The sequence below is a fragment of the Crassostrea angulata genome, chromosome 10 (genome assembly GCF_025612915.1).
Source record: "Crassostrea angulata isolate pt1a10 chromosome 10, ASM2561291v2, whole genome shotgun sequence".
Classification (NCBI taxonomy): domain Eukaryota; kingdom Metazoa; phylum Mollusca; class Bivalvia; order Ostreida; family Ostreidae; genus Magallana; species Magallana angulata.
In genome coordinates, this window is record NC_069120.1 from 26,139,847 (window position 1) to 26,273,184 (window position 133,338).

Genomic DNA, 133,338 nt, shown 5'->3' on the forward strand with positions numbered 1-133,338 from the left:
AAGTAGTACATTTAAATAAAATCGATGCTTTAAGTTTTAGCTCCAAATTCAACAGAAAAGTTTTTCCCATTTTGTTATTCAATCATTGTGACAAGAGAAAAGCTGTCAGCTAACCGTTTTTTTTTTGTGTTAAATGTATCCATATCCCATTTTTCAACACTGAATAGATAGACACTACCTATCCAGATGGGGTATTCTAAATGCAATATTTTGCCAAAAAATAACTCTACAGCTGGTATTTTTTCACTAATTATAAAAAATCAAAATCCAAGTAATATGCAAATCTATGAAATATGTACAATCGATCTGCAAAACAACACCTTTCTATTTTGAAAACTCTATGAGGAGTTATCCGTACAATAGAAGTACCCTTTTGACATAATCAACAATTCAATAATCAGATTTTCTCTTTGAAAAACCAGCTTAAAACAGGGGCATGCAGTCAGGCGCATTTATAGGTCTAATATTTGACGTTATTTTGTGTCTGTCATTAGACCGAAAGAGCTGCAATTAGCAGTAAAATAACTCGTACATGAAAGTGGGTGAGATATAGTAATCTATTATACCATTGTAGCATTTTTTGATGTATAATTACATTTTTATATTTAAACAGTGCCAAAATTATTACACAGTCGAAACAATTTCTGAACCATTCCCATTCTGCCAAGAACCACAAAAGTAAACAAAGATATGGTTTTCCATTCACAAAAACTGGCTTTTTTCCAAAAAGCGTATCCAATCAATTACAAGATACCCTGTATTATCAGTTAAAGAATATGTGTTCAAATCTACAAATAGATATTGTTTTCTTACTCAGTGATTAATAAAAGAATCCATTTTAATTAAATCCGTTCAAAGTTGGTGTCAGATATATTTTAAAAGCCATTTTCTCTGTTCCTTTCATGCACCTTACGAAATTTTAAAGCTCGTTCACTATTAAATATTTTTTTTGTTTATGGGAAAAAAGAACAAATTCAGATGAAGGTGTGAGCCGGTTTTTAATTTATCAGTGGCTGAGAAATCTACTCTTACTGAAGACATAGATTGTTTCCACATCTCGCCCATGTTCGCGACTTGACCAAAGACGTTATAGAACGGGATGTTAGTGTTTCCTAGATTCATAAGGATCGGTTCTTCCATTAATCTACGAAAAAAAAGATCGAATTAAAGTTCATTTCCTAGATTCCTAAGGATCGGTTCTTCCATGAGTTTACGAAAAAAAAGTCCATTGGTCGAACACCTTATCTTCTAAATCAATATTTTAAGATGAATTTTGTATTGAATGATAAACAGAACAGATTTATTTATCACATGTCATTAAAACATCTACAGTTTTTGAAAATCGATTTGCTATTTCATTTGTATAAAACTTATATTCCTTATCTACTAGTATTTCCGCGATACGTGAAATAGCTATCAATCTATCGTTCAATTTCCGCAAATACAGTCTGTTTAAATATCATTATAATACACGATGAATTATTAAATCTCAATGTAACTGGTATTTGAAAAATGTAATTAACGTGCACTAAAAGTATTTAATACATGTGATTAAATTTGTTTACATGTACTTGAAAATACCATGTGTAAATAAATTGTGTTTAATAGTCTCACGCAAGTCCTCTTAATATCCTTTAAAATGTACATGTACATCTTGCTCTAAAACCCCATGACAGGATTTTTCCAAGTGGCTATTATGCTTTGTTTAAGAAGGAAAGGATAGTAATAAACATATGATTTGTAAATAATACGCAATATTGTTCAATCCAAGCCCGTCTAAATAATGACGATAAACCATACTAGTATCTAACGATCGTCCCAGACTTACATCCACATAATAGACACGGGGAAACTACTAGTAAATGATAAAGTCATGATTGGTCAATAAGTTCAAAAAGCACACGAGAGAGCAACAATAAAATCAAATCATTATAAGCAAAATAGGAAAGAAAATATAAAGGGAAAGAGAGACAATACTATTTTGTTATGTCTATTTACTGAGTAAAAGGAAAATTTGTTGCAATTGAGATAACAAACGACATTTTGTGAACTTAAATGTTGGCAATGTAATTCATTACGTCTTCTATTTGGGTAGAATTTGTCTTAATAAATACGGAATACTGTTGTTACAATTCAATTATAACAATAACAAAGTTGTTGCTGTAACTGGTCATTAAAACAGTTCTGAATGTTCTTAAAGGCATTTGGTCTTGACATTTAATTTTCACCCGAAAAAAGTATTGTTAGTTTTCTTAATTTTATTTAGATTTATATTGAGAATGAAACAGGGTATTCATTTTTACAGCACTACATGTACAGTTTTAGAAATTACGTACTTCTTTCACTATTACAGATTAAAAAAAATATTTTGTCATAAAATACGTGTTTTTAAAGATACTGTGTTAAAAAATTCATGTCTCTACTGCCACTTCAATGTCAGCTTTGAATGATGAATCATATAAATATTAAGATTCATGTTCATAAAAATAACAACATCAAGAAGTAATTTAATTTTTATTTCCATTTTTGAATAAAGGGCTCAATGTTCCATTCGTTGATAAATCTAGAGAATGTGATATCTTGAGTTCTCTTGTCCGAACGTTCTTTCCTTCCTACAAAAGAGTTTATACTTTATTTGTACATGTATATTGATAATATTTAATCATAACTTTATCTGTAAAAGGTAAGAAGATTAATTGTCACGGTCATAAAACACTGTTATGCTGTTTGTTTGGTTCAAGTTTTCATTTTTGGGGGGAATCATAAACATCAACTCATTTTATGTGGATGAAGACCATGATGTTTGACTAACACAACTCGTCTTGATGTTTATCATCTGTTTTATCATATTAACTCTACCTTATAAAGAACACTCCTACTTTATTTTAAATACTTCATTATGTTGTCAGATAATACATTAAACTTTAAACTTTGAGACAACGTATGATTGGTAACAACTTATAATAAAGTGAGTCGAAAATAACTGAAAGGTGACTTATCATTTAGCGGAAAGTGTACAGGAATGTCTAAAGCCTATCTGCCTTTTCAACTCTCTATATATTATGTTAGAGTCACGGTGAAAATATATCGCTCTTTATACAGATTGATTTAAAACGCAAGCATTTAAACAATCAAAACATTTTTTTATGAAATCTTGGCGGTTGTCACAATTCTACCCCATTTGTCGACCATTAAATTTATGCATATCCTTCCAAAAACCAAGAACATAATACAATACTGTGTTTTTCCTTTTCATATAATTATCAGACACTGATATAATTGATGTTTGATACATGTAAGATTCTACACCTTTCAACACACTTTTTGAAAAGTAATTTTTGAAGGACTTGCCAAATCTTCTCCATTTAGCGTTGTCTGGACAGCAATGGACCGATGCTGACTGCTGCTGGACCGACTTTTCATTTTACCAGTGACGGTCGGCAAACTGTCCCGTCGCTTTATCTCGATCTTCATATAGACAGCGTAAAACTGGAATCACAAATGGAAAACACAAGGATAATGACTAAGTACTGATTAATGTACATGTACATCTGAGGAATGGTGTATTTTAGCGATGATGCAATATTTAACCAAATTTTTTTTTATAGGATAGAGATTTTTCCAATATTCGAGAATGCTTGAAAGTAAAGTTCAAATACATTAATATGTGATGTATATATTCACACAATTAAAAAAGATAAAAGAGTCTCTGAATTCTTCTCTCCTTTGATTTTATTTTTATTTTGAATGAGTTCTTCATTACCTTGGGAACAAATATCAGCACTAATGTCATTGTGACAACAACTTGACAATTCAAGAAGGTCATGGAATAAATCAGATCGGGGCCGACTGTTTCTGCGGTAAAGTAGCTGAAATAGTTTTTAAAATGATAGCATAGCATAGTTTAGCACGGGATACATGTAGTTATGCATGGTGGAATAACGTAATAATTATTTCGAATGAACATGTAGACATCTAATTAGAATTGCTTTTTTGTCCAAAAAGTTAACCAACGGTTCTCCTTTATAAATTATTGTTAAATGGTTAAAAACAATCGAACTGAACAACATTTATTCGGGGGAAGGAGTTTTATGTAGATGAATACGACTATGTTTAATGAAATTTTTAGGTTCACTTTGTTTTTCTGTAAATACTCTATTGTGTAAATGTCCAACTGTATAACAATCATTTAGCAATCCATTATCTGTGTGCTTTATAAGTACTCGCAAAAATATGCACTAGAAAATTGGAGTAGAAGTATATAAATCAAGATTGGATTTTTATAAAGTAGCAAACGTTATCAGAATGCAAATACATGTACATAGAATGAATGGACTGGAAACTGACCGGCACATTAAGCATCAAGCAGATCATATCATACTTCAGGAATTAGTCGACTCATTAAGAAATACCGATAAACAGATGCTATGATTGGCCATTGATGATTAAGAAGACCTAGATACACATCAAACGTATTTAAAAGGCTTATTCGAGAAATTCTTTGCCAATAGTCCTCGGTGGAAACACAAGAAGTTGCCGTATCGCTTTCTGTCTTTCAAAACTACAGGTCCGAAATCGATGTATGCCAATCTGTTAAAACCTCATAAGTCCAGGAAAGATAGCCTTCCTACATGACGAAAACAATACAAGCAAAGATTTCAATGGTGTCACTACTTGCCCATTATTGCCAGAGCTAAAAGAGCGCTTGACCGAAGCAAAAAGCAAACACTACTCGTTTTGAATGGAAAAGCTCCAATCGGCGTTGGATTTATCATAATTTAGGATGTGTCGTCTTTAATGATCATAACTGTTATGTTTTTATTTTAATGCAGAGGATGATATGAACAGATATGAACAGTGGCCAATATTATCACTGGTAATCTGCGCATTGAAGTTGCAGAAAGTTGAAGCCTTAACATTGCCTATTGACTCGTTTAATCTAAATACAAACACATTTAGAGAATATCACTCGTTAAAAACAAGACTAGTAAGAAACATCTCCCGTGGATTCAGATTTATGAGGATATGAAGTTTGACAGTTTTTACCTTAACTTGAACAATTATTGAGAGAGAAAAGGAGTTACATGTAGGCTCATCATTAAATCGTCTTTAATTCGTGATATTTTAATTAAATTACAGTATTATTTAAAAATATTTATTCTTAATTATGCAACATCATACTGTTGTGAATTTTAAACATAACTCATTTGGTGATGTTCAAGTTAAAGCAAATGAATAGTCCATGTGTTTATGAACCCCCCCCCCCCAAAAAAAAAAAAAAAAAAAACAAAAAAAACAACAACAACTAAATGTTGTAAAATTGTTTCGTTCTGTAAAGAAAAATGAATCTTTATCATGATAAATTGAAGCATGATATGACTGAAATAACATCACCAGAAAAACGAATGGATTAAACTTGTTGCCGCTTCATGTGCAGCAATGCATGTAGAGGATTAAGTGAGTAATACCATAATAAAACGCACTAACTTGACAATCAAAATGAAAGTACTGAGGAGGATGGCGTTGTAAATTGACCACGTGATGTGTTTACTTTCGTTGAACGTGGCTGGGGCTTTGCGCACCGTAAAACAAAGATATACCCCGAACAGCAACATTACTATTTCCACTGAAATTTGAAAAGCAAACTAAATAAGACATTTAAATATTAAAATGCTTTACTTTTTAAAAAGAAGGAAGATATTCTAGGTGAAGTTACTCAATGATAAAAATACAAGAAAGTCTTCAACACGAAATAGTAATCTAGCTGACTCTGTTGAATTACTACTAATTTTAGTTAGTTTATTTTGTGTAAATAATTATTGCATTTTTAAATCATTTACTTACTTCCGTAAGCGGAGTAAGACCACCAGTTTTCTGTGCACATTACGAATTTCAACCCAGATGATGTCTTTTTCATTTGGGAAAAATCTTTGTTGGCAGCTGTCCAAGCTACTAGATACCCGAAAGCAACGGCCATGATCATTGCCATATGACGTAATAAAGTTCTGTCAGGTAGGTGTACTTTTTTAAACTGTCCTTTTCGAAATATTATTGATATTCTATTAAAAAATATAGATTACATGAAAAAGTGAATGACAAGATAAGACATGTAATTATTCAAACAATAACAAAATAATTGAACAGGTCTGATGAAACCGGAAATCACAGTACATGAAACTGATCGCCAAAACAAACCTCCAGGTTTTCAACAGGAGTGCCCCATACATCAATACGAAACCTAAATGGTAAGGCCACGGCAGCAACATGCACAGCACTTCATTAGCATCGGGAAACATCACAAATAACTGCAATATTTATGTAATATTAAGTTGGGTGGGTTTTTTTTCATTGCAAATATACTAGTATCAATATTCTGATGTTGTGTAAACTAAAAAGTTGTTATGGAGGCAGTTGTGACAAAGAAAAAGGATCTGACCGGGTGTAAGTAAGTGTAAACTTCACGCGATGGTTGACAATAAGATTAGATACACTTAAGGAATTTACTTTGCTCCGTTCCCAGGGCCATAAAAGTTAGATGAGTTAACTTTTGTTTTCAGTCTTGCATGTCTTCTACTATTAAATGTTCCATCTTTTGTAAAAGTGGTACTGAGAGCAAATGTAAACTAGATCGTCGAAGCAACTTTTATGCCCCAGGGCATCATGACAGTACTACGTTTTATATTTTAAAGAAAGATTCAACGCATTTAGATCATCATTTCTGGAAGAAAAAACATACGCACATATTATCATCAGTTATGAATATATGAAACAAAATTTTACATATAGATACATATATGTATCGTCGCCAATTTTCTCTCTAAAAACAAGCTGGACACTATAAATTGGTTGCTAGGAACGTCCGTTGCCATGGTAACAGAACGTAAGAGGAAATATTTCAAATCCTATCTACTTTGATGACGCACAAGAAGGTTATACTCTTACAATATGCAAATTAATCTTTGCTAAATTGTTATTATGTATTGTTTTATGACACGCTATTTATAAATAAGACTCGGGCACCCATTGTTTTAAGGAAAATTAATTATATTTATTAGAAATTGCTACTAAATGTATTTGATGAACATTTCGTTAATATTTTAATTGGTGTGGTTTGTTAAAATCAATTATTTTTAAAATCTAATCAATTATGCTTTGTATGCAACTAAAAAGTGTTTTTACATGTAACGGCATATTTTGTTGGGAAAAACTAAGTTTCATTATATTAATTGGAACGTTAAAACATAATTGGCCTTCTTTATTAATAAGTTTTAATTATCACTTTACGTGTATTTATTTGTTCCATTCAAAATTACTTCAACAATTTAAATGTCCCTAATTTTCACTATAGCGACGGTTTTCATTTTTCTTACACAATTTCTTTCATGTGCGGCCAGTAAAGTGGACCAAAAACCCCCGATGATATATTAAGCTATTTGCTTTTCAATTGAAAGAAGAAATCGTTATTACAATTAAGTAAAATATTTAACATTATGCTTGGTAATGATTTTAAACATAATATTGGTAATTACTATACGATATTTTTAAAATTTGAAATTCGACATTTTTTTTTATTATGAATTTTATCCAGGGAAACCCAAATTGTTACCAACGTCCATAATGAGTCCTTAAACTTGCTTTAAAATATTTTTCTATCTGCAGCTTGTTGTCATGACAACAGGACCGCATAGCAACAATTCAAGAAGTCCTTGCGTCTTTGCCTATCAAAGTCCTGTAAGTTCTGTAAGAACAAAAATAGCTGACTATCCGTGACCACCGAATCTCGATATATACACGTAATTTAGTTAGATATTTGTCCATACAATACAGCGTGAATCGTGTCATTTAACGTCCAATACGTTTGTTATGATGTGGGAACATTTTCTTCTGCGTCGCTTATCAAAATTTCTTACCCTTGAAATGTAGATCATTGCTTATCACCATTCTAGCATAAAAGAAGCGAGTACTTTTTGCACAAAAGCTGCATTATCATAATGTCCTTGTAACCTTTCTTTCTATCTCATTAAGTTATTATAGAATTCCAAAATTTTTATCAAGATCTAGATATTTTAACATTATACTGGTGCGCACATGTTAACATGTAAATTTTAACGAAATTACAGAATGGAGCATGAGTGAAAATAAAAAGCATGTCTGTAGAAGTCAGATTGTTTTCAGAGAGGGCACCTTTTAAGTAGAACAGTATTTTCTGTGTATATATAAATGTGTCGTTATCGTAATCTAATTGTACCATTCCTTTGATTAATAATTGACCAAGTTGAATATCTTTATTTCCCTAAAGAACTCATAATTACTTGGTGTATATAAAGATGAAAAATAAATCAATGCATAATTGTTAAATAGCTGTTAGGCAATTACCTGCAAGCACATTAATATCCCTCCTAAGGACATCAATAGGAGAAATATAGGACTTCCACTCTTTATCGCCTGGAAAATAAGGAACTTGAATATATTACATTTAATCCCAAAGTATTGAAGCATTCGACCAAAAAATCGGACTGCGTGTTGATTTTACGATTAACCTGAAGAAAATTCTCAATATGACCTAGTTTTTTTTAAAACTAAGGTTAGAGCATTATAGAACATATAGGTATACATTATTAAACAAAACCATGGCAATGTTTGGTACACAGGCAAGTTAATTGTACTTCTGTTCAATAACAAAAACTTTGGTAAGATAAACAGATGAGAGTTAAGCATTATCGATAGAGGAATCGAGACACCAGATGAACAATTTTACGAAAATTTTGAAGACACATTGTAATTATATGAACCTAGATAATAGCGTTGCTTGTTGCTTGGATTATTGTAAACATAAAATATCGGTAATGTACAATTCTGAAGAAATTGCCTTATAAGTAATAAACAGCAATTTTAAAAGTTCACAGGGATATGAAGTTGGTTGGTCACGTGATCAAATCTCAGGCTTCACAGGTTTTGATCACGTGACCAACAAAGTTCATATCCCGCCATTTCTTAAGAGAAATAAACATAATCGATTTCTATTACCTTGCTTTCTTTCAAGCGGAAAATGATACCCGATGCTATAATGATGAAGACGATGACGATGAATGTTAAGATCAGAATAAGCACTTTGATAACAACATTTCTTGTGAACAGACACGGCGACATATCAATGCAAACATCACAGCCCGGTGCACATCGGGTGCAACTGTACTTGTATAGTGACGTCATGTTGTTGAGAGCGGAGTCTACATCTGCCTCGATATCATAACCTTTGTAAAATTTCTCCTCTGCGTTGCTGTTCGGAAAGAAGTATCCTTTTGCGCATTTACAAATGTAAGCTCCACGACGAAAACCGGCACCAGGCGTAAATTCACACTAAAAAAATAAATAAACATGTATGTACATGTAAAGGATGAGAAAATAGGATGACACAAATGATAATTACGCAAAGACATTTATAAGACATCACTGATTCATTTTTCCAAGTCAAGAGCTTCTGATCCGATGTCGTTATGAACTACTGGTTTGAAAAAAAAACCTTTGCTAGCACCAAGGACAAATGAAAAACCGGAAAAGGGGAGAAAATGGAAAAAAATTTCCAGAGATGAGGTTTTGGACGTTTTGTTAAGACAGTACGTATATAAAACGGAAGTTGTTGTCAGTTACAAGCCATTGGAACAAATGGACTTACCTCCGTGGACGGCTGGCAGAGATGGGTGCCCCTGAAGACATCGAATGTAGCTCTCTCCTTTGGTGTTTTGCTCAGATCGCACTGGTTGATATCAATGCTGGTCAGCTCGATGTCAATTGTTGCCACACCCCTTAATATAGATAATGCAGAGACATTAACATTTTTCATTATACATTGTACATTATTTTACATACGGGAAACATAATGCGCCGACAAAGAGATTTAATATCTTATTTTAAACTATAATCATGAATGTAATGTTGGGTTTTTTCCCCAGTGTTTACTTGTATGAAAGTTGCGGCTTTTGTAGCTAAAGAAAAAAAACCATTAGCTCAAACAAATTGATTTCGAGCAACCCGTTTTCATTTACATAATGTAAACATAGGTACATGTAAAAAAAGATTACAAAGCTCACAGAGACGAGGCAATACCCTCACAAGACCATCTTTTTTCTTAGATAATGATGTTCAATAAAATATTGGACACTGAGGTTTGGTTGGGCACAATATCATATGAAATTATTAAATACAAAATTGTAAAATAAATATATTATATGCAAATTTCATAATGTATTGTATAATACAGTACTACATAATGCAATACTGTCTCATGAAATACTTTACAAAATGTTTGTCTTGTTATCTATTACATATTAAACAGTACTGTTTTATATCATACCGTACAATATCATAGTAATCATGATATAACATATAACAACCAACACATCTATCAGGCAAGTTTGAGTGAGGAAGGACAAGGTTTTCTAAGCATCCTTGATGTCGGGGCTTGTCTAATGTTTCAAATTTAAAATTACATGAACCATCAAAGTTTGCCAGGAAAGCATTTTTTTTTTCAACATTCAAACCTGCATTTAACAACTCAAAGAACTTACATAATCTCCAGTGTCAAGATAATCAAGATCAAGCCTTGTATATGAAGCTACCTCTATTTACACATCCAAAGTTATACTAACTGTTTTAGTCTGACTAGGTATGGGCAACACATATTTCCTTTAATTACCAGCTCCACGAGCAAAACAAAGTTTGAGTTTTTTTAGAATCATCTAGATAATCAAGAACAATCTCTGTATCTGAAACTACCCCTGTGATTCAGTTATGTAGTTTAAAAATCAATCACACCCCTTTAATTAGTACTATTATCTATATAAACATTGGCCAGCTCCAAAAAACAAAATCTCCTCCAGCATTCGAAACCTATGGTTCAGATTCAGAATCCACGCCAGTCAAATGCATTATTATCATAAGACGCACAATCCAATCAAGTTTTGTGAAGTTAGGACCTGTAATAACTTAAATATAGTCATCAAAGGACACCTACTCCAAAAACCTTGACCCCTTTCAGCATCTGAAATTTATGGCCCACATTCAGCATCCTAGCCTTCAAAGTCCATAAGTAGGTTCAGATGCACCAAGTTTGGTGTAGATGGGATAAGCACTAACTAAGACACGGGACCTGCAACAAAAACTTTAACCAGGTTCGGACGAAGACACCAGGGGCCCGTTTCACTAAAAGGCGTAAGATACGACGAAACTTAAGTAAGGCCTTAGGGCGTACGCCAAAATTTAGTCCGGCGTAAACTGCGTTTCACTTAGAGGCGTACGCCTGGCCGTAAACACTAGTATCGGACTAAGTTAAGGCCAGACTTACGTCCTTGACAACGAGCTTATGCACGTTCAGACAGATGATAAACAGAAGAGAGGAAGATAGATAGATAAATATATAGATAGATACAAATGTATATATTCTTTAGATAGATAAAAAGATAAAAACTTGTCAATTGTGTTTGAGAGAGAGAGAGAGAGAGAGAGAGAGAGAGAGAGAGAGAGAGAGAGAGAGAGAGAGAGAGAGAGCCTGGCTAAAGTATTCAGGCATAATAATCCTGTAAAGTGACAAAATCACACAGCAAAACTTGCTTAAATGTTTTATTTGAAAGATATATTTGATGAGGCATATAGGATATGTTCATTCAAAATTATTAACTCAACAGAACTGTTTTGTTATCGATATCCACGGTGATTTAACCATGCTTCGAACACCCTTGGAATTTCTCTTTTGATCATGCGTCAATTATGGCCCGAGTATAAATAATTTTTTTATTAAATTTTCTGGTTTCCTCTTGCTATATCATTGAAAGAAAATCAGTGAATTAGTTTTAAAAATAGAAAATACAGCGAATTAATGCAGTAATGAGCTGTTTAACCATGGATTGGACAATAATAAACAAGCATCGAAAAATTATACAACAGATACTTAAAATAACGAAATTTGAATATTTCATGCAAAGAAAAAAAAATAATTAAATACAAAACAATAAAAAAAAAACGGAAAAAAGGAAGAGGCTCGGATAAATATATTTATTACTTATTAAGATTTGTGTCAAGGTGAAATGTGGAGCAAAAATAACTTCGGAAATAATTGATGGATTCCAAGTCTTTTTTTTTTTTAACACAATTTGTTTCCGAAGTTATTTTTTTTTTCGAATTATTGAAGTGAAAGGGTACATACAAACCATAAGTGCATGCACGTTTATTTGTAAATGTTTCACCAAAGTTATTAGATCCAAGGTACAGATGTATGTGTCAGACCTATAATGGACACAACATAGTCTACCCAAGTACACTTACATGTGTATTTAGTATATTGAACGAGGCTTCATATAAGGAATAAGAAATCATTCTTTGAGTATTATGAGGTGATAATTTTGGTCGGGGCGTGATCAAATCCAATAAAGCCCCAATAAACATAGGTGGAGCTTTCATCATATTTTGGTATTAACATTTTAACAATACTGAAAATTCTTTTATGATTAACCTTAGTTTAACTACCTAAGCTAACACCTTTTACTCACATAAAAAAAAAAATAAAAAAAGAGGAAAATATAAAAGTCAATAATTTGCTTAGTGAGTTTTAAATTTAAAAATATTCCGCTCACATATATTTTGCGTGGAGGTAATGGGGGGGGGGGGATGAAATGCTTGCAATGCTAGACATTTCTTATAGAAATATACCTTTGTACTATATGTGCATCATGTATGTATATTTTCTGCATTATTCATTGCCCAATTTACTAAAAAAAATATGAAACGTAAATCAAATTATTGAATAAAAATAATCAACTGAAAACTAAATATCGATTTTCTAATTATGTCATTTAGCATGTAAACGGCAAGTGCAAATATAAAGAATGTGCATAACACATGGTAAGAAAGTTTCTATTCGAGAATTGGTACCACCTATCAAAACTCTCTATTTTCTTAATTTCATATGAAATTAATAAAATTTACATGACAAATTGTACAATTTAACATTACGGTCAGCACCGATATTCTCAGCAACAGAATTAGCAGTCAATTCCCGTTTACGCCTTAAGTTACGACTACCCTTGGCTAGGCGTAGATTTTTGTCTTAACTTAAGCCGGACGCAAAGTTACGCCTTTTAGTGAAACGGACCTTAGTCCAAATATTTGACTTACGTCCGGACTTACGACAGGCGTAAGGTTACGCCAGGCGTACGCCTTTTAGTGAAACAGCATAAGCTCCCCCCGACTTCGTCTTGGTGAGCCAAAAATGAAGTAAAAGAGTTTTAGAAAAAAATGTTTATTTCAAATATATTTTAGATTTTATAATGCATCGTATAAACTTTTAAACTAAAACTTAAGAATTTTTTTTTTTAGATAAAATACCTGAAAATGACTGTCTTCTGGTCCTGCTCCAGTCCGAATATTGGAGAGGAGTACGTCACCATCCAGATGTTTCCCCCTCCGCAGTCAAAGTACGGCTTGGTCCAGTGACCATCGTCAATGTCCGCCACAGGCTGAGCGATGTCTACCGCAGGCAGGAGTGCGTCTCCAGACCTGTCAAAATTTAACCGTTTTATCTATCATTGAGTCTAAGCATTACCAACTATATACCATATGTTGCGGTCCATTGGACGATATTTTTTCTAAGCAAAGCATATGACTTTTTGTCCAGATCTACTTATCTAAGGCTTGAAGTCGGAAAATTTTTGAAAAATAGCATACTAGTACCACAGCACTTTTTTTCTAATCTACGTGTTATATGGACAGAGGTAGTAATATTTGAATAATCGCAAATTCCCATAGACAGCATGTTGTTTAATTTTTTTGGATTACTTTTCTCACATTACAAAGCGTGCCGTAGCACAGCATGCTTGCACTCCATGTAGCGCTTACACATCGAAATCGATCGTGACGGCGCGACTGCGAGTTGTGTTATAGCATGATGTTGTGTGGCGTGACAGCGAGACAGCGAGTTATGCGAAGTTGTATTAGCGCTACCCCGTGCTGTGTTACGATACATGTACTTTTCTCTGAGCGCGCTGTTTGAGCTTTTACAACTGCTCTATCCAGGGACTATTGAATCTATGCAGACACCATTGTCCGGATACAAGACCATTGTAAAAGCCCAACAGTGCTAGAAGAGTAGATTTTCGAGGACTACAACGCAAACTCTCGGGGCGGAAATTAAGGTCCAATTCTATAACGGTGAATTTCTTCATGCTTTGTATACTATAGTATCAAGTATGCGTTCGTGTACAGACTAAAAACTTTCTCGTATTCTCGGCTATTTATTCAAGCTCCTATTTATATCAGGAAAAAAATTGGTCATCATCCCTTTTACTGCTAATGCTTCTCTAATCATTTCATTATTTCACACATCCAGATTATTAGAAACGAATAAAGCAAGATCTGATTGATAAAGTACACCGAGACACGCGATTCCCACGTTACCGGTTTGGTCGTTAGAAAATTACGTCTTTGTTGTGACTCACCTGAAATATACTTTATCCGTAACGATGGAGATGTTGCTGAAGTCCTTATACCTTAGTACCTGATAGTACTCGGTACTAGGGTCCGTGTAGTTGTACTCCACGGCGAGATCTTTGGTGAGTACTTTCGTCTTATTCTCGTTCCTGTATGCGTAAGGACAAAAGAGCGGATAGCGCAAGGACGGATGGGGTTCGAATGGGATTCCGGAACCGAATATGAAGGACTTCAAGTGAACGTTGTTCCGAACCAGAGCAAAAAGGACTTCGTCGGAGAGAGAAGCAAGGCTGTTGTTGTTCGTGGTGATGATTTTACTGATAAAATTGGCTAGTCGCACGGCAGCTAGCGCGTAGGAATTCCAAACGGTGTGGTCGTAAATCAGGTCCAGGGACTCCCCCGTTCCTAGACTGCAGTTTCCAAGGTTCTCAATTTTAGCCACGTAATCTAAAGCCTGGCGGGCGGCCCGTCTTTGCACTGAATGATGATAATAAAATATTGCCATCAATCATAATGTTTAGCCAGACGACATAGATAGAAAGGGCGTTTGTTTAATATTCTTGTTTCGCTGACTTGGATTTCAAATCAGCGCCGCGGTTGGGTTTTTTATTTCAAGTTAATATGTACTTTCCAGATAATGTTGCTTTACATTGACTATTTATGAAACTTCTTTATTTTGTAAATCTTGTGACGATAAATTTACACAAATCCATTCGCCATATAGGTAGGAAAATTCAGTCTGGAAATCCCCTATCCCGTCTTGGTCCCTTTAATATTGCATGCAAATTGTACGAGCAGATCAAAGAAAACTCGCATGATTTCTGGATTTTCAAATTGTGCGGAATATATATCTATCAATATCATTGCAGAAGCAGGTCTTAAGAGATCATATCTTGCGAGCAGGAAGAAGACGAATAATTATCGAGAATCATCAGATACCAAGTAATGCGAATTTAATGTCCGTACGCCTTTGATACTTTTACGCGAAGCAATAGAATCCAAGATATCATTACGATGCATCCTGCGGACATTGTGATATTTTATCACCTTGAAGCCTAATCATTGTTCAATAACGGCAACAGGATATTGTAGAGCCAATGAATATTAATGATGAGGTTCCTTCAGTTTTGCGAGAACGGGTTAATTGTTTATGGTCATATCTTTTTAATTATAGTGGTTGTAAAAACTTACGCCAATATTTTTGCAAGGAATTTTTAATTCTGTCCTACTACAGTAAAAACCCTTTGATTCCGTAGTACCCTTTGATTCCGTAGTCAATATGAGAGAGAGAGAGAGAGAGAGAGAGAGAGAGAGAGAGAGAGACTCAATAAGTAATAATTTCTTTGTTATTCGTTTCGTACATTTTTATTAATGTCACTTTAAGATAACGTTACTTTGATGATTTAGTTTTTAAAATAACCTATTAGTTTAAAATGCAAATCAAGTTAAACTTTAAAAATACATCTACAAGACTTATTAACAGTTTCTTTTAAATATTGTCTTCAATTTCCAACTTTCAGATCTCTAATTTATATTATGAATTTATTATATATAAATACAGATTAACTTTACGAATTGCTTAACCACAATTTTGCTTAGGTGTTTTCGTCTGTTTATTTTCTGGAGTTATTGAGTATCTCCGTAAAATAAAGTTTATGTTCTAAAAGTCAAATTTAGTTTGTAACTTGTTTTAATTAATGACAGTCGAGAATAGATGTATTATTAATATCAAAATGATAAAACTGTTCATAGCGATATCGGCAAAGGAGTTCCTAATTGAGATCGATTTAAGATCGAGAAATGCGTTGTTGGAGAAAAAGAAACATCTTGCACTTGTAAATGCAAAATAAAATGGAATGTTGCAATGTTACGATACTAAGCATTTTAAAGAAATTTAAATTTATAAATACATGTAGTCAAAAAGATTTATTCTCTACCAATTAACATACATTTTTTTTTTATAAATACCAATCATTTGAGTAAAGTTTTCATTCGCTTAATATCAAAACCCTGAATGAATGTTATAATGTTTCACCTGTAGTAATTTACCAAAATACCTGTCAAAATCTTCATTTTTTTTAAAAGTTCAATAAGATAAAATAAAAAATTTTACTTACCAGTAAAGGAATGAACCTTTAAAGAAGAGTCCAAATAAAAGAAAACCATGCACATTGGGAGCAATCTTGCTCGCATCATCTTCAAATCTGATAAACTCGTGAAGCTATTGTGACACATCCAGCAGGAGACAACCCGCAATTAGAAAGACCACCAGAAAATCATTTTTATCGAGCTAAATCAATTAATACACGGGAATAAATCGGAAAAACGATCCAATGGGAACAATTCATCGGAAACAACCCAGCACATCGTTAAATTGCGCATGAGGGCAACTATAGAGATGACACCTCTCGCACTAATGAAGAATGGTTTTAACGAACTATAGGTTTTCAAAGAAATAGTTTTAAGTGCTAAGCATGTATGCCATTTTTTTTTTTATAGAAAATTAAGACAACTTCATGCAAAAGAGGTTTAAATGTGGGTTGGGCGTTCTTCCTAGCTAGAAAATCCTCCAAGAAGTAAAGATGTCAACAATACACAGTCAAGCTGTGCCTTGTCAAGCATACCAGTGTGTTTTCGTTGTCTAATAAAGATTTCCTCATAAAAGGACTGAATGCCATTGTTGTAGATATATAGTAAATATCGAATTTAATATCAATAAATAGGGGACATTTTATTATTCTTCGCACTCGGACGTGTCAAAGAATAGTTAATGATCTTTAAGAATTTGCAGTTCCCTAAATGGATAATGCGTCTTCTTTCATATTTTACGGAAAGCAAAAATCAATATTGCGTCTTTGTGTATGGCCGTTTCTAACAATTTGGACGAATTAATATTTCAACGCATATGATGACCACTCAAGCGGTTTGGACATATGTGACACTAGATTGGATTTAAAATAATTTTTCTATCAGACTTTATCCCCTGTAGAGATGAAATCAACAGCGCCCAAGTGACACATTTTTTAAAAAATACGTTTTTTTTCTAAAATGCATCTCTCCTTTTGCTCCCAGAATAAGAAAAACAAAACTCCGTATTAATATTGATTTGTCAACAAAATAGTTCTTTAATTGCGCAAGCTTCTTGCTTAAACATTACATGTGCAATCAAATGAATATACATGTATACCAACCAGTTCATAAATTTACATACATTTACATGTAAATATCATAAAAATTACATGTACAGTCCTCCTGGCAGATGTTCATTGATAGATTAATGTATGTCAGGCAGACCTTATGTGTATCAATAACAAGTGAGTTATAAGTATATAAAGTGCTTAAACTGCCAGCACACTGTTTATGTCTTGCATATACCATCGTGACTATAGCAATGAGTTATTAGTCCACTCTGCTACTCTTATTAACAACCAAGCTAGCCTAGTGTTTTGAAAACACCTTGGCTAGCAGAGATGTGTACATACATCTATTCAAATGTATTGAGCAAAAAATCAGAATGATATGCATTTTGTAAAAAAAAAATTGATAAATCATTTCCTGTTCTGTAATATATGAACTTTCCTAATGCACATGTGCAAAAATATACAAGCAGTTTATACAAATTACCCTCTTATTTAATAATAAAAAAAATACATGAACACTCAGTATTGTTGAGAAAAAAATCCAGACAATATTGTGATTTATAATTTTGAGTTTCAAAATAATCTTATTCTTGTACTCCGTCTTTCATAAATAATCAAACATATAAATTTATCACAGAATTCCAAAACAACAAATATTGCATGCCAGTTGTTGGCATTTGTAAAAAAAAACCCCAAAACTTATCAATAGTACAAGCAAGTAATAATTTTAAACAGGCTGGGTGGTCAACATATTACTCCCGAGATCTTCCTTCAATATTTAGATAAGATTTTTTAAAACTGAAATCTATCATTTAGAGAGAGAAAGGTCCATATATTTAAGCTTTGAAATTTGAATATTTCCCTATGTCTTTAGACAGAGCTCTTCTTCTAAAGGAGATCAAAATAGTCTAAAAATGTCGAAGACAACCCAACCCTCTTAAAAATTTAAAAAATAATGCAGAGGAAACAAATGAAGCAAAATCATATTCCTGGTTTTTTTTTTTTTACATGATTGTTTCTTGTGTATTCAATAGCTAAAAAATACTAGTTACTAGACAGAGAGCAATCAATATCTTGTCCCAAAGTTTCATTCAAATGATTACACAGTTTTTTAATCATAATTTGTTTTTTTGGTAGGTTTTTTTTTGCCAACAGATAAAAGTTACAGCTAACATTTCTAAAAAATCAACACTGTTTAAACCAGCACAAAATATAATTATATAGATTTATGACACAATTTTTGAAAGAAAACAGCCACCTTTGAGCAGTTTATTTAAATTGATTGTAATAAACATTCAAACATTTAATTTATGGACATGATTGCACAATTCTTCAATCTCAATACAATAAAAAAAATTTTAAAACTTCAAAAATATTTTAAAATTCCTGCTAAGATATCACACTTGAAATACTGACAGAAAATAATGAACACCAGGTTCTTACAATAAATTATCTGTAGCAAAAAGCCCCAATAGAAATTCAATACCACATATCAAATTCAAAGTAACAGAAAAACCTCAACATTTTACTTATAGTTAAACTGGAAACTTGAAGCTTACAAACTTAATACAAATCTTATGTTCTTTTTGATTTGATTCTAATGGAAAACCTGCATTTATTTGGGGTTTTTTTTACACTATATAAATTATACATGCATTAATTTAAAAATTTCTAATAAAAGATTCAAGATCCCTCAAGATCAACATTCAATACTTTTTACTTTGAGGTAAGTGCAAAATAAACTATATTTATGATTCTCAAAAATGTTGATATGAAAGAAAAAAAAATTAATGTCATATATTATATGATTTTATAATAAATACCGGTATGTAGATATACTGTAAAGCATCAATAATTCAACATCATTAATATGAAAACACAGCAAACCAATTCATTTGTTTGGTTCAAATACTGATTGATGTGCTAATATACAAAGCAAAGCTTTTGAATCCATGCATGTACTAAATTGCTCTTTGCAACTTTTAAAATTTATTCTCAAACTGATATTAACTTTAATATGTTTAAGAGGCATATATAATATCACATGAACTGCATTTGAATATTAACTAAATCACAATTGGAATGTCAAACAAACAGTTATCATGTAGAAGCTATTTGGGTAAACATTATGCAAATTAGAATTACCATATATTAGCATAAGAATAATAAACAACGACATAAAGATACTAGACTTTTAGAATATATTAATGATATTTCATTATCCAGTCATTTTTTTAAATTTTTAGTAAACTTGTTTGGTCTAACAACCAAAAAAAATAACATATCCTAAAATCAAATTATGAAATGAATAATAATATTGATATTATAATATATGTAATGATAAAAATTTGACAAAAATTTCTACAGGCATGTTATATTTAATAAATGTAATGATTAAGCTTACATACCAACAGTACTATATGTATTCCAATCAAAGGTGCTAATTTAAGTCATATACATGTAAATTAGATTAAATTAATTCATGGTACTGCTTCGGTAATCACATTTTTCTCTTTGTATATATTTATTTTCTAATCTAAAAGCTTCAAATAAATTTCAAAGTATTTTTAAAATATGTATGGATACCGGTATTTAATTATCATGTCCATTCCAAAATGGGCATAATATCTTATAATATCAATTCAATAAATTACTGGTAAACATGCAAAACGACAATTGAGACATATAACCCGGTCTCTAGCATTAAGAAGTGTTCAGTATTAAGGTAAAAATATCCCTCTGATTAAAACGATAATTCTCTCTGGGCTCAGTCGAGAAATTGTAATGGATAAAGATATGTTGCACCTTAAACTGAAGTGTTTTTCACCAGCTGTATGATGACAGAATAAAGACTGACAATACTACAGAGGACTCCTAGTATGATGATCACAGTATCCTTGAAACAAACGAGCCAGGGAAGGTCCCTGTGACACAGTTTCAGATGAAATAGACAAGGCAGGATGTAGGCAAGTAACGAGCTTCCTATGGCACCTGGTGAAGGATAAAAAAAACAATATCAAACTCATTTAATTATATTTCAAGAAATAGGAAATGAAAAACAAGAGGCCAATTGGCCTTAACGGTCACCTGAGTAGCATATATCCCATACACGAACTTGTCATGGAGTCTCATATATGCATCTAATTAATTAGGTTTCATACTGGAGTAGAAAAATTATAAATTTGTAATGACAACCACATTTAATTCAAAAAGATCTGTGAAACCTATAATTTTGGTGAAAAACTAAAAGATCTGGTCTACAAAATAAAGAATTCAGTTTTCCTTTTAGGTGTGTGGGAGTAAAGAAGATAATTTTTTAACGTTATATGCATTAACATCTATTCATCCATTTTGGCCCTGCCCTAGAGTCAAAACCCATACCCCAGGGGACATGAAAATTAAAATTTCAGTAGAGGACTTCCTGGTAAACATACTTATTAGTCGTTTTTTTTTATACAGATGTGTGAGAATAGAGAAAAAGATTTTTAAACATTATATGCATTAACACTTTATTGCAATATTGCCCCCCCCCCCTTATGTCCTGAACCCCTGACCCAGGGGTCATGAATTTCACAATTTAGGTAGAGGGCTTCATGGACATCATAATCATGCATTTAGTTTTTAACAAATATATATGAGAGTAGAGAAGAAGATTTTCTAAGATTTAATACATTTTTACTATATGGCCATATTGGCCCCACCCTAGAGCCTGAACCCCTGACCCAGGGGTCATGAATTTCACAATTTAGGTAGAGGGCTTCATGGACATCATAATCATGCATTTAGTTTTTAACAAATATATATGGTAGTAGAGAAGAAGATTTTCTAAGATTTAATACATTTTTACTATATGGCCATATTGGCCCCACCCTAGAGCCTGAAATCCTGACCGAGGGGTCATGAATTTCACAATTAAGGTAGAGGGCTTCATGGACATCATAATCATGCATTTGGTTTTTAACAAATATATATGGGAGTAGAGAAGAAGATTTTCTAAGATTTAATACATTTTTACTATATGGCCATATCGGCCCCACCCTAGAGCCTGAACCCCTGACCCAGGGGTCATGAATTTCACAATTTAGGTAGAGGGCTTCATGGACATCATAATCATGCATTTAGTTTTTAACAAATATATATGGTAGTAGAGAAGAAGATTTTCTAAGATTTACTACATTTTTACTATATGGCCATATTGGCCCCACCCTAGAGCCAGAACCCCTGACCCAGGGGCCATAAATTTCACAATTTTGGTAGAGGGCCTCATGGACATAACCATGCAACCAGTTTTTTCCTCACATGCATGGGAGTAGAGAAGAAGATTTTTGAAAATTTGTTTTTTTTTGCATATTTGGCCCCGCCCGTGGCACCCCAGGGGTGGTAGAGCCATAGATTTCACAATTCAAATTCTTCTTACCATAGAGATGCTTCACACCAAAAATGGTAACGATTGGCCTGGTAGTTTTCAAGAAGAAGTTAAAAATGTAAAATTGTTAACGCACGACGACGGACGAAGACCAATTGCAATAGGTCACCTGAGTGACTCAGGTGACCTAATTATAATAATCAAAAATTTCTCCTACATCCAAAGCGTGAAAATAAGAGTAGCCATATATAGTTTAGCTGGCAAAGACATTTATTGGCATTGAGTCGTTAATTAAGATGGAACTCTTCTCAATTCAAAAGAAATACTTTATAAATGTTTCTCTATTAAGATGAATTCTGATACTAATTTCAATTGGTTTTCAGAAAGTATATATATACTCAAAGTTCTTTTTTCAATCATGCTTTAAAAATTGAATTTTAACTTAAACCAATAAAATACTGTACCGAGGGTTATTTTCACTCTGTCTTTTTTTTTCTCCCTTGCACATTACAAAAAACAATTTCACCCTGTATTGAATTTGCACAGACAATGGAATGTATGATAGATCCTCTTTCTAATTGACTTAGTAATTAAAGACTTGTTTTGAATTTGCCCACTCATAAAATTTGCCCAATGACAAGGAGGGTGAAATAGGCGAAAATAAATTGGGGGCAAAAATTTCCCTAAATACAGTATAATGTGCAACTTTTAAATTATTCAACACATCAATGCATAAAATATTTCCCTTCACTGTGTGCTGATGAAATTTTTATCTAATTAGCTGTGTGTTTCTGATTACTGTAAATGTGTTTTTGATTATTAACCTTCAAATCACTTTCCATGTAAGACAGTATTCAAAACATCTAACCTGTAAATGCTGCCACCAGGGCAAAACTATTTCTGAAGATGATGGCCAGTCCAGTGGATGACAGTACAATCAGCATCCGCAATATGTTTCTCTTCCAAGCTGGAACCTGTAAAACACGTACATTATAAAGAAATTAAAATTTTTAATTATGATCATTATTCAATGTATACGTAATGTTGATGAAATAATACATACATTATTGCTGGTCAATTGTAATTGACACATAGCTTTGTATGTAATTAATCAATTAAAATAAAGTTACATCTTTCTGTTAAATCATATGATTATACAATTGAAATATTTAAAATCAAGTGACTATTATATATGATCCCATACAGTTAAAAGATCATGTTTATTCTTAATAATTATAGAATAAACAACTTGAAGATATAATTTAGCATTCAGAAATAAGCGCCATTTTGTTCACAGTACAATATACTATGATGCCATGTTCCAATTTTTTCAGGTGAGGAAGTAGCTTCCTATATTGGCTTTCCTGAACTTAACGATGAATAAAGATATCATTACATAATTGTTGCACATTTAAATTTCTGAGTGATAGGTACCAAAAAAATTCACAAAAATTGTAACTTTTAGATTTCTAAATAAATGCTTCCACAGAGAAATAGCAGTATATGCAACTTAAATTGAAAGATTGAAATAAATAATAAAGAATTCTCTTAAATTTTCAACCATGCAGTGTTATTTTAAAATGCCAAAAGCCACAGGTACATGAGGCATGACCCCCCCCCCCCCCCCCCCCTGAAACCATGTACGCACATTAAACCTATTTCATATTAATTTTGTTATATTTAATTCTTAAAAATCTGAGGCTGATATACTTTCTTCCTATAACATTCTTGTTTGCATATTATCAAATAGAATATGAAACCATTTTGAATCTACAAGCTAATTTTTAAAAAATCATTTTTCGACCGACATATAAAAAGAAAGATTAAGGGCATGCAACTCTTTCCTTGATGTCTGTCTCCATCGCTTTAACTTCCCTTGATTGTATATTATCGGTAAAAGCATGAAATACAGTATATTAATTCCAATCCATGCCAACTTGTTCAAAACTAATTTCCAAATATCTGATACATATCAAATATAATATGTTTACAAGTAAATAAAGTGAAATACCGGTAACTAAAAGCTATCTCAGTATATTTCTGCTAATTTATATATTAGGCAATGTTTTTCAATTCACTCTTATAATCCTTTTGTTTCAGGTTCAAATTTCAATAATTTTAACTACGGTGTACTGATTTTTATTCCCTAAAATTATTATATTTGCTCATAATCAGGTTATAATCTTGCATGCATGCATCAAGATAGTTCCAGCTGTTAAAACTGAATAAAATCAATAATAAGCCTTCGATCTGCATGACTTGACCATTGTTGGAGATATGCCAATGGTCGAAGTATACTGGTTTATTATCTTAACATATGTCACATACATTACATGTAAACAATATGATGCTAAATTTGTTTGTTTATAGGGAAATAACAATTAAATGATCATTGAAATAAAATGATGACAATGTATTCTTTCTGCTTCAAGCCTGCAACTGTAACATATACCCATATAAACCATTTTACCAACAAAGAGTAACAGGGTTTGACTTTTTGGGAAAAAATTACCCTCTACTAAGCAATCATAGTTTCTGATTCAGCTTCCCGAGTTTTTCAGAAAATGAATGGCTACAGGACACAACGCTTTCAAAGTTCTTCAAGCCAATGATCTTGTGAATGTTATAAAGTTTTATATTGGTGTGATGCTCTATGGATTAATAATATTCATTATTTTGTGCAAACATCATTTATTTATTACTTAATATCATATAGATAAACTAAATACTATAGGTAGAAAGCACTTCTATCTTTTGGATTACTCAAATATGTTAAATTTTTAAATCAGGCTCTTTATAACCTAATAATCGAGCTTAAACTTTCATCACTGATTTTTAGTCATGTTCACACATGGTGAAATTCATGATCTAGCTGTGGTTCACAAGCCCGATCGATACTTTAACAACTGAGCTCTGATGATATTTAACCAAATAAATTGATACAAACTCTTCAAAAAAAAAAATCGCCATCTTGTGATGTAGTGTCTTAAAAAAGTATAATTCTTGATGTAGTAAGTTACCTTAATTTTCAATCGTCGATAAAAATGAATGAGCATGCCATATTTTGTGTACATATCCTCTCTTAAAATCCCTCATATACTACTTACCCATATAGCAAACTATGACCAAATGAACATAAATATGTCAAATAAAATTATGCAAATGTATATATCTTATGCTGGTGCCTGCGATAGGCATCAAATTCAACCACTAATTAGATAAATACAAAAATATTTTTCAGGAGTAAAGATAAAATTAAAATTTTTTTTTAACAACAATGCATGCAGACTTTGCCTGCTTGTAATAAATGTAACCTGTAAACATGAAGTGCTAGACAAAGTTAGTAATGGGGCTTTAAAGATGACCAAGTAACTAAATTAATGAAGAATCAAATTCAATTGAAAAGGGAACAGATTAAAACAATAATGGCGAAACATGAGACACTTAAATACTACTTGTGATCACACTTGAGGCTAGACAATTCTTAGCCAACGTTGATTGGTCCTCTTCATCCAGATCTCACAAGTCTTGATCTATTTTTTAAAATGTCATAACTAACATAGAAGTTATCTACCTTATATGTTATCTTATTTAAAAAAGTAAAATCGAAAATATCTTCTTTCAGAACTAATGCTTGAGGCACTTGTAAACAATTTAGCCATTCAACTTTCTTGCTACTAAAACTATGAATTTAACTAACAGATTTTGTAAATTAGAAGTCTACAAAAAGAAAAGCTCTAAAACTACTTTTATGATTTTAGAAATGACAAGAGTTTATTATAGTGAAGGATACAACAGCCAAGCTCAGGTGAGCTAATAAAATATATGTCTTAGTAAAACGCACACATTTAGAACTTACCGACTTAGGAATGTGTGCTGCTACAGATACTGGAAGAGCTGTATATGACTTCTCCGAGGCATCCGGTAGGAGGGACTCTTTGCCTTCAGCCTCCTCCTCATCTTCCTCACTCAGCAGTGAAGAGGACCTCTTCTTTGGTCCACAGAGAGCACCTTCATCAAAGATAAAGATGCAATAGTTAATAAATTATCAATACATATAAAACTACATGTATATATTGGGTTTTTTTCTTGGGATAGATGTACGGTATACAGGATGTCTTTGAAAAACACTAAGTCCTCCTTTATCGTAATGTCCCATGATGCAAATGCTGTAACATATTATATTTGGCGTGTATGATATTTGGCGCAAAATAGTTTTTGAACAAGTTAGCGTTGATTTGAATTAACATAGTCCTGAATGTGACTATTCTTATACATTTATGCATGGCATTTAGTGATGTACTTGATTTAGCGGAAGCCACATTCCGCCAAAAATGCTAAATAGGATACACAGCTAAATGTAATACGGTATGTTTACAGTATGTTCTTTGACCTACATCAATGACCTTTGCAAATGACATTAACATCTAGCCTTGACCATTTACTTAGCCAAATATGAAGTCTATTTATAACAAATACAAGAAATGTATGTTATAGCCAAACAAGGACAAATAAATAGAAAAATTGATAGATATGATAGATATGCCAACAATAAAATATTTACCACAATTCTCTGTGAATCTTCGAAACATCATTTAGAATATGATAATGAAAACTAATTTTTATATGAAAATAAATCGCATATATCATCTCCATGAGTCCAAATAAGCATCATAGCACAAGAGATTCTAAGGATATAAAAATTATAACCTTAAAAAAAGAATAATTATACATACACATACAATCACCCTATAACATATGAATGCATTACCTTCTGAGAAGAGGAAAATTTCACACATTTCTATCACAGGGTAAATTTGAAGTGGGAACGTCAACAATACCCCTAGGATTGCACAGATATTTACGGCCACCGATACCCAGCTGGAGGCTGGAATGTTCGTGTTCAACATCTGGTTCAGTTCCTCTCCAAACCGGAGGTACCCCATCACACCGAATCCTCCGAGGATCACACCCAGAACACCTATTGCACCGTGAAGAAAGGCGGCAAAGTTGTGACGATTTCCCTCCATGCTGGATTCTACTGGAATGATCTAAATAAATTTTTTTAGAAACATTGATAGCCATGTGGAAATTAATTTATTTGAAATTCAACCATTAAAATTTTTAAAAAACTATTTTCACCATATCATTCTCAAGAAGTGTCTTTGATGATCAAAATTTCATATGATTAAATCATATACTGTGGTTTCATCAATATTCTTTGAATACCAATTTTCGTGGATTTCATTGTTTAGTTGATCCATGGAATTAAATGTTCATTAAGGTGCAATTTTTATTAACATTTTGTATTGATAGGGTCATTGGCCACGAATTTACGTATCCTTGAAATTGTGATTTTCACTTTATGCACGAAAATTGATGCCCTTGAATATTAATGAAACCACAGTAGACTATATACTTTAAAATCATGACAATTTAGATTATTTTATAGTAAGAAAATCATGCAATTTCTTGTTGTGTATATCATAGTTGTTTATACTCAAAGGTACTTAGAACCTCTGTATATATACATCTAAACAATACATATGTGCACATATCTTCAACCTCTACATGTACATGTAATGGTACCAAATTAAAATTTTAAGATAATATCACATACCAAACCAATCCCTTCAAATGCAGCAGTCACCATACCAAAGAATATAGGAAGTCCTTCCCATTTCGTCCATATTATTGTGTCGTGAATTTGAAAGTCTGAAATTGTAATAACCTACTGTTGTAAGATGGACAAATGTCAATGCTTCATGATGATCTATAATTAAAGATCTGTTAATTAATGTACATTTGAAGTATTTGCATTCATTTTCTTTCTTTTTTTTAATCAATGGAAAAAGTTTAAAATGTAGTGATTAACATGATTAAAAATTAAAGAGGATTATTACATTAGTTCAAATTAGGCCACACCAATATGATTTCTTTTTCAACGGACATCCTGTGTAAAAAAGTACCGGTACAAGTGGGCAAGCGATTAAATAACATAGGTAGTTATCATTTTTTGTGGCAAAATATATTTAGGCGGTATATAAATAAATTTGTGCGGATGGTTATATTTTTTCTACTTGCTTCTGATTTATAAATTAAAACTATTTTATAAAATGCGAAAAATAGAGACTGGGTGGAATTAGAACAGAAAACAGCACAGAATTTCCTGGAAAATGGGAAATTAATAATAATATTGTTAGTATAGTTTTATTCAAATACGAGCGCACTGGATCCAACGAACAAGAAATAATATTGGTGTGGCCTCATGAGTGAAAATTAAAAAAAAAACCTTGCCAATCTGACAAAAGAAAATACACCACTAAAACAACATGATATTAAAAACTATGTTTGGTAAAAGTGCATAGTTATGACATGACTTTCAGTGGTGAAGATACATGTATACCAGTAATACTGGTGACTTCTTAGCTATATTCCGTACTCAAACGATAAATTCTAAAACAATGTTCAGTGTATTTCAAAACTAAACATGCTAAATCTGTAATAAAATCCACTTACCAACTATCAAGTAAAGGAAGACAGATGCACTTCCCAATAAAATGGACGCATTAGCTATTACACTAATAAATCCTAATTTTCTAACATTTCTGAAGAGTGCAAACAGTAGAAAGAAAGGAAGAGGAGCCAGCACTAATAGCTTCAAGTCAGGAGCAGTGGACTGGATTACTTCCCCTGTTATATTTGACATGGCCATGGATGTTGCATTTGCAAAAGGCATTTCTGTTGATGTGGAAATATTTTCAAAGAATGCACTTGTGACTGAGCCATTTAAATTTGTCAGAGGCATATCAGATGTGTCTGTATCATTCTTTCCAGGTAGGACACCCAATAAAGAAGAATTCGTGAAATCAGTTCCAATGGATCTTTTTGTTGGCTTGATAATAGTACTCGGCACTAGTCCTAAATAACGAAGTTCACAATAAGGCTCTATCTTAGCTACATAGCTTACATTGTCCACATTTACAATGCCGTTATAACACACATTGGATGGAAATAACGAATACACAGTATTTCCCAGGAAGATGGAGTAGTTCACACAAAAACAGAACTGTGTCATTGCAATACAGAAGTTCACAATGATTCTTCCCACTTTACCCATGCTGATCTGTCCTATGTCGCCATAGGACATGTGCTTCAGCATGTGCTGTTCTATCATTGACGCTTCATCCACATCATATATAACTATGTCATCATCTTCGTCATCAGAAAACAGTTCTGCATCATTGTCTCCGGCAGATGAAGAGGCAACATTTGAGGATTCTGTGGAAGCTTTGTATAATTCTATTACATGTCTGATGGCATGGTATTTTGTTTTAACTATTAGGTGGCAGCAGTGATCAGTCACCAAGGCAATCAAAAGCAGTCCACCAAATCCCAGCTGCAAAGAAAAAAGGCAGTTCATTATAGTTACAACTGTTGCAGATTTCATGTTACATACACATGTTCAATATTCTTTATCTAATAATCAAGACATAAATATCTTTTATGGTCAACTATTAATAGAACAAAGATTGTGTAATACATGTATTTAAAAATAAATGTACAGATTTGTTCTTTGTAACATTTTTCATGTAACTTACCCCTAAACCACTTTGTAAAAATGCATAGGAAACGGTTAAGTAGTTGGAGCCAATAAAAGCCTTTAACATGTTTGCAAAATCTGCTACATAATTCTGCCATGCTGGTTTTGGCTTGCTGTAAATGTAAATATCATACTTATTCTTCAAAATCTCATATATTTCAAAATATGCTAAATCCATAAACAAAACTCTCTTGAATAAGTTATTCAACTCTGATAAAATTGCATGTATTTTTACAATGGTATGTAATGGCCTGGTATAGTGTCTAAAAGTATTAATATATCTAGAACATTTCCATGCTACATGTAGTTTTTATTGGTAATTCACCTATACAAACCAAGTCTGATAGTAAGGGGAATTTAAGTAAACAAATGACATGACTGACATTCATCAACTGATCAATTTGAATGTAGAAGTACAACACATTAAAATATTTTCAAGAATAATAATTTAATCCAAAAGAGTGGAGAAGAAAATGATTTCGAGAGACATTTACCAAAATTTGATACTGTACATCTTTTAAAACAAGATGTTATGCATTCGACAAGTATTTAAAAAACTCTTGAATTTTTTAATTATAATAATTTCAATACATTGTTCGTGAGTACAAGTTGACTATAGTGAAGTTGTAATCAAATGTTTAGTACGAGTGGACCACAGAGTTTTGGGTATGACCGGACCATTCGATTACAAGTCAGTTTGGGTACGACTTCACTTGATTCCTTTTGAAAATACTGAGTGAATAGGACATTTCTAATTTTCTATCAATGCATTACAATTGTCATTACCGTTAAAAATAAAACTGCATTATTTTTATTCCATTAGGTCATTCTCCTATAATTCATGTATCGTAGAACAAATATCGTATAAATAATGTTATATACTAACTAAAAAGAACCCAACCATAGCCTTTCACCGAAAAATAGACACGTTTCAATCTGTAAACATTTAGCACGAAGTGAAATTGTTATAGTGTCAGAATATCAACTGATGTTAGATTCGGAGTAACGTTCATATTTGTCAACTCAAAGTGACATGTACCTCGTATTAGATGTCATTGTAAAATATGAATTAACCAGACACAAATCATCAAAACAATCGGCTAGATTTCACCAGCTCAGTATGTTGCTGCAACCTGTCACATAGGAACTCTCCTATCCCGGAAAATTTGTTTCGTCTAATCTATTCTTACAACAAATTCTATTGAATAATGGGACTCGACATTAACCAATCAATTTTGTCCTTTCATTCCTAGGCGCAAACTACAAACAGAGATTGATAGAAGCTGACACACAAACTATTTCAAGGTCTGTATTTTAGGGGCTTATAAACAATTAAACATTATATTGCATCAGTAAAGTTGATCATGCAAAGATAATTGTAGTTTCCTTTTAATGGCCAGTGCATCAGAAGTTTTAACGAGACATATGTAGATTTTATAGAACCATTTTAACAAGACCTTGGACTTTCTGTAGGGTGTAGCCATCTATTCCTTGCGTCAAAACAATACAAAAGTGACGCGGTTTCAAGCGAAATATACATCGATTGCGTAGTCTTAGCCCTAAAGCCAGACAAATCTTATTGATTTCAAAGAGCCATGGCTGAGTGACCAGCAATGAAAAAGACAGGCCTACATACGTCAAAATGCTGTTTGACACATCTACCCAAAGTCCAAACTCTAGTTAAAATGGTTCTAAACGTCAAAAATAAGAACTGACGAACAACTGATTATAGTTTTACTTTAATCAATTAATGGCATTAACTCTACAACAACTTGTTCATTAGCACAAAATACATACTTTTACCTCTCACTACTGGCTCTGAAAAGTACTGAAAGTGCCATTTTTTACTGATAATTTCTGATATTTACTGATATTGAACTGTCAGTGCTGAGAATTGCTGATATTTACTGATAATTTTACTGTTGTTACTGATAATTCCTGTGGGTTCTGATATTTACTGATATTTACTGAGGCTTTTGCTGTGAGTTCTGATAATTGCTGATATTTACTGAGAATGGCTGTCGGTACTGAGAATTGCTGATAATTACTGATATTTTTCCTGGTCTTGAAGATGTAAAAAGTGGCTAATTAATGATCCCCACCCCCGTAGTTAAATATATTATTATTCAGTTTTGGTAGATTTTGATAATTTTAAAAGATACTATAATTAATTAACACAGATTTCAAAAAAAAAATTTCTTCAACAGAATGATTCATTTCTATTGAAAATCATATGTCAATATATAAATCAACTATATGTCTTCTGAAAATTAACATGAATACAAATCTAATTCTGTACAAGTTTTTAACGGCAAGTAATTAACCCGGGTGTCATGTACGTAGGCCTAACTCAATAGTAGGCGGTACAAATACGTGGTACATAGTATTGCAAAAAGAATTGGTGATTTTAAGTAGAATATTGTGTTATATAGTAGTAAAGAGTTGTCAAAAGATAAAATCATTTTTTTTTTTTTACATTTTTAACTTTTATCAAAACGGGCCAATTATTCAGCAGGTGCCGAAATTGTCTGTCGTCGATTTCATTTGAACCTCGAAAATACATGGCATTTCAAAATGTACTCTATTGCAAGTGCCTCAGATCAGCAACGGATACCGTGAATTATTTTGAACATTGTGTCCAATTACTGAGAGCATTTGTAATTAGCCATAAAAGTACAGAATGCTTGCTATGGAGCTCAAAAGGTTTCTAAACGTAAACCATACAACATGTAGCACGTGTACTGATAGCATATCGTTTGTTTCGAGTGTACATTCAAAGAATCAATCAAGAAGAAGACAACTTGAAAACCTAAAGCTGTGGCTTGAACAGAACTGTAATAGTCTTCGCAGGTATGTGTAATTTTACATTAATTTTGATGTATCTCACGTGTATGCGTGGAACTGGTGTTCACTCAACGCTGAGGAAATTCGAGACTCTTAACGTTAGAACTCTCGAATTTCCTCAACCATGAGTGAAACAGAAGTTTATTTATTCCTAGGCAAATTATACCTGTCAACATCTTTATAATCTCTACCATTTAAGTTTAGAGAATGGTGACTTTATTTCAACTAAAATGATACATTAATTTCCATATGATTTTATTTCATTTTATTTGTAAACATGCCAAATTATACATTTAAATACACATAGGCCCATACAAGAACTTAGTAAATAGACATGATACAGGCTTGTAGTTAAGTGAATCAGTCTTTTGCGCACAATCATGGGGTCACTGGAATATCATCACACATATATAATGTCTGTGATCTTTACTGTCCTTTCTTTGTCTTTCCTTTCCTGATGTACGTAGACAATGGGACATCACTGTCGGAGCTGTCATCATCTTCAGAGGGAGGTGTGGACATCAGCTCCTCTAATGTGTCATCTCCACGATTGTCTGCTCCTCTGAAATATGCATAATTTTTAATAAGTCTATCATGTCTGTTTTTAATTCAGTAATTTATTCAATTATAATTATGAAATAAACAATATACATGTCATATTTACTAATAATTTTTCATGTGGAGAGGAGATTGGGGGGGGGGGGGGCATTCAGACATTTCTTTCATTTTTTTATAATCACTTCTTAGTTCCATCTATTTTTGAATTGATATTTGTTTTACATTTTTTGGTAACCTGATGTATGTAACTTCACATGATTTAAACATGTTAAAATACATAATGTATCTTCAAGCATCCATGTGGCCACAAATTTTTCAATTATCAATATGAATAAGCAATTGACGAATAAAATTGAAGACAATTCGCAAATAATTATAATGATAATTTAAATATCAGGTTCATTTAGTTATAATGCAAGAATGCGTTGAAATATTGATATATCGTGAATGTCATTATCAGGAACAAATATTAAAAAGCAATAAAAGAGGCTAGGTTTTCATGACAGTCAATAAACCACAGATTCTAATCACTTACATATCATGGGCATCTTTAAACAATGTGCTGGTTGCAGCTGGTGTGGTCTGAGACTTCTCTTTCCTAGACTTGCACAAGAATCGAAAAACCGACTTCTGCCCATCCTTCATGGCTTGAGTTCTGAAATAAAGTTGAGAAAATTGAATACATGAAAAATAAGAAGTGAAAACTATAAGTGGTGAATGTGGTTTAATCAGTTACTATGTGTCCTCATATTGTGCATATTGAACAACAAAACTAACGTGTCTCTTTTTCATGAATTATTTTTAGCATACAATAGAGTCATTGGTAATTGTATCATTGACAATTGATCATATTAATAACTAATTGATTAAATAGTCGAAATTGCAAATGCTTAAGTACAGCATGTACAATTAAAAACTGCATTTATTTAATATTTTATTTAACATGTAAAGTTATAAGTAAGACTGTCATTTAACATATAAAAAAAATGTCACTGCTCAAATTTAATATTTTGTTGACCATTTATTTTACAACATGAATTTTATTTCTTTTCTTTAATACTTCATAGCATAAAAAAGTGGTGAACAAACAGTAGGAGAAAGTGTGGTTGTCATTAATTGTTATTTAAAGAATTCTGGATTGGTCTGTGTGGTCGGTCACTGTTAGTTTCTTGTATATTCTGTGCGAATTGTAGCGACCAGTGGAGCTCAGAGAGTTTCACACCTATTGTCCTATCCAGACATTTGTTAGGTGTAAATATACAGACCCCCAGACACCTGCGAGATCAATAAATGTGTGTGAAAACTTGGGGAAAATTTTTGGATTAATTGTTAAATCAAAATAAATCAAATTAATACCTTAAGGTCTTACAGAATGTGATTGTCTAACAATATTCCTAAATATTTTTCAAGATTTAAAAAAAATGATGACTTTTATACATAATTAAAGTTTTTAATACATTGAAAAAGTATAATGACACATGAATAACTTACTTTTTCTTCCCATAGAATTTAAGCCAATAAATCGCTTTCTTCATGCGTTGTTGAATTTTCTGCCGGTTTGTTGATGTCTGTGGCATGTCCTTTGTAAATGAAATCATGATCTCACTCGTTGCTTGCTCCCAACTAGCATCTGCTTTCCCACTGAGGTGGTACTTCTGAACAACATCATGTACGGATTTCTAAAACAAATGAAATAAACATAAAATTAAAAAAAAAAAAAATTACTCAAAATCATACTTGTGTTTAAGAGAAAGTGCTTTAACACACATTGCTTATGTTTACATAATTAAAATATACTTGTGAAGATATTTTGTACCAGCTGATTAACCCCCCCCCCCCCCACCCCACACACACACAAATTTAGAGATTGGGTGTATTGAAACATGCATTGTACTATTAATGTATATAAATTTGCCTTCATATACTTGAGACATTAATGACTATTATTAAGGTAAATCTATGTATATATAACAACAAACACACAAAGATTACTATTGTAGGTTTAACTTACATCTGTACCTTATAATGAAAAGAACTAAATATGACTTATAAAGGCACTTTTGCCAGCTGTTTTAAATAACTCCATATCAACTGTATTAACTAATATCATAATACATTATGAATAAAATACTTCTTAACCTAAACAGTTTTTATCAAACTATTCTTCATTAGTTATCCTCATAATCATAGCATTGGATGGTTGTTTTAGGTACATGCATGTACATGTAATTTGCATATTTTTGTGTTGGACTTTCATTTCCATGGTTAATTAATAAAAAAGCAAAAAATGTTAGGTGTATATATATATATATATATATATATATATATATATATATATATATATATATATATATATATATATATATATATATATATATATATATATATATATATATATATATATATATATATATATATATATATATATATATATATATATATATATATATATATATATATATATATATATATATATATATATATATATATATATATATATATATATATAAAAGCTCATTCTATCAGAAACACATGGGCAATATTAACATCTACATGTAAATTGCTATAATAAGATATAGAATAAAAAAACAACAAATCCAATGTTCTGGGCTCTTTAGTACAAATGTACATTTACCCAACAAATTGATATATAGATATCTCATTTACATGAACATTTATCTTAATATATTACATAAATGCATGCATGTACTTGACATGCAGTTAAATCGACATTTTGTTAACATTATCAATCTATGGTTCTTGGCCCACATGTAATTTTTTAATTGCATCTGCTTCAATCATCTTATTTTATTTAACAATTAAATTCATGGCTTATATAAGAATAATATACATATAATATCTAAACATGTATATATATATTTAATTTATATTAAGAACACATGTACCATACTTTACACTTTCTCACAAAATACACATTTCATGTACTTGTAAACTCAATATTTATATTTTACACTCATAACTGTATGATATTCATTGAAAATATTATATTTTCATTTGAGGAGAAACTTAAATATACAAACAAGTATGTATATATAATCCAATGTACCTCATATGTCTGTCATAATATATGAATTAACTACTATATCCATATTATAAGAGAAAACATTTCATTTTTTTGGAATGATATATGAGACAATAAAGGTTTGTAAATATATAAAAATATCAGTTACAAATTTACCTGTAAAATGCTATGCTCATAAGTTCCACGTTTCCAAAAACGCTCAGAATCAAGTCCCTGGGGAACTTCCAGGTCTGTTTGGGTCCCAATGGATGTCTTCGGTGTATTACAAGGGCAAGGGTTTCCAACGTGAAAACGGGCACAACAAATGCAGTTATAGTCACAAGTCTTGGAAACGCTTTGGGGCAAATATGATGTACTCTGCTGCATAGATCCATTTGAACCGTAGCTGTAGTCCGCGTTGTTAAACGACAAAGTTTGGTAGTTGAATGAATTCATGATGTCAGTTAATACAAAACACTGTTACTTCCAGACTGTCCTTGCACACTCTGACCAATGTGTAACATGTACATGTTTAAAAATTTGCCCATTAATCATGATCAATTAACTACTCCTAATTATAACAAATTATTTGTTGTTTTAATAATTGGCAATCTTAAATTGTCACATAGGTCTACCTTGTAATCATATCTATCAGGTCTATTAATTTTGATCTTTAATTGGATAGCAGTTAAATTAAGATAATTATACTTTTACACTAGCTTCCCTATGGAAAGAAGAGGGGTTAAAATATGTAATAATTGACTGCAAAATTCTTCATTCTCAGAACTGCATGCATGCATTTTTGGGTGTTGAGAGAATATTAACAAATATAGTCTTACAAACAATAGTACATGCATTAAAGGTTGAAAAAGTTGGATTTACAAGTAATTAACCAAAGGAGCTAACTAATTAACTCTCTAAATTAACATTATACATATATATAGTGATTATGAATATTCAGATATTTATCAACAGATTTTTATCACCCCTTTTTATGAAGCTGATAATTAAAATGAAACTTAACTTCTCATGTGTAACTAATATATGTATGTCTAGTATACTCATGTGCACAAGCTAAACTTATAAGTTTATTTAATTGTGGTCAATGTGCAAAAATATTTTATTTTTTAATCTTATTCAAGAATATTTGTTAATCCATCATCTTTTAAGATACATTGTATATCGGGCTAACTACTGCTAAAATGTTATGATCAAATATATATGTATTGTTCTTGTTGAAAACTGCAACTATACATGTAACATACATGGGTCTGAGTGTCTAACAGTTTTTATTCCTTTGTCAATTCTAATGATGATAAAAACAAAAATGACTTGAATTTATGTGGTAGACTATCTGTTGCCTATGAAATCGCTCATTAATGATAAATAGCCAATCAGCTAAGACAAAGCCACTCCCACTCAAATCGCAGTGCTTGGGGACAGACAGGGTTCAGAGGTTGCTGTTAGTTAGGTTTCGATGTCAGCATGTAGCAAGATCTGTAATGGAGCAATACTATGTATTGCATTTTTGACATTACTTAAAATGTTTTCATCTGCTGAAAACACTCAGTCTAATAGTAAGTTTTATGTACTAACTATGATTTGTAAGTATGGAAAAAAAGCAAAATCAATAATTAGATTACTTATTTTGATTTATTTAGATTTACTTATTTTGATTTTATCTTATTACAGATCCCAAGTGGTACTGCAAGTGTGGAATATGCAATGGCAAGTGGGTACCAAAGAGAACTTTTCATCGCCACACAGATGAAGTCTTCAGCAACAAAACAGTGCCCTTACTTCCAAAGTATCAGTTTGATGAGGCTGCATACAGGGATGAAAATCTCCTTTCACCTCTTTTCTCGGGAGCGAACACTACTCTGTTGGAAGCTGTTACACAACATTTACATGTGTTTTCTACCAATCACGGGATGTCGAAAAGTGCTTTAACAGATGTACTGAAGACTGAAAAAAGGACTCTCCCACAACCTAATAATTTGCCAGCATCATATAAGGAGGCGAAAGATTTGATCAAACATCTCCTTATTCCATTATATAAATATGATGTGTGTGTTAATGACTGTGTTGTGTATAGAGACAATACAGAGTTTGCTGGATTACAGTCTTGTCCTAAGTGCAAGGAGCCACGATACTTCAATGGCAAAGTGAGAAAATCATTTACATATATGCCCCTTGGACCTAGATTAGCAAGATGGTTTGGAACGTTCAACCTTTGTAAGCTTCTGTATGCAGAAAAAATCAGTGTGAGGGGAACATTGACTGACTTTGTAGATGGATCACTATACAATTCATGGTTTCAAACTGGTGGTGTATTCGAAGCTACAGAGGAGCCATTATGTGTTCCACTCTCCTTATTTACGGATGGAGTTAATCCGAACAAGCACACTTCCAGCCAAAAATCCATGTGGCCACTAATTCTTACCTGGATCAACCTGCCAAGAACTATCCGCCAAGTTATGGGACCTATGCTTTTGATGGGTATCATTCCTAGTGGTCCAAAGGGATGTGAACCAAAGACATTAGAACCCTACCTAGAAATCCTTATTGAAGAGCTCCTAGATCTGACAGAGTTTCCACTACAGAATGCTTACATTGGGGCACCAACAACAGTTAAAGTAGCCTTGTTGCAGTTTCTTTGTGACATTCCCGCCTACTCAAAACTTCTTCATCTCTCTGGACACTCAGCTCTTCGATCGTGCCCATATTGTAATGAAGTTGGACATTACTGCCATTCTCTAAAGAAGACCATACATGTATCCAACAGACATTTCCTGCCAATTGGTGACAAGATGAGGGAAGGGACTGGCTTTGCATTGCAGGACCGAGAAACCAAAAATCCAACGACAATATCGAATGAGCAGGAAAAACAAATGAGACTCAAGTATGACAGATTGCCAAACAAAACTCAGAAGCAAAAACACCAGAAGGAGACTGGACTGAAGGGCACATATGCACTCATGAAACTCCCCTACCACAACAGATTACATCAAATGCAGCCGGACGGAATGCATACTATTGCAGATTTCATTTCACACGTGATAGACATGCTGATTGGCAAGCATGATGGAGTCAATGTAAGAAGTTGTGAAAAGTCATTCAACCGATTTCCTGAAATTTGGGTTCAGCGAAATTCAGCAGTTACTGAAGCCTTGCCACCCCAGGGAACAAAACGAAACAAAAAAAGAAGACTGAATGAAGAAAATGTGAATCCAGAAGAAAGTATCGTATTGCACCCTACACCTTGGTCCCTATCAAAGGAACAAATAAAGACAGCGGATGCCAGAGCAGCGTCAATCACCTACAGCATAGCTCACAATATTTCACCGGGACCACATTTCTCAAAGCCGTGGACACTACGGACGATGAATGCAAAACTTCAGGCAAGTTTTTTTTAAACAAAGTTTCAATTGAATAACCATTATGTATTTGTAATAACAGATTCAAAATTTAGATATAGTTTTTTTTTTTTTTTAAATTCAGGTTTTGTGGATCGTTATTCATGATCATTGATTCAACTGTGTAATGTAGGATACTAGTATTTCAAATGTCTGACTACATTAATATGAAATACCGTTTGTTTCAAGATTTTCAAATTGTACAATATATAAGTAACCATAAAATACATTTAATATCTTGTTGAGATAAAAAAAAGCACCATTGATTTCAAATACTTGACTTGTATATAATATAGGTATTTATAGTTAAAAGTATATACATATAGTGCTATGCTGTAACACATAAAAATTGTGAAAGAAAACATTTAATAACTCTTACATGGATAAAAACTTAAAAGAGTGTATGTCAACTTCAAGGTGTTACGTAAGTGTACCTCTATGAAATTTTGTAGTTTGTGTAATGATGTAGGTATTTTGTATTGTAGTTTGTAACAAGTGGTGCTCTTGCTTGGTGTATCAACGGATTTTTACCCAAGCAACAAGAAGAAACCCTGCTATTGGTCTTGAATATTATCAAGAGAATGGTTTCACCGCAGTTGAAAGAAGAAGATATTCCCGAGTTGCAGGAAGATGCACACTCAGCTTTGAGTCTATTTGAACGAGATTTCCCCCTTTCCATGCAGGTAATATTTTAAAGGTTTACTAAAGATTATTTTCCTGTGAATATTCAATAATTACGTTGTTTTTTTTCAGTACTTGTTTTAATTTTTTTTAACTAGGAAAAAAAAAAATAATATACATCTGATCTGAATGTTAAAATCTCTTGTTTTGAACAGAATCTGGTCACTCATTTGCTGCATCATGTCGTGGATGGCTTCCCCACCTTTGGTCCTCTGTATGGGAGATGGCTCTTTCCTTATGAAAGGGCCAATGGATGGATTAGTAGACAGTGTTTAAAGAAAGGAGCTGAAGAAGCAACTGTGATGGAGACATATGTTGTGAGTACTTGTGTTATGATCAGACTTTTGATCCTCCAAGTTTTATGAAGGCAGGATGAGTGTTCATTATTGAGAGAGCAGTTTGATTGCAGTATTAAGGAGGCTGGATAGTCAACAAATTATCTGTCTGATTCTTCATAAAATCTAAATGTAATTTTTTCTACAAAAAATTATTATATAGTAGTTAACATAATGGTTAAAAGGAAAAACAATATTTTAGCTTTAAAATTTGAACATTTTTCGCATTCTTTATTTTTTATTAGAACTCTCTGTTTAATTAAAGAGGATTTATTTATTTGAAATATAACAGGAGTTAATAGAGTTCATTGACAATGTTGAGTTGGATTATTCTAATCATGCAAATTCCAGAGAGTTGCATCCTCTTCAACAAATTAGCTTTTCTATATATATTTCAGAGGTAAATTGTATCTCGTAAGCTTTTTATCTACTAATATTCAGAATGATCATGGTGATTCCATTATACATTACTTGCTGCGAAAATGTGATTTGTTTCATTGACACATTACAATATGCATTTTAGGTGTATGACTGGTGTATGTACATGGTGATGAGTCAGAAATACAAGCCTCCGCATGGTGCCGATGAAGTGATGAACAGAGTCCAACATTCCCCTGAAGTCACCGCTTTTCAGATCAGCCAATCCCAGGACAAGGATGTCATCCTTACAGAGGCTATGTCTGCACATATGCGAAAGTTCTACGAGACTTCAATGAAAATCAACATCTTCTTCTTCAATGAATATGCCAGCGAGAAATACTCATACAGCTCAGAAGATCGAAAGATTTGTACAAAACATCACAACTCAAGAAAAAACTCCTCTATTGTGAAAGTGTTAAGTGGCCACCTCCAGTTCGGGGAAGTGAGGATGTTTCTCGAGCATAATGTGAATTGTACATTGCAGACATGGGCTGTTGTAGATGTTTTCCCATTGGGGGAAAGGAAAGATGGACTGTGCAAATTTCAAAATACCGTTCTCTTCCAGAGACTTGTTCACATTAACTTGATTAGTGATCCACTAGTGTATGTACAAAACGACAACTTCGTATCTGTGTTAAATGATGCCGATATCAAAAATCTGTAAATGAAGCCTTAATGTATAATTTTACATGCAGCAATGTAGTATGTAGGTAGGTAGGTACATGTATGTATTCAGACAAATGATGTTTATAAAATATAAAGTTTACTTAATGTCACAAGTGTCTAGATGGAAAATATTCATGTTTATATAATATCACTTAGGAAATGCAATTTTGAAAAACAACTAAAGTGAAGTGTGAAACTACATAAGACAGCAGAAAATATAATATTTTACTCATATTAATATTCATAAGTAAAGGGTTTGAAAGGTAAACCAACTGTGACTTTACAGTTATTGAATGAACATTTACGTAGTGAAAATGAAAAATGCAATTCAATTTAGGTGATGGTGCGTACGCTGTATCTTGTTGTTGAGATGCCCTCTACATGGGTAGGACTCGGCCATCTCTAATTGATTTCATTTTTCTGATAGTGTACATATACTTGCTAATCATAGAACTTAAGAATAGTTGATGTACCACAGCCATTTACAAATGAAGTGATTATTATTTACTTTTTATTCACGCAATAGTATACTTTTTAAATACTTGCTGCATTATATTTAAAATGATTGTCTTCTGTTTTGGTTTTTTTCTCTGTTTCTTGTTTGAATTCATACTGGCTGTAAGAGAATTGATACACGTACCGTGATGTTTTCTATTACATGTATGTTATTTATTAGATATATGGAGTATAAAAATTAATAAAAGTAGTACTTATAATATTTCGTTTCTTTTATTTAATTTATTGATCAGGGAAACAACATTAATCAAAATTATATTGGCAATGATTTTCAAACATCATAGACAACAAAAAGTGTATAAATAAAACTGTTGAAAGAGTCTTGTTGTATGGTATTTGAAATTAATCATTAAGCTGTTGAATCAGGGGCGTATATTCATAATATTGGTTGATTGAGCTTCTTTTTTTTTTAATTTGGTCATCAAAGTAAAGAAAGTACAGAAATTAATGGATATGATTATTTATATATGTCAAAAAAAAAACAAACCCAAATTTTCAATGAACATAATGTGTAATATTTCTGCAGAATAATAAGTGTCATTCGAGAGGGGCGCAGTGGTTTACAGACTACTGTGTTAAAATACTAGTGCATAAAAGTATAAAGGCTAAATCAATCAAATTTCCAAGTTGTACGCAGTTACTCTTAGTGTGAAAACTAATGAATTTTGGCAATTTTGTGATTCAGAAAGAATAGATGAAATAAATATTGATAGATAATCGGCCTTCACAGTTATTTTATTTAAGCCTAATTATCGGTATTCCGATGTCGATCAAAATGATTTATCGCAGGTGAATTGGGAGAAAATATGAGGATCTTTATTGCTAATAAATAATAAATACCGATAATTAACGAATTTAAATCCTTATACTTGTCAAATAGCACAAAGAGTTGTTTTAAAAATTATAGTTAATCATGTATAAAGTGTTTAGTGTCTGTGGTGTCGTCTAAAGTAGTAAAATTTAATTATTTTGCTTTCATAAAGAAAAATAGATATGTACATGTACATCTATCTATAAAAAAATCATATTGTTGGCATTTTTCTACCTCTCCTGGTCCCAGAAAAAATATCAGTAATTATCAGTAATTCTCAGTACCGACAGCCATTCTCAGTAAATATCAGCAATTATCAGAACTCACAGCAAAAGCCTCAGTAAATATCAGTAAATATCAGAACCCACAGGAATTATCAGTAACAACAGTAAAATTATCAGTAAATATCAGCAATTCTCAGCACTGACAGTTCAATATCAGTAAATATCAGAAATTATCAGTAAAAAATGGCACTTTCAGTACTTTTCAGAGCCAGTAGTGTCTTTCCTCCACCTTCTCTGCTATTCATTTATATTGTTATATTATTGTTATACATGCAAGTGTTGCCAAAACATAGCTAGACAGAGCGAGACTGTATAGATAGAATGTTCAATCAATAAAATGACAGATGTCCTACGGACCCGGTTTAGTGTAGTGTAGATCACGACAAGCCACGATTCTTTTTAAAAATGGTATACAGTAAAGTACTTTGGGGTTTGATTGTTGCACTGATTTTTTTTTCCTTTCATATAAGTTGATGAAAAGTTTGAATACGAAATGATGCAAAGTCAAGAAACCCAGCTATCTGAGCTGGTGAGCGTTGGGAAGGAATTAACTGCTGCGTTTGAAGGAACACAGGAGGCAGAGCTAACAGAAAAATGTGCACGCATAATTAGTGAAATACGTCATCTTCAGCAGAAACAAAGGGAGCAACTAAAACAGCAGATTCAGGGTAAATATACATGACAGCAGGGAAGATATACTAGACAGTATATACATCCCTGATCACAGCTTGTCTATCATTTTTGTCACAAAACTTTATCCTTGAACCTATATATAATAAGTATTCATTTTTTAGAAAGGGTGAGACGCAAGTTTCAATCCTCTATTTTAATTTTCATAATACACCTAAGTCCTTGGGCTTGACACTTTACGAAATAATTTAGATGCAGCGAAATAAAATTTTATAATTGAAATATTTTATAGATTTAATCAATCAAGAGGAGCTAGAGATGGAGAACGTGAAAGAAGATGGAGAAAAAACAGAGGCAATCAATCAAGTTAGAACTGTGCAGGAACAACTCAGATCTGAGAGAGAACATTTAGAAGAGGCCACTAAGAAATGTGAAGAACTTAAGAAGACTTTGGAGGAACAAAAAGAGGAGCAAGAAAGACTGACAAAAGAAGAACAGAAACTCAAGCATGACAATACTCATGCCATTCCCAAGATCAAGTAAGCAACTGACTGGATTCTGAGATTTTCATTTTCAATACCAGCCCATGGGAAAAACCAGGGCATATAGGGTTTTGGATCCACTCCACTCTACCATATGTGGAGAGGAGAATACTATTAATGTATTTATATTATCATAACAGTAACTTGATCCAAAGGGTCAGATCATTTCACATTGCACTGCCCAGACACAGATTATTAGATCAAACCAGACTCTTTGCATCTCATATGATCTGATGATTGAAGAGTTGATCTGCACATGTCAACGAGATGTAATGCGACTCTTTGGATCAAGTTACTACTATGATGTCATTTAATGTCAAAATCCTTAGTTTATGATACATGTATTTGATACACAAATAAAATTTAATGTTTTTCATTAAAGCTTGGTGACGCCTATATTGAAAATATTAAATATTAAACATGTATCAAAAACAAAAAAAAATCTTTAATACTACCGTTAATAATTTTTAATACACTTTAACATAGTGTGACATGCATCCATGCACCTATTGTCTCATGCGAAATGAGTAGCCATTAGTGTTTCTTCATTTGCTCCATAATTTTTTAAATCGAGCCATTTTACAATACTATTGCAGTAGCATTACTATATGCATGATGAAACTCAAAAATGTACATCTAAATAACATTAATTAATGTTACTGTAAGAACTGAAGTTTTAATACATCTTGTGCACATCGTTAAATCTCTTTCCATGTTGTTGAGTTAATATCTTGCATTTTTGAAATACCTACATGTAATACAATTCAGTGTTTTTCATGAAATGCTCTCTTTTACAACAGAAATAAAGTTTACAGCTTCCATTTCTCTAATTCACAGGTATGATGTACAGCTCTACAATACTCTCACCTCCTTACAGTGGCAGTATGATTGTGAACCGGATGAAATCAAGGGATGTATCCTTTCAGGGCAAACTCTAGCCTTTGTTTTGGTTTGAAAAAATAAACTCTTTGATACAAAGTTTTATATTGGGCTTGAACTGAAAACCTCATATTTGTAAGTTAGTAACAAAAAGTTTCCATTCGTGTGATATACATATAAAATTGTATATACACATGTAACTAGAATACAAGTAAAATGTTTTGGTAAATGAAATGTTGTAATGTATGATACATAAAATGTGTATTGCTATGTTCATTCCAAAAATAACTAAAAATCTGGTTAATGAATAGTTCACTATTTTAGGTTTGATTATTTAACAAATCATATACCGGTACTGCACTACATTTTTTTTGCGAAGAAATAATTAAAAAAAAAAAAGAATTAAAAATATGTTCCTTGACTAATCTAGATATTTGCAACAAAAATGACATTAGGCCCTTTTCCTTGAGTGGGAAAAAGGTGTCCAAATTTTTCGTTGCAAATTATCTGTGGGATATGATGGAGGAAGACTGGTAAAGAGTGATGTTAAACCAATGGAAACCACAAGATTCTAAGTGAAGTTCAAAGAGACCAAGTTGGACATTCACAGAAAATGAACTTCAACAACATTGACATTTAGACTGTTATATCATGTACATGTTTATGTACTGGTAGATAAATCATTCATAAAGAGCAGAGGTGTTAAAGAAAATGACTATAGTACAACTGAGATATCTTTCTACAAAGTATGATGAAATAGGATTTAGGTCTTACAGATAAGGATTTTGTAGATAATGCAAGTGATTATTTTGAAAGAAACCATGCTGAATACTACATGTATACATCAGTCTCTTCACACCAGACCCAAAAATGAGGACTGGTAATGAAAAACATTCTTTGCCCTTTACTTTCAAATATAGTCAAATTTGCACATTTCCAACATGTGAACCATAAAAGGGTGTACCACTCACAGTAATGTAAGATTGCCTTTGAATAGTGTTTAGTTAATCTAGTGTTTTCATCAATATTTGTTAGATCATTTATGTAAATGTTGTCGGGTCAATCCAGAAACTCAAAATGCTTATCAAAGTAAAGCTCTGTTACTATATTTGTTATTATTAGGAGCATTGTCCATAAGCTAATATCTCCTCGAAACTGTTCATTTTACATGATCCATGAAAATGGACGCCCATGCATACTAATGAAACCCCAGTTTTATAGAGCTGAAAATTAAGTTTTGATTTTTCATGTACATGTTTATGTACACATAGCAAGAAGTGAAATCATAAATGAAATAAATAATTGGAAAAGCACTATGTTTTTTATTTTTTAACAGAAACAATGAAGTAGACTGGCATTCTTTGCTAGGAGATATCTGTCCCAGGGAGGTGGAAATCCGGTGTGTCAAAGATTAGCTCTCTGCGGGGCGGGGCGGGGTCAATCTTCTCAGCTGTTCACTTCATTAAGGAATGTCTTCAGTTATATAGGGTATACCAGTATATATGCATGTATATCATTCATGTAAAAAAAAAATGCTGTACAATGTAACTACAAGATTATCAGAGGGTTAAATTGAAAACACGCCCTCCCCCCCCCTTAAAAAAAGAAGATAAAAATTTGAAAACCTCATGATATAGATGTACCAAAACCTTGTATAAAACTACTTTGCACATCAATTTGAGGGCTATTATAGTAAGTCAAGATTTCATTATTTGAACTTTAATGTTTACAATGATTCAGTTAGGCATCTTTAATAGGCCACCACAATTTGTGCGTCATTCGTTGAGTTATAAGCGAGTTACAGAGCTTACAATTCTTTGTAATATGTAAACAAAGCATTTGTTTACATTTTGAATGTTAAAGTGAAACTTCCAATTTAAGACCTAAAATGAATGTGTTAAACATTAGGAACTGTTTAATTATGCTTAAAATGAATCAGACGATAGACAAATCGGCTTTAACAAGATTTTTTAGTGGTATTTTGAACCTATATAAACAAAAACAGGGCACGAGCCTTGTTTACATGACAAAGAGTTGTGAGCCCTGTATCTTGCTTAAAATTTAATGACTGGCTCTCAATTTTCATTTGATCACTAAAAATGCATTCCTTATGCAGTTTAAAGCGTTGTAAGTGATAAAAACAGAAAATTAGAACTTGACCAAAATCGTGACCATGCCCCTTTAAAAGATTGCCTGTCTTTAAATAAATGCACATGCACTTGTTTCAGGGTACAAGTATACATGAATTAACTAACTTGATATACAAAAAAAATTCTGTAAAGGATATTTGTGGAGAAGTTTGAAGAGTCCTGTCCCAATCCCCATCGGAATGCCCATGATTATACATTCACTGACTCCTACAAACAAAAGAATTTGTCAGAATCTCTATATGTACATTGAACAATCATCTAGCTATACAAATGCATCCTTTAATAAAAAATACTTAGTACATCTTATAGGCCTACCGTTAATAGTATCCCTTTGTCCATGGTATGCAGCCTCAAACAGGTGATCAGCTGTCTTTTCAAACTGAAATAAACCACTTCAATAATTGATAGGAAAAATGTCTTAAAGGGGCATGGTCACGATTTTGGTAAAAAATTATCTTTTCGATTTTAATGTTTACAATGCTTCAGTAAGGCATTTTCAACAGGCAACCAAAATTTGAGTGTCATTCGTTGAGTTATAAGCGAATTACTGAGCTTGCAATTCTTTGCTTTGTAAACAAAGCTTTTGTTTACATTTTGAATGTTGAAGTGAAAGTTCCAGTTTTTGACCTATAATGAATGTGTTAAATGTTAGAAACTATCTATTTATGCTTAAAAAGAATTAGAAGATAGAGAAATCAGCTTGAAAAAGATTTTTAACAGGCATATTGAACCTATGTAAACAAAAACAGGGCATGAGCCTTGTTTACATGACAAAGATTTGTGAGCCCTTTATCTTGCTTATAACTCTACGACTGACTCTCAGATTTCATTTGATTATTAGAAATACATTTCTAAAACATTGTGAATAATAAAACAGAAAAATGGAATTTGACCAAAATCGTGACCATGCCCCTTATAAATAAGTTAAATAATTTTCCCTTCATGTAAATACTGATACCGGAATTTAAGATGAAGAATTATGAATTTCTTACCGATGCCAACATAAGAACACTTTCCTTCATCTTTGCCAGTCCAAAGCGTGTGATTCCTAATACTTCACCCTGTGAACAAAGAGCGGACTTTTAGTACATGTATCATTACAATGCTTTGTATTATAAAACATTTAATACAGGCATTATGGTACATGTTCAGTACGTACATGCGATACAGGTATCATATTGTGTGCATAGTGTACATGAATAGATAAATCCATTCATTTACAAATTAGCAGTAAACCAGATCTTTAGGACACTGGTTTATAATTTAAAACAATGGAATCTTCCATTATATGAACATGTTTTTATTAAATAAATATTTTCCTGAAGAATTATTCCTGTCTTGAATGTAGACCATTCAAAGGTTTGTTCCCATTTTGCACACATTTGAAAATTAGGTATCGAAAAAATGTGTGCGAAACGGGAATTTGACCAAGTGAGATAACTGCTTAATTGCTATAGTCTATATCATAGTTCCTGTAAGGGCAATTGACAATGAAACTAGAAAACTGACCAGTCAGGAAGGGCCCCGCTATGACAATTAATATAGAGAAGTGAAAAAAACTTTGAATTCCATCCTCTTTATATTAACAATGATGAAAAAGAAATGCCTGGCAGAAGATGTAAAGAACTGGAATGTATAGGATCTCGTGATTTGTAGTTGGATATGATTTTCATCCAACAATTAAAGTGTTTTTTTCTTGAGCCTTAGTGAGGGGATAAAACACACAAGTTGGATAAAAATCATATTATACTACAAATCATGAGATTCTATTTATCCCATGTTTTATACACCGCAATCAATGTTTACACTGTTTATAAAACTCTACATTATTTTACTTCATTATGCCTAGGCAAATCCCATTGAAAAGTCACAACTGTGGGATATCAAAAAAATATCCAATGAGTCATATCCACGGGATAAAGTGGGTTAACATGGGATGAAATAAAATTTGTTAGAAAAAACAAAGAATTGTTACCAATGCACTGATACCTAGGCTTTGCCTCTATTCAATAAAATTATTATACATCATTGTGTATGGTATTTTAACCAAAATAAAATATGAATATTATATTTTAAATCCATATTTCAAAGAATGTACACAATACTACACATCATTCAAAATTGACCTTAACTTCAAAACAAAGTTCATTTGCAGACACAGGCAGTGCAGTAATTAATCTCAATGTGACAGATAAAGATAAAGCTTAGGATTTTCTTCCTGTGGAAGGTTAATTAATCCCAAAGGACAAATATTGCACAGCCTTCCATGTATACAATGGTTACATTCTCAGCAGTTATCTCTCTTTGCCCATTCATTCTCAGCAGTTATCTCTCTTTGCCCATTCTTCTTATGCATAGTTAGGAATCTACCCCACCACCCCAGCTCCAAACCAGAAGACATAGAGAACCAAACTTAGCATCAAAATATGTATTTCTGCCTACTGAACTACCATACCAAATTTGAACTTGATTGGGCAACCATAAAAAAAGTTATTAGAAAAAAACAGGAAATTTGTGGACGGAAGAGTGACAGACGGACGGACAGAAGGACGGACGGACAGAGTGATTACTATAGGGCACCCGCAAATCCTTGCGGGGCCCTAATAAATAAAACATATCTACTCGCAACTGATATTTATATTTGTTTTATGTTACAATATAACTTGCAAAAAAGCACATTTACATATTAATTGACATCCGTGTTCTTGAATTTAATTTTAAACATCGATTTTTCCCCTTTATCATATAATTATCCACTGAGTCAGCTTCCAATTGGCTTGGGACCATCAATTTTTCCTCAATTCATCGAGTTTTATATTTAAAGTAAATGGGCAAAAATGTAAAAGTCAAATCATCTCATCCTTATCTTTCTTATCAGTGAGCAGAAATTTAAGACTAAAAATATTAATTTGATCTTTATTTTATCAAATGAAAAAATGGTGATAGTTATTAGTGTTTAGACTAAAAGACAACAAAATATATATATTCTTCTTGTTTCATGACGCTGATGAATGAATGATAGAACACAAGTTAAAATCCAGGTAAAATCTTTGAAAGCAGACTATAATTGCTATCACAACACAAATCCCACCTATTGTTCTATACCCAATTATCAAATGTGTGCAAAACGGGAATACACCCATTCAAAAAGTGGCAGATTTTTAGGTTGTCCTCATACCACTAACTAACAAGAAAAATTATTTTAAAATAATTTTGCTAATTTCTATTTAAACATGAACTTATCATTCTTAAATAACTACCATATTACCTTAAATGTCATTAAATCGGCCAGCAACATGACATGACGTATGTCGATACTCATTCCGTGACTGGACATGGTGTAGTTGACTTCATTCATAATAGTTGTACGTGCTGCCTCGATTCCCAATGTCCTCTCCATGGCAAACGTGTTGTTTGAAAAGGCATGTGTACCCTTGATACCTAAAACATACAGAGTAAACCTCAAGCATTGTTTTTTATCTGTTATACATGTACCTTGCAATTTTATACTTACACATTTTGAATCAATAACTAAATGTGGAATCATTTAAATTTGTGGGGGCCTATTTTCATGGGATGTGGAGTTTTTGCTTATTCGTGGGGATGTAATTCCGTGGTAAGAGTTACCCACGAAAACCATGAAAATTGAGCCACCATAAATTTTAATGATTCCTCAGTAATTATTATTTTTAAATTTAAAACCAACCTGGTGTTGCCATGACAGCCAGTAAGTTGTCTCCCTCTACCAGAAGCTTGTAAGTTTCGCCCTTCTTCTCATCGATGTGAATGACTGCTCGTGTTACATTTTGAATTCCCTGATATAAGCATATAAAATTGAATACATGTACTATCATATATTCAATTCATATGGTCAGTACAGACCACTTTAATTTTAGTTTGTTTGATTTTTTTCTCTCTAGAAAACTCGTATCTTAATCTTCAATAATCATTCAAAAATCAAAAGAGCAGCTTACTCAATTTCAAGACTGCATGAAATAAACCTGAAGCTTGTAGCTGGTGTACCTTGATCATGACAGAGGGGAGCTCCTTCTTCAGCATCTGGAGGACATAATACAGGGAACTCTTGGAGGTTTCTCTCGGCCTTACACTCAGCACTGCCGAGCTGTGGATCTGGATGTCCTGCATCAGAGTCAAAACTTAACATAAACATCAAAGATTCTTTTAAAATCAAATACAAAGTCAATATTTCATACGTCAAGTATCTTAAAAACAGTTAGGATTTGAAACTTTTTAAAGATATATATGGAGTAATGAAAATTTCTTTGATGATAAACTGAAATGTTCAAGTTCTAATCCGGTGACGGTCACATACCTGGGGTTTGACTCTCAGTTTGGATTTACAGAGGGACTCCCTAATGCTATCAACATTCACCTCAAGCTACATAAAATAAAGATCACACATACATGTACAATAATCAATGAATCTCTGCTGAGAAAATTTAGACAAAATATGACACCTTTGTATTCTAATTTTTTTCACCTACATATAATATGTCAGGCTGCGTAATTTTAAGTTTGGAATTACTCCTATTAATGCTCATACAATCATGGGTATTAAAATGTTTTCTTTGCACACACCTTTAGAAGTCGAATTCTGTCCATATCTAATTTCACAAGAATAAAGCAATCATCAGGCAGAAACACTTCTTCAATGTATTCCGATACCTGTGAATCAGTAATTAATATTAATATAATTAAAATATCAGCATGTCGTATTTAAGTTTACGTACATCAAAACTTCTCAAATTTTTATTACATATACCATTGTTTCAGTCAACTTGATTATAAATTTTCATTTTATTCAAATAAACAAGCACATGTAAAAAACAGATGTATAATAAACTGTATGTACCTCTCCTAAGGTTGTTTTCTCTATTCTCCCTTTAACTACTCTGGCAAATTCTGGGTCACTGTCCACCATAAGCTCAGCGGTTATAATGGGGGTGCTGATGTTCTTGGAGGCGTTAATAATCTCTTTGATTCTTGGTACACCCTGGGTGATGTCTTAACATTTTGTCAAGGATCAAAAACAAGCATTTGTACACCCACATATACCCATGTGAAAATGTTTTAAAACAAATTCTTTCAAATTGCTATAAACCAAACTCTTCTGTCTTTACTTTGACCCCGTCAATTGACCTTCAAATGGTCTCATACAAAAATCCCAAAACATTTCTTGATAGCTAGAGGCAGTTTCTGAGAAAATCATTTTTTATAGACAAGAGTAAATAAATAATTTTTACCAACAGGGAAAACATGTGATCAATGACAATAAGGGAATAAGCAGTAACATTTTTGAAGGATACTCATGGATGCCACTCCAGCAAAATGGAAGGTTTTGAGGGTCATCTGAGTTCCTGGTTCTCCAATACTCTGTGCACACACAGCTCCTACTGCCGTTCCTAAATAATGAAATAAAACCCCTCCATTACTGTAGCAAGCTACAAAATACCATACAATTACAAACCTAATGTGCATGGCTTAATGAACATGTTGTACTTAATGCCACTGTAGTCCAACCAAAAAATGGCCTTTAAATGAATAGCTAAATCGAAGATCTCTTTGTTCTAGCTGGTATGTACAGAAGTATAGTCTATATAATTTGAATAAGTCCTTTGCTTCTATTTAACATCATTGAATAAATAATACAAGTGAAAAATAAATCTGGCAGTGCATTGATATACATGTACATGTAAGTGGTGTATATAGACTTTATACTTGTATTAGACTATGTGTACCTGGTTCTATCTGTGACCTCATGAACTTGTCCCTGCAAATATTCAGAAACTGCTTTGCTTGTGATGTTGTTATTCTGTTCAACTCAAAGAGGACTGCAAAAAAAAAAAGAGCATTAGAATGAAAAGTTAAGCAGCCATGTAACTGAACGTGACTTTATGGTCAAAAGATTTACAATACATGAATCATATAACACACTGAACTCACCTGGGGGTAGTTCAGTTCGCTGTGCATTCATGATACCAAATTTCTGTCTTGTTTTATCAATCTCTGAGCCGACATCATCAATAAAATTTCTGAAATTGATCATCAAGTAAGTGTATATGTACATGTGGATGATGATCTGAGACATACATGTATATTCCAAAAGAAACACCTTTCATAATCACTTTTTCGAAATTAGACTTCCAATCTACTCTTTTCATATTCGATTTGTTATTATAAAAGCACATGCAGAAATGTCAATGTTAACAGTACATGTATTTTGCAAAGATTAAAACCATTCTGGAAGTAACTAACATCAAGTCCTTTTTGAAGTCATCACTGAAGCTCTTGAAGAGGTTTTCCTGCAGTGTGGTGTTGACAAACGCCCTAAGGTCGGCCCCCGATAGAGAAGGTTCTTCTCTGAAACTGCTCCTTGTGTTAGCCTACAAGAAATATATATGTGTACAGTAAAACACAGTTAAAGTGAATTCGCCTATAATGAATTGACGCTAACAACGAAGTGATTTTCATTCCAGTTGACTTCATGACATGTTGTAAACATGACGGATATAACGAATAACGCTTTTTACAAAGCAAAATCGTCTGTCCTTGGAACTTTATATTATAAGCATGTTTCACTGCACTGCTTGTATTTTATTATCAGCTGAAAGGAATGTTTCCTACATGGACAGCTAGCTGAAGCACAATAATTGTTCTATTGTCTGTTATTACAATTGATTACAATTCTGACGGACATCCAATATTTATTAGCTTACGAAGGACAAAGGTTTTTTTAATCCATTTCCATGAAATACCAGAAGTTAGCCAAAGATGAAAGTGGAAAGGACTTAGATAGACTGAATGTTTGATAATGACTACAGATACCAGGCAAATTTTGATAAGAAAGCTGATTTGTGTGGCCTGTTCAAGTGAACTAAAAAAACCCACCCTGGACTCACCTTGATATGATCGTACACTCGCTTGAAGTCAATTGGCTGGTCCTTGCCCTCCATGGAAGCAGGGTCAAGGCTGTCCCCACCGTACACAAACTGCACAATGTCATTGGTGGAACTGCGGACCGTGAGGTCATAGTGCGAGCACAAATCTTCTAAAGACTGAAAACGGTGGAAAAACATACTGTGGTTTCATTAATATTCAAGGGTATCAATTTTCGTGGATAAAGTGAAAATCACAGTTTCAAGGATACGTAAATTCGTGGCCAATGACCCTATCAATACAAAACATTAGTAAAAATTGCAGTTCAATGAATATCTAATTTCAAGGATAAACTTAACAACAAAATCAACGAAAATTGGTATTCAAGGAATATTGATGAAACCACAGTAGGTGAAAGGTTCAACTTGCATTAATTAAAAGCAGTGCATATATAAACATGTCCATGTAACTAAATATTTTCTCTCACTCTCTGCTTGGCTTTTTATTATCTTGATTCAAGTAGATTCTTGTCTCTCCATTTGACTAACTTTTCTTTCAGACAAAAATCGCTTCTTCCAAAAAGATAGTTACAATTTATTAAATTATTTCTCTGAATATAATTTTGTTTGCCCTCCCTAATCTCCACGTCTGTCCGTTCACCCAGAGCTTACCTTGACGAGCCGACGTTGCATGTACCCAGTCTCCGCCGTCTTCACTGCAGTGTCTACCAGCCCCTCCCTCCCCGCCATAGTGTGAAAGAAGAACTCTGTGGGGGTCAGACCACTGTAGAAACTGTTCTCCACAAAACCACGTGCTGCAGGATCTTTGGCTAAATATCACGAATAAGGTTCATACATATATTGAGTATAGGCAACCACAAAATTCAATAATGTTTGTGTTTCACAATGGCAATGAAACAAAAAGTAAATTACATTCAATTTACTAAATCTTGATGATAAAAAAATTAGTAATTTTATATAAAAGAATAGCATGAAACTAGAAGAATTACAGAATTTCTCAAAGTGAGGCAGAGCTCGATCTTCAAATCCGTTGGGCGTTCTTTTGCCACTGATGGCCTGTTGTCCAACACATGCAATCATCTGAGAGATGTTGATGAAGGAACCTGAGTTATGATAAAAAGACTCTTACTTACGGTATCTTTTCTCAGATATACAAATGTATGTACATTACAGTAGTTTTTATATTTAAATAACTACAGCATAATCATATATTACATGCTCTTAAAAATTTTTTTTTTTTAATAATATTTGCATCTCCATTTCAAAACTCTTTTTGCATTCATATATATGAAAAGTTTTGTACGAATCAATAATAAGCAGCCTTCTTTTTAACTTTTGGTACCTTTAGATCCACAAATGGCCATGTTCAGGGGGCTGTTACTCTTGTGTAACTCCCGGAGACAGGCTTTACCAGCGTGGTCACGGATAACAGAGAGTTCTCGCAGAATCATGGCCTATAATAAACAACACGTTGATGTAAACATTGAACAAATTACTTTGTACATATAGTCCACAATACATGAACATATGCATTTATTCAGTTGGTATTCTAAATATACATGTACTCAAATTTCCCCAAATTCATATTGTTACAAATTAATAATCTTATTAAGCAAGCAAAAATCATCCCATCACACTGTACGCACCAAACAAAGTTGAGACATTTTTTGTACCTTAAACTCATTAAAGATGCAAGTATATACACGTAGTGCATGAATATCCTGTATAAAAGTGCTATTTTTTATGCATTTGTCTCATATCACACTGGGGTTATGGTAGAGTTTCCTTTCATACATTTATATTGTACATGCAGTTCTGGTTGAGTTTTTCTTTACCTCTAAAGTTTCCTCCTCTGAACACCCTGGCTGTGTCTGGAGTTTGCCCTCTTCCAAGTCCCTGATAAAGCTATCACATTTAGTGTATCTGGAATCAAATGCATTAACATGAACTCCACTGTCATATTTATTTATAGTATACATGTAAATTCGTTCGCATTTATTATTTATTCCACAAATAATTTTAAAAAGTTATCCCCTTATGCACTCATTATTCACTTGAAGTCTACAATATTTATTTTAAAAAACTGATTCGAGACATCAATATTTGTACCCATCCTCCAGGAGATTGTTTTTAGCTTTGATGAGCCCTGCACCAGGAGTTACGTCCCCTATGCCGATGGAAAATCCTCTGTGGCCTAATGTCAAAAAATGACTCATTCTAAGTAAGTAAATTTACACGTAAATAGGTGATAAAAAGTAGTACATGTACCAATGATAAAGACCTCTGTAAAATACATGTCCATTAAATAGTTTAATTTTTCTGTGTTTCTGAATGCACTGTCCAAATAATTTGTTATACTCTGCATTTAACTACATCAACTGCATTGATGGTATTTTTTTTTCAAACCATCCATAGCAGAAAACTCACTGAGATAAGCAGGACAAAGCCTGGCCAGTCTAGACAAGGCGTCTGCTGCCTCTTGCTCTCCAAAATCCCTGAGTATCACGTAAAAGATGTTGTTCTTCGATCCTCCTCCCAGGGTTCCTTTGTCCATGGCGCCACACAAAAGTTCACTGTTCCGAATCACCACAACTAAAATCACACACAAATTAATATAATAAAAATTTTATGTACAAATTAAAAGGTAAATTTAACTATCTGGTAATAATATGAATTAAAGAACTATATATGATAGAAGTGCATATTTGCCCCCCGTTTTCATAAAATTTTATTGCAATAAATATATTTTCATTTTACTGGCATTACAAAGACTTTGACTTGATGCTTTACAAGAGTTAATTTTTTTTTAGTTTGATGACGTTTTATTGCCTTAAAACTGATGTCAAAATGATCATGTTTTTCAAATCAAGCAAATTTTCTGCCATTTTTTCGACTTCAAACAGAGAATTAAGTATGAGCGCAGCTTTGAACAAGAATGCTAATTTAACATGATGAATACAATTTTATTTTACATTTATGGACGAAAGAAAAATCTTGTTCAAAGATGCGCTCATATTGAATTCATTAAATACACGTTGTTAAAACTATATCGGATAACGTCGTTGCTATGGCCATTCTACTTCCGGTTCTGATGACGTTGACGTCTGCGTAGCCAAATAGACAGACAACGCTGACTTTTTTTTTATTTCGGTACGTTTGAGACTTGTTCTACAACTTTGAAAGTCGGAAAGTACCATGTTCTAAAAATAGATCATTCAGAGGTAAGTTAATTCCATTGATTGCATTTATTTTATATCGAATAAGTCAATCTGCAGAATACAGTGCGAGGCTTATGAATTTTTATTTGTAAAATTTTCCACCTGCGCACATAATTGCTTAAATAATAAATAATATAAGTGAAACAGCTTTACAGTCAAGCACATACATTGTACGCGTTTAAAGATGCCGTTCGGGACCCCCGATAAATAAAATTTTTTTGTACCTTGTATACGATCGATTACTAATCATTTAACGTTACACATTTAAAAATTACATAACAGAGTCCGTATTTAAAATCATCCATAATAATTATCCCTCATGTCCTGAAATATCTGTTTACATGTTTTGCTCCGCTATCGTAACTTCTCGGGGCAGTTTCCATTCTCTATATTAACTTTATATACTACGTTGAACCGCAAGTTTGATACAAAGTGACTGTAGTGTAGTGGTATGTCTCTCGCCTGCAATGCGCGGGGTATAGTGTTCGAGCCTCACATACCGCAGATATTTTTTTTTATATGAAGGAATTTTTTTTTTCAGTTTATGTTCTCACATTATGAAACATGTAATTATTAAATAAATGCAGACCAATTACTACTCTGGGTTATTTCATACCAATGTTTTTTTTTTGGTATTAATAAGTATAGCTATTATTGGATTTTTTTTTTTTTGCATGTTTAAACTAGATATATTTAAACTAGATATAGAACATCAGATTTCAGCATTAAAATTCTTAATAAAATTTTTATATCATTACATAATATATTTTTGATGTTCTCAATAACTATATTAAAATTTTTAATTAGTTTAAATTAGTAGAACAATGACTGTTCATAAGTTTGAAAAAATATACATTATTAGTGAAAAGGATTTATGAAAAAATAATACATGTACCAGTACATGTATCTTTAGTAGCTAGGCTATGCATGCTGAATTAACTCCTTATATATATTATCTCAATTCATACACATTTTAATTTTACATGAACATGTTTTAAATAAATTACATTTGTTTTAACAACATCCAGGTTTTGGAATTTATAAGTATTTAATTCGGAAAACAAAATACATGTAGAATGCGTATGTAGATTTTCCCTCTTCATATTTAAAAAGATCTCTGCACCTCTTAACTTCTTTCTAAAAAAAATCATAAACTGATTATTAAAAATGATTGCTTTTTCTTTTACAGATGCCAAAGTTAAAACAATACCAATGCTGCCTTTGTTTTAAAAGATGCAAAGAAAACTCGAGGCGACATATTCCACCTGGGCTGGCATATAAACGGTATATCCAGGAACGCCTTGGACGGCAAACTCATTGTGATGATGTCATCTGTGGATCATGTTTTTCAAGAGTGTATCGTAGTCTTCCACATGTACAGCATGTTCAACAAGATCCGGAAGAGGATTTAGCAGATCCTGACTTTATTTATGAACCGAAAATAACGAATCCATCGAGTCCAAAAACAGTGCATCTTAATATCCCTGCTGCATCTAGATCCCACAAATGGTGTGTTATTTGTCATAAAGATTCGTCAAGACGCAATCACATTATTAACATACCATCAACAGCAATAACCCAGGCGTTTATTAATTGCGGCGTTTTTATCCACCCAAAAAGCAGATGCTGCTACAAACATTTGGAGAACACTTTCTTTTCTAGTGATGCACTTCATCTTCTGAGAGCAGCAAAGACCAGTGACATGTTCTCCCACTCAGATGTTGTGAATCTGCTTACTAATATCAGGAAAATGCTTCGAGCTGACTGTCACCGGTTGAACTTTGACATTCCAGCATTCTTAAGTGATGAAGACTATGAAACACTAACTGGAATTACAAAAGATCAATTTAATGACCTTGTTACATATTTAGAGGATATCAGAAACACAGAAATTCGCTCTAAAAGAACATGTTTAGGAGTTTTCCTAACCAAACTAAGGACAGGGTTATCAAACAAAGTTCTTGGTGTGCTACATGGTTTAACTGCTGCACAGGTTCAGAGAACTGTCACCACCACCAGACAATGTTTAATGTCCAGTTTCGTTCCAAGTAACCTGGGATTCAGTCATCTATCACATGAAGATTTTGCCACCTTACACTGCACTGAAACTGCAAAAACACTCTTCAGAGAAGATGACAGCAATGCAGTCGTAGTACTAGATGGAACGTATATATATATACAGAAAAGCTGTGACTACCAGTTTCAAAGACGCACTTACAGTACTCACAAAAACAGATCCCTTCTAAAACCTATGATGATTGTAGGAACAGATGGATACATATTAGAGGTACTGGGGCCGTATTATGCTGATGGATCGAATAGTGATGCTTCTATCACTAAACATTTCTTAACTTGTAATGAAGACTCAAGACAATGGTTTCGAGATGGTGATGTCTTTCTAGTCGATCGCGGCTTTCGAGATGCAGTGGAATTTCTAGAGGAAAACAACATCAGTGTAAAAATGCCACCTTTTTTAAAAAAGAAAGAAAAGCAACACTCCACTGAAGATGCAAACCTAAGTAGAATGATTACCAAAGTGAGGTGGATTGTGGAGGCTGTTAATGGTAGAATTAAGAAGTGGAAGCTCTTGGACAAGGTGTTGCCAAACACCCTCGTTCCATCTATTGGTGACTTTGTTCGCATCACCTGCTCCTTGTGCAACAAATACAGACCCCCTATTGCTATTAACACTGAGGAGGATGTTAAATGGGCGAATGAAATGCTGAATAAAGCTAAGCAACCAAATCAACTGCTTGAGTTGCTGACAACAAAAAACTTACTGAGAACAAGGAGCACATTTTCACTTGTTGATTCACAAAATCTTTGCAACTTTCCATCCTTGTCTTTAGAAGACTTAAGAAACATTACAATGGGTGTTTACCAGATTCACCAAGCCCCATTTTATGTGAAAGAACATTTGGATGAAGATGGAACATTTCAGCTGATGGTGCACAAGGAAAGTGACTCTTTGATTAAATTGAAAATTCAATCAAGACATTCCCAGTCAGTCTCACATACACTGTGGATACAGTACACACCGGAGCAGATCAGTGGATGGTATTGCACTTGTAAAGTTGGGGCCAGAGTGGTTGGCTGCTGCGCCCACATTGCCAGCGCCCTGTGGTACCTTGGGTATGAAAGACATGAAGCAAAGCACAACTCTGGTGTTGACATTAACACAACAAACATTGATGATGCTAGACATAGAGTAGTGAGTGTTAGTGATTCTGAAAGTGACCAGACAATGGAGGAGGAATGAACTTGTAAAAAACTTTCATGACATTGTATTATCAACTAAATGTGCTACTTTCTGTCTGTAACTTAAAAAATCTAAGTGAAGGAGAGAGTTTGAGTTCATAAGTTTAATTATTGCTTTTCTCGTTATTCTTAAATGTTTTGAATGAACTAAGCATCACTTGATAAAAATCTTTAACTGCAAGATTTACAAAACATTAATTAGTTGATTTTATCTCCCTATGATTTAATACATGCACATTCTTACTTAAATGTTGATTTCTCAATCAACATGTGCTGTATACATGTATGTTTATAACTATTTTTAAATGTTTTGAATGAATTAAGGATCACTTGATAATAATTAACTGTAAGATTTACAAAACATTAATTGGTTGATTTTATCTCCCTCTGATTTAATACATTTTTATTCAATTAAATGTTAATTTCTCAATCAACATGCACTGTATTCATGTAAGTTTATAAAAATTTTCAAATGCTTTGAATGATTTCAGCATCACTTTATAATTATAATTGTTTTTAATGTAACAAAGAATATTGCTTAATTCAATATTGCGCATAGATATTATATATATTAGAAACACATTTCTTGGAGAAATTCTTTATCAGTATTAAAGGGGGGATTTCCTGATGTTGTTAAAATGAATAAAAGTTCTCCTTGAATCACCAGGGCATCACAAAAAATTGGGTATTATTTCTGGTGATGTCAGAGTAAAAATCTATTTGGTTTTTGGTCTCTTTTTTTTTTCAAGTGCTAACAATACTACAGTTCGTATGTAAACATGGTAAAGTGAAAGTAGACTCGTGTTGGACATCGATCAACTTATTCATTCCACTTAATAAATAAAAATCATTTTGGCTGCACAACACTCTGATATCGAAGAAAGTAAACACTTTTTATCTGTTTAAGCTGTTGAGTTTACATACTTAGCTTATACATGTACCTCAATTGTAAGTTGATAAGCTGCAGCCTTTACCATGTTTACATGAACCAGACGGTGTCAAGTTTCCTCGTGCCAAAGCTATTTCATATCCTTATATATATACTCCGATCAATTTAATTTATGTTCAAGTTAAAAATAATGTGAACAAAAATAATTTTTCAATGATATTTATTTTAAAAAAAGAAAACATTTTAATAATGATTGATTTTTTTTTTACATGTAAATATGATCTGATTTTACTCTTTAATAATGACGTCATGACATGCTGGCTCATTAAAACTAGTCAGGAATGGTGCTACGCTGTTTCAAAAATATCAAATCGGATAAAATGCTAAATATATTTATATCAATGAATGAATTTTAAATAAAGCTTATCACCTGCAGATATATTTTACAGCAAAATTGTTTTGTTTTGAAAATAGGTTCAAAAAAAGAAAAATGGACCAAGAAGTGTAATTTGATGCATCCCGTTACCTTAAGACAATTGGTGACCTTAAAATGACCTTGAAGGTCATGTTAACAAGACAAACTATGTATATATAAACATATTACCACTAACTCTACCTACAGGGAAAAAATCATCAATATTGGCAAGGGGGCCATTTTTGGCCCTTATCATATATAGTTCTTTAGCATAAAATGCAATGATTTTTTTCTTTCAGCAAATTGAATATGCCAGTACACAATAATATATTTAACTAGACACGATCTCGTTGCGAGCAACGAGGAGGTCTTCCGTCTGATTTTAGAACTTGAGATCTATGTTCGATCTTAATTTTGCTATAAAACAGCTAAAATGATTTAAAACAGGAAAGGAGGGTCTACAATTTAAGGGCCAGATACTATTTTGTTTTAGGTGTAAGAACTTTGTTCAACAAGTGTTTAGAAATTCGTCACTGTTCTTGAGTTATCTGTGAAAAACGTTTAAGGGGCCGGTCCCTTAAAAATTATTTCCTAATTGGGGCCACTGAACCAAATTTTTAAGGTTGCATGTTGTTAAGTACATTATTTTGAGCATCTTTTCTTTTACACTGCAATTCAAAATATTTTCCTTTTTGAGATACATGTGATCCAAGTTAAGGACTTTTGACCCCTAAAATTCCCCAATTACGTAACACATGAGAATATCATTATACTGTTAAGCTACATAACTGTTAGATAAACATATTTGCTTCTATAATCGATTACGAAATATTCCTCGGTAAAGAGCTAAAGGAAAAAGACTTTAGAGCCCTCTAGGTCCCTAATATTAGGGACCACCCCCTTTTTCTTGGTATCAAATGAAAGGTCATTTATTTAAAAAGACATTTTGTTCAACAATTGTTTAGAAATTCGTTACCATTCTTGAGATATCTGAGAAAGAATGTTTTAGGGGCCGGTCCCTTATCGCCTTATTGGGGCCGTTTAACGAAATTTTGAAGATTGCATATTATATAGGATATCATTTTGGGCATCTTTTCTTCTATACTGCATTTCAAAATATTTTTCCTTTTTGAGTTATGGGTGACTTTTGGCCCCTAAAAACCCTAAACAAGAGATGTTTGTGAAACATTTATGCCCCCCTCCCTTGGAAACATCCACAAAGAAAATGAATGTAAACTGCAAATAACTGGTATTTTTCTAAGTTCAAGGGCCATAACTCTGTCGAAAATTGCTCTATCATACCCAAAATCAAACTTGACCTTATTCCAGATATTATTTAGATAAATCTGTATATCAAATTTCATATCCATATGTGCACCATCTGCGAAGAAAATGAGCAGAAACTGCAAATAACTGGAATTTTCTATGTCCAAGAGACTCTGTTTAAAATTGCTTGATCATACCTGTTATCGAACTTGACCTAAATATTATCATGATAAATCTGCATACCAAATTTAATTTCAATATGTTTATCCTCTGCTAAGAAAATGAGTGGAAACTGCAAATAACTGGAATTTTTCTACGTCCAAGGGCCATAACTCTGTCCAAAATTGCTCGATCATACCCAATATCGAACTTGACCTAAATATTATCATGATAAATATGCATACCAAATTTAATTTCAATATGTTCATCCTCTGCGAAGAAAATGAGCGGAAACTGCAAAAAACTAGAATTTTTCTTAGTCCAAGAGCCATAACTCTGTCGAAAATGGCTAGATTGTACCCAAAATCGAACTTGACTTAGATATTATCATGATCAACCTGTATACCAAGTTTCATTTCAATATGTTCATCCTCTGCGAAGAAATTGAGCGGAAACTGCAAAAAACTAGAATTTTTCTAAGTCCAAGGGCCATAACTCTGTCGAAAACGGCTCGATTGTACCCAATATCGAATTTGACCTAGATATTATCATGATAAACCTGTATACCAAATTTCATTTCAATATGTTCATCCTCTGCTAAGAAAATGAGCGGAAACTGCAAAAAACTAGAATTTTTCTTAGTCCAAGAGCCATAACTCTGTCGAAAATAGCTAGATTGTACCCAAAATCGAACTTGACTTAGATATTATCATGATCAACCTGTATACCAAATTTAATTTCAATATGTTCATCCTCTGCGAAGAAAATGAGCGGAAACTGTTGGTGGACCGACAGACCGACCGACCGACAGACAGCAGCAAAGTAATATGCCCTCCCTTCTTCGAAGGGGGGTATAATTACATAACACAGGATGACATCATTACATTGCTTGGATACATAATTGTAAAATAAACATATTTGCTTCTAAAACCTTTCACAAAATATCCCTCAAAAAAGGGCTACGGATGAAAGACTTAAGAGTCCCTTTGTTCCCTAATTTGAGAGGCCAGTCCCTTTTTCTTGATATCAAATGAAAGGTCATTTAATTCTTAACACATTTTACCGTACATAAAATGTTTTAACAAAATATTTTTCAGAAAAGAGATAAACAAAGAAAACCAGAAAAAATAACGACGTTTTTTAAATCTCAATTTCCAGGTCCAGGCGAGCTTCAGAGCCTTTTGAGTCAGACAAAAATGAATGCCTAAAGACACATCTACAATCTTTCGACTACAATCCCTGAAAGTTTGAACTCAATATCTTCAATCGTTAAGGAGAAGATTCCAGGACAAGCCAACCCTCTGAAAATCGCTAAAACGTCAATATATCAAAAACGGAAATGACGTCATCAAAATAAAAAATTACGTATAAAGATTAGATAAGTATCTATCATATCTGAAAGTTTAATGAAAATCGGTTGAGTCATTTTTGAGAAATCGCGTGCACAAAATTTGGTGGAAAAAAAGAAAAATAGCGAAGAAAAAGAAACAGAACGAAAACAATAAGGTCTTCTGTTGGAAACGGAAGACCTTAATTAGTACTGGTACCTTTTAAGTCAAAATTACTGAAAAGCTCTACTTGATAAAATGAACCATCAATCCACTCACAGGAATCATTGATACACAGGTCCTCTCCTCCGGAGTAGTTCTTTCCCTTGGTCCATAAGTTGGCTCTGACAGGAGAGTTTTTATTGGGTCGAAGGAGAACACTGAAGATCTGCTTCCCTGTCCACAGTTTTATGGGCTGTCAACAAAAATCAACAGATGCATTAACTAGGTACATGTATATCAATACATGTATTATTTCAATTCTATCAATTCCATTTATTTGCTACAAAAATATATTGTTTCACAATTTGTGGAGGATGGAAAATTATAGGTGAGGGTATCCATGCGAATTCGAAAAAATTAAGCAACCACTCTTTCTGATAATTCTACATTCTACACTTGCCTAGTGTACATCAACTTGTTTGTTTTATACCTGTATGTACCATATTCGCATTGTTTGAATATGCACCAAGTGTGTGCTTTTCTTGTGAAATACCTTAATGATGGCAGGCGGAGGTAGGTCGATCTTGAGAGTTCTCTCCCTGCCAGACAACATGGAGGCTATCAGCTGACAGGCCCGCGCCCTGTCCAGGAACACGTCCTTCTGCGTTATCAGGTATCCACCTGGAAACAATCAATTCACAGTCAGTAAAAAAACCATCACAAAGTCAACATATGATTCCATTGCTGCATGTCACATGATGATAAGGAGGATGTACCATGTATCACAAAAATAAGGTATTATTAGGTTTTTTTTCTATAAAGTAACAATACTGTCTTTCAACTGTCCTTTTTTAATGAAACATCATGAACAATGAATTACATGTAAGTACAAATGTAGATGGTAAAGCTATGTGAACATAAGTATACAATAGACATGTACATGTACCTTCATGTATATGAAGAAGATATAAGTATGACAAAAGGAAATCTATCATGGCATCTTACCTGTGATAAAGTCTTGTATGGCAGCAATCAAAGGTTCTCCATTCCTTGGAGTTATAATGTTTGACTTGGACTGGAAGCAGAGATCAAGGCATTTCACTGAATGATATCAAACTTCATGAAACAAAACAAATCAAGTAAAAAATCTGCATGGTCAACATTTCAGTAAAATTCAAGTCAAAGAGTATAAAAAAGATTTATCTGAAAGGGGAAGGGGGGTTGTTATTGTTGGGTAAATTAGAATGTTAAATTGTTGCATTCTACTGTTAAGGACCTACTGACCCCCATTAGAGTAATAGCTTCAGCCTTCGCCTCCTCGGTCTGGGGTAGATGAAGATTCATTTCATCTCCATCAAAATCGGCATTGAAGGGGTTGCAACAGCATTCGTTGAATCTGAAAGTCCTATGAGGCATCACTTTGGCCTGCAATCATACACAAGTACATGTTTACCATAACGTCAAATATATGAATGTCTGTAGCATTAGATGTTTATTTTTGTTTTTGAAAAGTTGAAATGATTCATCATATTCAGTTCACTTACATAGAATGCCTGGATACTGAGTTTATGCAAGGAGGGCTGTCGATTGAACAAGATAATGTCGTTGTCTATAAGGTGGCGCTCCACAATGTCACCAAACTTTAGTTCCTTGGCGATTTTTTCTCTATTGCCATATCTCAAGTACCTATAATGAATAAATAACCCAATAAGAGTGATACATGCAAGTATTATTCTACAGTAACCTTTTTAAAAAAGAAATGAAATCAATAACTTTATATTGAAGACTTAATATAAACTGACTTGGACAGTTTATGCTTATAAACCACCCAGCAGTGTATAGAAAACGTAAACTATTCCAATGAAGTTTTAGTCCAAATATCTGACGTTTTCCTGGCTTTTTTAACGATTTTAATATTTTACTATCCATGAAAACGTCAGAACCGGTGCCATTATAAAAACTGGAAATTTGCCGCCTCCAACTTGAAGCAGCATTATAGACTAGATTTTAAATAGATAAATATCTAAACTCTATAATATAGCTTAAAATATAATTTTACTGTACATTTTGAGTCTGATTAACAAAAGTGTTATTGATCGATTTTCTTGCAAGATTTTAAAAATGCACGAAATCAAAACAAATATGAACCATTCATTAGAATGTGTTCAACAGCCTGTTTATGAGATGTAGAGACCCATAAAAGCAATATTAGTGAGCAGTAAAATTATCATTTCATTAATTAGTTGTGAGTGAAACATTTCATTCAACTCGTTATAAATCGAAGCAAAGATAACTGGAGGCGGCGAATTTCCAGTGTTCGTAATGGCACTGTTTCTGATGTTTTCCTGGCGAGTAATATATCAAAGTCATTAAAAAAGCCAGGAAAACGTCAGATATTTCGGACTAATCAAGTTTATGTGTACATGTACATAATGTTTGGAATTTAGATGAACCTTTTCATGTTGTTGTCTCTCTGTTGTATGAAGTTTGCCCCTGGGTGAGTGTCACACCCGTTCTTGACCAGTTTCCTCATCAGTTTGATATTGGCCTTGTTGACACGTTCAGGATAGGTCAAAACTTTGGCCACATGTACAGGAACTGCAACCTTCATGTAAAGGAAAGCTTATTCAGTGAAATATTCATTGCTCTTTCTTCAATATTTGATGTGCATGTCCATGAACATACATCTTAACTGTATACACAGACAATAGCATAAAAGATATCATGTTTAAAACAAGAGGCCCATGGGCCACATCGCTCACCTGAGGAACAATAGGTATGATAAAGTCAGCTTAATGGAGTCATAATACAAACAATCTGGATAATGTACAATAATACATGTAGATCCTGTATAAATAAAATTCATTTTTCCCCCTTGGAACTCGGATAGCCCTGATTGCTGCCAATATTTACAAGAGCAGACTTTAATCACCGCTTCTGCACATATATAGGGACTCAACATTACGGAGGCAGGGATGACCGCACACCTACACAACTCAACAGGTACCAACGTTAACGCAAGTAGGGATAAACAACTCAACAGGTACCAATGTTAACACAAGTAGGGATAACCGCACACTTGCGCCAACAGCTCAACCTAACGCAAGCAGGGAGTGCCGCACACTTGCGCCAGAAAGGCCAGAACACCAGCAGGGATGACCATACACTAGTGCTCCGCCCCAACCACCACAAGCAGGTATGACCGCACACTTGTATTAATGCGATACAGGGCAGGAATGACCGCACACTCTGTATCATAGGTTAGAAACCACGAAAATTAGATAGTGCAGGGGTGTCCACCCACTCAATCTATCCATACCTGTTCAAGTTTAACCCCAAACAGTCAATAATCGTAATGAAATAGGCACTGTCCCTATATATGTGCCGACCTAAAAATAATTCATAGTATCTAAAAATTGGAAATCAAGAATAAACAAACTAATCCGGCCTTACCCAAAACTACTTATGCAGAACAACTTATATACATTGAATATTCATTATTGTATAAAAATAATCATCACAATAATTGGTTAACAGTGGATGCATTAATTAAAATAATCAAGAATCAATAAATCAAGGGCAAAAACTCAATACAGTAATACAAAAAGAGTCTAATAAAAAATAGCTGCCTGATTCAATTTTATAGTCAAATCATATGTTGAGTATTGCAGTTCTCAAAAAGATCCTTTACAATTGTTTATATATGGGATATTTAGCTGCATCAAACTCTGAACCTTCTTGTGAGGCCAAAGAATTGTCCTGGAGCCAAAGTCTTAACAATTATAAAGAATCATCTTGCTGATTAGTTTCTGAGAAGAAGATTTTTAAAGATTTACTCTATATACTTCTATGAAAAATTTTAACACCCCCCCATGTGGCCTCACCCTACCCCAAGGGATCATGATTTTCACAACTTTGAATCTACACTACCTGAGGATGCTTCCACACAAGTTTCAGCTTTCCTGGCTGATTAGTTTCTGAGAAGAAGATTTTTAAAGATTTACTCTATATTTTCCTATGTAAACTTTCGACCCCCCATTGTGGCCCCACCCTAGCCCCGGGGGTCATGAATTTCTCAACTTTGAATCTACACTACCTGAGGATGCTTCCACACAAGTTTCAGCTTTCCTGGCTGTTTAGTTTCTGAGAAGAGGATTTTTAAAGATTTACGCTATATATTCCTATGTAAAACTTCGACCCCCCATTGTGGCCCCACCCTACCCCCGGGGGTCATGAATTTCACAACTTTGAATCTACACTACCTGATGATGCTTCCACACAAGTTTCAGCTTTCCTGGCTGTTTAGTTTCTGAGAAGAGGATTTTTAAAGATTTACGCTATATATTCCTATGTAAAACTTCGACCCCCCATTGTGGCCCCACCCTACCCCCGGGGGTCATGAATTTCACAACTTTGAATCTACACTACCTGAGGATGCTTCCACACAAGTTTCAGCTTTCCTGGCTGTTTAGTTTCTGAGAAGAAGATTTTTAAAGATTTACTCTATATATTCCTATGTAAAACTTCAAACCCCCCATTGTGGCCCCACCCTAGCCCCGGGGGTCATGAATTTCACAACTTTGAATCTACACTACCTGAGGATGCTTCAACACAAGTTTCAGCTTTCCTGGCTGTTTAGTTTCTGAGAAGAAGATTTTTAAAGATTTACCCTATATATTCCTATGTAAAACTTCGACCCCCCATTGTGGCCCCACCCTAGCCCCGGGGATCATGAATTTCACAACTTTGAATCTACACTACCTGAGGATGCTTCCACACAAGTTTCAGCTTTCCTGACTGTTTAGTTTCTGAGAAGAAGATTTTTAAAGATTTACTCTATATATTCCTATGTAAAACTTCGACCCCCCATTGTGGTCCCACCCTAGCCCCGGGGGTCATGAATTTCACAACTTTGAATCTACACTACCTGAGGATGCTTCCACACAAGTTTCAGCTTTCCTGGCTTTCTGGTTCTTGAGAAGAAGATTTTTGAAAAATACTCGAAATTTTTCATTAATTTCTAATTATCTCCCCTTGAAAACGGGTGTGGCCCTTAATTTTCACAACTTTGAATCCCCTTTGCCTAAGGATGATTTGTGCCAAGTTTGGTTGAAATTGGCCTAGTAGTTCTTGAGAAGATGTTGAAAATGTGAAAAGTTTACGGACAGACGGACAGACGGATGGACAGACAGACAGACAGACAGACGGACGGACAGACGGACAGACGGACGACAGACAAAATGTGATCAGAATAGCTCACTTGAGCTTTCAGCTCAGGTGAGCTAAAAAATGATGATATACTTTAATTTATAAAATAACATAAAAAAACATGTTAAAGCTTGGATAAAAGGAAATAATATTTACACACCTGATCAATCCTCATGTTAGGGTCAGGTGAAATGACAGTTCTTCCAGAGAAATCAACTCTCTTTCCAGACAGGTTTCCACGGAAACGACCCTGTTTACCTTTCAACCTTTGCACAAACCCTCTTGTCATTTTCTTTGGCTAAAATAAATTTTGTTGTATTCTTGTATGTGTTTATCTATTCAGTTATATCTATATGCATATCTATATGCACAAGTATAACCTCATGGTTTGTATGGCCATTCTGTTTCATCATCATCTCCCAACTTAAACGTCATGCAAAACATTCAATATGAAAATAAAACATACAATAAGCAAACAAAAACTCTTTGTCTAGAAATGTCAATTGACTACATATATAATGAGCAATATATAATTGTATTAATCTTCATACATGAATCTGTTTGCCTCAAATCATTACATGTAATACAAAAGTACCTGCATATGTAAGGGTATCCCTGAAGTTTCACTGTTGTACAAGAGTGCCACTTGTAGCTGCAGGTAGTCCCAATCTTCCTGTGAAAGAAACAGTAAATGTCAAAAGTAACCTATTATAATAGAACATATTTTACCAGTACAAATTCATGATCTCCCTGGGTAACACCTACAAAACAAGAATATACTCATAATACAGTTTTACCTATTAACCTCTGAATACTTAGATACAGTGTATTATTTAAAATTTTTCCTTTCAAGGTTTCAAATTAACAAAAGTATGACAAAATGAAATAAAGATCACATTTGACTTGATACCGCTGTATGGTAAAAAAAATTCTTATAATTTTAGACCTTACCATAATCATGGACATTTTGGCACCTGTAGCTTTGTGCTTTTGAATGACATCATTCAAAAACATGATCTCAGTCATCTTCATAGTGATGTCATCCTCGTTCCTGAAAAGGCAAAAATGAGGTTGATTCTGTTTTACATCAAAATCCCCATACAGTCAATTGCACGCATTTAACCACTGAAGGAATGCTACATACGTTCCTGCTTTGAGATCTGAGACAACAGAGGGTCGAATACAGATGGGTGGTACTAGAATTCGGGTCAGTATCAGGTCTTTCGGACTTCCGACTTCAGGGTTCATCATCAATAGTGGAATCTCCTGCAGGGAGTCAAAGCATCAACAATTAAGACTATGAATCTTAAAATTATCAGTTTAAAACATCAATTACAAGGTAACTTAGTGTCTATCATTTGAAAGCTGTTTTTCCGCTTTTGTGGTTTTGCAGCAGGGTTTTATTGTGCATTTGGAGAAAAGGATGTGTTCTGTTTAAAATTTGACATTGGTAAAAAATTTTGGAGTTTTTTTTTTGTGGCAAAATATACAAACTTAAGGACACTTTTATGTCTTACCTCCTCCGGGATCTGTAGGAAAATCTGTTGCACTTTGATGGGATTCAGAACCTCCTATAATAATACCAAAATTAGCTAAGTCTATTGGTTTTTGAAAGATAGATTCTTCAACTGCCAATTACCATGACTTCTTTCAGTTGATAAAATTACCAAGTGAAAAAATTCTGCTAATATATAATTTACGTGTACATCATGCATTTTGAATTGATCACAAGAGGTATTTTTCTACTAAGAATCAACTTGTGTGATATGTGGAAACTTTTCTCTTTTTTATCCTTGATATTAATGCAGAATTTGTCACACTATAATTAATCATGCTGTTTTCAAACCTGTAGAGTAGGAGAGATTTTAAACTGACCTGCGTTTTACTCAGCAGAGGTTCTAAGTCTTTGTTGTGTTCCATGGCCGCCTCGAACGACCCCATAAACTCCTCTATCACTGGGTCGGTACCCTTTCGCTGTTTATATTTGTCATGAATTATTTTCAACAGACCACATTTTTTCACCATTCCTGTGTAATTAACAAATCAAAACATACACATGTATATCTATCTCTTTCCCACAAAACCCTTTTACATACTTGTATACATGTATTGTCAGAATCCCTTCACTCTCTTCTTTCTGTAAAATCTTACATATATATCTTTTATACGAAAATGTTTTCACTGAAAAACAAACAAGACAGCGTTTTTCTTGCACCATATGTCCTCAATATTCTGCTAAAAGGCTTTAGATTTGCTTAGAGTATTTTTTTTTTAAATGAATGACAGGGCTTAACAGCTATCATTTCTAATCTAGATGTCTGAAAGGTTGTACACACCATTATATGCACCACAAGACACACAGACAGACATCTTTCTGCATTTGTCATAGATTTTCTTCTTTAGAACTTTTCTTTGTAGATAAGTCAGTGGTTTCTTCACATTCTCCATGAAAGTTTTCTTCTGGTCAGGACTTAAAAGTGCTTGACTGCAAGTCTACAATGCAAAATTATTTTCCAAGTCAATGATGCATGCCACCAAAATACAAAATTTGCATCAATAAATGATTAATTCATAGTGTGGGCAGGTAATGATAGGATATTGTACATCTGGATCAGAAGATGTACCTTGCAAATCATTTGAAGAAGCTGAATAGTAGCTCTAAAATATCCTATGTGAAAGCATGGCAACTCCAGGTCTATGTAACCATAGTGACCAGTGCAGTCAGCCAATCCCTTGCCACATGTCTCACAGCTATTTTCTTTGTCACTGGTTCCCTACAATTGTAAAATGAGACTTATTTTGGTTTAAAATTGTGTGTCTAAAATCAGGAACAGACACATGATTATCTATCTTTATACTTATCAAAAATATATGATACATGTATATGATGGCTTGGAGAACAGGTCAGTAGATGTATAATTTTGATGATTTGCATATATATCTATACTAGTCTTGTCTTGGGAATGTCTAGGAAGTTTCGTTCAAAGTATATAGGAATCAAATGAAAAGAAAATGAGATATGTCTTGATTAAAGAGCAATCACAAATAACAGAAATTATACCATTTTATGATCCAGGGCTCCAAAGGGTACTGGCTTACGACCCCCATCCTGGCTATACAGGTTTTTACTGACCACATGCAGGTGCGAGAGTTGTTGCATTTGATGGGAGTTGAGCAAGCCGAACGTAACATGGCTTCTGTACATCAAAAAATTTACATTGTGCAATGAATTTTCCGTGCCATTACAAGAATAAGTCATAAAAGGGTTTACATCAGAAGAGATTTTGAATTTGATGTTACACCTGAAAACGTTGTAATTCTCAAGCATGCAGTGTACTTATTGTTCATAAAACTATAATTTTATTATATCAACATGCCTTGACTGTTTATACAGGTTAACTTTAGATTTAAAAACTTAATGTAACCATAACGTTACATTTTATCAATGCTTTAAATACAAATAATTAACAATACCAAAGTTGTTTAAATGATACTTCTGCATAACTATATACATTACATTTTCTTTGCGACGTCTGCTTCCCTAAATTGCTCCTTAACCATGTTGAAGCCGGCAAGTTAAAATCCTAGGGAATGTTTCACGTGTTTACATCATTAGTTTCACTTTGTGGGTTCGAGATTATAAAAAAAAATGTCACGGGAAAGATGGTTAAAAAGTGGTATATATAATATAATTGTATAGAATGTTAGTGATTTATTTGCTTACATATAATATTGATTAAAAATCCTTCAATGTTTCATAAAAAGTTATAAAATTTAGAGTTTTCTTTTTGTTTTGAGGCTTTTCTTACGTCATATTTATCGCCCTCTTACGGCGGACGACAGCGTAACGTCCGGACCTGTGGAGAAAGCATTTTTACAATGTTTGGAACACCAGGATCTAAGAGATCTGCTGACTTTGGATCGGATTCGCGTGAGTACATTTTTAATTTACGCCAATAATATAAAGTAATCATGACGAAAGAGGAAGAATGTTTCCGTGAAATCATCATTTTTATGCTGTTAACAGATGAGTTGATCATTTGGAAACTTTCACACATGGAAAATCAACATCAAAAGTAAAAAGTTAACTGGTCGTGGTGTTTATGAGTTAATAAAAAGCTGTCTATACTGCTAAAATAACATGACCTAAGAGGCTAAGACTAAGTCTCTGTCACTGTTGTGTATTGAAAATTCATTTATTGTATAGGCCTACTGATGATCATATGAATTGATGTTCTGATCTTCTCTACTCCCACACACCTGTAAAGATTTTTTTAAGAAAACTGAATTCATAATTTTGTAGACCAGGAAGCCCTCTAACAAGATTTTAAATTTCATGTCCCCCAAGGAACAAAATTCACTTTTAAGGGTCTGTTGTTAATTTTAACATTTATGTTAATTTTGTATTAAAATATATAGCATCCTCCTGGAACCCAGATGGAACATCCGCCAGTGACAGGAAGAAAAAACGCAAGAGTCGATGGGCTCAGGATAATGACACTGACAAAACAATCATTCCAGGCATGCCAACTGTTATTCCTCATGGATTGTCAGATGATCAAGAAAAACAGTACCTGTGTAAGTATCAACTTATAAATGACAACATACACTGTAGCTCCAGTACTCGAAAGTGTGTACTGTGGTTTATTTTTCATGTCAAGAAGTTTAACTCTATTAATTATTTCATGTTAATGAGTTTGCTTTTAGGGTCCATTGATGAAAGATTGGGGCAGTTTTAGTGATATATATGTGTGTATTTTATTATAGTATGCTGATATTAATTTAACAATGATTTTACCCCCTGTTAATATTTTATTTTGAACAGGACAAGATATGAATTTAACATGTTTTGATAACTAAATTTCAACTTATATTTTAGCTGTCGTGTACATGAATTTCAGTATTTTAAAAAGATGTTTAGAATCCTCTGATTTTCCATTTTTATGATTTTTTTGTTGTTGTTGAAACCTTCAAGCGTTCTTGACTGTTCATTAGATAGTAATATCTATAGTTGCATATGTTCTTTATATGTGAATATGTTCATTTGGTGAACATTACAAGGTTGTTTAATCTGATTACAATCAAACCTCCACATCTACATTTGTAGCTCTTTTATATTATTCAACAATAAAAGAATAACAAGAGTTTCATGGTCACAGTTGGTTTGATTCTAATCAAAGTCATATTATTTTTTTTACATATAAAAGAACAATCCATTTTATTTCAGTAATCTATTACTGATAGTAAATATGAATAACCGCATTTTTCAAAAAAAAAAGGATGTGCTCTGTACAAAAGTAACTTGTGTTGGATTTTCCATATTAAATGGTGGAGAGAGAAAATTCTTTCAACTTTTAAAATGTTTCCGCTCCTTTGTTTATGCCGAGAAATAAGAAGGGCTGTTTGGAAGAAATAAATAAGATAGCTTTTAATATGGAGAAATGGATGGGAATGCAAAGAAGTCAATAATAATTAGGGGGAGGGGGTGGAAAAATTCCTTTGATATTATGTTAATGAATTTTTGGCTTCCTCTTTTGGGACTGAAGTAACTATGGTGAGCTCATTCAGGTTTGTATGGTTTCACTTTTTTTTCTTTGGTTATAAATAAAACTGAATAAATAACCCATCATTATTGATTATAACCAATTGCATTCCAGTGCATCTTCAGATAGAGGAAGTTAGTCGTAGACTACGAACTGGAGACTTGGGCATCCCTCCTAATCCTGAAGAAAGGTTTGGTCACATTCATAATCCACTCTCATTTCACGCAGGCCAGCTGAAGTACATCGTGACTACCAGAATGTAGGGGGATGGTACACACAAATCAGATTGTAAAGCTGAATAGTGACCTGGTGAATCTATGTTTAGTTTAAAGAAAAAATATTATACTAAATAATAAAACTTCTAATATTTTGTGTACAAATAAAGATTTTTTTTATCATTATATGTAATATAACATACATTTTAAAGTAGCTCAAAGAGATTTAAAAGAAAAAAAAAACTCAGAAAAAGTCTTAGTTTTGTCATTTATGTACTGTGAAAGGACCAAGAATCAATCTAAGGTTGTTTAAGATTTTTTGCACAAATTAAAATTCAAATACATAGGATTTTTATGCTTTAAGGTAAGGTTTGCGGCTTGCATTTTTTAGAGGTTGTACCAAAGTTACATACCATTTTGTTCACTATACTATAGTCTTTTTTCTCATGAAATTCAAATGAATTTTGCCCGTCCCGTTTTATAACTACAAAAGGTCAAAGTTCATGATTTCCAATTTTCATTTTGATGAAATGTAAACAATTTCGTGAAAATATGTACATTTTATATGTGACTATAATGGGGGTTATTTATGCTTAAAATGTTCGAAAATAATATCACTATTGATATCGTGATTCACTTTTATTAATTTCTGATGAACTATCTAGAAATAAATTAAAATGCAACAAAAGTCTTAATTTTGGACTACTATTATGTAAACGAAAACATCTTATTTGAAACCTTTCCAAGTCCACCGATTTCAGGAAAAACGTATCTTAGAATATGTGTAATCTGATGTTTCTAAAACACTATTCAAAACCATATGATGCGGATTTCGTTTTCGTGGAAATTGATAAAATGATTGTGTCCTCTTATTTTTCCATTGAAACTAAAAAAAAACGCGAAATAAAAAAAACTGAAATCAATTATGACGTCATATAAATTTTGACGTCATAACTGAAATAAAGGGTAGTTGGTGTTACGTCACAATGAAAATGTGTGAGCTATCTCCCTGTAACCGCAAACCTTACCTTAATAGGCATAAGCAATAAGTTTAAACTGACCATTTTCATAATTTTATGTATACTAGATTTAGACCCTTTTCATTTGATAACTGAGTGAACCTTCCTGTACAACACAAACTACCGGTAATTGTATATTTTTTAGAGAAAAAATAAATGCATATTTCTAAGGATATTTTTTTGCACTATTGAACATGTTAAATGAGTAATAATGCATTTAATTTGAACTTAAACATATCAACTGCAGTAAATCTTGAAATACAAATTGATAAATTGCAAACTGCATATTGAATTTAATATTAACAAACTAAACCTTTTACAAGATAAAATATACTATCAATTCAGAAAAAAAAATATTTTGAAAAAAATAAAAAAAAAGTTTTGGCAAATTTAATAATATTAAAGTTCAATATATGCACTGAAATAAATATTTGTGCGTTTTGTACATCTGATTGTGTGTGCCATGGCCCCAAATCCTGCAGGTATAGTTTATGTATAATTAGGACTTGTTCTAATCAGTGTTTCTATTTTGCTAATGACAATTTTGTGTGAAGGTCATTCAGTGAAGAAGGTGCTGTAATACATTCCCTTAATATTTCAGAGCATGTTGGTTCATATCTCAAATAAGCTTGAAATTCATAAACATGTACAACTAATTTATGATAAATCCTTCATTTCAGTTCTATTCTGACATATATGTTCTTAATGATGAATTGCTCTCTCGCTCTCTCACCCAAAATTGTTGATACTTTGACCGGTTGTATACAAGATCTGGCTTATGCTGTAATCAATTATCTCTAGTCTTTCAGGTTAAATATTTTCGTTTATTCTCACACTTTTCAGATTTAACTAAGTTTGTTTTCAGATATATGAGTTTGAAGTTAGGTTTATTAATTCACTTTTGTTTATTAGTAGCTACCCCTTTTAAAAAAAAATTGGTATTTTCTAAAACAATTCCATAGAGCACTTATTATTTTGATTTTTTCCTTACCAGAATTTTTTTAAATGGCTGACGTTCAAACATGAATATTTTTTTTTTATATCATATATGATATCTTTTATTTGTACATGTAAATTACTTTTACTTGTGCATTTAAATTTGAAATTTTGGTTTAAGAAACCTTACTTGAGTTTGTAAATAGCTAGAAATAAAGATTCAGCCTATTAATATGTGTAGGGTCTCCTCTCAAAGAAAGCCATTAATTGGCATGACAAATTATGACTGTCAAACTTAACCTTGCTTATCATGATGTCCAATGATAATGGCTGAAGTTCTATTTTAAAATTGGCTGAAACATAAACACATGTCTATCCAATACGTAGTGACAATTGTATTTACTTTAATTCTTTAGATTGTGAAATGGCAATGGGGGAATGGAAGTTTATTTGAAATTACCTAATTGCAGCGATATATAAATTCATAAGCTATTTTTTAAAATTGGGGACTTCTTTGACACAAAAATTTCAAAAGTAAAATTTTTCAATTATCATTGGACAAATACGGTAAGCAGAAATACCTCAGAGCCTGAGTATTTCGTTCTTCACTTTGAAGGTCGCCATCCCCTGAGCCTATATACAACAACGAGGGTAAGCGGTTGAACACCAGAGAGTACCGAACACGTAAAAACCTTGAGGAGGAGCGCCACCAGTTGGTACAGCAGGCCATCTCCCTTAACTGTGATTACAAACCTCCAGCAGATTACAAGTATGGAACATATAAGAAACACTTTTGTTTTCAGGTGTAACTAGAAAAATTTAAATAAACATTAAAAATGGGGGGGGGGGATTTATGCTTATCAAAATTGTTAAGTAAAACTTGCATTGTAGCTTTGATCTGGAGAAAATTGATTATACATAAATTGAAATTTTACAGCTGAATTTTGCACAGGGATATTTCTTGAAAAGTTTTGAATTTGTCACAATTGGCTTCCTATTTTGATTACAAACATAACAGGAAGCATGAAATGTAACCTTAAACTATTGTTTAGTACATGTAGTTGTCCCATTGTAAGTCTCATTATCATATAATAATAGGCCTCCCATCGTGAGGGTGAACGATAAGGTGATGATACCACAGGATGAACACCCAGAGATCAATTTTGTGGGGCTCTTAATTGGACCAAGAGGGAACACACTCAAAAATCTTGAAAAAGATGTAAGTTTTAGTTTTAAAAGCTATCATTATAAAAATGATTTGAGCAAGAGAGGCATATCTTTTTCTAAATCATTTATTAAATTTTAAGTTTTATTAAAACCTTTTTTTGTCTGATCCTTTTTTGATTTATTTAATCAAGCCACTCAAAAAGATTTTTTGAATAAAAATTGCATTAAGTAATATTGCAACTGCTTTTATGGAATTTTCTTCAATGAATCGCATTGTTTTGTACATTGTGAAATGCTTACTTTTTATATCTTAAGAATTTTTTTTTCACATTATACAGACAGGAGCAAAAATCATCATACGTGGCAAAGGTTCAGTAAAAGAAGGAAAAATAGGTCGAAAGGATGGACAGCCATTGCCTGGGGAGGATGAGCCTCTTCATGCTTATGTGACAGCCAACAATCCAGAAAATGTCAAGAAGGCTGTTGAAAAGGTCATTTTATATTGCCATTTTACTTTAAATATAATGAAAGATACACACCTACTTTTCAGATGTACTGTACAACCATTCATGAACAAAGTCATACATTTACTATGTAATAGTGCTTCCTACTTTAAAGTAAACATGTTGTGAGAAAGCTTATGAAAGACAGTTTAGCAACAAATTGTTGGTTTAACAAAATGAATGACTTTTTAATTTGCTTCTTGTTTTTTTTTTAGATCAAAGAAATAATTCAACAAGGTATTGAGGTTCCTGAGGGCCAGAATGACTTGCGGCGCCAACAGCTACGAGAATTGGCCTTGTTAAATGGGACTTTAAGGGAAAATGATGGCTTAGCGTATGTACATAATTAGCTCACCTGAGCCAAAGGCTCAAGTAAGCTTTTCTGATCACAATTTGTCCGTTGTCTGTCGTTGTCGTCGTCGTCGTTGTCGTCGTTCACATTTTCACATTTTCATCTTCTTCTCAAGAACCACTGGGCAGATTTCAACCAAATTTGGCACAAAGCACCAGTAGGTGAAGGGGATTCAAGTTTGTTCAAATGAAGTGCCACGCCCTCTTTAAAGGGGAGATAATTGAGAATTATTGAAAATTTGTTGGTATTTTTCAAAAATCTTCTTCTCAAAAAGTATTAGGCCAGGAAAGCTCAAATTTGTGTGGAGGCATCATCAGGTAGTGTAGATTCAAGTTTGTTCAAATCATGGTCCCGGGGGGTAGGGAGGGGCCACAAGAGGGGGATCAAGTTTTACATAGGAATATATAGAAAAATCTTTAAAAATCTTTTTCTCAAAAACTATTAGGCCAGGAAAGCTCAAATTTGATTGGAAGCATCCTCAGATAGTGTAGATTCAAGTTTGTTCAAATCATGGTCCCTGGGGGTAGGGAGGGGCCACAAGAGGGGGATCAACTTTTACATAGGAATATATAGAGAAAATCTTTAAAAATCTTCTTCTCAAAAACTATTAGGCCAGGAAAGCTCAAATTTGAGTGGAAGCATCATCAGATAGTGTAAATTCAAGTTTGTTCAAATCATGGTCCCCGGGGGTAGGGTGGGGCCACAATTGAGGGATCAAGTTTTACATAGGAATATATAGATAAAATCTTTAAAAATCTTCTTCTCAAAGACTATCAGGCCAGAAAAGCTCAAATTAAAATGGGACCATCATCAGGTAGTGTAGATTCAAGTTTGTTCAAATCATGATCCCCGGGGGTAAGGTGAGGCCACAATTGGGGGATCAAGTTTTACATAGGAATATATAGAAAAATCTTTAAAAATCTTTTTCTCAAAAACTATTAGGCCAGGAAAGCTCAAATTTGATTGAAAGCATCCTCAGGTAGTGTAGATTCAAGTTTGTTCAAATCATGGTCCCTGGGGGTAGGGAGGGGCCACAAGAGGGGGATCAAGTTTTACATAGGAATATATAGAGAAAATCTTTAAAAATCTTCTTCTCAAAAACTATTAGGCCAGGAAAGCTCAAATTTGATTGGAAGCATCCTCAGATAGAGTAGATTCAAGTTTGTTCAAATCATGGTCCCGGGGGTAGGGTGGGGCCACAATAAGGGGATCAAGTTTTACATAGGAATATATAGAGAAAATCTTTAAAAATCTTCTTCTCAAAAACTATTAGGCCAGGAAAGCTCAAATTTGAGTGGAAGCATCCTCAGATAGTGTAAATTCAAGTTTGTTCAAATCATGGTCCCCGGGGGTAGGGTGGGGCAACAATTGAGGGATCAAGTTTTACATAGGAATATATAGATAAAATCTTTAAAAATCTTCTTCTCAAAGACTATCAGGCCAGAAAAGCTCAAATTAAAATGGGACCATCATCAGGTAGTGTAGATTCAAGTTTGTTCAAATCATGGTCCCCGGGGGTAAGGTGAGGCCACAATTCGGGGATCAAGTTTTACATAGGAATATATAGAAAAATCTTTAAAAATCTTTTTCTCAAAACCTATTAGGCCAGGAAAGCTCAAATTTGATTGGAAGCATCCTCAGGTAGTGTAGATTCAAGTTTGATCAAATCATGGTCCCTGGGGGTAGGGAGGGGCCACAAGAGGGGGATCAAGTTTTACATAGGAATATATAGAGAAAATCTTTAAAAATCTTCTTCTCAAAAACTATTAGGCCAGGAAAGCTCAAATTTGAGTGGAAGCATCCTCAGATAGAGTAGATTCAAGTTTGTTCAAATCATGGTCCTGAGGGTAGGGTGGGGCCACAATAAGGGGATCAAGTTTTACATAGGAATATATAGAGAAAATCTTTAAAAATCTTCTTCTCAAAAACTATTAGGCCAGGAAAGCTCAAATTTGAGTGGAAGCATCCTCAGATCGTGTAAATTCAAGTTTGTTCAAATCATGGTCCCCGGGGGTAAGGTGAGGCCACAATTGGGGGATCAAGTTTTACATAGGAATATATAGAAAAATCTTTAAAAATCTTTTTCTCAAAAACTATTAGGCCAGGAAAGCTCAAATTTGATTGAAAGCATCCTCAGGTAGTGTAGATTCAAGTTTGTTCAAATCATGGTCCCTGGGGGTAGGGTAGGGCCACAAGAGGGGGATCAAGTTTTACATAGGAATATATAGAAAAATCTTTAAAAATCTTTTTCTCAAAAACAATTAGGCCAGGAAAGCTCAAATTTGATTGGAAACATCCTCAGATAGAGTAGATTCAAGTTTGTTCAAATCATGGTCCCGGGGGTAGGGTGGGGCCACAATAAGGGGATCATGTTTTACATAGGAATATATAAAGAAAATCTTTAAAAATCTTCTTCTCAAAAACTATTAAGCCAGAAAAGCTCAAATCAAAATGGAAGCATCCTCAGGTAGTGTAGATTCAAGTTTGTTCAAATCATGATCCCGGGGGGTAGGGTGGGGCCACAATAAGGGGATCAAGTTTTACATAGGAATATATAGAGAAAATCTTTAAAAATCTTCTTCTCAAAAACTATTAGGCCAGGAAAGCTCAAATTTGAGTGGAAGCATCCTCAGATAGTGTTGATTCAAGTTTGTTCAAATCATGGTCCCCGGGGGGTAGGGTGGGGCAACAATTGAGGGATCAAGTTTTACATAGGAATATATAGAGAAAATCTTTAAAAATCTTCTTCTCAAAGACTATTAGGCCAGGAAAGCTCAAATTTGAGTGGAAGCATCATCAGGTAGTGTAGATTCAAGTTTGTTCAAATCATGGTCCCCGGGGGTAGGGTGGGGCCGCAATTCGGGGATCAATTTTACATAGGAATATATAGAGAAAATCTTTAAAAATATTCTGGGAAAGTTTTCGGTCCAAAACTCAGTACTTAGTGTGAAAGCACAGGTTATGCAGATTTATGTTGGATGAAACCATGATTCCCTAGAGAAAAGTGGGGCCACGAAATGGGAGGGGGGATTATAGGAATAGAGAAAAATCTTCTTACAGTTACAACAACAAAAGGGGCTTGGTATTTACCAAAAAAGAAGAGGTGGATAAAATTGGCAGATTTTCAATTTTTTTAGCAAGATCTGCTGTACTCAGTTGTCAGGATATTTTGATACTGTAATGCTAATTTGATCAGAATTAAGGCAATTGTTGTTCAGGTGAGCGATGTGGCCCCTGGGCCTCTTGTTTTTCTACCTCAGTGTAAATTTTCATGCATAAAAGATAATAACCTTGCTTAGCATATTATCTTTTATGCATGAAAATTTACACTGAAGTAGATTGCTTTTAAAAGTTTCCTTTCTATTTGTAGTGTAGATAAAATTATTAATCTAATACAATGAAATTAATAATTTGTAATTATTGTGCTATAGAAAACTGAAGCAGTTACAGCAGGCTCAGACCATCATCACAAACACCATTATTTGTTCTCTGTGTGGAGGCACTGGTCATATTGCACAGGACTGCAAATCAAAAAAGTAAGTATAAGAAATTTTTCATTAGAAGAATGAGAAGCAAATGTTTGATGCACATTGGAATACAGCTGTAGATAGAATCTGCTTCTCTATTTGTTTGTATCTCTCTCATTAAATTTATAAAATCACATATACTGTATCTAATGAGATATCTAATATATCAAATCTTTTTTTTTTTTATAGATGTGTGAATAAAAATAAAAAATAATTTAAACAAGACTTAGTGCAATAGTTCCAAATGATTTCAAAACTATTGTTCCATGCCACAATACAAACCAATAAACATACATGTATAATTTCAGACCTGGAGACTCTTTCAAAAATTTTCCTCAGAATGGAAACCCTGTGTCTCAAGCTGACAAAGCCAAAATGGACAGTGAGGTGTGTACAACCCATTTGCCAAAAAAAAAAAAATGAATGAATTACAACATGAAATGTTTTACATATAAAATTGAGAGGTATTTGGCACGTGTATGAGCTAACTTAATCTTGGTTATATTTTTATTTTTTAGTACATGTCCTTGATGGCAGAGTTAGGAGAGGGTCCACCCCCACCCAAAACACAGACACATCCTACCCCGGCTGTACAGACATACAGACCTTCATTTAGTCAGCCCCCACCAAACCCCATGGTAAGTTCTTTTACAGAACAGTACATGTTCTAGTTCAGACAGTGTATATATTATGTGCAAAGTTGATTAAGAGGTTTGAGCAAATTTGAATAAGAGATGGGATTGTTAAAATGATTATACATTTTAAGTAAAATTGATGTAAAGTGTGACTGACATCATTTACATCAACAGGCAGTAAATCCACCATGGCAACAGCCAGCTCGACCCCCTCCACCTCAGGTGGTGTCCAATATAAGTCTGAGCTCACCTGTACAATCATCGCAGGTGCAAACCACAGCCCAGCCTCCAGTCAGTTACAATATTCAAGGTGTACAGCCCCCGATGGGGATTTCCACCAGCATACAGCAACCTGTGGGCATGCAGCAGCCTGGGCACATGCACATGCCAGCCCCTGTGGCACCCCCTTCTCATTACTCGTCCGCGGGTGGACCTGTCCCACCCCCCTGGCAGTCAAACACGATGACATCTCAAAACAGTGCTGTGTCTTCTGCTGGTGGTGGTAAGATTATTATAAGGATATTTACATCCTATCTATTACTGTGTATTAATATGATAGATTATTGGTCTTATTTTGTGTGCATTTACATTGAATGATATCTATCTGCGTTTTGTTTCATATTAAGGTGTACCACCTCCATCTTTGTTGTCGGCCCCACCCCCTCCTCCTCCAAGCAGCCAGCCTCCGTCATCTTGGATGCAGCAAGGTAGATACATGTAGCTTCCTTATCCTAAGTCTTCTGATATACATGTACTGATACATTGTAAACTGTCCAGCCAATGATAAAAACACAATGTTACAAATATCAAAATGGTTGATCAGGGCTGAACACATTTAAATGCTGCAGCAATTGACTTTCTCTTTTTCAGCACAAGGTGTACCTCCACCGCCTCCTATAACATCAGCGTCACCATGGCAAGCTGCACCACCCCCTCCCAACAGCATGCCGCCATGGCAACAGCCCCCGCCAATGCCAAGTGGTGTTGCCCCTCCTCCACCGCCCCCACCGGGCCAGCAAGGTTACAGCCCCATGGCGGTTCCTCCACCCCCTCCTCCAGGGGCTTTTGACATGAATACCCTGGGTATGCTTGGGGCACCGCCACCTCCTCCACCTACTTAATGATGGCTCCTATTTAGCTTGAAAGTGCAACATGACACTGTGAACAGTGCATTAATTTTAGGTCAGAGGGAAATACTTGTGTACTTTTGGTGATTAATTTTATGGACTATTGAATTGATTGAATACATAAAAATGTGTGAGCATCAATTTATGTATATTTTAATTGAGTACTGGAAATGTGCGAACATAAATTTAGGCATATTTTATCTTTGTTTACTACACATGTACATTTATTAAAGTGCATCAATTTTTACATCATTCATTTCATTATTGTTGATGCACTCCAAGTCATTTGTTTTCTCTCATAGCTCAGTAAATGCTAAATGGCAAATGAGTACGCAATACGATACAAATTGATTTTAGGTGCTCTGAATTATGTCCAATGCACTTTAAATAAAATATATACTTTTAATATGTGGGTGAAAAGTGTTTGTTCTTTTTATCTTTTTTATCATGGTCGGCTTGGATTCTGCAGCTGCAGGGATGATGTAGCCATCGAAAAAAGATCCTGTCATATTGTGTGCTTCTATTGGACTGTCATGATCATGACAATGTTCCGTATGATGTGACAATTTACTTTCATAGTTCTAACTGAATTTTTTGGCTTACACTTTGTCAATTTAATACTGGGTAATCAATAGAGGTTATGAACTTAAAGATCAAAACACTCATAAGCTGTTATTTCTGAAATCAAGTTCTAAAAAGTTAATAAATATGTGCTGAAATGAAAAGAGACAGCTCTCACAATAACAAGGGGCCACATCGCCCACCTGAGCAAAAATACCAATCTGATGTAACTCTGATCCAAACACCTTTAATAATCCTGTTACCTGTACAATTTTCCTGGATTTTTTAAATTATAAGCACATTTTTTAACATTGAATCCCTAGTAAAGAATGAAGATTTTAATCATTTTGGATCTCTATATATTCTTATGTAGATATTGTTGAAATGTGGGCCAACATTACCTCAAGGGATAATGAGTAGAACAAACTTGAATCTACACTATCTGGGGATGCTTCCACATCGGTTTCAACTTTTCTGACAAAATAGTATATGGTTTTTTAGAAGATATTTTACAAATTTTAAACCTTATGCGTTCCCAAGTAAATTTGACACCCCCCTATCCCAATTGTGGCCCCATCATAACCCTAGGGATCATGATTTGAACAAACTTGAATTTACACCAACTGAGGAAGCATTTACATAACAAGAGGCCCATGGGCCACATTGCTCACCTGAGGAACAATAGGTATGATAAAATCAGCTTAATGGAGTCATAATACAAACTATCTGGACAATGTACAATAATACATGTTGATCCTGTATAAATAAAATCAATTTTCCCCTGGATATTCTTATGTTTATAATCATAATCCCTTTTCTAACAGGACGATTTTATAGTCATATCATATGTTGAGTATTGCAGTTCTCAAAAAGATCCTTAACAATTGTCTATATATGGGATATAAACGTACATAAACTCTGAACCTTCTTGTGAGGCCAAAGAATTGTCCTGGGGCCAAAGTCTTAACAATTATAAAGAATCATCTGGCTGATTAGTTTCTGAGAAGAAGATTTTTAAAGATTTACCATATATATTCCTTTGTTAAACTTCGAACCCCCATTGTGGCCCCACCCTACCCCTGGGGATCATGATTTTCACAACTTTGAATTTACACTACCTGAGGACGCTTCCACACAAGTTTAAGCTTTCCTAGCTGATTAGTTTCTGAGAAGAAGATTTTTAAAGATTTACTTTATATATTCCTATGTAAAACTTTGACCTTCCATTGTGGCCCCACCCTACCCCCGGGGGTCATGATTTTCACAACTATGAATCTACACTACCTGATGATGCTTCCACACAAGTGTCAGCTTTCCTGGCTGATTAGTTTCTGAGAAGAAGATTTTTAAAGATTTACTCTATATATTCCTATGTAAAACTTCGATCCCCCATTGTGGCCCCACCCTACCCCCGGGGGTCATGATTTTCACAACTTTGAATCTACACTACCTGAGGATGCTTCCACACAAGTGTCAGCTTTCCTGGCTGATTAGTTTCTGAAAGGAAGATTTTTAAAGATTTACTTTATATATTCCTATGTTAAACTTCGACACCCCATTGTGGCCCCACCCTACCCCCGGGGGTCATGATTTTCACAACTGTGAATTTACACTACCTGAGGATGCTTCCACACAAGTTTCAGCTTTCCTGGTCTTATGGTTCATGAGAAGAAGATTTTTAAAGATTTACTCTATATATTCCTATGTTAAATTTCGACCCCCAATTGTGGCCCCACCCTACCCCCGGGGGTCATGATTTTCACAAATTATAATTTACACTACCTGAGGATGCTTCCACACAAGTTTCAGCTTTCCTGGTCTTATGGTTCATGAGAAGAAGATTTTTAAAGATTTACTCTATATATTCCTATGTAAAACTTTGACCCCCCATTGTGGCCCCACCCTACCCTCGAGGGTCATGATTTTCACAAATTAGAATTTACACTACCTGAGGATGCTTCCACACAAGTTTCAGCTTTCCTGGTCTTATGGTTCATGAGAAGAAGATTTTTAAAGATTTACCCTATATATTCCTATGTTTAATTTCGACCCCTCCATTGTGGCCCAACCCTACCCTCGGGGGTCATGATTTTCACAAATTATAATTTACACTACCTGAGGATGCTTCCACACAAGTTTGAGCTTTCCTGGTCTTATGGTTCATGAGAAGAAGATTTTCAAAGATTTACTCTGTATATTCCTATGTAAAACTTCGACCCCCCATTGTGGCCCCACCCTACCCCCGGGGGTCATGATTTTCACAAATTAGAATCTACACTACCAGATGATGCTTCCACACAAGTTTCAGCTTTCCTGGTCTTATGGTTCATGAGAAGAAGATTTTTGAAAATTTCTCGAAAATTTTCATAAATTCCTAATTATCTCCCTTTACAAAAGGGCGTGATCCTTAATTTTCACAAATTTAAATCCCCTTAGGCTAAGGATGCTTTGTGCCAAGTTTGGTTGAAATTGGCCCAGTGGTTCTTGAGAAGATGTTGAAAATGTGAAAAGTTTACAGACAGACGGACAGACGGACAGACAGACAGACGGACAGACGGACGGACAGACAGACAGACGGACGACAGACAAAATGTGATCAGAATAGCTCACTTGAGCTTTCAGCTCGGTGAGCTAAAAAACAACTTTACTAGCCAAATGATATTTGAGAATTTTTTTTAAATATAACATGTTACTCTGTAAAAATTTGAACCCCACCCTATCATTGATCATGATTTGAACAAACTTGAATATAGACTACCTGAGGATGGTTCCAGATAGGTTTAAACTTTTCTGATCAAATGGTTTTCTAGAGGAAGTTTTTAAAGATCTTCACTGTACATGTATATTCCTATGTTAAAACAAACCTGAATCTATACTGTCTGAAGAAGCTTTAACAAGAACTTCAACTTTTCTGGATGGTTTTCTAGAGGAAGATTTTTCAAGATTTTCAGCATATATTCCTATGTAAAAATTATATCCCCAATTGTGGCCCCACCCTTTTCCAGGGGATCATGGTTTGAACAAACTTGAATCTACAATTTCTGAAGATGCTTTAACATGAATGTCAACTTTTCTAGCCAAATGGTTTTCCAGAGGAAGTTTTCAAAAGATTTTCAGTATATATTCCTATGTAAAAATTTGAGTTACAATTGTGGCCCCACCCTACTCCCCGGGATCAAGATTTGAATCTACACTACCTGAGAAAGCCTTCTATTAAGTTATAACTTTATTGACCAAATGATATTTGAGAAGATTTTTTAAAATTTAATTTTCATCATTTTCTAATTACCTCCCCTTTAAGAGGGGCTTGACCCTTTATTAGAATAATCTTTAATCCCCTTGGGCCCAGGGAAGCTTTGCCAAGTTTGGTTGAAATTTGCTCATTGGTTACGGAGAAGATGAAAGTAAAAAGTTTACAACAAAAACTACAATGCCATTTATGGACAACAGACAAATTTTGATTTGATCCTTTGGCTAAGGCGAGCTAAAAATAAAATCTCTGTCTGCCTAGGTCAGACATATAATCTCACGATTTAGATACTGGTACATAGTTTTATAAAGCCACACAAACAAAAAATGCTAAGCTGAATGAAATAGTCGGAGATAGTTGACTATAATCAAGAACAAACATTTAATGTTTTTACATAATTTTATTAATTATAAATGACATGTATCAACTGCTGTGTCAATCTTTAAAAATCCAGTAACTGCAACAAAAGAGGAAACAATGGATGATTCGAAAGTTGTGTGTTAAAAAAACACTCGTATAATGAGTTTGAAGTATAGGATGTAATAATAATCATATAATTCATGCATGGGTATTTTAACTATACATTGTTCTATAATTATTCAACATTAAATTCATGTTATTAAAAAAATAGTATATCATGCAATAGATTTAAAATTAAGTTACGAATGTGAAACTGAACAAGGATCATATGTCATTGTAATCAAATCATGCTTTGAAACAAAGTAACAATATTGCAGTTGATCTTTGATCATAGGTACCTGATACGTGTACATTCCAGTTTTGTATCGACTTAAAAAAATACTTAATCTCATCCTTCATTAAAATGATTATGCTCATCTATGAGAGGTAGTATCAACACAAAATGCACTTGAGATTTAGTGGTGTGATATTCTTCACAGCTCGAAGAGAAAATCTTTTGCCAAAATACACTGCAAATCTAATGTTCTGATGCAGTTAATTTTAACAACTTACCAACTGAGGCAAAATCTTCTCAAAATAATCAATTGGTATCTGGTCTTGGTGATCTTTCTGTAAGATCAAATTATTTCAAATTCAAAGCATGTGTTCAAATGTCATTAATTTAAAGTTTGAAATTGGGGAAACTTACATTAATATTAATTTGAATGAATGGCCCACTACAATTTTTGTTCGATAATAGTCATGCATATTACAATATTAATTCATCTTTTTTTAGCTTCAGGTCTCCTGGCATTTTTGTTACTTCATATACCCTTTAATAATACATGTAATTCAAGTTGCGAAGTAAATCAAATTTAATGGTAAATGTCAACCAAATGAATAGCATTATGGAAAATACACGGTATTACATGTACCCATATCTTAAAATTACTGCATACATGTTATTTTTATTAAGGTAAGGTTTGCGGTTACAGGGAGATAACTCACACATTTTCATTGTGACGTTGCACCAACTACCCTTTATTTCAGTTATGACGTCAAAATTTATATGACGTCATAATTGATTTCATTTTTTTTTATTTCGCAGGGTTTTTTAATTTCAATGAAAAAATAAGAGGACACAAGCATTTTATCAATTTCCACGAAAACGAAATCCGCATCATATGGTTTTGAATAATGTTTTATAAACATCAGATAACACATATTCCAAGATACGTTTTTCCTGAAATCGGTGGACTTGGAAAGGTTTCAAATAAGATGTTTTTCGTTTACATAATAGTAGTCCAAAATTAAGACTTTTGTTGCATTTTATTCTATTTTTTAGATAGTTCATCAGAAATTAATAAAAGTGAATCATGATATTAATAGTGATATTATTTTCGAACATTTTAGACATAAATAACCCCCATAATAGTCACATATAAAATGTACATATTTTCACGAAATTGTTTACATTTCATCAAAATGAAAATTGGAAATCATGAATTTTGACCTTTTGTAGTTATAAAACGGGACGGGCAAAATTCATTTGAATTTCATGAGAAAAAAGACTTTTGTATAGTGAACAAAATGGTATGTAACTTTGGTACAACCTCTAAAAAATGCAAGCCGCAAACCTTACCTTAAAGTTTACATACCTTTGCTTCCTTGATTGTTCTCAATACTGCTTCTAAAAATAGATTGATAAACTGAATTCAATCACAAACAGTTTTCATTCACTATTCCAAAATTTCTTATTGTGAAATATCCTTCTTACTTGTCAAGTTGAAGAATATGATAAATAATGTCAGATTTTCCCATCAGAAATCTTTATCAGAAATCCATTTTCATTCTTGTCATTCCAATGATTGTTTGGGTCAAAAAGAGATGACAGAAACTTTGGATTACCCCCTTTCATTGCCTTCAATTATACTTCTTGGACAGGTATGTGTATTTTTGCTTCAAATTGTCAAAAAGTGATGGAAATGGTATTAAATCTATGAAAAGTTTTATTAGTTTGTCTGAAAGACTGGCCGTGGGTTTCAGATTATGGAGTGAAAATCGAAATTGAAATCAATGAAAAAATGCAGGAACTAGAAACTTGTTTGATATGTGATGGTCAGATCATTTCATTCACTGACAATTTATGCTGTGCATCTATTTTTTTTTTTTTTTTGCACATATATTGTGTCAAACTCCTGTGGCTCAGTTAGCAGAGCAAATACTATATAAGTTGCAATACTGTAGCCCTTTCCAATTTTTTGTATCTGATGTTTACTTTCCCAATTATTTTTTTTAAATTGGGAGAGGGCTACATTATTGCAACTAAGCAATTATACATGTAACCAGATGATTGAGATGGCAGTTTTAATCCTTAATTATTTTTAATTATAATATCACATTACAGATGCCTGTAGATATGAAATATAGAATTACATCTTGATCAATCTTGTTACATTTTTTTCTTTGCTCTAAAGTATAAATGTACTTTTCTTCATCTACACTACTTACCTGAAACAAAAATGTTTAGGAGTTCTGTCATAAGACTCAAGGCCTCTGCATTTACTGAAAAATAAAATACAATTAAACTTAAACTATATCAATTATAATTAACAGATTAAGCTGCTGACATGTAAAGATACAAAAAAAAAATCAGGTCGCATGCAACAAAATAATAGATTTTCTAAACCGGAGAGAGAGAGAGAGAGAGAGAGATCGTACGTCACATTACTTTTTAATTTTTCATCTTTGAAAAACTGAAGTAAAATATTCTGAACTGTTTTCTGAAAACAAAAATAAATATGGGTTGCAAGACAGTGCTCATAAATATTTTTTGACTACAAAATAAGATTTTGTCTTAGATTTATTGAAGTTAAAACACAAACCTCTTTAAAATTTGTACCGCCAGACATTGTTTACAACGGAAATACAAAATGTAAACTGAAAACTTACACGAGTGGAAATTACTTTCCCGGAATAAGCATAATTCAATGAACCCCTTCACGGTAACTGCGGCGTTTGGTGAAATATGACGTAACGTCAATTGTGTCATTTACGTCATTTAATTATCTACCTACTGAAATTTCGGCAAAGTGTATCATTGCCCTGCAAGATAGCAGTACCGCAGTTATCGTGAAGGGGTCTATTGATATCTTCTTAAGGAGGCCAATTTGGGGTTTTTTGCGGAAAAAACTACAATAGCAAAACTCTTTATTTTTTAACCATATGTAATTAAAACCGATTCTAGTTTATTTGTGAAGTTTCAAGAAAATCGATCGTCTGGTTCTTTTTGGAGACCATCTCAAAGTAGAGGTACATTTACTATAGGAATATATAGGAAACTGTCATTTTCCGCACATCAAAGAAGATTTAAAAAATACTACAATAGCTTTTTTTCTCAAATTGTTATATATGATTAGTCAAATCATTTCCTACCTTATATGTAAAAAATACTAAAGTCTACCGTCTGGTTTTTAGTGGCGGCCATCTCAATATATTAAAATGCACCAAATTTTGCTATATATTTGGATCATTACGAATGAAGATTGGCGAAATGGATTCATTAAAAAAAAAGGAAAATGTCCCCGAGGATAGTACATTCTGTATATAAAATTTCAACGCCGTACAATTTTTACTTCTTCTTTTATGTGATTTCTTATAACGTACTCCTATAAAGCTTCATTTTATCATAATGTAATAAAAGCGCAATGGCAACGCTCCTCTACCGCACAACGGAAAAATCCTTTAAAAAATAAAAGTTTTCTTAAAAAGTATTCATTTTTATCTGTATTTGATTTATTGTGTTCAATTTTATAAATGATATCGAAAAAATCTCATAAGAAGAACAACTGTAATATGTTTTACGGTGCTACCGTTCCGGCGAGCGCAGCAAGAATTATACACATACCTTGCATCATTGTCAACTTATAGTTTTATTTAGGTATCAACGAACGTCAAAGAATTTTTGAGAGTATATTGCTCTACAATAAGTATGCCAAAGGTACTAATTTTAATGGTTATGATACATACAGCGCAACCCACTTCCCAGAGAGAGAGAGAGAGAGAGAGAGAGAGAGAGAGAGAGAGAGAGAGAGAGAGAGAGAGAGAGAGCCCGGTACCTGTTTGTAGGTGTGTAATTTCCCACTTTTAAATTTAATGGTCTGACTATATCCCATATCTACATAATTTTTTTAACTGTTTATTTTTTTATTTTATTCCTTTTTGATTTATTTCAAAATGTCCTATTGTTTATTTCCTCCCTACTCAATCATGCACAATTAGCTTAAAAATGGATCGATATGACAGTAAAGTATGGCTCTTGCTAATATATATACATAAAATCTCTATATTAAAAAAAATTAAAAACAAATCATACGTCAATGAGGCAGGTATCGCAGTCTGTACTGAAATAGCTAGTACACGCATTACAGATGTTTGATCCACCTCTAAATTCATCGCGGGAAATATAGCGCGAGTGCACTATGACGTCATCCATGACTTTGTTCGTCTTTGTTTACGTTTCACGACTCATTACGGAGGTATGGAAGCATGTAAAAAATCTTTTGAGTCTCGCCAAAGCATATGCGGTACTCAAAACGTGTCTTCAAACTTTAAGTCACTGTAAATTACGAGTTAAAAGTCGGCCATTTTTGGCATAGCACCACGGGTGAAAACATTAGAGAGCATTATGGGACGTAGACAAAAAATTTGTTTGATGAACTGTAGGTTTAGCTCGTTCTTTCTCCCGCGCACACTGGTTCTTAGAGCTCGCTTCGCTCGCCGGCGCGCACTAAAATGCGCAAAAACATGCGCAATGAAAACTAATTTTTCATTCGAAACGATATCGCAAACAAGTGAAGTGTTCCCCAAACACGTAGTTTTTTTTTGTTTTTTTTTTTTGGTGGGGGGGGGGGGGTTGCGGGGATTGACTCACCGCAACATTTAGACAAGCCCTTAAAACGAAACTTCACCAAACTTCAAATTAATTATCATGGAGTAGAGGGGACCGAAAGGAATGGAGATTTTGAAATTTATCTATAAACCTTAACACACGCATAATACCGAGCGCAGCGAGAGGCTGGCGAAGCCCGCCTCGCGAAGCGAGGATTAATGGTAACACGTATATATAAGAAAATCAGTGAAAAATGAATTTTGAATCAGGGGTACTAAGGCCAAAAAAAATTTCTTCCAGTCCTGGGCGCCGCCATATTGGCAGCCATTTTGTTTTTAGAAAGTTAGTTCGATCATAGATTGACTGGTACTTATCGATGTTTATTGTCCCTAAACTCGATTAAAATTTTCCAGTGTTTCAATAAAAGGTTATTTGAATTAAAAGAAATAAAAGAGGAATCCAGATAAGTTTCAATAGTGCTTCAATCAAGAAATACGACAAGTTCTATGTATGTCTTATCAAATTATCAGATGGAAAACAAAAACATTAACATCGAGGAACTGATCTTTTAGATACTGAATAAAGTATTCAATTTTATTACTGCGGCATTTATATAAATTAAATTGATAAACAATGAAAGAACAAATAAAAAAAAGTTCGGAATAACGTAACTTCCTTCGACTATTTCCGAAGACAAAACGTGTACGTTTTACGTCTGAAACATGACGTCATAATGTACACTGAGCACGCGATGTTTAGTTAAACTTTGGCTAATGATTTGAGTAGGCAGCCAGGCGGATCCTACTGTGTGCGTTTCAAATAAATTTTGTTCTACAAAAATCCAACTGCATTGTGTTAAATCTGCGCTCGGTCCAACGGTCACACCGTTTACATATTATTGATGTACTGTCGTATCAATTTCAAACTGTCCGAAAAAAATCGCTAACAATTTTCTTTTCTTTATAAAAAGGCTGGTTGACAAAAACCTAATATTATCGACTAGTATTTCATACTTACAGAGTTAAAAACAATAAATAACAATATTGCCAATTAATATACAAGTAATGAATTTGTCCGCGTATGAATATACGCATCCTTTGAACTTTAATTATATCGAACACACGTACTGCAGTAATAATGTAGATAATGTTAAGCGGTGTCTCAATTAGGTCTACCTTTATACTTGGGTGCAACACACAGATCGACAAAAACGACAATTATGTACGTAATTTTGTTGACACTCTATGGATAAGAGAAGAGAGATTCAGATCGAGAAAGATTTATATATAAACACCAAATTCTTTTTCTATGGAGGTTAATTAAGCTTTAAAGGTATCGAGTATCATCCAACCCACATCCTTAAAAATGTTAATTCTGCCATGATCACTTCCTTTTTCTATATATGAACCATCAAAGAAAGTATTTCATTGCGTAAATGATCGATATACACATGTACACTTTATCAAACTATTCTCAGTTTCCTCAAAGATACTCTAAAACAATGGAACGAGAGCATAATCACAATGCATATAATTAATTTCTATTTGTTTATAAAATTAGTTTTATTTGTCTCTCGAGTTATTGTCTTTTTGGCTTTTCGTAAGTTTGTAAATAGAAATTAGTAAATAGACTGAAAAATATGGCGGACTGGATGACGCTGGATAAGGAAAATAAGCGCGGGAAGCCACAGTCTCCAAAGCAGACGTTATAGAGGGCGTGGGAACAAATCAGCACAAACTGTACCTTAAATAAAAGAAAACAGATACCATTTTCAAATAATATACAACCGTCTTTTAAATCCAATTACACATAAAACATAAGCAACCACTTGAAAAAGACAATGTTTGGGCAGGTACATGTATGCATGGTGTCAGCAAGTTCATCAACTTAATTACATGTACCTAATAATATTATTGATATGTTTCATGCTTATTTGGTGATCTCAGAAATGCATTTACCAGTTGTAGCTTGGTGAGATATTTCTTCCACCATAGATATTTCTGCATGTGAGGGCCCATAGCCGCCAGTCCGTAATAAGCGTACATCCAAATGTGGACAAAGGAATTCAGGAACCCCAGTACAAACGCTATAGTTAATCAGTTTAAAAGTAAAGTTGAGATGAAAAATTGAGTAACATATTCATGTACTCCTAAGCTTAAGCAAACAAACACAATATATCAATATATTAAATTAAAAGGGGTTAATAAAAGCATAAAATTAATTATACATCCAGTCACCCACTGTTGTACCATAAATTGAATCTCCTTCAATATTTTACCCTAGACGCCATCTGTTGTCAAATGCATGATTTTACGAGATATTTGGTAAATTACAGCGCCAGAAACCAACGGCCAGTATCGCACACGCTTACTGCATTACTAGATTTTCTACTTGCATTAGAAGCGTGAGGGAGCCAATCGGAATAGAGCATGTATTATTCCCGAGAACGAGAAAAGTTCAATGAGATGGCCAACGGTCAGTAAGCGTATGCGAGACTGGTCATGTGTTTCCGACGATGGGCAAATTCATGACCCGACTTACTTTGACCCCCGGGGACAAACTTCACAAACCACCAAGTGTGGAGTAACATTATAGCATGGTGGTAGACGTGTAGAAAGGTGATCTGTCTTTCTTTCTTCCGAACAATGAAGAAAAACTACGAAAAAGCACACCCGTCATCATAGGATCTTTTATAAGACATTTCAAACATTAATCCGTTTGTGGAGAGTCATAATACATCCTTGACATTGTGAAAATGATTGTGTGATGTGCGAAATCACAGAGTTTTTCTATGAGAGGTATGCTTATAAGGAATCATTCATTGAGTATTTTTTAATATTATGAGGTGATCAAATAGGGTCGGTGGTAATCAGAGACATAAATGACAATAATAATGTTATTTATGTATCTGGTGGTGATCAAATCCAATTAATCCCAAAGGGCTTTATGATAGATTTGATCAAGTCCGACCGTATTTGATCACCTCATAATATTTAAAAACTGATTCCTTATATTTACATAATTTTTAGCAATTGTACGATTAAATATTGATGAAACATATTGGACTATACATAATGATTACAAAATAGATTTGTGGTGTTATCAGAAAGTTACATGGTAATGTAAAATAATAATATAATATTTATACATCCATCGTGTTTTTTCTCCACTAAATTTTAGGTATACGATTGTGTTTCATATAGCCATGAAAAAAAAATCATAAGACAATGAACCAAATATTGTCGTTACACGATGGAAAAGAGGGAGCGGATCGAGGATCTAATTTTAATCAGGTTGGAAAGATAAACTTACCGTATCCAACAGTTCAATCAGTTTAGTTATTAAATACCAATACCAAGCATTCAGCATCTAAAATTCCAAAAGGATCAAACACACATGAAGAACTATATAACACCCCCACCCCACCCAAAAAAGAAACCATTATCAAAAATTAAAGAGATAATAAGTAGGATAGATGAGATGTGAGTAAATTTGAGCTATATATATGCATGACACACTATTTGTTAGTTTTAGTTCAAATCACAGTTTAGACAAACATGCCATTCTTATTGTACTTGTTCATTAGTAATGCCATATTACTGTTTCGTGAAGTTAGGAAGCACTTGCATTCCATAAAAAGCTACTGATAACAACGTTCTCGATGAAAACGGTCATCTCATGTGATTGTGATTCATTATGACGTTTGTCAAAAGCGAGTTGATGAAAAGGGCCCCAATATTCCATATGTAGCACGTACCCTCAAAGCCCGAGGATCTTCCGAGTAATCAACCGGCTGACACTTCAGACTATAGGAAGATTGTACAGCGGAGATCAGCATCTACAAGCATACCCTCATCTAAATAATACTTAGTACAAATTAAAGTATTTGTAGATATATAGGTATGACGCTGTTCTTATCAAGAAGACCTAAATGATTAATACATATGGTTGAATCAATGATTAATAATCGATCGATAATCGAAGAAATTTGAAATATTTTAGCATGTACAACACAAAAAGCAATTTTAAAAGATGGTGAAACTTACCTCAAACGTTATATAAATGGACAGCACCATCACAGCTAGATTATACAGAACCATGGCACCCTGCACCTGGAATGGCGTCCTTTGCTCCATCATCTTGGGTCCCTGTTTGACCATCATCAGATAGAGGACAAATACGGTCAGGACCGGAACGGGGCTGTCCATGAGCGGCCAGTCTCGCACCCTCTCATCTGTATTATAATATTGATCATAACATGAAGGAAAATTAGAAGCTGTTTTAAATTATACTGGTGTTTGTATACAATAAGTTTGGAATTATAGTTATTTTACCATACATAAAAAGCAGAACTCGTAAGAACTTAATATACGGTGTATATTGATATACATGTATATCAATATTAGTATATATCTGAAATATCGTGATGCATTGCAAAATCATATTTCCAGAGGGCATCGCTCGAAGATAAATCTTCTTATTTCCCTCTCAATCAAGCAGTAAGTTGTTTATTATACCGAACAACAGGTGATAATTTACCCAGGTAGAATACATCGGTTTCTAATCCGTTTTTTTTTTTAATTCTAATAGTCCAATAACGTAGTTAATGTTTACAGGTTTACATGTTTCTTTCTATGGCAGTTTTCTGACATAAAAAGGATTTTAAACGGTTTTTTAATAGAGATAATCATAATTACATCGTTTGCTCATCCCCGGGATATTTTTTAAAAGTATGGAATGGAAGTTTTAGAGGGGGTGGGATATGAAGACAAATATGATGATGACAGAGAATAGGATGTTTTATTGCCCTGGCACGTGTTTTGTTGACGGTGTTTCGGACCTTAAGACAGCAAGGTTGCCCTCGGCCTTGGACAACATTTGTGTCTTCGTCCAGCAAATCATATATACTGCCCTCACACTCAGTCAATAATTGTATAATATCAACTTACCACCGTGAGTGATATACGTCTCCACGTACGTCCAGTTTTCTCTAGGATCCGGCATATTCGATTTTATGAAGAAAGAACAATATTTTTTGTCCACTCAATGTTATTCTTTCTTTGGTAGTTTTGTTTTCTTCAACATTTATAATCTAAATGGAATCAATAGCAGGTTTATAATGCCCACACCCCTTAATCATAAGCTGAAAATATTCATTTTGTCCCTGTAATCTTCTGAAGCAGATTGAACACGTACAACATCTGGGAAAGATAAAACTAAAGATACTGGAGTAAAGCCGATATTCAACTGCATGTATACAGTGATGAATATAATCATTTAACTAACTTATATTACATCCTTACAAAACTTAGGTTGTTTAAATGCATCTAATTTTACGAAAAAATTGCTTTGGAAAAAATTTGAAGCTATTGTAAAGAAATTGTGTATAGGTACTAATATAACTTGTACTAGTAAATTAAGTATCTTTGGATTCGATCAAGGTTAATGTAGACGACAGCAATCAAAGTACTGAAGAACTGACGGGAGTTGATTTTGTCGATGTTTATTTATTTTAAAATCAATGATATGTTATTTTGCATGACAAGTACATGTAGTTTTTAATTTGAATTATGGACATTTTTATAATATTAATTTTTGGACTTTTCCGAGAAGAATGTCGAGAAACTCCCATATGAATCAATATGAATGATATTTAAAGATAAAATAATTCAATCAAACTATGTATCAGAAATAGAAATATTTCTCGAAAATTGTATGGATCCAAGTAATATTGAACTATAGTCTCGTTCAACCAAACGCTCGGCTGACACCGTAAATCTCTGACATGGATGAACGAGACTATATTGAACTCTGGTGTAGGAATATATACGACTGCAAAAAATATATAAATTGTTCGTATTATTTAAAATCTGACTATTTTCAAGGTATTTATAAATACGTTTCCTTGAAAAACAATGCTTTAGCATACATTACATCGAATTTATCAATTATTTTCAAGTACTAAGTCTTGTCAGCAGCAATGATTTGTGCTGAGGTCCAAACACTGTTTCACTTTCGGTTTGTCTGAGTAACTGCATAGGAGAGTTGATTAAAATCAACTTCCAAAAAGTAAGCCTATCGTTAGTAGACTGTTTCAAAGTAAGATACTGTACAGATATACATATCAATAACTAGTTAACCAATGTCCTAATCTGGTTTTTGTTTTGTTTTGTACTGTTTAAATGCAGAGATGCTATTAACATATTTTATGAAATTGATTCAAAGAAATAGAAATTATGTCACATCTCTTTACATATTGGCCGATATAAAAAGTAGCTGGTTTGATTTTGATGAATTCTGTTTTTACTACACATTTCTATTTGCAATTCACGAGACTTGCATACTATATGGGATATAAGGCTTCCACAACTATTAAAAACAGCTCTTAAGCTTGTCGCGAACCATGCCCAAAGTATCGCCAAAATACTGGTTTAATGTAACTATGCTTTTTATTTCTTTATGTTATCTTAGTTTCCTTCAATCAAGCCAATGAACTGGTGTTTCTGAACGTGAAAAATGAGGTCATGTGCAATATCTTAAGACTGGTCGATTAGTTTTACCTGACACATCTTTAAGATAAACCTTTTAATTTTAACGAATTATCAAGGGAATTACAATAGTATACCTTTCTATATAAAAAAGTCAATGAAATAAATATCTTAAAATAAAATATTATTTTTAATAACTTTTGATTTTCAGAACAGTTATATGAGATGTGTAAGTCTCTTTACTGGTTCTTGTAAGTTTGGAAATAAAATTTGATAAGTCGACCAAAAAGATGGCAGACTGGATCAATGTGCATAAAGAAAACAAAAGTGGAAAACCACAGTCTCCGAAACACCTGTAACTGTAACTGTATCTGTCCTTAGGAAAACGAAAATGCAGCTTAATTAAACCACACGGGCACCTCTCTCTCTCTCTCTCTCTCTCTTTCCACACACACCCACACCCACACACCCACCCACACACACACACACACATTGTATATGTATGTCATAGAGAGCAGATCGGATAAGGTGCCCTTGTGTTTAAACATTTGTTTTCCATCTTTTCACGACCTACAAATTTTAAGATTTCAGAGACGTTTTCCATGTAATTATCCCCATTTCCACGACTAACTTTTAAAAACGACGGCATGTTCGTCTTAGTACCCTCTTTAAAAGGTTAGGTTCCAATGTCAGAGTTGCGCCTAATACGATATTGAACCCATAGTTCTAAATAGCTCTATTAAGTGCCTACAAGGGTTTGAATTTGTTCAGTCCTTCACCCACCAATTTTAAAAAAATATATGATGCCTTCATTTGAGCGAAAAACAAACCTCGACAAAACATTGAGCAAGCATAAGATTAATAATATTAACCAATACAACCACAGTGATCTACATCATTAAAATTGTTACCAGCATCATCGCCATCATCATCATCATCATCATCATCATAAATCTAATTACCAGAATGATTAAAGCACGTCACTCAGAACGTTTTACACGTCGAGCGTTTGCGACATTATTATTGTGCCACACTCATAAAAAAAAGTTTAAACAAAAAGTTTTTCTTTTCAATGAATACAATATAGTTTAATTTAATGATTCTTTTCTTAAGATTTTGAATTCCATTCGAAGAATTTAACACTGTATGTAATGATACAAGATAAAGAAATCAACAAAAAAAAATCCTTTTACATATAAAAAGAGCTAGCATTTTAAAATCTTCATAACCATATATCTGAATAACAAAAAAAAAATAAGTTTTGTAGCTAATTTTTATTTAAAACTGAATTGACTCGCAAACATTGTCATACATATTAAATGCACCAAAATATTCTTCCTGAGACGTACGAGTGTAAAAATAAGAGTGTTTAAAAACAGGCATCTGATGTTAGTCTGCCCCAAGTTATTGCTTCCATCACTTTTTGATGATTTTTAATAAAAATACACATACCCGTGAAAGAAGTGCAGTTGAAATCGACGAAATGGAAAATATCCAAGATATCTTCATTGACAAATTATCCAATTTCACTCTTAAAAATTTACAGGTACGAAAACAAGTTTCTTACGGAGATTTATAATGGGAAATGTTTTCATCTTTTCTCCATTCGGAAGTTCTCGGAACACCTCGCACAATTTTTCAATGTTATCATCCGGGCTTATAAATGGCTGATACAATGCAAATTCTCCGTAGACTTTCTTTTTTGGGATGTGTATTGAAACCTGAAGCGGTAGAGGGGCGTTTCAAAACAGATAATCTGGACATTTTTCATATTGGTGGATGAACGTAGTTTAAGCACAAAGGTATTTATTATTATCGAAATATCAAGCGAAAAGTGGTGGAAGCAAAAACCCGGGACAGAGTATAGATATTTTTCTCATATAGTAAAACATATACCCCGTACCTAATAATACACATATTACAAGACAATATATAACACATCAAAACGAATAATGAATTGTTATACAAAAACAATCGCACACATAAACTGAACAAACAAACATATATATATATATATATATATATATATATATATATATATATATATATATATATATATATATATATATATATAAAAAAAACAAAATATTAAAAATCATAATATTCTCGTAAAGTCGTAGCTACATAATACATGCTTTATACGGAAAATGTTCAGCATCGCTGAGCAATTACATGTAAAAAAAAACAAAAAAAACCAACCACGAAACACCGGCATAAATTAAAACTTGCAACACTTTTGTAAAATTGAGTCGAGTTTAACTGGTTTTTGACTTTTTATATGCTTGTAAATAAAAATTCATAAATAGACTGAAAAATATGGCGGACTGGATGACACTGGACAAGGAAAACAAGCGCGGGAAGCCACAGTCGCCGAAGCAGACGTTATAGAGGGCGTGGGAGCTAGTCAACACAAACTGGAACTGTTCGAAAAAGAATGAAATTCAAACTAATAATACATCTGAGGGTGTGTCATCAACAAAATAATCATATCGCATCATACATTTTTGCATTCCTCTTAATTTTCTACAATTTATCTTAATATGTATTTTTTACCATCATAATCATTGTAATTTTCACTGAACGTGCTTTTATTCATAAAACATAATAATCGGGTGAATTAGCTGAACGAAATGTATTTACCAGTTGAAGCTTCGTGAGATATTTCTTCCACCATAGGTATTTCTGCATGTGAGGGCCCATAGCCGCCAGTCCGTAATAAGCGTACATCCAAATGTGGACAAAGGAATTCAGGAAACCCAGGACAAACGCTATTTTTAAATAAATAAAAGTTTGAAGAAATATTTTGAACTTGCACGAAAAGCTTCAACAATTCATTACGATTCAAAAAATTAAAGGGGCATGGTCACGATTTTGGTCAAAAATTGTTTTTTCGATTTTAATGTTTACAATGCTTCAGTAAGGCGTTTTTAATATGCAACCAAAATTTGAGTGTTATTTGATGAGTTATAAGCGAGTTACAAAGCTTACAATTCCTCGCTATGTAAACAAAACGTTTGTTTACATTTTGAATGTTGAATTGAAAATTCCAGTTTTAGACCTAAAATGAATGAATTTATCGTTAAGAAATGTTTATTTATGCTTAAAATGAATAATAAGATAGACAAACCTGCTTTAAAAAAAATTTACTGGTGTATTGAACCTATGTAAACAAAAACAGGGCACGAGCCTTGTTTACATGAAGAAGAATTATAAGCCCTGTATCTTGCGTAAAACTCAACGACTGGCACCCAAATTTCATTTGATCATTAGAAATGCATTCCTAAAACATTGTAAATAATAAAAACAGAAAAATAAAATTTGACCAAAATCGTGGCCATGCCCCTTTAAATACAAATACATGTAGATGAGAAATCATATGTACAGGAAAAATCAATCGGAGATCTAATCTCAATTCGATGATTATCTCTCTCGAAAGCAAAGTGATCACTAGTGGGATAAGAACGATAACTATTCAGGGCATGCGACTAGTTATCTCCCTTTTGCTTTCAACAGGAATTCATGCCCACCCAATCCAACAGCACACCGTTTAAAAGTACGTTTTCAAAACTGAATTTACTTTTTTGCAAGTTTACTTTTATTACACTATATACTATACGAATGACCATGTTTCAATCAAAGGCAACTGAAGTATTTATACAACTACCTACCCCCAGTATTCATAACAGTCACCCTTGCCTTTTTAAATTGTTTTAATTTGCAGAGATAATTTCTTGGACATGACTGGAATCTCTGTCAAATTCATTGTTCATGCAATCGTTCGATATATTATTTCTGGGCATTCGATATATCTATCGATCTACACCATATAAGAGTTACAACTGTATAATAAGGTATGCGCATGTAAATTACAGCTTTTGTATGCCTAATAAATGCCTTAAAAACCCAGCTAATTGCTAGGTAAGACATCTAAAAGCTGACATAAACAGGGATAATCCCAAAGTGTTGTTCAAAGCGATGTGCACATTCATAGTATGGGTATTCTATACCATAAATCCTTTTCAGGATTTAAGTATGCGTATTTCTACCAACACCCACCCTCCATCCCCTCACCCCCCCCCCCCCCCCAAAAAAAAAGAAAAGAAAAAAAAGAGATGCCCCCTCCCCCAATACAATATTTTGACAAAGATGTTATTGCAATTTACATGTTTATGTAAATACTGTAAACTTAAAAGAAAATAATTGAAGTAAATCTTACTCTGGCCTCCGGGGACAAACTTCACAAACCACCAAGTGTGGAGTAACATTATAGCATGGTGGTAGACGTGTAGAAAGGTGATCTGTCTCTCTTTCTTCCGAACAATGAAGAAAAACTACAACCGAAAAAAAAAATATGATAAATAGAATTCCGCGTGTCAGTTTCTTTATTTCTTAAAGCCAGATTGTTTGTGTTGTAATAAAAATACACCAAGTGTATAAATAAAACAGTTGTATAAATATTATATTTAGGTTGAGAAAGACTTCTCCATGGATTTGTCAAGGTCCGCAACTCTTTACTAAATTAATAAAAAGGTTTACTGATCTAGTTTACATTGAAACGAGTTATTAAAACAAAAATTATGTGCAATACAGAAAACTGGTTTAATACATTGAGCTTTATCGCAGGAAACTCATCATACTGATCATTGTGTATTTTCAGTGAGATAGTTCAGCTAGTCACATATTGTTTCCGTAACCCCATACGTTTGTGTTCGTTTAATATAAAACCTCGTTCTGTCGGAGAGAGAGAGAGAGAGAGAGAGAGAGAGAGAGAGGAGAGAGAGAGAGAGAGAGAGAGAGAGAGAGAGAGTCAACTTACTGTGTCTAGAAGCTCAATGATTTTGGATATAAAATACCAGTAGCTCGCATTCAGCATCTACAACAACAACAACAACAACAAATATACCCAAAGCGAATTATCATTATTTCGAGTGTAACTTGGTCTAAATATTGTCCAAATACATGTACATATGATAATTAATTTCGTGAAAAAGAAATATACAAAAAGAATAAATTAATGGCAAATATTGGAACAAATTGAGAAATGAATATTTGCCCCCCCCCCCCCCCCCCCCCCCCCCGCTTTTCTGCTCGCAGCTCGCAACGGTGTGGGTGTCAAAACTAGATCCGCCACTGATTTTATATTGTTTGCCAAAGTTGAGTTGAGGCCTCATTTAAACTTTAACGAAACTGTTCTAAATACAAGCTGGTATCTATAAGCATATATTTTCATCAATGAGCCATCAAATTATTTGATGTTCTAATGGTAACCGTTGTCAATAATTTATCATGAAATGTAAATTCACTAAAATCTTTAAAAAATTGCATAATTTATTATAAGATACCAATTTTTCTCCCTAATTATAATATTTAGAAAAAAAATACTTTATTGATATGCAAGACAATATATTGAAATGCAGATCAACTTGGCATGCTTCGACTTTAGAATCAGATAATGTCTTCTCATATCTTTGAAGTTGAAAGAACATCTGGAATCGGTTCAGTCAAATTTTACAACATTTTTCTTTTGACAAACACAGTAAACAGGTCGAGACCACTAGATTTTGTGACGTCGGCATGAATTTGCATACAAAATTAGGTTTCTGTTTACTTTTATTGCCAAACCAATCAGGTGAATGAGTTGAAAGGCATTGTGGGCTACTACAAGTTTCAGTGTATACAAAGCGTACTGAAAATATATTACCATTTTGAATTGTCCTTTGGAAACTCAATATCAATTATTTTTCATAATTAATGAAATAAACATGGAAAATCATGTCTGATCTTTCATTTCGATGCTCACATTTGAAAAATATTGCCTATGAGGCCTTATATCAACCCATCTAAATACCTCATTGTCAAAGTTCAAAAGAGATGTACGCCCTATTATATTAGAAGCAGTGAGTACGTTTTTCACGTGATACCCCAGGTTTGGGACAACATTTATTAGAAGAAGTTTCTTCAGGGACACTCATCAGAATGCTTAGAGTACAAAATACTACACGATACATAACTTGTACTTCTGTATTTGTATATTTGTACATTTCTTCTATCGTGGCTATTTATGTATGTTAAAAATGTTCAATTACCTGCATTTATTAATGGCGTACAATAATTAAGTCACCAATAAACAATTAGGCAGTTTTTCCTTATGCTTGTACTTGTATGCGAATGTATACCAGTCTATTGATACTAACTGATCGATCTTTGAAGCAACAAATGATAAATTAAAACAAATGATAAATTAAAACAACAGTATTTCTCAATGTGAGCATGGAACAATGTCTACGGTAAGTAATCTTTCCTTTTTTACCTTCTAAAGTAAAAATCAAGATGAACAAACATTCCGGCAAGCAATTAAATATTGTGAATAAAACAGCCACAAACCACGTGTATGTGTTGAAAAGTAAACACGTTGTAGACCGTCATGCTTTGCGACTCATTCACTGTATTGGAGAACCTTTTTGACGTAAATATTGTCTCATGTTAAATAATGCTATCCATATAAGGTAGTGTACCCGACCTGGTAAAGAAACGGTGAACAAGTTTAAGGGGGGGGGGGGGGGGGGGGGGCTTGCGGAAGGAATTCTGGCTAGATGTACATTATGTAATAATCCAACACCTGATGTGAACAGGATTGGTTGTCTTACCCGTTTCATTGTACATTTCTACCCCCGAACGAGATTATATATGGTTTTAGAATTTCAAATAATAATTCTAAAATAATGCTGGTGCTTTTAAATGTATCAGGATGTCGTTTGTGACAATCTAATTAAAATTGGATGTTAGATCCGCCCGCTTGCTCGCTTGTGTAGCGAGAAAGCGAGCGGATCTAACATCTAATTTTAATTAGATTGTCGCTTTGTGACTAAGGGAGATTAAAGACGATTACATAGCAGTGATAACGGACACAGGAAAGAAAGAGAAGGAAGTGTCCTTTCATTTTATCAAATCAAATATACCACATGAGTAGCCATGGTGTATTTTTCATTTGATAAAATGACTGAATTATATGGGAAAGACAAGAAGGAAGAGGAAAGAATTCGGTGAACAAATTATATACCCTTATTGCTCTGGGGTCGTCTGAGTAATCCACGGGTTGACACCTTAAGCTGTATGAAGACTGCACGGCGGAGATCAATTTCTGAAAGCACAATTTTAAATACACAAATACTGATAATGAAAAAATGAATAAAAATTGCCAAATCAAGGTCAAGACTGCGTTTTTGGCTTATGACTGCGAAATCTAGTACGCTCTTTGCCCCTAGATTGACTAAAATACGTATTCTTAAACAGGCTATTAGATGCATTTTACTCATCGTAAATTTTCTGGACAAATGGGTTACCTCAAAGGTTATATAAATCGACAGCACCATCACAGCTAGATTATACAGAACCATGGGACCCTGCACCTCGAATGGTTTCCGTTGCTCCATCATCTTGGGTCCCTGTTTGACCATCATCAGATAGAGGACAAATACGGTTAGGACCGGAATGGGACTGTCCATGAACGGCCAGCCTCGTAACCTCTCATCTGTGAAATATTTGTCATTGAAATATGTAGAAAACCATATTATTTTATGATTATATTATCAATATCGTGTAAATATCTGAATATATGACAATTTTTTTCTTTACGTTAGTATGTGACTTGCAATAAGATTTTTGAATTTGAAGCATAGATATTGATTTCTTTTTCATTACAAGGTTAGCGAGATGAAATTTCAATTCTAAAGGAGAGAAAATTTACTGACATTTGTATAGCTGGATAATTAAAAGAAAACAATGAGTACAACAACAATGGAGAGAGAGAGAGAGAGAGAGAGAGAGAGAGAGAATTAATTTTGATTAGCATCGACGCCAATTATCTTGAACTACAATACGAGAGGTGCTCTACAAATTTTAAGTTTAAATGTAAACTCTGACTCGATCTAGCATAATTTCGCAATATCTCGGTTACATTGAACATTTTGAATGGATTATTAAATGTTTGTCCCGTATAAGGTTATTTACACATACCATGTAGTTCAATTTGGAGAATTTCCTAAGAGACACTGTGTACAGGTTCGAGCAGAACTGATCTAGATCTATGAATAATTCCTCAGACACATCGTCTGATTTGAACATGTTTCAAAATCAGAGTAGTATTATTTTCCAGACCAGTAGCGGGTACCCAGAAAAACGATTGAAGTTTATTGCAGCGCAGCGAAAATCGATCACAATTTCTAACATCTCATTTCCTATGATATTCATCAATATTTTTAATTTCTTTATACTAAGGTGTCTATTGACGAGAAAATGTAAGGCACAGTTCCGAATGATATTTGGTTATCGCATTGAGAGGTGTTCTCTCTCTCTCTCTCTCTCTCTCTCTCTCTCTCTCTCTCTCTCTCTCTCTCTCTCTCTCTCTCCAAAACATTCGGGAGCCTATGTGGTGCCTGTACTCATAGATACAACATATGGACTCAGAACCCCCTACGTTGAGAGGTCGGGGCTGTCCAGATAACTAATAACGTTCATGATGAAGTTTACATGCATAACATGTAATTCTAGTAACATTCATCACATACCTATCACATCATGCAATAATTTTCTTCATTGTATGAAAAAAAAAAGTAAAAGAAACAGAAAAGATCGATGAAAAGAGGAAAAGAATTCGAGATACATGTAAAGAAGATTTTTACCTCCATGCGTGAGATATGTCTCGACTGACGTCAAATTTCCCCTTAGGCCTGCCATGCTCGATTTCTATCCGAACAGGAGGAACACGCGAGCGTCAATGACACAACTACATGTATACGTCACATTACAACATAGCTATCGCTGCTTCATTCCTCGGCAAAGATATTTACGAAAATTCTTTTTACCTTAAACCAGCATGCATGCTATAGCATGTGGGTTCTTTTTTTCACCTAGAAAGTCAACTTCAACTTATTTACCTGTCCTCCTACACTTAATAATCATTTCTTTAATTCTCATACCTTTAAACTTCTAACGCGCTTGCAGTGAGCTCTTTGCAATTGGTAGAGAAAAAATGACGATAAAAATCAGGGTTTAAAAATTGAATAATGAATCGCACCTCTTTTGACGAGACTGTCTCTTTGACGTTTGTGTAAGGTTAATGTAATTTTAAAAATTTATAAAATATATAATAAAAGAAATATTGATTTTTTCCTGCTGGCTGAAAAAATTTACTAGTTCGAAAGTCCCACACCCATAAGGTTAAAATAGGTGTACGGTGATAAAAAAAAAGGACCCTCTTATTTAGCCTTGCATATCAAGACGAACGTTTATTACGTGTATGACTCAATGCTTTCTATCTTCGTTTTTTCGACACTTGATTTACAGGTGGCAGAATTGTTTGTTCAATTTGTCACCATATGTCAAGAATTCTCAGTTCTCTGAAATACATAACGCTCTGAAATCAATAATGATGAATATAAATTCAAGTACTCTCTCTCTCTCTCTCTCTCTCTCTCTCTCTCTCTCTCTCTCTCTCTCTCTCTCTCTCTCTCTCTCTCTATACCCCTCCCCCCCCCCTTCGTTCATAACTTGAAAAAAAAATAGTTTCAGACAAAAACCTTTTGTATAGTTTACAACATTTCATTCATGAATGTCAGTTTAAAACATTGCATTATTGCATACAGAAAATGACTTGCATGTATTCTTCACTGCACCACTTATGTCTGCTAAACACACATATGCATAAGACCTCGCCTCGGTATTGTAAAATTGCCAATGTGTGTATAGATTACATGGTTTAGGTGTTCTTAACATACATGTACTATACATTTTTTTTTAATTTGACAAACTTTAATTATAAACTAACGAAAATATTTTTGTCAAAAACAAGACACATGCAGCCATATAATTAAAGTAAATACACGAGAAGAGACCATATACGTTTTCTTAAAAAGTAACGTCTGGTGAGAACATACATTTAAAAAATTCGTCCACATATAAGTCTACATCAGAAGAAAATACCTCGTCTACCAGCTCCTAAACATTAGCGAGCAAGCAATCAAAATCAATGTAATTTACATGTACATGTACATACAGCTTGGGGTGTTTTCCCCAGGGGTTTTCCGTGGTGTAATGTGTATGCAAGTTTTTTTGTCGAGTTATATAGATGATTATTTGATTATTCCGTGTGGAAAAGCATTTTATAAAAAGAGATATTTGGCTGATAAATGTACATCTAATAACATCTTCTGATAACCAATTGACTTTGCGAATAATGGCGTTATTATTATCATTTGAAAAAGTAAATGCCACAAATTCACCAGTATAGAGTTATGTTTCATCTCTCTCTCTCTCTCTCTCTCTCTCTCTCTCTCTCTCTCTCTCTCTCTCTCTCTGTTTATTAAATATACATGAACCGATACCTTTGGGTTTCTTCTTTAAACTGTGTTCCCTATATTTGCTTTTACCGTATCAACAAACATATAATGTTGATTTAGAATGAGCACACCTTGAGCTTTTCCACCCAGCATTTCCCGTCCAATGCCCATTTATAACGGATTAAAAACCTGTGTTTGAATCAATGCCGTTAACATTAATGTCCAAAGTCTTCATTTACAACGCAATAAATATACACAATAAACGAATGAAATCTTAAGATTGATCATGTTTTTTATGATTCACAGATACTTGATTATGATGTGACAAAAACGTAGTTATTTATCTCCCTTAAAATACGCAGCAAATTATGAACACATAACAAGACTTGACCAAACTCCCCGACTTATAGATTTTTAAAATAATCTGACTGCATTTATTTTTTCTTCAGATTTATCCATTTTTATTTACCTTGGCCATTTCGTGTTTTAGTTATGAATTAGATTAAACAAAGGACTTCAAATATAGTATGCATCCATCAATCGGTGCTGTGCTGCAATGCAAACAGATGCATTATTATTTCATTTAATTTTGCACCCCGAGTATGGTTTACCTCTGAAAATTCAATACATCAGAATAATTTTGAGCTAATTCATGAGGAATGTTGGTTACTGACTTCGTAGAGTACCGTTATGTACCTACGTCGTTTACATACAATGTACAAGTAAAGAATCAGTGATTTTACGGTCAGAGTTACAAACTTTCATGTTACGATATTGAGCCCCTTGAATAACCTCAGAAGAAATTTGTACATTTTATTGTTACAAACCCACCAACGATCTGAATGTTGCCAATTGCAATACACAGAAACGATTTAAGAAATTACGCAAAATATTAAACTAGCGCTTTTACCAATTAAATATGTTATGAATTGTTTTGGGACGATAAACGCATTTAAACAACATACGTAGTGACCAAAAGTTGTATTCTACGTATAACTTATGCATGGCACGAAAAGGCATACAGAGTGATAATTTTATACTTGTAAAGGAATAATATGATTCGCAACAATAAAAACATTCACCTATCAATTTTATAAAATATGCTCTATGATATGAAAAAAAAAATTGAGAGACTGTTATTTTGAAATTGATTTGATTTATTGCGTATTAATTTTTATGTGTTTATTATCTTCATCTCGGAATCAGAATTGATTTCGAAAGAAAAAAGAAAGAAAGAAAAAAGAAAGAACAGGAAAAAAAGGATGAAAGAAAGAAAAGAGGAAAGAAAGAAAGAAAGCTTAAAGTTTTCCTCCTATAGGATGTTTTGACAACATCAGTGTAGGGTGCTACATGTCAGTAATGGTTGTCTCCACCACAGCCATGTATCATAGACGGGGGTATGTTGGAAGCCCTTCAATGGTTGACACGGGTCACAAAAACAACACAGTTGTCTCCCCCGGGACGTACCAAGTATTAGGGGGTTCTTCAGCTACCTCTACCGTCGGGGAGATCATTGATTGGTCATCGTCAAAGTCTTGAATTTTGGACTTCCCTACATTTGCACTGTTCCGAAATATTTTATTAAAATCAATTACGCCAAATTTTCATTATTGAAAACTTTTTGAAGTCCACACTGCACAAGAAAAGGTAGGTTTTTTGTTAAGAATTAATTTATATGCAATCTATACAACATTACATGAAGCAATATGAGCTGCATTTTTCGTGTCTGAAATTTAAATTGAATTTGAATTGTTAAATTGTTCACTTCTAAGTTCACAAGGCTTATAGCATGTATAACACATTTGAGGAAAATACTATATTCATTCAGAAAACGTTGAAGCAAAATTTCATTACTGCCATCATGTTCAAGAATTGTTTTTTTAAGCTATTACCTAGTAGAAAATGTTGGCTGATTGATTCTATGGTTTATTTCAATATTAATTACAATTCAGTAATAAGTTACATAAAGAATTTTCAAAATAACATAGTTGAAGCAAAATAGAAAAATAAAAAAAATATATTTACGGCTCATATTCCTTTATGTAGAAGTATAATTATTGTCGTTTACATGGCAATACTTAGTTAGAACTGACTCCTACCCTCCTTCACCTGATCACTTTATCTTAAACATTTAAGAAATGTGCCAATTCGTCAATTCAAATGTTATAGTCACTTTATAAAATTTACTATTCTTTATGTAATACATTTCATAAAAATGGGGACTTGTGTCCAGTCATTAGAAATGTTATTATCATAATGAAATATTTCTTATTATTATCGTTTGTCGTTTGTATACATGTCTTAATGTATATATATCGAACTTTTCTAAAATTGAACTAAAGCGGTACATAGAGTTACCGAAATGCCAGTGATTTACCGAAATGCCATTTGAAAACACCAAATTACCATCATAACATCATAAAATAGGGCTTTACAATACCTTATAAATATATTATACATATCAGATTTTTAAACTTATCAGACTATACCCGGAGTTATTGAAGAAAGTAAAATCCAAGAACGATAACTCTTTCATATCTTTGATTATTGTGTAAATGTTTGTAATATTCTCTATGTTGTAAATTACAAGAGATAAAATAAACTGTTCAAACTGTTAAAGCGTGAATAACGGCGCTTTAATTAAAACCACAAATCCCTCCATTAATATTCCACTGAAGTTAACCTCTATTAACATGTTAAATACATGTTAACTTTTTTTGTGGTATTCTATAATTCTGATAATGCGCACAACAATAATGTATCCCACTCTTCACGTTTTAAGTTCCTTGCACTTATGATCATTGTATTTAAAATGAATACGATTTTATTTAATCACCACGGAAAGTAATCATTTCATAAAACATGACATTCATAAAGAAAACTAATTTTTCGAGCGGATTGTGTTTTTATTTTTTGACAAAAATAACAGAAACACGCAATTTTAAACTAATTAAAATTAGAACTCTTCAAGAAATTCTATTTTAAGTGCAAAGAGGTCACAAAAAATAATGCAGTTTCATACATTTTTTTCATTTGCGATTGTCTTTGCAATTACAAGCAATGTAACGTTTTAAAAATATTGAAAGAAAAAAGTAAAAAGTTTTCTACTAAAGAAAGATGAATTTAATTTCATATTGATATCCGGTTTACAAAGTCTATCGCCAAAAAAGGGTATATAAATAAATTTTAATAATAATAAAGCCTTATATCTTGGAGAAAATTTTGAAGTTATTGAAAATTGTTAAAAGCTGACTGTTTAAAAAAAGTTTTGTAGTTTAGAATTTTTTTTTAAATTTTAACACCTAAACAGACAAATTAAATTGATGTTGTTATCATATTTACCCTACTGTTACATTCTCCTGTAAACCGACGCGTGCAGGTATTTATTTGTACTGATGAACGGTACACATCAAAGTAAATATATAACTGAACTAAACTATTGATTTTGAGCAGGTAAATATTTGTAATGTGTGTAGCACGTGTCATTAAAATAACACCCCCGATCACATAACACCCCCACTCCCAGCTCTGTTGTCAACACACTTCTCAATGTAAATTACTGAGAAATGAAAAAAAACCACACAAAGAACATAAGCAATGCATATTGAAAACCATATTAAACCAATGTGAGAATAATAAGAAGAAATGACTAATGCTTCAAATTCACGCCAGACCCGACCCCCCCCCCCACCCCCCCCTTCGTATGCGGAATATGTTTCAATTGATTTTCTTTTTAAAAAAAATAAATGAGTTCTATTTTTAAATCATAGTTCACTCATAAAATAAAATAATTACATGTCTGCCTTCGTTAATTTTGATGACACACACCGACTTATCATTATTATTAACACTACAAACATACAGTGTTGAATTTCAAAATATAACCTTGGGCTGCTAGAATTTGTAGGCAAATAAGCAGATTCCTTTTTTTACGCACACGAAAAACAATATACCAATAAGAAAATAAAGTGAACTGAAATATAATAATTACATATCTCTTAATTCATTTTAGCCATGGAATGAATATATCCGTATTCTTTTTCGATATCCCTTGTACCCGAGATATAGGGTATTATCCTTAGGAACAAGAAAGTTTTGAATGTACTGGTGTTTGCACCGTATATTTTAATTTTTAACAAGTGAAGTAAGAACATCTGGTACTTCTTAATAATTACTTTATATTTTACGTTGGTAAGTTAACCAACAAATAAAAAATCCAGAAACGGGTCGATTTTTTGAACAACCATTTTATACCGGGGTAGACGGCCGTAAGCTGTTTGCTTTGACCGTGTTATACAAACTTCTAAAGCAATATGAGCTGCAAATGTTTAAATATTTTTTTTTACGCAAATGTTATTTTGTACTAAAATGACAAAATATATCAAAATATATCAGGGCTTTTCTGTAAGCTATATTTTGTGGAAAAAGCCCTTAAGAAGCATTGATTGGAACAAAATTGAATTATTGTCGTCCTGTACAAAAATTGATTTGCTATATATTCCTTAAAAGATTTTTCCTTTTGACGAAAATTAACTATTTGTTAAAATCTTATTTATCATGAAAGTTTAAGTTACGTGCAGACTTATCATACTAAAATGTTTTTCACCAAAATAAAATTCTAAAAAATACAGCTTATATTCCTTTAATATATATATATATATAATTTAAACATATTTTATTGAGTAATCAAATGGATTAGGCAACAGGCAAATCCTATATAAACCCTCTCCAAAATGTATATATGAACATTGCGTGATTATGTAGTAAATGTATGTATCTACTCATAAATGTTTTAATTATACTTTAAGACAAGTTCAAATTCACTATGTATTAATAGTGGGGAATAACCAAAATTATAATTCATCTTTGAGATCCAAGGAAGAATAAGGCATAATATGAGCATAATGGGTATATATTTCCATTTTCTCTACATTTGGGATAAGCGAGGTAACTCTAATTAGTCACTGAGACAAAACGTTTCTCTGTGCACATGTCTCATGTGTAAGAATAAATGAATTGCAATAAGACATATCCATCTTTATTGCTGATAATATATGTGTCAAATATCAAAATGCAAAAACAAAACGAATAAATTTTAATGTTGATTATTGTACATGGTAATTTGATGACTTATATCAATATTTATATCTATTAATTATAATAAAATTATATGATATGAATTGTTTGTAATTATCAAACAGTGCAACAAATAGGTCGAGAATTGCGGGAGGGGGGGGGGGGTATTAGGTAGCTCAACGGTTGTATGTTGATAAAAAAATCTAGTAAAAATCTCAACATTTTTCAATTGTATTAAAAGAAAGTAATGATGCACATAAACATAGATAACAAATAATTGAATTGAAAACCAAGGAAGATAATCTAAGGCTAATATTTCTGACGACATTCAAATCGAGAATGATTCCCTCTAATTCTTACGAAAATCGATTGCGATTCAAAGCTCTGTAAAATCTGAAATCTACAAGCTCCTATTATCGATTGGTCGAAACCTTCTGCAACGTAAGAAATATTCATGATGTCAGACTCAAATTACCGTAGGAGACAATTTAGTTGTTTCTTTTAGCTAACGAACCGATGTGCATTTACAATAATTTAGAAAGTTCTTTACTTTTTACAACCAATTTAACGATTTCTTAAAAGACAGATGTTAATATAAACAATAAAATGCTTCGATTTGATTTGAACATATTTTATTGTATACATATATATGATACATATACAAATGGTTCGGACACTGCTTGTGATCGCTACCTTCACAACCCGCATGAATCATCAAAGAAAGTTTTTATTGTATAAACGTCACATGCAATTTTTCGGAAATATGTCATATGTCATTTTCCTGGAATTATTGCTTAAATTTCGAAGAAATCAAACAAATATTTATGGTTAGAACTATTTAGTTATGATTCCAATTCAATATGAAGTTGAACACATGTAGTGACTTATAAAAGTAATATCCAAGTCAAAGTTTACAAAACCCTGCTTTACTGATGGCTTCAAATGCCAGTGCATAATGAATACAACAGCAAAGATTGTTACAAAAATTTGGAGTAATCAAATTATAACGCATAAAATAATAGTAATGCCAACTTTCATACAAATAGACATACATTTAATGTCTCATATAAAAGTAAAAAAAAAGGGGGGTCAGATCCCCCCCCCCCCCCAAAAAAAAGAGATATAAGCTAATTTTAGGCAAAAATCGGAGGTTCTTTTTTACTTGACTTCTACGAAATATAAGCTAAATATGCCAAAATAAATCGATAGATTGTTCGAAAATGTTTTTCAGAACAACATGAATAAATCGTAGTACTCAAACTCTCACTACTAATTATGCACGCGCCAGAAACGAGCTTTTTAGTAATGTTTTTAAGATTCGAAATTTGAATATAGTCATATATAGTGTTGCTCTGGGGCGATGTTACAATTAGTGATAGTGTTAATGAAACTTTGTTCTCTATGGTTCACCTTTTCATAAAAAAAATCTGAACGTTTTTCGTAATGTAATACACTTAATATTTTTATAACTATTTTATAGTGCCATTAGCAACTTTAGTAATGTATGTGATATATATTGCATCTGTTTTAAATATGTGGCCTTTTACTATGCCTTATGTTATGTTTGTTAACAATTTTGTAGGGAGAGGGCTTAATAAGTTATGGAACTTGTGTCCAATAAATATATACAATAAAATATGTTCAAACCAAACCAAACTCTCTGGAAGTTTAGTAACTTTAGTTTGCGCTGAAATTTAGGAGGCTAAAGTAACAGTACTCTAAAATTTTGAGTTATGAAAAATGTTTATTTTCTTCTTGAAAACCTTACGCCACAAAATATAGTCACTTACCAAACTCTGTAAATATATACTTTTCTTTTAACAAATTCAATATGGTTTATTTGGCGTTCTATATATAAACAAATAGAAACAATTTTTAGAGAAGAGGTAAAATAGTTACATGTACCCAAAAAAGAGGAGCGAACCTCTTTAATGAACAAAACATAAACAGCCAAATCGGCTCCCGTGAGACTTTGATCCTAACATCATTTTGATTATTTCGTGCAGTTCGTGATATTTCTTAGGTTGCTGTAGGTTACGACCAATCGATAAACAGGGCGTGTAAATTTGAGTCCTGTCTGTTTCTTGTCAGTTTCAGTCGCTGTAGATTTCGACCAATCGATAAAAGGGCGTGTAGATTTCCGTCTGACTGTTTAAACAGAGCTATGAATTAACTATAAGTTTCCGTGAGAAATATAAGGAGTAATTCTTGGTAGATGTAAATTTAACCCGCTAACACAGGTTATGTATTTTTCCCTGCAATGTCGGCACCTTCATAACATCATGAATCACCAAAGGAAGCATTTTATTGTTAAAGTGATTATCCGTAATAAAAGTTTTTTTTAGCATGACAAAATGCGAGCTCAAATGAATTTATTTAACATTCTCCATTTGATATCCATTTGATAGGTGCCACTAATTTTTAAATTACCGTCTGTCCATTTTATAGCTTGTCGTCCTTGTGCATTAGCTGGCTAGGGAAAGGTAACTCCTGCTAGTGACTGAAAAAATAATATTTTAAAATTTTTTGATTAAAAAGGTTACACCAAGGATACTGGATATTAATATATAGAAATATAAAAAAAAACCCGATATACTAGTATTTTATTTATAATTACTTTCTTCTGATTAAACGAAAAAACCTCATCAAACCCGAGTTACTTGTAGCACTTTTACCGTTGAATCGTTTTGTCATGCTGTAAATTTAAAATTCACCGGGTGGGCGTAAATTAGGAATTTTAAATCGTTCGCGCTATCAATGTAGCTTTTAATAGCATCGTCTGAGAAATAATCCACAGCAGCAAAGGTAAAAAAAAATACATCAATACGGTGTAAAAAAAATTATAGCTACTTGAATTAAACATTAAAAACATTAAAAATAATGCACCTAAGGGAGTTTTTCAAAGAATAACATTATAACCATCCGGGTACTTTTTATGTTTGCTATGCAAACCTCCCATATACTTTTAGACGTACTTTTATATTGCGACGATGAGGGCATTCTGTGCTTAATTCGTTTTAGTGAATCAATATTAATGATAATCACATATGAAGATTTGTAACTTGTACAGATGTATGGATTGAAATAAATTCTGTAATGAAGGAAAGTAAATATTCTCATTTTCTATGCAAATTCATGGTATCAAATGTATATTGATGATAAATATACATATAAGTAAAATCATTTTCTAATATATTTATGTATATTTAAGAAATAGATCTTAAAAAAAAGATATACTTGTATGCACGTGGAATACTTTACAAATATGCTGCTAACGGTTATAAACATCAAAGACCATGATCAATATTTGTATCCACCGCGAGACTTGTTTGAGATTTAGTGATTTATTAACGTTTAATGATTCTACGTGTAAATACATTGGAGTAAAATGTGTTTTTTAAAGGCTTTTTATTTAATTTTTATGTTTTAGTAAATTTGGAAAATGACCACAAACACTCGTTTTCATTTTCTAAAGAGCAGTTTTTCACAATAAGGGTTTTATTGCTATTAATCAGATGGCTTAATTTCTCTAACGAAGGAAAATGAAATATCATTTACGACAAAAGAAAACCATGCTTAAAACCTGTTGGTCATGAAGTTATGCGCTTTCGGTGCCGATAAACAAAAAAACCAAAACAAATATTATCAATGTTAAGTGAACGGAAATAATTTCTAATTAATTAAACCTTATTTTTAAGATTAATTATAATTTTCAATCCTTGAAATTATGGATACTCATCATTAGAGATGATTATTAATTAAAATAAAGTTAACACTTCGAATGTTTTAGCAACAATGTATCACAGCTATAATTCAACACCAACAAAAATGCAAAGTGAAACATAATTATTATATAGAAGAAGTAAGTAGTAGAAGTAAAATTTATGTAACGTGATCTATTACGTACAAAAAAGGCTATACAAAGGTTCTGCCTGTGTCCAACCCATGTTTAAACTAAATATAAAAAAGTCATGTAGCATCGTTTTTTAATAGCGGGGAAGAGGGGGGGGGGGCTTATCCGTAATTTGGACACGCATTATCATAATTAAAAAGAGAAAACCATACAATTTAAGCAACAAATTTTCGATAAACGTTATCAAACAAATTGCTAACCAACAAATTTTATCAATTTGATACGAACAGTTTTGGAGAATCACTTATATTTGCACAAATTAAGAATAGCTCTAACACACAATTTTTCAGATTTTTTGAATAACTTGCTTATACTTTATTTTTATTTTCAGAATGTACAGCAACTTTTCTCCCGTTTCTTCCGGGGACCAACGTTACGAAGAACCCTCCTCGCCTCTTGACTTCGAGGAAAAAGCAGAGAGGCTCATCGCAATGCAATCCTCACACATCAACCCTGTCTCACCCGACTTATCTTCATCTTCGCCAAATCCATGCACGGCCACTCAGCAACTTCACGAAGACAACGCAACAGATAAAGATTCGTGCAGTATCAACGTTTCTACAGTAAATTTGGACCCAGCAAACAGTGCTTCTTATTTCCTCCTTACTTCATCGTCTGCTTCTGAAGCTGTGAGGTCATCGTCCAATACAGTTGCTGGCGCTTTGTGCCCCGAGGACACATGTTATCAACAACCTACAGTGACACACGCGTTGGTGAGTGAGGATGTCTTCGAGGATCAGAGTGACAATATTCCCTTCAACTGCACAGGTGAATTCGACATGAACGAGGCAGCTAAGAGACTTTTTATGACAGCTTCCAACAGCCCGGACGAAAATGCAAAGCAAGGTCAAGAAAAGAAGAAGAAGAAGAAACCTTCGAAAGAGAAAAGCAGAAGTGCCATACGATTCCATGCCAACTATCAACGCCATCCGAAACCACCCTATCCCTACACTGGAATGATCATCCATGCGATCAACTCAACCACAGAGAAGAGCCTGACACTCACCGGAATCATCAGCAAACTGAAGGAGATGTTCACCTTCTTCAAGGGCAGCTACACCGGCTGGAGAGACTCCGTCCGACACAACCTATCCCATAACGCCTGCTTTGTGAAAGGAGGTCGATGTTCCAAACCAGAGAGCAATGGGAACCTGTGGCATGTAGATATCTCCAAAGCGCCCATCAACTGCTTCAAACTTCAGGACACACTTGTGGCACGTGAAGGACACTGGGCCCAAGATCTCCACGCTCAGATTGGATTCCCGGAAATCCACATTCCTGCCAAGAAACCAAAGCCAGTCGTCAGCACCCAGGAGTTTCCGTGGACCACGAAAGACGATGAGGACAATTCGTCAAGTGTGTGCAGTGACGAGGCCTACAGCAACTTCAGTCCAGAGTCGAACTACGCAGTCCCACTCAGTGTTACCCCGCCTTCTACAGCCAGCGACGAGTTCATATCAGCGCCATGCAACGAGAGTCTTACCGAGTCAAGAGAAGTACCTGCCTTTCTGTCTGACACCAGCTTTGACGACCATAGCGTGGGACCTGTGAAATCCGGGAAAGTCTTGCGACACACCAGACGATACAACCCAGCATGGAACAAGAGAAACAACGGAGACGTAATGAAAACCATCGCCCGAAAAGCAGCTAGAAATGTCATCCATCAATCGATCGCGGAAGACCGAAAGCCACTTTGTCCGTCTGCTCAGTATCCACAGCTTCCAAATCAATATCTTCAGTATGAAGTCCATCATTACGAAGATCAGCAGCACTACCCCAGTTCCAGCTACTATCCACATGCAGCGTACCCGACTTACGAATATCCCTCAGCTTTCCAACCTTACCAGTGCCCACCAGCGATGAACCCATATCCAGGTTATCCATTTGTCTCTGCATTCGAAGCCCAGCCACAGCATTACGCCGGATATCCGTATCATCACTACCAAGCAATGGACTGGAACCCGTACCCGCATCCACTTCCATCTTGGAACTGTGCCAACTACCAGAACCAATTCCAACCGCAGACAACAGATGACATCATGACTGGAAGTAGTGCGTTTTCTCAGGAACAGAACCCTGTAGATCTCAGTGTAGGCCGGGTTCCTTACGTCGAGACAGAAGATAAATAAACATTCAATATTCTTCCAAGGATGAAATTCACAATTATTGGAATCAGCTGTGTGCTTTGAGTTCGTGAGCAGTATTAGTTTCTCACTGGAAAATGACTGACTGATGTTAATCGTTTATTTTATCTATTTATTAATTCATGTTGACCGGACTAGAAACCTTATTTATTGACAGTAAACATTAGTTTCAACGTATGTGTTTTAGTTTCTTGTCAAAAACATGTGTGCTTATGCTTAATGTGATGTACAGTACAATGTATATAATTTTTTGAGTTTGAACGAATTTATGATAGGAGCTTTATTTATTGACACTTGTTAATTTTGTTTCCAAAGAATCATTTTCTTCATGTGTTTGCGGTGTCATACCCTAAGGCATTGACAATAAATTATTATGAACGAAAACCACCGTGTTGTATATGGCATATTGCTGTCTTGATTTCTGGTATATTCTCAAGTAAATATATACCTTCAACTGATTAATTATAAGTAATAACTTAGAAATATAAATAAAAATCAATAATACTGTTACATTGTAACCTTAAAAAAGCTGCATGGATGTGGCCATTTTTAGCCTGGATTAATCTCCTTTAGAAGAAGAGCTCTATATATAGAAATATAGGAAAACACCCAAATTTTTACTAAATGATGGTTTATAGCTAAACAAATCATATCTTCTGTAATATGATTTAATCATATATTGTTAAATTGAAGAAGATGGGTGGATAAGGCGTGTAAAATGCCCATGTACGGTCTGAAAATCTACTGAAAAATCAAAATATGAATAAATCTGATATCTAAAAAAAAATTTACTTAAGGACGTTGGATCCTGCGTTTTTTTCTAAAGTATTTTTTAAAAAACTACACACATAGCTTTATCAAAATTCAAAACAAAATTTTGGGGTCTGTATGCTTCATTTGGCACTACGGTGTATTTAATATGACGTCATTGTACATAAATTGCTTTTCTCTATAATCGGAATGAACCGTGGCATCAAATATAAATCTATATCATTTAAGTTATTTTAAGACACTAATAAAATTATTTATTAACATAGTAAACAGTAGCCAATTCTGACAGCATTATTCAAATGACCTTTTTCTAACCTTGCATGACCTTGGAATCTTAAACAATAACTATAACTAATTGTTGGAAGTGCTTGTCATGGCCATTTATTCACAATCATCAAAATACAAATTATGCGCCGATCATCAAATCGATATGGCAGCATACACGAAAAACGAGTCCAAGCACAAGAAATACCACCTTGACCCAAGGGACCTGGAAATAACAGTGCCCCATGGAGGTGGCATTCTTTGCAAAATTCTGCCATTATTTGTATTGTAAAAGACACGCGCATAATCTTCTGTCTTAACTGGTATTGATGAAACTTTGAGACCATGACGCTGAAAGTAGAAATAAAAACAAAAGCCAAAAACTTTGTTCTAAACATACACATACTTGTCATATGAAATTGTCAGCCTTACAATAATTGACAAAAGGAAAACCTTTTAAATTGTAAAGAAAAATATATATTAATGCCAAGCTGTTCTTCACACCTAATAATACATCATTAAATAACCTATATTGGCAAGAGGTGGGTGGGAGGGTTTTTCTAAGATGAATTTGTGCCACCTATCAACTTTGGATTGAGCAGGAAAAGGAAGTAGCAACCGCGCATGCCCAGTTATATAGTTGTATTAAACAAGAGTTATGGATCTTGCAACAATGACAGTTAACAAGAGTTATGGATCTTGAAACATTAACATAACACCTATGCTTAAAATAACCTGGTTTATCCAGAGATGATAAACCCTATTATTTTAAGACACTAATAAAATTATTTATTAACATAGTAAACAGTAGCCAATTCTGACAGCATTATTCAAATGACCTTTTTCTAACCTTGCATGACCTTGGAATCTTAAACAATAACTATAACTAATTGTTGGAAGTGCTTGTCATGGCCATTTATTCACAATCATCAAAATACAAATTATGCGCCGATCATCAAATCGATATGGCAGCATACACGAAAAACGAGTCCAAGCACAAGAAATACCACCTTGACCCAAGGGACCTGGAAATAACAGTGCCCCATGGAGGTGGCATTCTTTGCAAAATTCTGCCAAATGAACCACGAACAGTGGTACATCCGCCAACAAATCTAGGCGGTCAATTTTGCAAACAATACAAGTACAGAATGACTTAAGTTGCAATGATAATCAGTTTTACATACAACCACACAAAAATTAATTGCATCAATACTCAACTCACAACTTCAAATTATCAGCTGGCCATGACAAAGCTTACTGTTTAATAAGTGGATAAAATCTGTCAGTGGATGACATGAATTGCAACAATGCATTTTTCAAAGAAGTTACAAATAGTTCATTTCCCAAGTCAGACAAATGTATGCCATCTTTTCGAAATAGGGTACCCTGTGTACTTAAAATATCAGGATATTTTATGGAGGCCCCACATACCTTCTTAACAACAAATGTAGCAAGAGCTGAATTTAATCTAGTTCTCCAATTTTCCCCATCTTTGTTCGAAAGGCATAACGACCAATTTCTACGTGGCAAGATATGTGACCACACAATTATTGTCTTTGGCAATAGCCTTGTTATTTTAGACACGGTCAACTTCATGTACTTTTGTAAGCCCTTTAGTGTATTACGAGGGTTGCCAATATCGTTGCCACCACAATGTATAACTAAAAGTGTTGGATGTCTATTACATTGCCTTAGCATTTCTTTGATAGTCTGGTACAACCGAGACCAAACCATGCCCCTAATTCCCTGCCAAATTATTCTTTGTGATGTTAGTCCCAAGTTGTCATCAATATTTTGTTGTGCATATTTCTGGGCCCAATGAATTATAGATGATCCGACAACCCATATGCCATCTGAAATAATTTGTAATCAGTACATATTATAATTTACACTTAAAGAATTGGTCTGATGTATGATTTGTAAGCTGAGGAATTCCATCTACCCATGATTTTAATTTCAGATTCATTCATGCCACTTAAATATAAATGGGTGGCCCCGCCAATTCTGAAGGAATGGGATTTATAAACACCACTAGATGTAGGCATGTTCAAAAATGATAAACACCTGTTTAGCATGCTTGAAAACTGATATTGAGTTAAAGGTTTGGAGTTGTAATGCACGAAAAATTTATTTGATCTTACAGTATGCCTCACAACAAGAAATTTCTGCAATAATAAAAACAAAATTTGTGACTGGGCATGCTTTAGAACTTTCACTGACGAGCCTTGATACAATTGATCAGTCTTGGAGCTTTTGATAAGGATAATAACCTGGTCCTGCAATAGCTGTACACAATTTGACTGAAGGGACACCACCTCACTAACTCTAAGCAAAGCAAAAAATGCCAACAAATATGCACATTGAAATAGCATTGCCTCGTATGTTGAATATGTTACTTGAGGCAAAGTATCTATGATACTGAGGAGCATTTGTAATGTTATAGGCCTTCTAATATCGCTAGTTAATGTAGACCTTTTGTATCCACTGAGCAATTTCTTAATCAAAAACGATTCCACTGGATTTGTCCAACCATGAACATTTATGAAAAAACTCAAACCTGACAGATAACACTTAACAGTTGAAAATGCACAATTACGTTCATACATGTATGCAATAAAATTGATAACATGGTCGATAGGAGGTGGCCACAACTGTTGTAGAGACTTATCTACCCTATATTTGAAAAATGCTTGAATGCCTTGCTTATAAACTTTGTTTGTATTCTCAGAAATACTAGCTTCTACTAGATCCTCTACAATTGATGAATAATTTGCAAAAATTGTGTAGGAACTGGACAAGGATAAGGCTGCGCCCCAGGAGCCAGCTGATGAAACTTCCAAAACTGAAAACGAGAAATAGCATCTGCTTTATTGTTCTTAACACCTGGAATATGCTGAGATTTAATTTGTATGCTTTTCTGCAAAGTTTTGAGAACTAAGGCTCTCAACAAAATCATGACTCTCTTATTTTGTGATGTTTTGTTGTTAATTATATGAACAAGTGCTAAATTATCAACATGCAATAGTAATTTATTACAAGCTAGTTTGTCTGCCCAGATAAAAATTCCTAACACTATTGGGACAAGTTCCAGAAAAGTAATATCTTTCTTTATGTCCTGTGACCAATCTACTGGCCAAGCTAACCAACTCCATTCATCACCAAATACAACACCACACCCATAAGCTCCTGAACTGTCTGTATAAAATTCAAATGTATCATCCATAGACCAGTCTACAGTTGAAAATTTTGTAAATCCATTAAAATTTTCTAGAAATACAACCCACATTTGAAGATCTAACTTTATTTCATTTGATACCCTAATAAAATGGAAAGGTCTAGCAATACCTTGCAGTGCCCCATAAATTCTCCTACAAAATGCTCTACCCACAGGCAACGCTTTTACTACAAATGCCAATGAACCCACTAATGATTCCAATTCTTTCTTTGTTACTTTTTTACTGCCAAGGACATACTTAATCTTGCCCAACAACTCATCCACTTTTTCTTTTGGAACAAAAATTGTACCTTGCACAGAATCAATTCCCAGTCCTAAAAATTCTAAGCAGTTAGATGGACCTTGAGTTTTTTCTGGTGCAATTGGAACTCCCAAATATTCACACAGTTCTAGAAATTGATGCATCAAACCTGTGCAATCACTAGAGTCAGCTGATCCCACAAATAAAAAATCATCTAAGTAATGTACGATCCCATCCTTTTGTGACCTCTTCTCCAATTCCCAATGTAAAAAAGAGGAAAATTTTTCAAACAATGAACAAGACACAGAACATCCCATTGGTAAACACTTGTCTATGTAATATGATTTATCAAACTTGAAACCAAGCAGACAAAATTCTCTTGGACTTATTGGTAAAAGCCTAAAAGCACTAGAAATATCCATTTTTGCCATGAGGGCCCCTTGTCCCTTTGTTTGAATTATGTTAATTGCATCATCAAATGAAGAGTAGTTGACGGAACAAAATTGCTGATCAATGTAATCATTAACACTCTCTCCAAATGGATGGGACAAGTTTGTAATCATACGCCATCCACCTTGCTTTTTTGGTAATAAACCAACTGGGTTACATCTTAAATTTGATATTGGTGGGGCTGAAAAAGGACCTAAAACTCTACCAAGATCTATTTCCTTCTTAATCTTTTCTGCCAATTCATTAGAGTGTTGAATCGCAGACTTCATATTCCTAAACTCAACCTTAATTCTAGGGCCATGATAGTTTAATAAAAATCCTCCCTCAAAACCCTGTGCTAACAAGTGTGCAACTTTTCTGTCTGGATAACTTCTAACTAACTTGTGAAGATTATTAACTTTTATTGGAGTAGATCCCAATTGCCATAATTTATTGTGTAATTGGGCGGAATGATCTCTGTGGGAATCTAGGGCGGAATTGCTGTGATGCGGGCTTAACTGGGGGGTATTGTTTACCCGTACTGTTATTCTGGGAATATCTACAATTCAAAGAAGGATGTGAACCATTACACTTGACACAAATATGCAAGAACCTACAGTTTTGTTTTTCACATACTCCCTGAAAATTGTAAGAATAGCATTTAAACTGCTTTGTAGGGGTTGGAATGTTATTTTGGACTACCGGCTGCATGTAAAACAGCCATAATTCTGCATCAACTGAACCCCAGCTGAGACTGGAATCAATTGATTTTTTCAACCTAAATTGAACATCGTATTCCCTCCAGTTACAAGAATTTGGTGAACGCTCTGCGCCTTTCCTAATTGTAGCCATGTATCGAATTAAATGAACAGCTTGCGAAGAATGCTTGGCACAATAAATCGAAGCAAAAATTAGAAAAGCATCTGTCCATTGTGAAATGGACACTATTGTTTCATCTTTGTATTTTGGTTTGACCTGAATCGCCCCATCATGATATACAATATGATGCTGAATATCTGATGCAGGTTCTTTCATTAACAACTTGTTAAGTGCAATATAATCGTTATTCCATATCTTTTCTTTCAATGCTATGGGTACATGAGCCCCAAGTGACGATACTACACTATGGAAAGGTGTGGGGTTTTCAATGTCGAAAAAACAATCTGTACCTGTATTGGTGCTAGATCCTGCTACTGAAGGCTCGACCGTCTGATCCGATGGGGCCCTTGCCCGGTCTAGAACAGGTTGTACAGTTGGTTGTACTACAGGGACTGGCAAACTTTGGCTCCTATCATATATTCTACCTGTAGACTCGGTAACTGCAACTGTGGAAGGACCGCTGGAGGACGAAGTCACATTTGGCATCCGTGTAGACGCCCGGGAGGCTACAACCGCTCCCCTCGTGGGAGGTCTGGCATAAGGGCTCTTGGACTTCGACGTCCTAACTTTGCTAGCTCTCAACATCTCGTGAAATAAGAAATTTGAAGAAATATTACTAGGCTAAAATAAATTTCTGGTTATACCACAATTTTTCAAAATCCTTGGTTTTTTTTTTTTTTTTTTTTTTTTTTTTTTTTGTTTTGAATTAATAATGCTTAAATTCACGGCAAAATTAATATTTTTATGTTTTAAAAGCAATTTATTCAAATTAAATTCATAATTTACCTCTTCAACTTTGGATGCACTGGATATTTTTTCTAAGATGAATTTGTGCCACCTATCAACTTTGGATTGAGCAGGAAAAGGAAGTAGCAACCGCGCATGCCCAGTTATATAGTTGTATTAAACAAGAGTTATGGATCTTGCAACAATGACAGTTAACAAGAGTTATGGATCTTGAAACATTAACATAACACCTATGCTTAAAATAACCTGGTTTATCCAGAGATGATAAACCCTAATAAATAAAAACACATAAAGAAAAATGTTACAATTTCTTCAACTCATTGATATTTTGACCTTTTTGCACTGATAAAACGCTATAATTTTTTATCCATTACCGATTCAACATGTAATGAAATTTAAAAGTCTCAAACTTTAATTTCTCAAATTATGATAAACTTGTCAGAAAAATCTTAAAATTTCAGAAAATTAAACAAAATGTATGGGTCTATTATGTAAAGTTTGAGATATGGCATGAAATAAGCTGATTTTAGGCAAAAATTGGGATGAATATTTCCTTGACTTTTATGAAATATAAGTTAAAGTTGCCAATATGTGTCGATAGAAATATTGAACAATAATTATTATGTTTTTTGTAACAAAATGAAGATATCCTAATGCACAAAATATCTGGAAATTTTGTTTGCACTGAAAGTAAGGAAGCTAAAGTGACGGTACTCTAAAACAACCGAGTTATGAGAAATGTTCATTTTCTTCTTAAAAACCTTCCGCCACAAAATATAGTCCCATACTAAACTCTGTTCATTAATATGTAATTTTTCCTTTACTATTTTATTTAAGATAGTTTAATTGGCATTATAAAATTTGAATTTATGAGTAGAATCTATATATGATGCATATTTTCTTGAATAGAAGTGACCCAAAATGGCTACCCAAAAACAGAAGAACGAACCTCTTTATTTAAACAATATATATTTAAGTTTTATTTAACCTTACAAAAATAAATATACTCAAAACACGTGAAGACATTTGTATCTGTGCTCATGGCGCATGAATTAGCAAAGTGTATTAAGCATTGAATGCTTATTAATTTTGTATTTACTGCCACCCGGTAAATTCAAAATTTACAACATGACACTATGATACACCAAGCGGTGCAGACAAATTGAATACCGCGCATTCGATGCTTATATTCATTTATTTGAAATTGTTGTGTTTCGCCGCTATTAAGCCACTATTTGCGCTCTTAGTCAGGGATATGAAACATACATGGACCAGCCATATTTACATGTCATTTACTAGTAGTTAACTTCCGCGACAAAAACTATTGTGCCAGAAACTTTGTAGAGGAAAATCTTTTTTTATGAAGGAGAAGATATATATTGATGATTGATTTTTCAAATGTACATTTCATATAGGTTATACTAAGATTGAACGTTTTATTTAATCTTTCAAAACTTATTGAACAATATATATTTAAGTTTTATTTAACCTTACAAAAATAAATATACTCAAAACATGTGAAGACGTTTGTATCTGTGCTCATGGCGCATGAATTAGCGAAGTGTATTCAAAGAAAATTGAACGTCGCAGATTTCCAATTCAAACATCAGGGAATATATACATTGAATTTTAAAAACAGAAAACTGAACATCGCAGATTTCCAATGCAAAACAGAAGGGGAAATAAAACGAATGTAAATATTTCCTGTTGTATTCATTATGTACTGGCATCTAAAGCCATCAGTAATTCAAGGTTTTTTAAACTTTTACTTGGATATTAAAGTCACTGCATGTGTTCAACTTCACACTGTATTGAAATCATAATTAAATAATAGTTCAAACTGTAAATATTTGTTTGATTTCTTCAAATAATCAATTTTCATGCCAAATTTAAGCAATAATGGCTGGAAAACTATCATCTCTGTTTGGGACCCCATATTTCCAAAAATGGCATGTGGCATAGGTCAAAAATGAAATAAATGAACATCTTAGGTCCCCATCTTTATAATTTAGATGTTTTTGGATGGTTGACGTTACTAGTATTTCAGCTAGGTACCGACATCCCTAAATAATTTATATGCAATTGGATATGAACAATGGTGTTAAGAAAGTTAATGGGGCGAACAACCAATTTGATTAAATTCTTATAAAATATACATACACATATTTTTTAATGTCACATAATTTTGTTGCAGTCATATTCATATCAACAGTGATTTTTCACTTTTTTAAACAAACAATAATACCTATGTTACTTACGGATGCAGTAAATATCGCAAAATATTTCTTTAAATAATTACTTAACCCTTAGATGCATGATCCAGAAATGTGATTATACAATATTTAAATCACTATCATATTAAGAAAAAGTTATAATAGATACCAGAAATATTCTAATCATACTATTCAGTATCTAATTGTGATGAAATATTTTAAGTGGTAATTATATTGTAACGTATACATTTCCAAGAGCTACAATACTATGATACAAAGTAGACACATACGGCATACTTGTACAAATCGAAAGTTGGCTCCCTAGAGGTTACACAAGTTCACATTTTGTCAGGAATAAAAATGATAAATTATTATGGCCCGGAAAAAAGCATATGAAGAATATGTGAATACCAAGTGAATAACATGTAGTTCATTGGAATATAAAAAGTAAGAGATTGCAAAATCTCTTTCTCTCTCTCTCTCTCTCTCTCTCTCTCTCTCTCTCTCTCTCTCTCTAACCTAGTCTCGTTCAACCAAACGCTCGGCTGTCTCCGTAAATATCCGTCGGAGATTTACGGAGACAGCCGAGCGTCTGGTTGAACGAGACTATGTAGATTACAAATCTCGTGAATTCTCGTTTAAACCTTTATCCTTTACCTTGCATTCCGAAGTATATACAAATATATCATTCCGACATTCGTGTGCATTGTCGTTCATTACACAGGTAACTTTTTGTATTATCAATGGAAAGTACAATTTATATAGTCAAACCATGTAAGGCATTTGAGAATCAAATTTAACTCATTTTCCATGTGTAATATTAAAGGTATGAGATATTTAATCACGAGTGCTAACGTGTCCATACATGCACATCCTTCTTAATGTATACAAGACGGAAACGAAAGTGGATAGAGATAAAAATTTAATCAAAAATAATGTGACTGGACACAAATTTGAAAATCAATGAAATGGGGAATGATAAGTTTTTCTACGTACCGGTAGAACTGTGGGCATAAATGTCAAAACACATATTATTTTTTTTAAAATTTTTGCTGTTCTGACGACCGATCAATAAAGTTGGTTGCATGAGTGGATGGTCAACAAATCGACCATCATAACTGCCCTAAACTTTGACATATTGCACTTATGGTCATACACACACATTTAGTAATGAAAAAAACCCAAATATTTTAGCTGTGGAATTTTATCATTTACTTATATCTTCACAAAACGCTCTTCTGAGGGTTATTAAAATTTTCTAAAATGGCCACAACAACCAAGCCCTTTAAAAAAGTTCAGACATTAATTTTGGGATTTTTTTGTATTTAGTAGCTATGCACAGGGATTTTCCTGCTATGTACATGAAATTATATTTCTTTTATTCTCAGCTGCATAATATAAAGTTTTATCTTTCGAGTACATCAAAAAGTATGCAGAAACGTTTTGATAATTTATTTTGTGAGGTTCTAAAACAGAGGGTAACTCCATAAACAAACAGATTTTAACGCGGGCAGAATTTATTGACTTCAGTAGCAGGTAATATACTAGTTGCTCTTTAAAAAGCTGGAGTATCTAAAAATACTCAAAAAGCGATGACTTAGGTCTTGCTCAGTAAAACGCACATAACTTAAAACGACTGATTTGTTTGCATCTGCCATAAGGATGAGCCTAAAATCCATGGGGATACTGCAATTAAAGGCATCCTCTTGCCTATTTTGCTAATTTTTAAGTGCCAAATGCAAATTTATGCACTCTATTATTGGGTTATGTGTGCATTATTTTTTCATATTTACAAAATTTATCAGTTTATCTTTTTACTGATTTGTAAAAAATAAAATGATTTTTGATGATTCATGCGGGATATGAAGCTGGCGATATTGCAGAAAAAATACATAACCCGCCTCGGCGCGTGAATCGTCAAAGAAAACGTTTTCTGTTTATATTTACATCTTTCTTTTAACATATTGATCAATTGATTTTACAAAGTAAAAGAAAAAAAGGACTAAATTATTGTTAATGTACATCAGTACGTTAGATTAAAGTTTTCTATGGGAACTTGAGTCTGGCATCATCTTGAATATTTCGTACAGTCCGTGATTTTTCTCAGGTTGCTGAAGGTTTTGACCGACTATGAATTAACAATAAATCCCCTAAGAATAGAGGGAATTATACTTAGTTGATCCAAGCATAGAAGATATATCTTACCTCCTGCTAAATTGTAAGAAAATCATTGGCTTACAGCAGTCATTAAAAAAGACAGGCGGTAAGATATAATCGTTACATAGTTTTTAGTTGACCTAATATGGTTTATA

At 33.4% G+C, this 133,338-nt stretch overlaps 15 protein-coding genes across 17 annotated transcripts in view; 6 read left to right on the forward strand and 9 right to left on the reverse strand.

Moving 5' to 3' along the window:
• Positions 1 to 2,501: 2,501 nt before the first annotated feature.
• On the reverse strand, positions 2,502 to 16,899 carry LOC128166586 (probable G-protein coupled receptor CG31760). 2 transcript variants are annotated; one of them, XM_052831854.1, is made up of 12 exons: positions 16,599 to 16,899; positions 14,490 to 14,958; positions 13,381 to 13,551; positions 9,677 to 9,806; positions 9,028 to 9,360; positions 8,377 to 8,445; positions 6,196 to 6,305; positions 5,845 to 6,059; positions 5,488 to 5,626; positions 3,764 to 3,869; positions 3,348 to 3,489; positions 2,502 to 2,608 (listed from the first exon to the last, which is right to left on the reverse strand). In XM_052831854.1, the coding sequence occupies exons 1-12, from the start codon at positions 16,714 to 16,716 to the stop codon at positions 2,508 to 2,510; spliced, it is 2,103 nt and encodes a 700-aa protein (XP_052687814.1). In that variant the 5' UTR covers positions 16,717 to 16,899; the 3' UTR covers positions 2,502 to 2,507. The 2 variants fall into 2 exon arrangements, with proteins under 2 accessions (XP_052687814.1, XP_052687813.1); XM_052831853.1 differs by having other exon boundaries at positions 2,502 to 2,612; positions 3,352 to 3,489; positions 16,599 to 16,893.
• A 683-nt stretch (positions 16,900 to 17,582) lies between these two features.
• LOC128167588 (uncharacterized) lies at positions 17,583 to 30,773 on the reverse strand. The gene is made up of 8 exons (XM_052833385.1): positions 30,630 to 30,773; positions 29,589 to 29,703; positions 28,507 to 29,386; positions 27,608 to 27,702; positions 26,759 to 27,038; positions 25,847 to 25,998; positions 22,856 to 22,961; positions 17,583 to 20,612 (listed from the first exon to the last, which is right to left on the reverse strand). Exons 1-8 carry the CDS (start codon positions 30,644 to 30,646, stop codon positions 20,428 to 20,430), a joined length of 1,830 nt encoding a protein of 609 aa, XP_052689345.1. The 5' UTR covers positions 30,647 to 30,773; the 3' UTR covers positions 17,583 to 20,427.
• Positions 30,774 to 30,813: 40 nt separating this feature from the next.
• Positions 30,814 to 46,507, forward strand: LOC128167591 (kinetochore protein Spc24-like). The gene is made up of 5 exons (XM_052833389.1): positions 30,814 to 30,895; positions 43,614 to 43,811; positions 44,066 to 44,312; positions 45,153 to 45,229; positions 45,625 to 46,507. The coding sequence occupies exons 2-5, from the start codon at positions 43,637 to 43,639 to the stop codon at positions 45,729 to 45,731; spliced, it is 606 nt and encodes a 201-aa protein (XP_052689349.1). The 5' UTR covers positions 30,814 to 30,895; positions 43,614 to 43,636; the 3' UTR covers positions 45,732 to 46,507.
• LOC128167585 (uncharacterized) lies at positions 32,081 to 42,445 on the forward strand. 2 transcript variants are annotated; one of them, XM_052833383.1, is made up of 5 exons: positions 32,081 to 32,440; positions 37,707 to 39,415; positions 39,916 to 40,113; positions 40,267 to 40,428; positions 40,970 to 42,443. In XM_052833383.1, the coding sequence occupies exons 2-5, from the start codon at positions 37,946 to 37,948 to the stop codon at positions 41,528 to 41,530; spliced, it is 2,391 nt and encodes a 796-aa protein (XP_052689343.1). In that variant the 5' UTR covers positions 32,081 to 32,440; positions 37,707 to 37,945; the 3' UTR covers positions 41,531 to 42,443. The 2 variants fall into 2 exon arrangements, with proteins under 2 accessions (XP_052689343.1, XP_052689342.1); XM_052833382.1 differs by lacking the exon at positions 32,081 to 32,440 and adding an exon at positions 37,453 to 37,591 and having other exon boundaries at positions 40,970 to 42,445.
• Positions 32,451 to 36,491, reverse strand: LOC128167590 (uncharacterized). Its single transcript, XM_052833387.1, has 4 exons — positions 36,192 to 36,491; positions 34,484 to 34,671; positions 33,528 to 33,647; positions 32,451 to 32,996 (listed from the first exon to the last, which is right to left on the reverse strand). Exons 1-4 carry the CDS (start codon positions 36,468 to 36,470, stop codon positions 32,861 to 32,863), a joined length of 723 nt encoding a protein of 240 aa, XP_052689347.1. The 5' UTR covers positions 36,471 to 36,491; the 3' UTR covers positions 32,451 to 32,860.
• On the reverse strand, positions 46,497 to 73,820 carry LOC128167584 (DNA-directed RNA polymerase III subunit RPC1-like). The gene is made up of 37 exons (XM_052833381.1): positions 73,682 to 73,820; positions 73,226 to 73,361; positions 72,789 to 72,938; positions 72,501 to 72,657; positions 72,040 to 72,191; positions 71,682 to 71,735; positions 71,309 to 71,430; positions 71,116 to 71,215; positions 70,760 to 70,837; positions 70,325 to 70,462; positions 67,410 to 67,561; positions 66,501 to 66,642; positions 66,241 to 66,381; positions 65,962 to 66,031; positions 65,510 to 65,637; positions 65,074 to 65,209; positions 56,689 to 56,853; positions 56,371 to 56,455; positions 56,097 to 56,184; positions 55,604 to 55,715; positions 55,251 to 55,364; positions 54,913 to 55,070; positions 54,265 to 54,420; positions 53,621 to 53,748; positions 53,309 to 53,397; positions 53,104 to 53,196; positions 52,672 to 52,767; positions 52,218 to 52,369; positions 51,944 to 52,030; positions 51,678 to 51,743; positions 51,368 to 51,484; positions 51,051 to 51,159; positions 50,613 to 50,785; positions 48,337 to 48,405; positions 47,660 to 47,723; positions 47,481 to 47,551; positions 46,497 to 46,645 (listed from the first exon to the last, which is right to left on the reverse strand). The coding sequence occupies exons 1-37, from the start codon at positions 73,723 to 73,725 to the stop codon at positions 46,559 to 46,561; spliced, it is 4,179 nt and encodes a 1,392-aa protein (XP_052689341.1). The 5' UTR covers positions 73,726 to 73,820; the 3' UTR covers positions 46,497 to 46,558.
• On the forward strand, positions 56,955 to 62,304 carry LOC128167586 (uncharacterized). The gene has a single exon (XM_052833384.1). It carries the CDS (start codon positions 58,669 to 58,671, stop codon positions 60,736 to 60,738), a length of 2,070 nt encoding a protein of 689 aa, XP_052689344.1. The 5' UTR covers positions 56,955 to 58,668; the 3' UTR covers positions 60,739 to 62,304.
• A 123-nt stretch (positions 73,821 to 73,943) lies between the features above and the next one.
• On the forward strand, positions 73,944 to 85,594 carry LOC128167589 (splicing factor 1-like). The gene is made up of 13 exons (XM_052833386.1): positions 73,944 to 74,095; positions 74,584 to 74,742; positions 75,822 to 75,897; positions 78,494 to 78,646; positions 78,976 to 79,096; positions 79,383 to 79,535; positions 79,763 to 79,881; positions 83,331 to 83,435; positions 83,735 to 83,813; positions 83,945 to 84,064; positions 84,236 to 84,563; positions 84,688 to 84,768; positions 84,932 to 85,594. The coding sequence occupies exons 1-13, from the start codon at positions 74,044 to 74,046 to the stop codon at positions 85,180 to 85,182; spliced, it is 1,797 nt and encodes a 598-aa protein (XP_052689346.1). The 5' UTR covers positions 73,944 to 74,043; the 3' UTR covers positions 85,183 to 85,594.
• A 3,785-nt stretch (positions 85,595 to 89,379) lies between these two features.
• On the reverse strand, positions 89,380 to 92,347 carry LOC128166955 (centromere protein X-like). The gene is made up of 6 exons (XM_052832432.1): positions 92,284 to 92,347; positions 92,130 to 92,181; positions 91,910 to 91,963; positions 91,057 to 91,088; positions 89,972 to 90,028; positions 89,380 to 89,456 (listed from the first exon to the last, which is right to left on the reverse strand). Exons 1-6 carry the CDS (start codon positions 92,308 to 92,310, stop codon positions 89,442 to 89,444), a joined length of 237 nt encoding a protein of 78 aa, XP_052688392.1. The 5' UTR covers positions 92,311 to 92,347; the 3' UTR covers positions 89,380 to 89,441.
• Positions 92,348 to 95,208: 2,861 nt separating this feature from the next.
• On the reverse strand, positions 95,209 to 99,408 carry LOC128164450 (elongation of very long chain fatty acids protein AAEL008004-like). The gene is made up of 7 exons (XM_052828261.1): positions 99,239 to 99,408; positions 98,336 to 98,523; positions 98,047 to 98,127; positions 97,602 to 97,658; positions 96,831 to 96,945; positions 96,248 to 96,375; positions 95,209 to 96,032 (listed from the first exon to the last, which is right to left on the reverse strand). Exons 1-7 carry the CDS (start codon positions 99,291 to 99,293, stop codon positions 95,868 to 95,870), a joined length of 789 nt encoding a protein of 262 aa, XP_052684221.1. The 5' UTR covers positions 99,294 to 99,408; the 3' UTR covers positions 95,209 to 95,867.
• Positions 99,409 to 102,887: 3,479 nt separating this feature from the next.
• On the reverse strand, positions 102,888 to 109,745 carry LOC128164449 (elongation of very long chain fatty acids protein-like). The gene is made up of 7 exons (XM_052828260.1): positions 109,459 to 109,745; positions 108,121 to 108,308; positions 107,838 to 107,918; positions 105,594 to 105,650; positions 104,994 to 105,108; positions 103,418 to 103,545; positions 102,888 to 103,197 (listed from the first exon to the last, which is right to left on the reverse strand). Exons 1-7 carry the CDS (start codon positions 109,511 to 109,513, stop codon positions 103,033 to 103,035), a joined length of 789 nt encoding a protein of 262 aa, XP_052684220.1. The 5' UTR covers positions 109,514 to 109,745; the 3' UTR covers positions 102,888 to 103,032.
• A 10,690-nt stretch (positions 109,746 to 120,435) lies between these two features.
• Positions 120,436 to 122,232, forward strand: LOC128164797 (forkhead box protein J3-like). Its single transcript, XM_052828796.1, has one exon. The coding sequence runs from the start codon at positions 120,436 to 120,438 to the stop codon at positions 122,230 to 122,232; it is 1,797 nt and encodes a 598-aa protein (XP_052684756.1).
• Positions 122,233 to 123,298: 1,066 nt separating this feature from the next.
• LOC128165093 (uncharacterized) lies at positions 123,299 to 125,145 on the reverse strand (the record flags this gene model as incomplete). Its single annotated transcript, XM_052829304.1, has 1 exon — positions 123,299 to 125,145. A coding segment is annotated over one exon (609 nt), but the record flags the coding sequence as incomplete, so codon positions are not given.
• LOC128164716 (uncharacterized) lies at positions 125,144 to 129,067 on the reverse strand. The gene is made up of 3 exons (XM_052828710.1): positions 128,853 to 129,067; positions 128,357 to 128,651; positions 125,144 to 126,124 (listed from the first exon to the last, which is right to left on the reverse strand). Exons 2-3 carry the CDS (start codon positions 128,649 to 128,651, stop codon positions 125,175 to 125,177), a joined length of 1,245 nt encoding a protein of 414 aa, XP_052684670.1. The 5' UTR covers positions 128,853 to 129,067; the 3' UTR covers positions 125,144 to 125,174.
• Positions 129,068 to 131,659: 2,592 nt separating this feature from the next.
• LOC128168069 (uncharacterized) overlaps positions 131,660 to 133,338 on the forward strand; it is a 3,817-nt gene continuing 2,138 nt past the window's right edge. Inside the window, exon 1 of the mRNA XM_052834162.1 lies at positions 131,660 to 131,750. The gene's annotated coding sequence lies outside the window, so the exon portion shown is untranslated. The remainder of the gene's footprint in view (positions 131,751 to 133,338) is intronic.

Coding starts and splice junctions, on each gene's coding strand:
- LOC128166586 (XM_052831854.1), bottom strand. CDS start 16,716: ATGTGTCACAATAGCTTCACGAGTTTATCAGATTTGAAGATGATGCGA. Junction 6,060..6,195: donor CTCCTGTTGAAAACCTGGAG/GTTTGTTTTGGC, acceptor ATTTTTTAATAG/AATATCAATAATATTTCGAA. Junction 3,870..5,487: donor ACTTTCATTTTGATTGTCAA/GTTAGTGCGTTT, acceptor AAACTATTTCAG/CTACTTTACCGCAGAAACAG.
- LOC128167588 (XM_052833385.1), bottom strand. Junction 27,703..28,506: donor CTTCCTTTACTTGATAGTTG/GTAAGTGGATTT, acceptor TTACAATTTCAG/ACTTTCAAATTCACGACACA. Junction 27,039..27,607: donor CATTTGAAGGGATTGGTTTG/GTATGTGATATT, acceptor AAATTTATTTAG/ATCATTCCAGTAGAATCCAG.
- LOC128167590 (XM_052833387.1), bottom strand. CDS start 36,470: ATGAATTCATTCAACTACCAAACTTTGTCGTTTAACAACGCGGACTAC. Junction 34,672..36,191: donor ATGAGCATAGCATTTTACAG/GTAAATTTGTAA, acceptor CATTTGTTTTAG/AAATCCGTACATGATGTTGT. Junction 33,648..34,483: donor AAATTCTATGGGAAGAAAAA/GTAAGTTATTCA, acceptor ACTTTATTTCAG/AACTCAAGCCATGAAGGATG.
- LOC128167585 (XM_052833382.1), top strand. CDS start 37,492: ATGTCAGCATGTAGCAAGATCTGTAATGGAGCAATACTATGTATTGCA. Junction 40,114..40,266: donor ATTTCCCCCTTTCCATGCAG/GTAATATTTTAA, acceptor TGTTTTGAACAG/AATCTGGTCACTCATTTGCT. Junction 40,429..40,969: donor CTGTGATGGAGACATATGTT/GTGAGTACTTGT, acceptor TATGCATTTTAG/GTGTATGACTGGTGTATGTA.
- LOC128167591 (XM_052833389.1), top strand. CDS start 43,637: ATGATGCAAAGTCAAGAAACCCAGCTATCTGAGCTGGTGAGCGTTGGG. Junction 43,812..44,065: donor ACTAAAACAGCAGATTCAGG/GTAAATATACAT, acceptor AATATTTTATAG/ATTTAATCAATCAAGAGGAG. Junction 45,230..45,624: donor ACCGGATGAAATCAAGGGAT/GTATCCTTTCAG, acceptor TGACTAATCTAG/ATATTTGCAACAAAAATGAC.
- LOC128167586 (XM_052833384.1), top strand. CDS start 58,669: ATGCCAAAGTTAAAACAATACCAATGCTGCCTTTGTTTTAAAAGATGC.
- LOC128167584 (XM_052833381.1), bottom strand. CDS start 73,725: ATGGTTAAGGAGCAATTTAGGGAAGCAGACGTCGCAAAGAAAAT. Junction 66,643..67,409: donor AGAGACAACAACATGAAAAG/GTTCATCTAAAT, acceptor TATTCATTATAG/GTACTTGAGATATGGCAATA. Junction 48,406..50,612: donor CCGATTTAATGACATTTAAG/GTAATATGGTAG, acceptor CTTTGTTCACAG/GGTGAAGTATTAGGAATCAC.
- LOC128167589 (XM_052833386.1), top strand. CDS start 74,044: ATGTTTGGAACACCAGGATCTAAGAGATCTGCTGACTTTGGATCGGAT. Junction 74,096..74,583: donor TGACTTTGGATCGGATTCGC/GTGAGTACATTT, acceptor TAAAATATATAG/CATCCTCCTGGAACCCAGAT. Junction 75,898..78,493: donor CCTCCTAATCCTGAAGAAAG/GTTTGGTCACAT, acceptor TTCACTTTGAAG/GTCGCCATCCCCTGAGCCTA.
- LOC128166955 (XM_052832432.1), bottom strand. CDS start 92,310: ATGTCTGGCGGTACAAATTTTAAAGAG. Junction 91,089..91,909: donor CCTAAACATTTTTGTTTCAG/GTAAGTAGTGTA, acceptor ATCTATTTTTAG/AAGCAGTATTGAGAACAATC. Junction 90,029..91,056: donor GAACAATCAAGGAAGCAAAG/GTATGTAAACTT, acceptor TTGATCTTACAG/AAAGATCACCAAGACCAGAT.
- LOC128164450 (XM_052828261.1), bottom strand. CDS start 99,293: ATGCCGGATCCTAGAGAAAACTGGACGTACGTGGAGACGTATATCACT. Junction 98,524..99,238: donor GACGTATATCACTCACGGTG/GTAAGTTGATAT, acceptor ATTATAATACAG/ATGAGAGGGTGCGAGACTGG. Junction 96,376..96,830: donor GTTTGTCCCCGGGGGTCAAA/GTAAGTCGGGTC, acceptor GATTAACTATAG/CGTTTGTACTGGGGTTCCTG.
- LOC128164449 (XM_052828260.1), bottom strand. CDS start 109,513: ATGGCAGGCCTAAGGGGAAATTTGACGTCAGTCGAGACATATCTCACG. Junction 107,919..108,120: donor CGATTTATATAACCTTTGAG/GTAACCCATTTG, acceptor TTGTGCTTTCAG/AAATTGATCTCCGCCGTGCA. Junction 105,109..105,593: donor TCATTGAGCTTCTAGACACA/GTAAGTTGACTC, acceptor TTTCGGTTGTAG/TTTTTCTTCATTGTTCGGAA.
- LOC128164797 (XM_052828796.1), top strand. CDS start 120,436: ATGTACAGCAACTTTTCTCCCGTTTCTTCCGGGGACCAACGTTACGAA.
- LOC128164716 (XM_052828710.1), bottom strand. CDS start 128,651: ATGTTGAGAGCTAGCAAAGTTAGGACGTCGAAGTCCAAGAGCCCTTAT. Junction 126,125..128,356: donor AGGATCTAGCACCAATACAG/GTACAGATTGTT, acceptor TCTCGTTTTCAG/TTTTGGAAGTTTCATCAGCT.